Raw genomic sequence first — 128,818 nt, forward strand, 5'->3', positions numbered from 1 at the left:
GGATCTTGTCTTAACTTTAAGTGGAAATTCTTAAACACCACAATCCTAAGATTATTCTTAGAACTTTGTCAGTAGGAGCAACTCTTTGTAAATACGGCCCTGGGTCTCTACCAAGGAACTCATCTATCTGTAGAAGTAGTATTTATATCCTTAAGTAAAAGTTTTAATACCACATCAATGCCAGTGCTCCATTACAAGAAAAAGTTTGTTGTTCAACATCTTGGTGGACAGGTGAAGATAGAAGTTCACTTTACCAGAATCAAAGGCAGGTAAGGGTTGCAACCCAGAAGGAAGTCAAAACAGCCACACTTATCCAGAGGGGTAACACTGAGAGTAATCAGTCTGTGGGTCAGCCATGCACAGAATAAAGGTTCAGGAATAGGTGCAGGCTCAGGTGGCTGGGAGGAAAAAAGGTGCATGAAGCAACAACAGCAAACTGGCAAGGGACAGGTGAAGATGGGCTGGTATGAGTACTGTGGGTAATTGGGGAATGAGGAACAGGTGAGCTGGTGGATGGAAGCGTCAGCTGGGGAGTCTGAGGGCCTCTGGTGGATGGATAAGGAATGGCAAGTCCAGAGTGTTAAGCACAAAAGGTAACATAAAAACTGTGGGTATGCTAACATGGGCGAAGTAGGCAAAGACAAAAAAGTAGAACAATTACAGCAATACAAATGTAATAGAAGAAAAGAAAGGGATTTTCAAAATGGTTTAGTACAGGGTCAGATTGAGTTTGAAATTGTGTCAATGGATTCTTTCAGTGTTTGGGTGTGTGAAAGTGTGTTACTTGTTAGAAATGTTCTTATTTGTGAGGTTTGACCGGGGAAATATGTGGGTGTATGAGGTAAGGAAGAAAAAAGTAAATTAGATGAAGTAAGGCTCAAGCTTTTAAAGAACAAAAATCAGCCATGCATTGTTCAACAACCTGTGTTCTTGTCTGACCGTGTTTCCCTCTGATGCCGTCAGGTACTGTTACACACTGAGGGTGTCTGGCAGTGTATCATGACGACATGATAGGACAGCTTTTTTCTGTGGAAGTCACTGCCACAGTGCCATAATTCAACAGTCAGAGTGAGACTGGATTGGTCTTGTTCCACTCTTTCATAATGTACACTGCACTCTCTAGGGGGCACTTTCTTCACTTTTCACCCCTTTAGAGAACACAACATGGCACAACATGGCACTTTTTTTCCGTTTTTCTGAGTATTTTTTTCTGAGTTAAGAGAGCAATAGAACAACTGATGCTTTCATTCCTTTCTTGAGAGCTTGAAACAAACATGACCCGCTTGTTTAGTTTAATCCAGTTTTACTTTGTTTTGGGTTTGAGACACTAGGAGATACTGTTGTCTTTAAAGGAGCTGTATGTAAGAAATCTAAAGTAAATAGTCGTAAAATCCTCCTAATATGTCACAGAGACTAAGGGATAATGTTCATATAACATACTGANAAGATCAAGGACGCAGCGACGCGGCCCTGCCACGGCAGCCGCCCGTGGGCAAACAAATCAGTCTCCAGCGTGCCGCTGTCCAGCACCCTCGAATCTGTAGGGGAGGGGGAGCGGAAACGACTCGCGGCAGTATTTTGAATTTGAGTGCAGTAACCGTTTTGGCCACATTCTTACATACAGCGCCTTTAAGTCATATAGATGGTGTTATCATTAGTTAGTCGATTTTACGCAGGCACTGGTCACTTGCAGGTGCCAGGTGGGAGCTTCTCACGAGATTTTGAAGTATCTCATCTCCTCGTTCAGGAAAAAAAATTACCCCGAAAAACAGAAAAAAATTACCCCAAAAAACAGAAAAATAAATAAATTACTCAGAAAAACAGGGCTTTTGGACTTTGAAGGTTCCCAGATGTTGATCATCTGACTTTTCTGGTAGCACCCACATGAGGTTGATGTTTGTAGTCCTGTGTGAAATGTGTTAATAATTACTGGATAGACAACCAGAAGAAAACAATGGCGATACCTCGCCACAGCAGTCACAGGTTTGACTCCGGCTTGCAACCATTTGCTGCATGTCACCCCTCGCTCTCTCTCTCTGTCTCACCCCGTTTCACTCTATCCTGTACATTAAAGGCAAAAAGCCTTAAAAAACGTAGACAATAAGTTACAATCAAACTGCTCACTCCATTACCGAAGCCTGTTTTATTTGTCAAAATACATTTTAAAAATTGTGCGTACCCCCATCATCCATAAAACATTAGGACTGACTTTCCATATACGATGCTGAGGAAATATTTTAAACATTTTTCTTACTTTGAATATTCATATTATTACCTTTATTATTCACCCATACGATACATACAATGAAGTTCATTTTCTACTTCCTTAGTTGTTTCTTGTTTTGTTTTCCTGTTTACTGTTTTTACTTTACCCGTGATTAGTGTCCTATTAAGGATACAGTATGAGGTAATTTAGCAAATGTCAACACTTTGCTTCCAACATGGGATCTGAGACTCCTCCATCCTCACACAGAGGTTTTGTGTTGTTTATTCCGTCTCTGCTGACACCATTTGCTGGAATTTCAGTCAGTGGAGGTTTCTGGACTTTAATCTGAAACACGTCCCACTTCTCAGGTATGAGTCCTTTGTTGAAGAGCAGAGCAGCCAGGTAGGAGACCAGCAACGTGGTGGCAAAAGCAATCAGCATACAGATGGTCCTGATAGGGGAATACTGAACATAAACACCATCTTCAAGGGTGCATCCTGGGAAATGGATGGCGGGTGGTATCCCCAGCAAGGGCTCTCCGCACAAAAGCCTGAATAGAAACCCCACCACGAAGCCCGTGGCAGCACCGTAACCGTTGGATATGTTGAAGAAAAGCACGCAGACCAGCTGCGGGAACATCATGATGTAGGCGATTTCTCCACCAAGGACCCAGAAAGCCATGACACCTGTGTGCAGGAAGGTGAGCGCCGTGCCAGCCAGGCCGAATACAACCACAGCAATACGAATCACCCATCCGAGTTCATTCTGTGATGCCTACAAGGAAAAGCAGTGGGAAGAGGATAACTGTAGGGTAAGCAGCAGCAGCAGACTGAGAAAATAGTTCTTCTGTTTTACCATACATCTCTTATTTACTACCTAGTTTATTTTTTATCTTTTTTTGCCTGTCCCACCTACTGTAGGGACAGAATCATGGATAAACCCTGAGCTCCTACAGGCGGAACATCTTTCTCTTACCTTGCTGCATCTTTTAAAGGAGCAGTGCATAACATTTAGGGGGGTTTAGTGGCTCCCAGCGGTAAGGATTGCAGATTGCTACCAGTTGAAACTTTCCCCCCATGTGCCAAGTGCAAGTCCCAGGTTGGAATTCCTTCAGTGTTCATTTTTCAGGAGGTTTTCTACTGGGAGCTGAATAATCCATAGAGGTCTCCTCCTCTCCAAAACAAATGGACCCAGTGATTTAAACTGGTAAAAAAAACACTGAATAAAGCAGTTTCAGGTTAAAAAATCATTAAAAATCTAAATTTGATCAGTCAGCTGTCGGCTGCTGTGAAACTGCGTCTACTTGGGTGCATCAGTACAATGGACAACCAAGAAAGGACAGCAGTGGAGATACCCACACACCAGTGCAACTGGGCTGGACAGCCACAAAAAAGATTAACAAGTCAAGAACTGAAATGTTTGCTGCTGTTTTAATTCACTTTTTGAAATTATTTTTTGCACTGATTTGATCACCTTTCTTTTGTGCACAGATGTCCTAAATAAATTGACATTCTTTTGCATTGATGTCATTCTGTCAACCTTTGTTGTGGCTGTCCAGCCGAGTTAAATTGGTGTGCGGGTATCTCCTCTGCTGTCCTTTCTTGGCCGTCAACTCTGGAACGCATTATCAACTGATATCAAACTGATTACAAATTTAAAATTCTTCACAACAAAGGTTAAATATAAAAGCAAACCAGAGCTGTACCCACTCTTTGCTAATTGCGCTCAAACTTTTAAGGGTATTAGTGGACGTGTGTTGGTGTATTGTTGTGGTATGTGTATATTAGTTTGTCTATTGTAGTACATGTATTGTGGTATATGTACTGGTGTGTGTGCATTTTAGTATGCAGATGATGGTATATGTATTTACAGTTTACTGTGTTTTCTATGATGTTTAAAACTGTATATTTTGATAACATATCAGGTCTACATGTAATGAAAACTCTGTGTTTCCAATTCCTTGTCAGTGTCCCTGTTTATTTCACATCCCCATCCATCCTTTCGGAAAAGCAATCAATTTTAGAACTGGCGTTTCCACTCGTGCTGCTTGTTTCAAAAGAACTGAAATTCTAAATAAACTGAGACTGACAGCAACCTTTCCATCTGTTCAATGATGGATTAATGTGGCTGCACCTGATGGCGCAAATGGCCATTGGTGCACCCTTTTAATGACCTTTCATTCTCTTGTCTTCATTTTTACCTTTGTCCTCAGGATCTTCTTGTAAATATTTGAGGAGAAGATCGAGGCAGCAGACAGCAGGGCAGAGTCAGTTGATGACATGACAGCAGCAGCCACGGCTCCAATGCCAATGACGGAGATGTAGGGCGGGGTTAAGTGCTGTAGGGAGAGAGGTAGAATCAAACCGGTCTGACCTCGTTCAAACGGAGGTGGAGAGCCATATGAGGTCAGGTTCCAGTCTAAGAAACAGAAGAGACAATTATTCAGGATTAATCAAACAAACTGTTAAGTAAGGTGAGTCATGAGAACCTACTGCCAGACACTGTGATGTTTTTCTAAACTAAATTCAAGTCTGAAGAGCCTACACTTATTTTCATAAAGAAATATTTTCTACTTAGTCAATTTTGGATAGAATATGACTCAAGTTTAAATTTAAAGTTTAAAGGTATTTAACACAACTGCTTTACCCGTTGATGCAGCTACTGCCCCAATGAGAACAGGAGGAATTCCAAACGTGGGGATGAGAAACGCTGCAGCGTAACATCGCAGCTTAGCTGTGGTTGAGGAAGAGGCTGATAGTGTCCTCTGGTGGAAGTCCTGGAAACCGAGGTCTCCTACACTCTGGGAGGGAAACAGATTGTTACAGATCGTCCTTTGTCCTGTCTGCTATCGCTTATCTTAACCAGCAGTGACCACTAATTGTCCATGATTTACCCCTGATACTGTGTGATACTGGATTCTGTGACTACTGTCTGTATCTCAAATTGACCCTCAGGGACACTAAAGGTTTATCTTACCCCTTACCTTAAATCACAACTACTTCTGTTTGGACTTGCTACCCCTACTTGAAAGCTTATGCATCATCACTTTACCAATAAATCATTGATCCTTCCATGCCCGCACAGTTACCTTCCTTTGGTTCCTTTTCCTTGCTACCTCGTATACACCAACTTGACACTTTCATTTCACAAGTCACCTTTTTCCACTGCTGCACATCTCACTTGAGATCAACCTCTTTTTGTGCCCATGCATCAGTCTTGATTAGTCTCAAAGCATTAAATGCTTTATTACCTTACCAGGAGCAAGAAGATATCAAGCCACCTCCAGGCTCTGTCTGCAGTCAGAGTGCCGACCCAGGGAGGCTGGAAGGTGTGGTTGAAAGATGTGGTGGTGATGTCAACCGAGGTGGGACTCATGAGGAGGAAGGGGACGCACAGCCACTAAGGGGTCGATAGAAGCACCAAAGATTGTCATACAGAAGTAGAGCATGTTAACAATTATCATGCGAAAGTTACTTTAATCATCACAAACACTCAAACTATGAAACAGTTAAATAACGTTTGCTAGCTGTGGCTGTGGATGCAGATTTCTAAAGTCTGATAAAATAACCCCTGATGATGTCAAAGTGATGTCACCAAAGTTATGTCAGCCTGGCTGTACATTTTCAATAGAAAACCTGTTCTCACAAACTGGAGGTGTGAGGTATTAAAGAAATTGGCATTTAAAAGGCAGGGAGGGTATAATAAAAGATGCTATTGAATTGCATTATGGGAAGTGTAGGAACCAGCCTTTTTGGGGCTTGACTCATGCAAGAGAATAAAGTCAGGGCATCATGGCCCTTTGCTTCTTTGATTTTGAGTAGTCTTTTTAAAAAATATATATTTATACATTTTGGTGAATCCCCCAACGTTATGGACATGCAATTCTTAATTGAAAGAGTGCCCCAACATACATGACTTCAACGCAACGTCACTCACTGCCGTAACAACGGCCATGCCCCCTTATAGGTGAAAGTTTTGAACTCGACCTGGGAGAGACGCTAGTTGTGGCTAGGAGTTCATAATGCCAAAAAGTTGCTGCGTCGTTCACTGCACAGCAAACAATAAAAAAAAAAAAAACAGAATTGCGATTTTCTTTGCTCCCGGATAGAGTGAAGAATGGGGAAAGAAATCTGTGGCTCACAGCTATCAAACGGCAGGGTACAGATGGAAAGCTGTGGGATCCAGCCAGTCACTACACCTAACGTTACGTCTGTGGCAGGCACTTCATCACAGGTTAGTTGGCTAACGTTAGCTAGCTAGCTAAAGTCAGTTGATCTCAACAATAACATGAGATGTTCAAAGCCAAGAAGTCAATTCTAATGAATGTTAAGTAATGAATCAACAGGACATGAATTGAATGAATGAATTGACAGGGTCATTCGTCCACACAGAAGCTGGCAGCTGAAAAGGACACACACCTCCTATCATTTTCACTTTCTCGTCGTACCGAAGGCGATCAGGACCTCTTAAACTCTCTCCATAGCATGTAGCCTGACTGGCCATTTCATCCAAAGGGGAAAGACTCAACTGATTTGTTTATATTTACACTTTATGTGTGTGAAGAGCTCTGCCGCCAGTCAAAATCCCATGTTTCTATCACCTATGATGTCACGGGCGTACGATCCGTTGTAGTTTGTTGTAGTCCCGTTGAAGTCATGTATTGCTTGGTGGAAAATTTCAAACTATTGACCAGAGGCTGAAAATGATCATATTCTGAGGACAGTTATTGTACACGAGTCATAACATAGGTTACAAGATTGTAATCCTAGTTTTATTAGCACAGGCGGAGCCCTCCACTGGACTCTGTGGATAATGCTCTTCTCCAATCACAAGCATACATTTGCCCACTGACAGTTGCATAAACGTAGCCAGTCAATCAGGACATGCCTACCCAAATATGTGCAGAGCCACATATGGACACTTATGACAGCTTCAGCATCCCATGTCCTCTTCAGCAAGCAGCGTAGGAGCGACAGCGCCCCTAAGTAGAGGACTCTACTTGCTTATAGAACTTGGGTTACAATATTGTACCTGCGTTCTATCTCCCACAGACTCGGCCCTCTTTTGGACTCTATGGATACAGTGGGTGAAGCCTGATGGATGAGGGCGACATATTAGCCTGTTCTCATTCCGAAGTGGTCAAATACTGCCACTCTTGTAGTAATTACGGTGTCAGACACCGACACTAGAAGCTATCTGGTGGTACAGTGGTATGATACACCAACAGGTGGTGTCAATGTGTAATGCGCTTGGACGGAACCTTTCAGGGTGTTATGATATGCTGCTGGTCAGCCAGACGGCACCTGTCGCGGTAGTATGATACACGGACAGATGGCATCGGTTCAAAACGCTGATGGCATCAGTTGTGTTGGTATGATGCGCCACTGGGCAGCATCACTTGGAAACGCTTCCGGTAACAACTTAATATAAGGAGCTGTAAAGTCCCTATAGGGTGTGTGGGAGGGGTGGTGGATGACCCCCAAAAAAACCCAACTTCCACCCAGGAGGCTGGTGTTTGCTTCCCATATTAATGTAGAGCCAAACCATGATGTTTTTTCTACACCTAACCATGTGCTTTTGTTGCCTAAACCTAAGACCCATCCTGGAATGTCAACAGCAGACTATGAGAGATACCTAGCGCATAATATTTGATGACTTGGGATGAGTACGTAACATAACATCGACCCAGCTACACTGATTATGACTGACTTATAATTAATGGGCAAATTTCTGATAGCTGAAGGATGAGGATGCTAAGAATGTTATGCATTCCCTATATATACTGTGGGCTGCATAAGTACTTGGATAGGCATGTCCTGATTGGCTGGCTACAATTATGCAAATTTCAGTGTGGCAATGCGTGCCTCTGATTGGAGGAGAGTATGATCCGTCAAGTCCAGTAGAGGACAGAGACTGTGTGACATAGAACCATGAGAGAATATAAGCGCTAATGTGTAACTTTCTAAGATAGGCATTTAAAGAACTTTTTGACTCTATCTCTCCTGCAAACCCTCTTAAAATTTACGGCAGAACAGGATCATGTTTTGTCAAAAAAAAAAAAAGAGTCACCCTTGGAATTCATTGTAACGGCAGTGAATCCAAATGAACTGAGATGTGGTTGACCAAATTACCGAAGTGACAAAAATGAGAGTGAGCTGTATGATGTCTGTGTAGGCCACAGAGTAGAGACCTCCCAGCAGTGTGTAGGTGATGGCCACAGCAGCAGAAATCCAGATGCACACAGCGTAGGACAAATCCAGGATCACACTCATGGTTACTCCTATGAAACACAGTTTGCCATGCACACTTAAAAAACACAAATAGCGCACACACATGGAGACACATTCAAGCAAGGAAACTAACACTTCATAGATCAGCCAACCAGAGAGCAAACTAAAAAGCACTAAAACATTTGGGCTGAATTTCACAATCACAAACGTACACACATACAGCTAAGGCAGAGTATGTACACAGACAGATGTTTAAATAGATGAAGATGTAGTCTGATAAATTGTTACCCAAGCTTATCAGTGTTGATGTGACCCAAATAACTTCTGACATCAGAGGTGCCACAGACAGAAGTCCACTCAGTCCGTTTCCATACTTGATCTGGAAAGGGTCCATCATGGTAACATACTTCTTGTTTCTCATTGGCTCAGCAAAGAACAGACCACCTTGAAAACAGAAGTAGAGAAGACGCAGTTCTGAGCCTTTATTCACAAATACTACAATACTGATAGACAATACTATCAGAGAGCTCCTAACTTGGCATAAAAGTATTCAGTAAGAGGTCTTAGCTTAGGAGTGAGTTCGGAAAGTTCTCAGAGCAACTTTGAGTGAGGAAGGGTAAGAAACTTTTACCCTGGTAGGGGGGTTGAAGTTGACCCTGTAGCTATGACACAGTCTTTTCAAAGGTGTGATTGGTTGTCCTTTTGTGAGCCTGCAAGGTGGACATCCAGTCACATGAGACTGAAAGTGTTGTCATTGTTAGTGTGATCTCTCTGCTGATGGAAGGTTGAGACAGTCCCAGTTCATCACTGCTGCACTGCTGCATTTTTCCAGTTACAAAATATCTTAGCCTTGTGATCACTTTCTTTTCTGGTTCTATAATGTTACTGTGATGGGTGAAAGATGGCTGAGCATCTCTAATCAGATTAACCTTCAAACATTATCCCTGCACAATCTAATCAGTGGCACCGCATGTCGTCATTGTCACTGGGAGAAAGTTCCTCCTACTTCTTTGTCTTTACACCATTTTCTTCTCTAGTTAAGAAACTCTTAAGCCTCTTAAAAGGCTTTCACTTTAGCTCTGTTAAGGGCTAATCTTAACTTTAAGGGGAAATTCTTGGAAAACGTCATAAATCTAAGAATTTTCTCAGGATTTTGTGACTAGCAGCAAATCTTTGTACTTGCTTTGTGGACACACCCCCAGATTCGTGGTTAATCCCATCAGAGATCACATCTCTCACCCAACACAAGTATGCTGTAATGCCAGAAATGAAAGGGATCATCACAGCACTAAAAATGCAACAGTGCAGCAGTGTTGACTTGCATCTGTCTCAAGCTTGCATCCACAGAGTGATCAAACAAACAACTACAGTGCTTTCACAGTCTCATATTGAGATGCCATTCATTTCATTTCCACTGAGTGTCCACACCTTGCAGGCTCACAAAAGGGCATTATCTGTGACAACCAATCACATCTTTGAGAAGAATGCATCATTCCTAGCACTACAGCTGTGATACAGCGATCTGTGACTTAAAGGCATGCTTCACTTAAAAAATGACCATTTGTATTCATTTTGTACTCACTCCGTGTTAAGTTAGTTTCATGAAGAAAACTTTGTTCATCTAACATGCCTTAACGTTAAACGAAAAATTCAAAAACAGTGATCTTGAGGAAGGCTAATGTGTTTACCAAAAGTAAAACTATACCAAAACATCAGTTTAGAAACTCTAACACAACTCAAAATTGTGGGGGGCCCAATGGCACCTTCCCTACTTACAACACTCTGACTCGAACCACAACTATGTTTGAACTCAGCCTTCAATTTCATCTTAATTACACACTGCTGATAATCACATTTCATATGCTTTTGTATTCTTGTATTCTTCCATTCATTCATTTTCCGTAACTGCTTATCCTGTTAACGGTTGCGGGGAGCTGGAGCCTATCCCAGCTGACATTGGGCGAGGTTTCTGATTGAAGTGGTCGTCATAACTGACGTCACTTGGTTTTAAAAGGGTTTCCCAAGGGATTCCAAAGAGTGCAGTCTGGTATGCGTAATTCCTTTTTGTCCTGTAGCGGGAAACAGCCGCTTTTGTTTGGGGAGTCACAGTGATCTGTAATTTTATTTAGTGTTTGGCATTTCATTGCAAAAAACTAGATAAATAAATTGCAACATGCATCGCAAATTTTTAGAAAATTTAGAAAATCAGGCATCTTAGGCTGCAACAATCCCAAAAGAGCCTGAAAAAAATCTTGAGGTATAGCAGTTTATGTGTAAGTGCTGAATGGAGAAGATTCAGTTGAGGTGTGAGCAACGCAAGCAGTTGAGGTGATTTAAGTGAAAATCCTGCAGCTGAAGTGCCATTTAAACTGAAAGAAACATCAAAAACACAAGTTTAAAAAGAGAATCTTACCAAGAATGAAGGCCAAAGTTGCTGCCAAAGGCATCACAGCCCAAATCAGCCCCAACTTTGGATCGTACACCGTCTCCGCTGTGCCGATGATGAAGGTCCCACCAACCCAGGTAGCTGCATGATGCACACAAAGAGCTCATTTTCACAGTTCCAAATTTACATGTACAGCCAAAAAGATAATCAGTGTTATGTTGTAACAGATAAGAGTGTGTTCACACCTACAATTTGTTCTTATCAGTGGAGCAACAATCTGAAGCACTCATATGGCCCATTTACCAAAAAAAAAAAAAAAAAAAAAAACAATTATAAATAAATAAATAAACACTAGTCATTTAACTTCCATTCAGATGTCAACATCTGTCTGCTTCTACCCATAAACACTTGTGTTTTGGCTGGAATGCTGAGTAACTAATGTAAGGCATTCCACTGTATACTGTAAAATCTATTAATAATTACTCATCACTCAGCATCATGTATTGTTACATAAGGGTGTAACAACAACAACAATAATTGCCCTAAGGGAGATTAACATTAACGTCAAATCAGGATGACACACACAATAATGTTCAGTTGCTTTGAAAGTCATAGGAGTTTGAGAACCTTAAATCACAAGCTTAACCTCAAACGTTAAGACTGTAAAGTAATCCAAAGTATACACAAAATGTTTTGTTCCAGAGTCTGCGAATTTGGAAATACCAGAATCAATAATTAAACAGTATAACAAAAATCTAACATAGTCAAACAGCTAATATTGTACAGTAAATACAGTAAGAACCCCAAATTAAAGTTTTCTTCTTTTTTTTTAACCTTTATTTAACCAGGTTAGTCCCATTGAGATGGGGGATCTCTTTTTCAAGGGAGACCTGGCCAACACAGCAGCGGTATAGTCACATAGTTACAGATGACAGTAATTAGAAAAACATTTACAAACACAGAACAAACACTCATACAATCAGATAACACATTTAAAGCCTAGACTCCAAGGATTTCACAAGTTATTAATGGATATAAATTTTGAAAGAATATTGAAAAAAATTGAGGTTGTCAGTTGTTAAATAGTACTTGTAGAGGTAGTGGTGGCAATTTGTTTTGGTTTTTGTTGACAATTTTCCAAGAGTAATACACATAATAAAAATAAAAAAACACCAAGGCATTAAATTAAAAGGGAAAACAAAAGGTGTGGGCTGAAGTTTAAGCTTATTATATCTACCTGTAGCATATTCTAATGAGTTACTCATTTACTGCCAATTTTAAGCTGTGCAATAAAATAAAATAAAATAAAAATAATAAATGAATAATAAAGTAAAATGAAATAAAAAAAAGCATTCATTCATTCACACACACACACACACACACACACACACACACATACACACACACACACATATATAAAAACATAAACGAAACTAAAACAAAAATCAACAATTTCGTAACTGTCTTTAAGAAAACACACTCCGTCTTAAGAAAATAAAAGAGCAGCGTTATTTAAACCTGTTTATTAAAATGCAGTTTTGATGACTCTGCAGGTTGCAGCTGCTGCAGTGCTGCACAAACTCACCGGTTGTGGTGAAGATTCCCACTACCAAGCTGATCCCCCTGTTTCCCAGCAGGGCCATGTCTGCATGGTTGGCCTGCGTCCTGTTTTCATCCTTTTTGGATTTAAAAGAAGCCCAGATGCCGATCCCAAGCACCAGCAGGTAGAATATGATGGTGGCTATGAGTCCCGGGACGTTGAGAGCCATGCTGACTGTGCTGGAGTGGTGCAGTGCACACAATATAGAGGGCAGCCAGGCTGCATGCAGCTTCCCTCTGGCACTGGTTCAACCTGAATGACTAACTGACCGAGCGTCTGCGTGGTATGGGTTTTGGGTGTGGCTTTCAGAGAAGCCTTAGGCTGTAGGAGTTACAAACTACACTGGAAAACTGTCTGTATTCTATATCCCTGCCAAAATTTAAGTGAAGACCAGGACTAAGATCAGGCATTTATCTACAATCACTGTGGCGTAATGCAGCTGTGACAAGTCCGAACAGGCCTGTCTGATTAACTGGAGGACTATTTCATGTTTAAGAAACTGACAGAATGAGAAAAAAGAGAGAGAAACGCAAGTAACAAGGCAGAAAAAAAATCATAATTAGGCTACATTATGAGATACTGTATATCACGGCACAATAAAATCACAAAATTCTGGGGGTGTACCTTTTAAATTCTCAATATTCGAATCCCCAAATCTGGTCATTGATTAGGGGCATAGCACTAAATTCTGGGCCCTATGCATAAGCAGTCGCTGTGGGCCACCCCGTGAATCCAAATGCAGGGGTGGACTGAACCATTTTGCACCTCTTAGAGGTGAGAGGGGCCTCAGAGAGCTCCCACTTTTTTTCAAAGTTCAGTCTTTCAGCTGATTTATTGAGCCAATTTTAATTTAGTTAACACACTAATCACTTAGAAATAAAATAATTAACTTATATATAAATAACTTAGCTGTGAATAAACAAATTGAATGGATTAAAGTTGAACATATAAAAATGATATTTGTTTTTTTGCTTTCTCACCGCTAATAAGACTCAATGGTGATGGGGAAATAGGGATATCCCACAAACAAGGACACTGTACTGCTTTACTGCAGAGGGCTAATCCAGACTAGAATGGGTTAAAATGAGACTGAAGCCTTGCAGCAGAATCAGCAAGCTGACACCGGTGCTGCTGTCGGCCTGGGGCTTGTATCTACCTCCCCCTCCCCTCTCAGACCTGAACGTAGCCTATTGTTGCTGTCTCTCTCCAGAGCAGCCTGTTTCATTGTGTGCCTGCAGTACAACTGCTGAAATACAAGACACGATTTTCCCATTAAAAATACACATTTTAGACTTTTTTGATTTTTAGTCACATGGGCAGATCATGACACAACGGGCCCCTGGGCACAGACATGCAGGCCCCACCACATCATCAACATAGGAGCTGCACACAGTAATGTTATAGTTGTTTAGCCTCTTTTTGTTGTTTTATCTTTCTCTTTGTAGTCGTTACGCATCTCTCTGTGGTGTTGCATCTCCTTGTAGTCATTTTGAGTCTCTTTGTAGTTGTTCATGTCTTTCCCTGGCATGTTGCGGATAATGGGTGGTATGATACGCCTGTGGGCAGCATCAGGTGGAAATGCTGCCGGTAACAATGGAATAAAAAGAGCTGGAAAGTGTCAGGAGGGAGGGGTGGTGGATATGAGCCCTGGTCTTTCACCCAGAAGCTGGACCCATGTGCTTTTGTTGATGTTCGGCATTGGTTATGGTGTCCTGGAACGTCAACGGCCGACACAAGAGGACACATAGCATGTATCGTATAGACGTGAAAGGCCACAGGTAAAGCAGCGATATGTGACGACTTGGGATGAGAACGTGTTGAACACTGTAGGCCTCTGGGCCTTTGCCTGGTAGGCCCGTTACTCCACTCAATGTGTTCTGTTCTGTACCGTATGACCACCAACCACAGCACTTGTCCAGACTGCCAAACTCTAATAAAAAATCTGGCAACTCAGAGCCACATTTGAAGTTTTGTTTTCAGTGTTGGATTCAGACCGACTGTAATAGTGGGAGATTTTTCAAAATTCACAAGTCACTTTCTTTGAGGAATTATGATATTCAAACGACCACACTGCAGCTCTAACTGTGCAATCGAGGAAATAATTACAGTATAATTTGAGGTCAAATGTGCATGTAAAGAATAGTATTTGTTAGATAACCATTATGAACATTCAGTACATAAAATGGCCATTATCAGTTCCACGTTTTTCTCCTCACTGACTTGGTCAATCCATGTGAAATTTGGCACAGTGGTAGAGGGTCATGGGAGGATGCGAATGAAGCAATATTACATCAATTGGCCAAAGGGGGGCGCTATAGCAACCGACTGAAATTGCAAACTTTGAATGGGCATATCTCATGCCCCGTATGTCGTAGAGACATGAAACTTTGCACAGAGATGCCTCTCCTCATGAGGAACAAATTTGCCTCAAGAACCCATAACTTCTGGTTATATAGATTTTCCGCCATTTTGAATTTTTTGAAAAACACTTAAAATCGATCTCTTCCTAGGAAGTTTGAGCGATCTGCATGAAACTCGGTGAACATAATCTAGGGACCAATATCTAAAGTTCCCTCTTGGCAAAAGTTGGAAAACTTACTAAAACTGAGCTTCTATAAGGCAATGAATATTGCGGAGGGCGTGGCTCATCACATAAAGGTGTATAACATCTCAAGGCAATGACTTTAGTTGTTCTTTTATCTCAGACATGTCTGAGATAAAAGAACAACTAAAGTCATTATCAGAAACTAAAGACATAATGAACACCATGGAACATCTCAAGGGTTTCACCGATCACCACGCAACTTTGTAGGCATATGACCACACATAATCTGAGGGGACCCCTTCATTATTGACCCCATCAAACAAAATGGGGGCGCTAGAGAGCTAATTTCTTATCTAGGCCTAACCGCCATATCGATTTTTACTAAACTTGGTAGAAATGTAGAACAGGATGCCTCTTTTGTTTTTTTGCCTATATTTGACAGGAAAGTGAAGCATGACAGGAAGGACGGGAGAGAAAGAGCAAGGAAGACATGCAGCAAAGAACGAAGGCCGGATTCCATCCCCCACCGCTGCAACAAAGGCTAGGCACACCTTTCCCATGTGAACTACCAGTGTGCCCCACTTTCAAGTCAATACAACATATAAACACTTTAACTATCTGCCTTTCAATGTGCTACCTCAACTACTAATGTACAGTTTTAGCCCACTAACTATCCCACTATTGGCAATGGTACTACTGTACTTTCAATAAAGCAATCGTACTATCAAATTCACAAAAACTCTGGCTATTTAATCTGCAATTTCCTATGACCTGTATCCCAAACACACACCATGCGAAACTGTACGTGGGCAACTGTGCACTCAATGGGTATGGACTAGTTGTTTTTTTTTTTTAAATGTTCCTTTTCCTCACACACAAACTGCATTTTAGCTCACTAAAATGTGGAGATTTTAGACACGGACGGAGGTCAATAGCTTATTATTTATTAGTCTCCCACTGTCATGGAAAACCTGAAAAGGTCATGGATTTTCACAATCACATTTCCAGGCCTGGAAAAGAAAAATCATGGAATTTTGTTGTGTGTAATGAAATCATTACAGTAATCTTTCATGGATAACATTCCACATAATGTAACATAACAGCAAAGTAATTTTCTGAAGCTGTTGACATAACATACTTGTCATTTTTTGTTTAACATTATGTGCATTTCGTCATTTCCCCCACGTCCTGTCTCTCCCCTCATGTATAACTAACTGAACTTCAGCTAACTGAAATTATGTTTGAATAGCGTTCGAATCTGTTAGCCAGGCAAGGACAGGGAAAAAAAAGATATTATGGGTCCTTGAAAAGTCACGGAAAAAAAGTTTTGAAATTTTGTCTGTGAAAACGTGTGGGAGCCTTGGATTTATTTAATAATTTAGAATAAAGGAGGAAAAACCCCATTTTCAAAAACACTCATGCCCATGTGGACCAGGCCTTAGTGACAGAATACCAGAAATCTAATTCTTTGTTAAATTTGCAGTGTGAAAACAATGCAGCATTAACATTTTCTAAGTGACGCTGAAATGTGACGCTATTAAGTGCTTACATCTTGTGTAATTGTTTGGCTTGATGGTATAGTTTTGTTTATAGCATGCAAAGCAAACACCCAGTCTTAACCTGTGATTAGTAATCCAGCATGACCAGACAAACACTACTCTGCCCTCACTAAATATCACTTATGCACAGGCGGCACTAGGGTGGGGCTGTGGGGCTGTGGATGTGCTGGTAGAGCTGGCTGCCATAGCTGGCTGTCACAGAGACCGTGGTGCAAGCCATGATAAGCCTCATCTCTGGATCCCTGGCAGGGGAATCCAGGTGACAGCAGCAAAAGGAAGTGTATGTATATGCACTACTAGAAAACCTCTTCCATAATGTAGCGTGAAACTAAAAATAAAAAAGTATTTATATGTAACTATCATATATAATAAGCAACTACAAAGTTTATTGGGACAAAACTAACATCACGGAACATGCCAAAGTGGAGATTAGTATTAGTATTTTCTGTCATGCATGTGAAAAGGGCGTGCATCTGTCTTACTTTGATGTGTGTGTGTTTTGGCCGTGGGCCTTCATTCGACCTAATTATATTCACCTGAACCGCATCTGGAAAGCTGTGTTTCCCATGATTGGTAGATGAAGTTCTGCCGCACATGCAGAGAGTTCATGATCAGTCTGCTCCAGGTCGAACTTGATGTTGTGGCCCAAGCTGTTTGTTTGTTTGTTTTTGTCTGTCTTTGCCCTTCTTCCTACATGACAGCATAGATGGTGTTATCTTTTTGTGGCTTTAATATTGTAACACCATTTGTTGTGTTTACAACTGTGCTTTAAATTCAAATTCACTTGTTGTTTTCGCAGTGCCAATTACAGCAAGCCTGAAAAGCAACATTACTTACTTATTACTTGAGTGTTGGGTGGCAGATGCTGTGATAAGATGCAGTACAGTTTAAGGAAACACTCAGTTTCTCATAAGGTGTTTTGCTTTCTTTGTTTGGATTTGAAACTGTTGAGTGGCACCTTCTCTCCACCTCTGCTGGCTATGAAGACAAACCAGACAGACCTGATGTATATATAGGCCAATGAGTTCAGTTAAACACAGCAGATTTGGACTATAGTGACCTCAAATACAAGATCACTTGATCAGTCTTGCATCCACTTATTCCTGTGGCACGAGAAATTCGCAACGAGATCCCACATTACATCAGAGTAATACCCTCTTTAGCCCTATTCGGACAGGATTAGTTTATCGTGGAGACGTGGGGTAAAGTAATTATTACCAGGGATTTTAGTCCGAACGCGCCATGTCTGTAATCATTACGGATGTCGGTAAAAATTACGGCGACTTTTACCTTCTGTAAAACGGTCTGGAGAAAATAGCTTGGGTAATATTAATCCCGTGCGAATGCGATCCTCTGTAAAAATGTATGTAAATATTTCGTCACGTCCTGTTTACAACCATTTTCCCGCGTTTACAACTAGTTTTCCGCGTTTTTTCGATGATGGAGGCGCTAGAAGAAGCATTCGGTGTTGTTGGCCTTCGTGATAGTGGACATTCTTCTAATGATCGCATAGCCCTACGTGGGAGACCAATCAAAAAGGTCGAGAAGAAAGCACTTTTCAGAGCCACGAGACTGGTTGTGTTAGGTAGGCCTGATATAAATCCATATTGCTAATCGCTGTGTACACACAATCCTGATCATGGGCAATATTTCATATTAGGCTAATCATTAATTATTATTATCCTTCAGCTGATGCTCACAGGAAGCAACGTAGCACGCACATGCCGACAGGGAGGTGACGCCAGGGCGCAAACCGAGTCCCGTGCGAATCAGACATTTATATTACGGATTACATTTATAAACTGACATTAGTCCACATCCCTATGTAAAACTAATCCCGTCGGAATGGTACTTTTTAAACATGTCAGACACGCATTTAAACACTATCTGATGGAAGGACAGACCTGCAACCATTGGTTTAAATCCCATATCCCATTTTACTCACTCCATTTCAGGGCGCTACTCTGCAATGTCGATGTAGCTGCCTACATTTTGTTGTTTTGCCTCTGCTGATTATTTCTGTTTGTATTTTATATTGTATTGTGTATTTGTTACATAACTGGAACCTGCTGAAAACCAGTTTTTAACTGAGTCAGGCCAGTTTTAACTGTAACACACAATGTTACTTTTGATTCCTTCCCTGTATCATACATCAGCTCAAGCTCTAGAAACAGGGACAAACTACCTGTGGTCTTTGCACACAGGTGCATTGCATTTCCCATGTCTATTGCTGACTTTGTGATCTTTGCTCCTTGGGCAGATCCGACACCTCTTTCTCTTCGGCTCGCCCTGTCTGCTTCTTTTTTCCTGTGGCTGGGTTGTGGCTTTTGTCGCCCCATGTCTTCCCATTGCTTCAATGATCGGGATTTGCAGTTGGGGGCAGCCTTCTTGTCGACTCCTCATATGTGGTGTGACAAGCTCCTGTGAGAGCTCACGGAGAAAGAGCCGTCGTGCATTGGTAAAGCCACTCTTGAATTCAGGGTGCTGAGCTGTGGAAAAAGGTGTAGACATTTAGGGTGGTGATGTGAAGCATGTTTTACCACAGCACCATGGGCCAGCTCTGTGTTGGCACATGCGGTTTTAAATTCCAACCATCTTGTCCATGGCGTCTACACCTCCTTTGAACTTGGTGTAGAATGTGATTGCTCCTGTTTTGTTCTTCCTGCTATTTTCATTCACCACTTTGTTGTGGTGAATCCTGCTCAGAAGAGCAACAGCCATTCCTTTCTTTCTTACATAGCCAACCATGGTAAGGTTTCCACTGAACCCAAATTCTGTGCTTGAACCTCCCTGGCATTGGAAGCCTCCCCAAGTAACAAAGATTGCAAAGTGAACATTAAGTGTGGGAGGGGTCTGGAGCCTATCCCAGCTGACACTGGGTGAGAGGCAGGGTACACCCTGGACAGGTCACCAGACTATCACAGGGCTAACAGAGACAGACAACCATTCACACTTACATTCACACCTACAGCAAATTTAGAGTCACCAATTAACCTGCATGTCTTTGGACTGTGGGAGGAAGCTGGAGTACCCAGAGAAAACCTATGGTGACACAGGGAGAACATGCAAACTCTGCACAGTAGGGCTCCCTCCTGGGTTCGAACCAGGAACCCTCTTGCTGTGAGGCGACCATGGCCACCGTGTTCAAAATGTCAAAGAGTGGAAGATAAAAAATAAATACACTACAAATGATTATTCTTAACCAAAATGACAAAAATGGCATTTGTAAACATCACTTTTGACCCGCTTATGTAAGCTTTGGGTACTAATACAACAACTATAATTTCCTAAAATTTGTAAAAGAGAAGTTAAAAATTTAAATATTGATATATATATATATATATATATATATAAATATAATATTGATACCGGAAATGATGGCAACTTCTCATTACAAGGATACCCACTTGACCCACTTACGCATAAGGGTTAATGTTGTGAAACTGTCGTGGTTAGGTTTAGGCAACAAAACTACTTGGATTTCCTTATCTGCCTGTTTATCTGTGGCAAAAGTTTGGTTGGCTCTTCTTCCTTCCCTGTCATTATGTAATGGTATCATGTTACTTCTTGTCTTTGGTACTCAGCCAGACAAATGTAGAGATAGACTAAAGCTTACAGGGAACCAAGCCAAACACCCATGGCATCATTATTATGTAGCCATGACGCTGTTAAAAAAACAAAACAAAACAAAACACCTGTCTATTTTGCTTCCATAACAAGGCTTTTTTTGTTTGTTTGTTTTTTTGGTGACATGTGAGAGATGAAACACTGCCCAAAAACTACAGAACAACCAACAGAGAGAGAACTGTAGAAATCAGAATCCTCCACTTTATTGTCAGCCATTGTATTCAGACGTCAAACAATGAGACAACAATGAATGTACCGTGAATATCACACAGCAAATATTACAAATATCAGTGTTATAAAATACATCTCTAAAATGACGCTACAGCTGTGTAACAGATAAAATACACATTGTAAGAGTAGAAAATAAAACTATTTTACTCCAGATGTACATATATTACAATCCTTGGTACTTTCAAAACGAGCAAATGAGTGACGCTGCCTTTTCTTGGCTCTGTATGAGGAATGATGTAAAAAGATTTGTTGAAAACAGTCAGTTCTGCATCTTTTTCAGTCATTATTATACTGTGCATGCTGCAGGGTGGTAAAGAAGAGGCAGCAGGGTACAGATGGGAGTCATAGTGGTCTGTCTTGTAACGGAATATAAGAAGTTTGATCCCTGCAAAAGACCATCGTTGGCAAGAGAAGGACACCTAGAAACCGAAATCTGTCATTCTGTTTCCGACTTGTGAGCATTCTGCAGCATGGAACTTCTCTGTTGAAAGGAGAATCACTGAGGATATTGTCCGACGGGAGATGATGTGTTCTGGATCCAAAACAACCAAACCACATTGAAAATCTATACAGATTTAGCAGGAGGTGTTGGTGCAGCAGGACAGGGCCGAGTGATGGCAATCTCTTCTTCTAACTCGTCTTGATGACGTTTCCTTGATTAGGTTATTGGATATGTTATCATCCTCTCTTCTCTTCTTCACATTCTGCCTTGATTCAGTCCTTGATTTCTTCCTCTATGACTGCCTTGTCCTTCAGCCTCACCCCATCGTCCTCTTCATCTCTGCTTCCTGTCTCTGGTCCAGGACTCGGCGGCAGCAGCTCCAGGTCCTTGGAGCTGCTCGTGCTGGCAGCTCTGGCAATCCTGGTGAGCGTCTGTTCGTACGGCGAGGGCAGGTAGACCATGAGGAAGACCCCGTCCGTCACGTCCTGCTCGGAGCTGGAGCTGGGGAGCTGGTGCTGACCCCTACTGCGTCGGATCGACGACAGCAGCTCGCAGTTCCTCTCCGGATCCTGCAGGTCCTCCAGGGCGATCACGTTGGCCAAGCCCAGCTTGCCATTGAGGCCGTAGCTGGACCTTCGGCGCCATATCAGGAAGCCGAAGGCAGTGATGAGGAGCAGGAGGATAGAGACGGTTGCTATGGTGATGTAGGTGATCGATCCTGCACTGATGATAGCCTCACCTGAGCTCGGGCCCTGTGAGTCAGGCACAAAAAGGTTAGATTTCCTGAGAATAGATTATTACGTGATTATTGCATCAAAATTGACATAATTCTCCTTTTTTCTTGCCATAATTAAATTTCACAATCAACCTTAACATATGAACAGAAAACTGGTCTAACTAGTCTTATGTCGAAGGTCGAAGTGAGGAGAGGAAATGTGCTGTGCTGTTAGACTGAAGTGATAAACTATCTAGTTATTAGAGGAAAGTGAGTGAGACTGAAATCAAAAACAGAGAAACTTAGAATCTAACAATTATAAAAAACTCCAACATTTAGTAATAAAGGGAATACTAAAGTCAGATGGTGACATCGGGCCGACAGAGGGTGCTGTCAGTCACAAACATCTGTTCGGCCTTTTTACATGAATTAATCTGCACCAGTAAAACTGCTTAGCACTGAGCACACAGTCACTGAATGCACTACATATGTGTTTAACATAAATACTTCATAAATGTTAATAAAGCTCGGAACGCAAGGTTAAGATCCGATTAAGATTTCAATGAAAGCAAAATCAAGTAGTGGTGTTGCCGCAGACTTCTGAGCATGAGCATCAAATCGGAATTAACATATGTAATACTTAAAATAAATATCTTAAATGCCGGAAGCTTCAGACGACATAATATGTGTGGGTAAACTAACAAAGTTGAGATTAAATACGTGTTTCCTGATTGCGTTTTGCACTTTTGAAGACACACTAGAATGTTTGACTCAACTAAGAATATTGAATATACAGTTTATGAGGTTTAGATGAGCGACAATTTATTTTCAACACAGCTGGGTCTCTCTTTAATTCTTGCAAAGTGGATTGATAGCAGATAATCTTTTATTTTATTGCATCATTTGTATGTACAGTATGTAAAGGGGTTTGTTTTGGGTCATTACCAGTCATTGCAAGTTAAATCACAGCACAGAAAACCTCTTTCAGATATCACACTTGTCCTAATGTGAAGCAACTTTTAATTATGCAGTTAATATAATATAGAATAAATAAAGAAAATATTCATTTATTTGGGTTTTAAAGTTAAAAATCAAAACTTCAAAATTCTTTCTACACTTTGTCACCTCAACTATGCCTGGCATTTACCTTGTTATATAATCTAATTGGCCAAATGCCAAAATGCTGTCACGTTGCTAATTTACTGTGAAAAGTCACAAGACTTTACATGCCTGCCTTATGATCTTTCATATTTCCGTCTATAATTATCCCTAGAGGCTGCACATGCAAACTGTGTAACTTTCATCTGTAATGTAGGCTGTAAGAATAATGAGAGCATTCAAGACTGGTTAAGTGCTTCTAGAAACTTCTTTTTGGATCACTTCTCTGCTGCATTTTCTTTTTTAGTTTCTACATTTAACATATTAAATGATTAACAGATTAATTAATGAACAGATTAATTGACTGTGATGGTAATCATTAGTCCCAACACACCCATTAAATTTGAATGAACTCACCGGTGCCTGTCTGTCAGTGGAGGGCAAAGCCGAGGGTCCAGGCGACCAGTCCAGAGAGTCCCGGCCGGCCGGTCCAAACTTCATCCAGCTGCTCTCCAACAGAGACCGCATGGTGGATGGGTGGAGGATCTGAAGCCCAGCTGGAGCCAGGGGCTACAGCGGCCGACAGAGCTCAGAGGAGGTACGGTGGACGGAGAGATGAGGAGGACGAGTGTGCTGTGAGCTCAGAGGGACACTGGCTGCAGAGCTGAAGTGATCATCCTGAAATAATAATTGCGAGGGGGAGGAGGGAGGGAGGACGAAATGAGGGCAGCAGACAGTCAATGTGTCCAGCTGAGAGGAGGCACGTCACTGGTCCTGATGGGAGGATTTACAGCTGTGTGTGTAAAAGAGACAGGGATGGATGGAGCATGTGACTGCTCAGCAAAGCAAGACAACTCATTTTCCATTCCATTTGTAATTGTATATATCATGATACAGTAAATGCTCTGTGAATTCAGTAAAGAAATGGTTACAAACATAACAAACATACAGCTGCTTCAGATTAAACAACACTTGAGTCAAAAGAACAGTAAAAAGAAATTCTTCCAAAATGGAAGCTTTAAAGGGACAGTTCCCCTTAAATCAAAAATCCATATTTCTCCTCTTACCTGTACAGCTGTTTATCAGTCTAGATGGTTTTGGTGTGAGCTGCAGAGTGTTGGAGATATCTGCTGTAAAGATGTCCAACCTGGTCTCGCTCCGAAGTCGTGGAAATACGGCGCTTGGGCAGTGACTTCCGACGTCACTGACACTGACACTGACACTGACACTGACAAAAAAGCATGTCCCGGTGGCATCAGAGGGGACACGTGTCTGGACAAGAATGAAAGTTACGGCGGCGAACATCCAAGTAGGGTGGGTGAACAACCACTGACTTTCACCCTCGAGAGCAGTGTTTGTGTCCCACAAGATTATAAAGCCAAACCCGGTTCCTTTTTCCTAAACCCAACCACATGTGTTAGATGTTGAAGGAAAAAAAAAAAAGTCAATTTGTATTGTTGTACTGACGTAGTGTGCTTAGTTTGAAAGAGACTGTATGTAAACGATAAATTTCCTGTGAAAACTTAAGTGCATTTTGAAAGAAGACAACGCATATAACAGGCAGAACTTGACACGGCGTCCAGAACGTCAACACCAACGCACCCAGGGTACCTTGCACATCATAACCTGATGTGAAAACGTTGATATATGATGAGGTCGGAGTGAGAATGTGTAGAAATCACTGTCTGCAAAATACATTTGGAAAACTTGAAAGTCTAGACTAGAAATCATGAAGCGGTTACTCAAGATAATCCACAGGCCTTGTTGTCAGTAGTTTCATGTAGCATCTACTCATAGTCAAGAAATTTGTGCTCCGACAGCACCGGATGTAGACATTACTGGTGACCTCCGTGGCTGAGCTGTAACATTAGTTAGCTCAGTGGTGCTAGGTGAGCTAGCAGTAGATGCATGCTTCCTTCTGGGAGGTGATGTGGGTGGTGGGTGTAGAGAGAAAATAGTTCCTACATGAAACTGCTCACAGCAAGGTCTCTGGATGGAAACAACAACGTCGTGTTGGATTTCTGTGTTTACAACTTGACTCTCTTCCTCCAGTCTGACCAAGTCATGTTACCTTGCAAGATAATGAAAGAATCTCGACCATGGTAAAAATGGCCAAATCTCTAGCGGTGGATACATTTTCACCGTTGCGTGTTATATACCATCATATCATCCAACCCTAGTGTTTACGGATCTGTCACCTCTTTTTAAAAGTTTGTCAAGTTTAGGCAACAAAAATTTCACAAAGTTTCAAGTTAAGTTACAGTTAAGGAAGGATCATGATCGTGGTGAAAAGAAGCCAGTGATAAGAAGAGGTAGAAGACAACGGTCTCAAGTGTTAAAGATCAAACAACCCAGTGTTTGCATGCCCGGTGTGTCTGTCAGGAGAACACAAAGAGAGGCGGTGTAAGTGTTTGAACACACAGTTTGAACAGAACAGAACAGAATTGTTCAGGACATTTAGAATGGCTGTATATGGCAAACAGTCTATTTGGCCGCAGGGTGTCACATGACCTGCAGCTCCATCTGTGGCCACTTCGCACTATGTGGTATTCTTCAAAAGTCATTCTCTGACCTTGACCTCGTTTGGAGGTGAGTAATGCTCAGATGAGCGGCAGTGAGGTATTTTAAGTGATTGTTATCATAGATGTGAAGATGTGAAATAGTACCACATGATGACACACACGAGATAAACTGCTTTTATTGTACAACACACAGAGCAGACAGGCCTCCTGGAAAAGCGCTTTGAAACATACAGCAGGTACACAACTGTAAGACTGAGTTTAGGAGGAGAGAGGAAAGCCAGAGCAGGTGAGAAACTTCAGGAGGAGAGATTACAGGTGCTTTTTTCTTTGATATCAAAAGCAGAAAAAAATACAGTTTTAGAAATCACAGTCACAACATTAGCTGACCTGCTGATGTCAGCCCGGTCTGAAGTCAGCGAAGGACGCAAACTGACAAACTAACCACCTGAATAAGTGTGCAGAAAGCTTTTTTCATACCAGGAAACTTCTGCACATTCATCTGCAGGAATGCTGACGGATAGATGACACATTTTCACAGTTGCCTAGCCTAAAAATCCCACACAAACCATTGGCTGTCGCTTTAAACTGTGAGTTTGTTATTCAAAGGGACACAAGCAATTTGGAACATGTTTTTAATTAAATACTTCCCTTTGGCTGAGTTATCCTGACCTGTTTAACATCTTCTGTGCCACAGGTATGGTCACCACACCACACCTCACACACCGCATGTACCTTGGCTTAGGTGTGGAGAAAAGTTGTTACATGTCACTGTCAGTGTTTCAGTGTCAAGTGCAGCAAGCAGAGCTCAAGATCCAGTTTTTCCGTTTAATAAAGTTAAAACTAAAATGCAGGTTAAAAAAAAAGAGTTGAGAACAGAAGGGAATGTGGCAATGTGGAAACATAAATCTAGTACTATGTTTTCTAGGCTGACAAGTACACTTAGTTTGAGTAGAGACCTATGGACCAGTATGGCTCCGGAGTACCATTATAAATTAAACTGTATGCATCTCTCTTCACTGATACACATTTTATTAATGCTATTTATGTGTTTATTTACTGCATGTTTAAGTTCACTTTAAAGTGGTACATCAGTGATTTGGTATGACTTCCATAAAGCTGGTTGCCTGGTAAAACCATCCTGATGACATGAGCTCAATGTTCTGTTTTGTTCTCTGCATCAATCTGGACTCAATGCCGCCCCAAACACTTTGAGTGGGTGGGACGACTCACCTTGACAAACTCCTTTAGCCAATCAGCGTAACAAAACACCGGGGAACATCTTCATCCACAATGGAGCCAGTTGATAAATCAAGCTTTTGCCAAGTCCAGTTGGAAGAACGGCAAAAAATGGTCCTTGGTACATGCCCAGCTCCAAAACCACTGACTCATACATTTCCCACACCGCAACTTTTCTAGGAATGCACCAATTTAGTATTAGGCAAATATTCGCCTTGCTGATTACCATCAACCTATCAGCAACTACGATGGCATTCGCCGATGGCAGAAGCTGATGTTTGTCCGTTGGGTCACATCAATTTTGCTCAGGCTGAAAAGCAGGGCCGTCATCTGGGAAATATAGAAAACGTGTTTAGGATGAACAGAGATCTCCTCAGGACGACTTCAGAATGAAAGGATGTGGTAAACTCACCACTGACATATCAGGGGACGCACCCTATTGTTTCTTTGATAATGCTTCATTGTGAACAAAAAATCCGTCAGCAGGAGGAGCGCTAGTTAGCGTTAGCTGTTAGCAGCTGTTGACAGAGACTGCACTGATACATTATGATGCATTCAAGCTCTCGTCGGTAAAAATGAGAATTGGGTAATACGTAAATTAGAATGCTCTCACGATGTGTTCAAATGTAATCGAAACTGCTCTGGCCTGCCTACTGTTGCTGCTTCCACTGCAAGCTACTTTGCAACCAGCCTCCACCCCAGCTCCTCCTTTTCATGTTGTCTGACTTATCAGTGTCATTTCTGTTTGTCATTGATGTTTGCTCTGTTCTGTTCCCAGCGGCTTTTTATGTAGGCACGCAAAAGGGCAGAGAGGTGTGCTCTCTCTGCCTTAGGCTTTCTGCGTAGGCCTGAGGAAAGGCAGAGGGGCCCCAGTACAGAGCCATACCGCCAAATATAACACTGCAAATGGAAATACAGTTTTGTTTGACTAAAGTGTTCCTGTTTGAAATGTACAACAATATAAAACAGGGAGGGAAGTATGAAGAGTAAAGGCTTTTAAAGCTGATTTTGTTTAACCTTTTTCATGTAAGAGACGGTTATATTAAGGTTGATTCATACCTGTGTATGCTTGAATTTGTGCTCATTCAAAGGTAGTGTAACGAGGAACTGACTGACTTTAAATCAGTTTTTAAAATTAAAAATGTATTTTTCCCTTGCACAAAAGGGAGAATGAGAAAAAAGAAAGATAAAATAAACAACAACAACAAAAGAAAAACACTGGTATTGGCCCAGAATTTCACAAGTTGTGCATCCCTAAATATTTCTAATAATTTGATTGTAAAGTCAAAACAAAGATAATTTTCTGTAGTACCTCTTCGTTCTCTGGATCTATATGTTCCCGTGACGCCCTCAGTCGTGTGAGCCTCTATTTTAGAAACTGTGTCAAATGTCTGGGTCACGTACTATATACTTTCTCCGTCAGTGTCAGACGACAGGACAACATAGTCAAAGCTGCTTTGCGTTCACTCCTACGCTCTCAGGCGATCAGACAGATGCTCAGCCTCCCTGCAACTATCAGACCATTCACCCAATCACTCATCCACCTACTGAGTTCCCAAAAGCTAGTTGAGTGATTTGTGCAAAACCCATAACTATTCTTTTACTCTTTTTTTTTCAGTAAGTTCGTCTTTTCTAAGATACACTAGCAATCTGTCTGAGCTCTGAGCAACGCAAGTATACTAGGTCACACTGTTCAATCTGCTCAGAGCCCCAATAATCCCTCGACTGCACAATAACACAGTAAACTCTAGATGGTTTTACTGTAAATTATCAGTAGAAATGCGATTACAGCTTCCCAGCACAAAGATAGAAGAAGGAGCTTTTACACTGGTGAATCAGAAAACAATAAGAGCTTATACTCGTGCAAAGACTTTGCTGTAAAATCTTTCTGGTGATGGAACACATGATGATGGATGGATTTGGAGCATCTCTTCGGTACTGAACTATACCCAAGTGCATCCAATCTGCTTAGAGTGCAGATGAAGTTTGTGCTCGTGTTGATCAGCGTGCCACAACATCCACATTCATGATTCAATCTTATCTTAATCTCTGCGCTATATACACTATGCACGTTAGCAGTAAAACTCAGACGTGGAGACAAAACCGTTATCTCATCTTTAACATGTGAAACAAACAATACACAAGAGACTAAGAGCAGGACAATCAGAGTAAAAGACCGGATGAAAACCAGGCGAAATCAACACAAACTGTTGTTGCATGACACCGACACATTAGTCGACTGCTTTTTTTAGATGGAAACGCTGGCATGGACTTAACACCAACTAAATCCTTCCCTTCACCGCTGCTGATCACACTGACGGCCGACAACATCTGTCCACTCGCTGCTCGCCCTCAAACAGCAGGGAATAAGGACAAATGGGGACGGGTCAGGGACACTGGGAGGGGCTGAGGGACAACAGAGACAGGACAGGACGGAGAGGCGAGACATATTAATGCTGTTTGTCATTTACTGGACAGTCGGAAATGACTACTTTCTGGGAGCAAAAGTGAATTAAAGATTTCGAAGTAGGAATTGGGGCAAGTTTCTTCATCCCCCGTTATTTTTAGAGAGTATCTACTTTATAGTGTGGCAGCAAGTTTGTAGGTTCAGGGGGAAAGGAAATACAAGTAAAATCATGTTGTAGTTAAATGTTTTGTCGTTGCAATTGCACGATTTGGCTCAATAGAGAAAATCAAGTAATGCTGCCCTCTAGACTAAAAACAGTCACACAGGGACATAGTGCACTTAAGAGAAATGCTAGGAAGAGACTGTTGAGTCACACAACTGTCTAACAATTTCAAACTTTGCCTTCCAATGTTTTTTCCCCATAAAATAAAACTTTATGTTCCCACATTGAAGAGCAGACCGGCTGAAGACAGCAGAGACAGTGTCCAGTCCTGTGGATACGGGTTGAGTCCAACTTGCACACAATAATACAAAAACTTGAATGCAACCAATTATCTGCTGCAATATGCACCAAGTAGTGAATGGGACTGAATAAAACAAAATATAGAAAACTAATAGCTACCAGTGTAGTTCGTCAAAGCATCCCTGTGGCTAACAATCTTTTCCAAGTTCTATTCAGTACACATCTCTGGCATTGCTTTGGCTTTAGTGGTGGTTGGACCCTACCTGTCTGACCGCAAACATCAACAACCATAGCTAAATGATGATCTCAGTTCCTCTGATGGTCACTCAGTGCTCAACAGGAGTTACTGGGGTTATGATTTAAGTTTTTTTTTTTTTAATAAATTGTATCAAGAAGAAACAGTCTCAAATACATGTGTACTTGGGGCATTTTCGTGATTAACAGATGCTTCAGTCTATCACAATCAGTCATGGTGATTGCTACATTGCCCAAATTAAGATTTTAAGGCTCTTATAACGACAGCGGTGAGGTGTAAACTGAAACTCTGGCCTCAAAAGGTCTCTCCAGGAACCTGTGGCTGATGTCAGAGATGCTACAATGTGTACACTAAGTGACGTCCTATCCTCTGCCATCAAGAAGACACACTTTGTCATCATGCTGGCCTCAACTGGCCTACATCTTTTCACTATCTCCCTACTGGCTTATAATGGTATAAGTGCTCTGGTGATATTTCCAGAATCAGGTTGTTTTTAGGGGCCACTTGGGTGACTTTGGAGCTTCATTCACAAAAAGAAAGCCAGCAAAGGCAAACAAATGAGACAGTAAGCACCAAAGGAAGTGAGGAAGCTGGTGAAGAGAGAGCAATGAGTGCAGATGAAGAGACAAACTCACAGAAGTTGATAAACTGAGTGAAAAAAAGAAAAGCAAATCTTCTTAGGAGCTTCAGATGCCCCTCCCCGACCTGCCTGCATGCCTGCCCTCAATATGGTCCAGGCTGCTGAAGCTAGCAACACTCTCAACACGCTCTTCTTTCATTCAGTCAGTCATAATCTGTCCTAAAATGCACAGCAGCATGAATGGAGGTCAGTACAGACTCAGCTTATTGGTTGACTTGTGTCATGTGATGTTTGATGAGGTTTTTTTTTTTTACATTTTCTGCACTTGTTTGTTTTCTGTGGTCCAGCATACATAATAACATTACTGCGATCCAGGTGAGAGCAGTGACGTTATTCTTTGGAGACTGCAGATATCTGCACTCCTATTGGTAGCCGACAGTTAAAGATTGATTGTCTCAATGTCAAGTTCATTGAGTAAGAAAAGGACAGAATGGTTAACTTCCTGATGACTTTGCTGCTGTCCCCAGAGCTTTACTACATAACTAGGGTTGCAAATGTGACGTTTACTCTGAGGTTGGTGCTATAGGAAGTTGCCATTGAAATCCAGAAGGGTTCATCCTCTGTGGAGCAAGACCGTGCACAGTAAATGTCGGAGATCTGCTTGTCTTAAATAAACCAAACCAGCAGTATTTGTTAACTCATTAATTGTCTCTGTCTCATTGTACATTGAATATATTTGTGTTCTGGACTACTGGTCGAACAAAAGAAGACATCTATAGACATGGTTTGTGGCTTTGAGAAATTTAGAGGGGGATTCTTACTTTTTGATTTTGACCAAAAGAGGAGAAACTGTGTAAACTGTTAACTGTGTGTTACTTGTGTGTAACGCTGTATTTGGCTGTCTTTTGACTGGCTTACAAATGAAGGAGGATATTTAGTGACTGAGGACGGCATATGGATTATGATGTTGTGAACACATGATGCATTTCTTGAGGTTTACTGAGTTTTAAGTGCTTTAACTTAATGCGCCGGTCTTAAGAACAGTGACATTATTACAGTAGTTGCTAGATGTGGCTTTGATGTAAAACCTTGTGAATACTAACACACCAATCTACCTAAACCTAGACGCATATTTAACACCAGCAGCCTTGCTCATGTCAGTTAGTTAGTATAAGCACATATTGCATCAACAGGTGAAATATGAACTCAAAAAACAGAAAATGCTCAATATGACACATTAAATATTTTAAACAATAAATGATATAAATACACATAAACAGCAAAAATAAAATGTAATATAGCACTGGCATTCAACATTAAAATACATATTCTGTATGTGATATGTGGTTAAAATAAATACTTGATTGCTCCACTCTGGTTAAGACTCATTCTAGGAGGTTTAATATTTAGTTGAAGGTGAATGAGTGCACGGTATTCAAAGCTGAATATAGGAAATGTATGGCAGCAGCAAACAAACATACAATCAGATCGACTGCGAAACATGTCGCCAGCAGATGTAATGGCAGCACATTCTCTGATTATGAGAAAATAAACTAAATAAACACATAAAATAACATTTTAAAGGCAGGCTATATTATGCAGGATTTTCCTAGAACACAATGTATAGACTCATACAAAAGTCTCTCAATCATCACTACCAGTATGACCTACTGAGTTTGTGGTGATGTATTTATTTGAGAGACCCTGCCCTCTGCCTGTATGGAGGTTACAAAAAGGTAGTAACCAAACTGTAAGCAGCATGCATCCAAGAGGAAGCTACAAAAATTGCAGACACAGCGCAGAAAAACACAAATATAGCAAACTAAAATGACTCTGCTGGTTGGCTTTTACTTTCATTGGCAATACTGTTTACAATCAGTAACCGGCAATTCCTGCATAGTAAACCTTTAAGTTTGCATTTTCAACTTTAAACACGTCGATCTCCTTTAAGCTGGTTTATGCTAGTGATCTGTCACTGTGGTGTTCATACACAACGTTTCTCATAGATGAGCTGAGGCAGGACTGAGACATAGTATACGTCCCCCTATATGTGCTCAGTTGAGGAAGTGACTTGGTAGGTCACCCACAGTATTCACCATAACCAGTAGTAACAATGGCCCCATGTTGTCAGAAGAAAATCCTTAGAGGTACCCCGTAGAGGTTTTGACCACTTGTGGTGCTATTGAGCAATGTTTTCAATGAGCGAGTCTCTGTTTTGTTTGAATGTCATGCTCGATTAGCACTTGTATGTATGCACGCATGCACAAAGGTGACATAATACACATTCCTGCTGACTGCAGAAGGCAGCGATGCAATTGTTTAGTGTATGGAAGCCGTAAAGCATACAGACGTTTAACAGCTGCAACATCAAACTGAAGGATCTCATTTCATGATACTGAACTTACGAACCACTGTTGACAGTAGCGTGATAAGAAACTTCATAATGCTCTGAGTGTAAACATAGCGGTTTCTTTACGTGAAAACTCCCTTTAGTAAGTGTTGATGTGGTCAAAGGAAAAGTATGCAAGTGAACTACAATAAGCATCATTTATGTGCACATTTATGTTTGCATCCACTTAAGGATGAAGCAATAATTCACTGTAATTATTTATCACCGTAGTAGATGCATAATGTGATGATAATACAATACTGCAACAAAATAGTGAGCAATTCTGCAAATCAGTTAAAATTGATAAGCAAATCATATCTAAAATCTTTGACACAGTGTGTGTGTGTGTGTGTATGTAAATGAACAACTTAAACTAGAGGCAGCACTGGCACATTCACTTTTCAGAATAATGTCCGTTAAACACAAAGAATCCTTCATTAACCAGATAAATCCGTCATTCTTCTTACTGCATCTTTAATCGGCCAATCAAATCCCGAGCTGTATGCGACATTCAGAGCATATCTATGGTTCAGAGTCTGGGGCGGGATTGTCTCTACACAGTTCTCAACATGGAGGTGGTGTAGCAGGTGGCTAGCAGCAAACGGTGCTAACTCCATAAACAGGTGGGAGCCAGAAGGCTGGCGCTAAGCTACTGTGACAACGTCCTTATATCAGCGGTAAGTGTCGCACGAGTGCGGTGCAGAGCGGCAGCGATTAACTAGCCAGTGAGACTCACATGCACTAACATGCAGTCACGGCCGGACCGTCTACCACAGCAACAAACAGAGAAGCTTGGGTGACTTCATTCTCTGGTCAGGACGCTATTACTCAGCTATAACTGTGCATGACAAATACTGGTTTGCTGCTTCATTAATGTTCTGAATGTCACATACAGCTCCTTTAATGTCAATTATGTTCCCCAATGCTTATTAAAAGTGCGTATACAAATATATGTTGACATCAGTTTTCTCATCAATAAGTCGAGCTCATTCCATGTGACATAATGATGTCACAGTGTGCCTTTGCATCGTAGTGTCAGCCAATCTACCCTTCATGAATCTCCCGCACAGCGGCGCCGTCACACGATGAAATCAACCCAATCTAAACAACCTTTCATCTGTTTACGTCCTTCACTGACCGACAGACTGCGCTCCTTGTCCGGCGCTATCACATTTCTTCGCTTGCAATGTCACACGATGATGTCATAGAGTCTGCCGACGCGGCCCAGCCACTCGCGCAGCGCCTGGCGGACCCGGGCGTCGGTCACGTGGCAGGAGAGCTGGCTGAGGCAGGGGTAGAGCGCCGGCTGGAGCGCCAGGAACGAGGAATCTGACAGGAGGAGGACCTGATTGAGGAGAGTCAGGACCATGTTGGTCCACGCCTGCGAGGGGAGAGAAACTATTTCAACGACTAAGCTGGAAACACAAGGTGATGTTTACACACATACACATTTGCATGACTGCACATGCGAACTTGACTGAATTTGTTGTGTATTCTAGCTCCCTGCTCACTGTACCTGTATCTGAGCCTCAGAGTCCCTCAGTGAGATGCTCTGGGAGCTGATGGTGGATCCTGACCGTGGTCTCTTCTCCTGCCTCAGAATCTCTGGTCCCGCACTGACAGAATGCCTCAAGGGGGGACACTGCTGGTCCACCAGATGTTGTGGCCTCTGCGGGGGCCTTTGTGGCTCCACGGGGCCCCTCCTCTCCTCCATGCCTCCTCCCCCTCCTGCTGCCGTCGCCCGGCCCTGCTCCTTCATGAACAGGTTGACGTGGCTCTGCTGCTGCTGCTGCTGCTGCTGCTGTTTCCTGCGTTTGTACTCCATCATCAGCTTGCTGATGGTTTTGTCCGTGGCGATCGTGTACAGTTTGTTCCCGGCGCTTTCCCACCATTCCTTTCTCCTTCCCGGTCCAGCGCTGACAGAAGCTCCTCCGACTGAGCTTGCTGTGAGGCTGGAGTCCCTCCTCTCACCACCGGTGCGAAAGTGGTGGGGCAGACTGCCTGTGCAGCTGTGAAGAGAGAAGAAATGGTCACTTTAATTTGATAGAATGAGTTATGTAGCACTGATATGAGGGTGGAGACAGCACCTCGGGTACGTCAGAAGGATGCGGGATGTATCTTGTGTAGAATGTGTGCAACATTTCACATTGACATTTTTTCAAGTCAAACCTGAATCCTGGGCTGGGTGTGGGTGTGTCTCCTGGCGATGCTGCGCTGTCCGCAGCCTGACACCTGTACCCGCCTTCCTCTGATGGCGTCCCCCTCGCTGACAGCCCGCCTGCTGACGTCGGGGTGGACGTCTCCGACTGGAAGAGAGGCAGGAAGAAGACGTGATCTCCTCCTGGTCCTCCCCCTACTCCTCTCAGCAGCGCCGTCTCCTCCAGAGTGCTCTCCAGGTCGCGGTGCATTTGAATGTAGCTGTTGCACAGATCCATGCACAGCTTGTAGAGGCGTTTGACCAGCCAGGCCCAGTCTGCGCTGCTCAGCGGCTGCACGCTGAGAGACGGGATCGGAGCTCGCCAGTGATGACGTTTATCCCGTCCGCGAGGGGGACTGACCTGATGGAGGAAACACAGGGTAAGGTGAATAATTTGTTATCTCAACAACATGAGTGATTCATCTCCCTTGTTACATTAGAAGGTTGAAAAGTTGAGGAAACCCTCTGAGGACTGTCCTAGATAAACTGATACAAACTGAAGGGGAAATTACTCACGGAAAAGAGAGCAGCAGGAAGACTAATCCAGGCAAATCTTTTGTGTTGTTGTTTTTTTGTTTGTTTCAGTGGTCACCTGTCAATCACTGTGACCTCTAAGTGCACCTGCTCTGTTTTCTTTTTTTGTGGCCATCACTGCTCATACTTATTAAACAGTTCCTCTGTTTTTCATTTCAAATCAAAGTTCACGTTTCTACCTTTCTTTCAAACTGAGAATAAGTTCAATCATCACTGTAAAAAGCTCATTATTCTTTGTTACGAGTGATTACTACAAAACAGAAGGTGTGTGTGTGTTTCTGTGTGTGCATTACCTGTGCTGTCTCTTCAAAGATGTCTTCATCCTCTGAAGAAGCAGAGCCAGGGTGAGAAGAGTCAGAGCTCCCCTCCTCTTCCTCGTACAGCATCCTCTTCACCTAAATATAATGAAAGGTTCAAATGTGAAACAGAGTTTTGATTGCTAATGATTTGTTAGTAGCTGCACCTACAAAGTGGCAGCTGTGTCGCTACTCAACATGATTATCATGTTTTATAGGTGGTTGCTAAAATGTTAAGATATGACTGCTACGTCCTCAGCAGATGGATGCCAACACATTGCTACAGTGTGCACATTATTAGATTAAAAAATGTAATCAAATAAATGAATGAATGAGTTTTAATGTATTATTTTAGTAATGCAATTGTTTCAAACATAAAAATACCTGCTATGAACTTCGTCACACCTATCAAAAACACAAAGGTAGAACTGAAAATACATTTTAAATCTGGTGCTAGACATCAAATCAGGCACTCATCTCTAACCCTTTCATTCAAATCCATTGTTAGTATAAAGAATGTTTAGTGTAGCTTTTAATTAAAACTTGGACTTCAACATTGAATAAAACAGACTAAAGAGTTTTGATTGGTTTCTACCTGCTGTGCAGTCATGCTGTCAGCTTGGCTCAGCGTGGCACACAGCAGGGCCTGGAAGTACAGATTGAAGCTCATGGCAGACTGACGGTAAAGATTAGCTGCTCCACAAACACCCGACACCTTCATCAGCAGGTACTTCAGACCTGGCCGAGTGTCAAAGTCCCGTGCCGTCCTGCAGAAGAAAATAACAGGAGATTAAGCAACTGTGTGTAAAGATAATGACTTAAGCTGTTCTTTTATCTCAGACATGTGTTAGGCTGATCTGTCAATCAGCTGATATTAGGGAAGCATGATTATCCTGTCAAAAGTGACAGGATGGTTACGCCTCCCTAAACTTCCGCCTTCCTCAGAAGTGTCACTTGGTGGTGGTTGTGGCGTGTCTTTATCAGCTGATCTGTCGATCTGCTGACATTAGGGAGGTGTGATCATCCTGTCAAAAGTGACAGAATGAGGAAGGCAGAAGTTTCCGCCGAACATGTCAAGGTATGTAACATCCTAACACGTCTGAGATAAAAGAACAACTAACCTCATTATCAGAAACTGAAGACATAATGAACACCATTGAACTGTGTGTAAAGATGATTAACATTAGTCCAGTTAATTTTATTATCCGACTCTCTTAGTTTGTATTCCTGAAACTAGCAGGATTACAGATCCATATGACACTGTCATCTGCATTATATGCCTGACTTTATTGTTGCAGTGACCTGTAGGAATCCAGCAGCAGATCCAGAATTATGGCTAAATTAGTCATGGAGATGTAGCGCAGGAAGCCTGCTGTGGCCCGGCTGGGGTCAGAGGTCACAGGTGTGACCCTTTCGTTTCCTTCGGGCTGCTTGACGAACTCCTCCAGCAGGATGTCATAGAGGTTCTGGAGCAGGACCTGGTGGGACAGCAGGCTCACCACGATGGTCCGGAACGGGATCCTGAAGGATTTAAAATAACCAGGACGCCGGTCAAATCACATTTATTAAGTTTTTATTTTATAAATAAGGACAATCTCTTTGCTCAACTAAGAAATAAACAATGTTCTACTGAAACTAGGTTGTGATAAACCAATGTAATAGCTACTGTTCAGCGGCTTTAGTGCATACTGAATTTCTAGAGGGGCTAACAACTTTCAAATAGACAAAAACAAAAAGGCTTTAATGAAGAATGAGCTTTCATGAATTTCTTTTGGACCAATGAGGACGCTCTGATTTGTATTAGATAAGAGACAGACTAGCAGCTATAAAATCATCAGTGTGTTTGTGGGAGAAGACTTTATTTCCCTTGACTTTATATAAGAGAAACTCAAATTTACAACTATACTTGTTACAAACTGTTTGGCATGATAGGGTAAGCATTACATACTGACACACCAAGGGATCAACAAACTTACACACATGACAGCAGGGATCACATGTCATGCACGGGACAAGGAGCTACATGTGGCACACACAGCATATGAGTAATGTGTTGCATGGTACACCATGCAGGGATGCTATGTGGACAGAGCTGCACAATGTATCATTCTGTACGACTACACTAGTGCGAAATTCCACGTTAAACCTATAACAAAAGGCTGTGTTGTCAAAACACAGGATGCACATTGAAAATATAATTTCATAATTACCATTATCTGTTAAATTAAACATGATTTTAAACTCGTTTTTATATAATTACACAGAAAGTCCGACCTCATGTTCAGGATTTATCTCATGGCACCAATATCCAACACACACTCCACATTGTGCAGCTCTACACGTTGTTACGTTAGTTTGACTGTGGAGATCACACAGACCCAAGCAGGGCCTGACTGTATGTTGACATTTTTCACACTGTTAAAACTGACAACGTCACAGAAAACGGCCTTACCCAATTTTCCTGTAACCACAGCAGCAAAAACAAACAAACAAACAACAAAAAAGGCAAAGACAGTTAGTGGAGGTTAGATTTAAGTTAATCTGGCAGCATTCCTGTCAGAGAAAACAACACAGTTCTGTACTTCATGCAATATTTCCAGTAAAAAAACACAAGTCTCCAAAACAGCTGTTAGCTAATGAGCTGGACACATTGGATGAGGAAGACAAGACAAAATGTGCTTTCATGCTGCGTGTTGGAAAAACACAGTGCAACAGTAGCTGTGTTTCATCACATGTTGTGGCCGACTGCTGAAGTCTTGGCTACACAGGTACACAAAAGGCAAAACAGAACACATATCGGGTGGTCGGAAAAATCGATACAACATAGTATTGTGTTCATTTGCATAGCAATATTGTATTGATACACAGATGTGAGGTATCAATATTTATCATATAAATTATTAACATTGCAAATACAAATTAAACTTTTGGTAGCCAACTAAAAAGATAAAATCATTTGCTTTTACAGTCAACTAAATATATTTTGATGGACAGACTGAAAACTTTATCAGATAAAAACAGATGTTGACAAAGTTTCTCCTGAATTTATATTTGAAAAAAGGTAATAAATCTCAATATATTGTAATATATGTCACTGCAATACTCAGCATATTGCAAAATTAGAATTGCCATAATTTTGTATAGTGACCTAAGTATCGTAATAGTATCGTATCAGGGGCCGTCTGTTGATTCCCACCCCTAGTGCAAACATTTAAAAATTTGTTTTGGAAACATATTACATTAAAAATAAATTAGACTTTCTGTGGCTGTAACTTAAAAGTGAATCTTCAAGTCAGTTTAGTAAAAAAAAAAAAAAAAAAGTCCTAATGGCATTTTATGTATTATAAAGGTCAGAATCAGTTAATACAGTAAATTATTTGGTTGTTTATCACTCAAAGCAATTTATTGCATCATCTCTGTAAATCCTATCCTAAAAATTTACTCTACTGAACTCAATAACTGTCTTTACCACATCAAATCATGGATGGCTGCATTTTCTCCAGCTCAATGAGAACAATACTGAAGTTATTTTATTTGGACCACAGCACTTTACTAGCATAATTTCTCCTCACCTTAGCCCATTGGTCCCCTCTGTCAAATCTCATGTTAAAAATCTGGGAGTCATATTTCTGAATTGAAGTTGGACAACTTTCATACAGTTGCGCACAATCTCCAAACTCAGATCAATTCTCTGAATTTCTGACCTGGAGAAAGTCATCCACGTCTTCATTTCCTCCCGCCTCGACTACTGCAACTCATTATATTTTGGTTTTACTCAGTCTTGTTTATCCGGTCGTCAACTAGTCCATAATATAGCAGCAAGAGTTTTAACAAGGTCAAAAAAGAGGGGGCACATTACCTCCATTCTTGCCTCCCTCCACTGGCTGCCTGCTAGCTACAGGATATACTTTAAAATAAAGATGTTTGTCTACGAAGTATTAAACAGCCTCGCCCCCTCTTACATCATAGAGCTCCTCTCCCTGTATCACACTGTGAGAGAACTGAGATCATCTGACCAAGGACTACGGTCTCTCCTGAGACAAGGACTAAGTGTTATGAGGACAGGGCTTTCTCTGTCGCTGCCCCAAAACTCTCTTTCTTCCAACATCCAATTCTCCCCCACCACTAACACTGAAACTGTTATTATCATTTTATTGCTATTATCACTCAGATTTTTGTGTTTCTCTCCTTCCTCCTTATCTTATCTTATCTTGACATGATAAGAATGATTCAACAAGTCACAAATACAGCAGGAGTTCAAGAAGGACAGAAGAGCTTTGGGGTATTGTGTGTTTTTGAACTCACAAGCACTGACAGTGTTCACTGTTTGTAACTTGAAATCCTCACTAAAAGGAAAACCAATGAGCCCAGTGACAAAATACCAACATGATTCCTATTGGTTAGAGTTTGGGTAGACTGTATTTTGGGGTCAGGAGCAGAGGAATGTAGTTTTAGTTTGGGTGTGAGGTTAGAAAATGAAACTTTGTTGGTTAATTATCATCACATGTGGAGGGAAACATGCTTCAGTGTGTGTGTTCGTGTGAGTGTTGTCCACCTTTTCTGAGTGTGTCCGTTGGATTGTTGGTCAGACGGCAGCTCGATGATGAGAACGCAGGACTGAGCGTGCTCAAAGCCCTCCTTGTTGTTGGGCGTCTTTGGAGAGCACTGGGTGTCCAACATAAAGACCTGAGACACAAAGAGGACATTAAGATAAGGCACTCGATTGTTAAAAATGTGAACGGATTGAAAAGCAAACAGGGGATGTTTGACCCTATTACTGTTAATTCCTGAACTTTCAGGCTCATTTGTTTCCTGAGAGTTTATTTCTTGTCCCACCGTTGTTTAAGGGAAACAATAAAGATTGGTATCTACCTTTATGGTTAAAACACTCAAGAGTGAAGCAGCAACGAACATGCAAATACAAAAATGGACTTGAACATAGCTGGACCTCTTCACTGTCCCAACAGCACATGAAAGACACTTGTCGGGGTTGTCACACAGTATTAAAGTCATTACTGACCTGCTGAGCCATTGCCTTGATCCTCCAATACTCGGCCTCGGCTGAAGGAGAGTGAGACGGAGCTGCCACCTTCACCTCACAGGCGTCCCCAGAGAAACTGTCCGAACCGCTATGAAAACACGCGAGGAGGTTCTACAGAGAGACACAGAGCAAGAGAGAAAGACATCAACAGGCAGTTCCTCCTGCATCTGTTGCTGGATGTTGATGAGTCTCACTCAAACATACTTGACTTGAACACACTATGGAAAAGAACAGTCCCAATACCTGCAGTGCACAGGAACTTTTATGCGTGATGCAAACCCCCGTTTTCGTAATACATATAGCCTACACAGGGTTTTCTCTGCCTATCTAAGACAAAGGCGAGCCACCTGGGTGATTTTGGCCGCCGCCTTGGTTAAAGCGTGTGTGCATGGGGGAGCATTCAGATGTAGCCTCTTTTGCGCGCACAAACCCATTACTTTCGTCCGGCGCACAGCTCCATGGACCTGCTTCTCCCTCCGGTGTTGTGTCAGATTCCGGTTCCCCCTCGGGCTGTGTCTCTCCTACTTTTTCCTACGGAGCTCTGCCCCGTTTGAAAGGCGAAGGAAGCCCGTATGTGGAAAGACATCGCCTCTGAGATGTAGAATGTGTATTATAGAAGAGAAACACACATTTCAGGGCCACTGACTTGTATCATCAGAACAGACATGTCCTGTGATTTTCAGCCTCCTTTCATATTTAATAGAGGGGGACAATACCTGACAGTAATATTCTCAGCTGTCAGGATGTGTCTGCTGTAAAGGGTAAGTATAATCATAGAAGGCTGAAAATCACAGCACATGTCTGTTCTGATTATACAAGTCAGCAGTGTAAAGCTCAAGCATGTGGGGGCCTCCTTTCATATTTAATAGAGGGGGGGACCGTGTCTAAAAGTACAGCTGTCAAGATGCCCCCGCCACAGACCTTTGCCACCTTGGTCTCAAAAAAACTCAGGGAAGACCCTGCTACATTACATTTTTCTACACAGTCTCAGGTAAAAAGGTGAAAGCTGGTGAATCCATCACTAAACTTCATATGTCGCAAGCAGATGGAAAAAACCCCCGATAAACCCGAAGTATTACTCAGTTTAATACAGTATATACATTATATCTGATGTGACCTCAATGCAGTGCTTAAAAAAAATTCAGCTTTTCTATAAGCCCAGTCAGAGGTCGCATGGTGACGTGTGTGAAAGCATAAGCTACATGTTAAGGATTGATGTCTGCATGCCATAGGGTAAGCTTTATGGTAAGGGCTGCCAGTGGCCTACAAACATTCTTCTTCTTCTTTTTTATTTTACACCCAGGTATTTAAAACAAAATCCCTTAGCATATTTAATGCAGTTGTCCATATATTGCATATCAACATATTTTTACTCATGCATTTCCTCTGACAATTCTAGATTTTCTTGAGAGAGTAACTGTGATATGTTGGTAACTGGACACAAAGAAATGAAAAAGATACAAAGACCGTTTTTCTTAGTATAAAAAATGCACATATAGGGCAGAGCAGGGATTTGAATTATGGTGGTTTCCCCCAAATAATGATTAAAAAAACCAAACCAAAACAAAAACTTTGCATTTAAAATATTTTATCAACTTGTGACGGAGCAAAATACTGGAGGTACACCCACATGGATCATGAAAAATACGACATTTCGACATTTTAAAAACCCATTTAAATGTATCTTCTTCTTAATTATGAATCATGCATACATTTAAATAATTCAGTAAAATAAATCTCCCATAACTCTGTAATCATACGACGCACTGACCCTGAAGTTCAGAAAATTTAAGTTAAACCAAACACGAATAACTCAAGAGCATCATCAAAAAGCAGTAAGAAATGTAACTTAACTGCTTCCATATGTCCCATTTTACAATTAGACATGTAATGTCATGTATCTACACACATGTAACGCATGAAAAACTGCCCAACAAACCACTCAAAGTTACAGCTCAATTTGTAATTACAGCTTTAAAGCATATGACATGCCACTGGAGGACCAAGGCTCTTATATAAACGGCCATAAGATCTAAATAAATATGATGTGCCACATAAAACAAAACCACTATCCCCAACACGCAACACAGTCACAAAAGCTGTTACATAAACAAAATGACTGCATGTCCGTCAATGTGGCTGAGAGCATGCTAAGCTATAGATTTTATATATTAAACTGAGAGTTTTAAGCCTGCAAACTCCCAATGCACTGTGGAGATAAACTCAAGAGTTTTTCTAATAACCTGCGACGCAGTTTCTCGTCTGTATGATAAAATCCACCACAAACTGCTTCACTAAGAAGAAAGAATCAAAAAAGGACCAAACATTTCTTCTTCTTTTTTTTACTTCAAACACTTTGCTACAACACTAAGAACATAAACCAGCAAATTTATAGACAACTCATTTGGTCTGTTTCAGTCCTCAAAATCAAATCTTCTGGAAATGAGCAAAGAAAATCTGTCAGTGGTGGTAAGATCATCATCATCATCATCATCATCTCTCTCACTGAAACACACACACACACACACACACACAGCTGAAATGGAACAGCAGGGGTTGGATTCCAGCTCAGGGTGTACTCTCTAAATCTGTGATCTCTCACAGGACTAAAACGCAGCAGGTAGCACCATTAACAAATTAACACGGTCTCCTGTTTTCCCATAAAGCTGGGCTGACTGTAAAATTGTCCCAGACAGTATAACTCAGCAAGTTTTTAACCCAACAGCTAAACTGTACACACACACACTCACACACTAAAACCCAATACTGAATCTTTCTGAGCAATACTGAAATGTATGCAGTGCAGAGTAGCGCCGTAACCATACTGGAATTTCTAACTTTGATACGATACCATGGGGAAAATTTGACATTGAGAGTATACGAGGTAAATTTTTTCATTGAAAGATAAACAAGGTTGTAACATGACAATGGCAGCTGAATGACTGTAGTAAACACGTATAATAAGAGGGCACAACAAGAGGCAGCTGGTACTGGAGTATTGATACTGCAGAAAATGAGTATTAAAACTGTTTAAAATATTCAGAATTGATAAGTATGAATAAACCAACAGTTGTTCAGTCATTGTTAAGTGCTGGCTCCATTCCATTCCATTTTTGTCTGCTTTTTCTGAGCTGGGTCACGGGGCAAAGCACCCTAGACATCCCTCTCCCCAGTGGCGCTTTCCAGCTCCTCCTGGGGGACCCCTAAGGCATTCCCAGACACTGAGCCCAGACACCCCACACACAAAACTCATTTATGCCGCTTGTATCCGCAATCTCATTCTGAGTGAGTAATGGATCCAGGTATACAACGTATTTAAGTAGTTGGTTTGGTTCAAAAACCTCTTTGAGTCCAAAGTTATGTTTACTGGGGGACCAGTCCCAAATACCAAACATACCCAAGTGTGCCTTTTCTGTTATTACTGTTGGGTTAGTAACAGTAGGTCAAGTTATTTTGAGACACTGGGAGAAAACAAAGGCACCAGAACTGAAAGAACAGGTTGGTGCACGGGTGGAAAAGGTATCTTAGAAATGTAGTTTGGTGGAATGAGTGGAGATCGAGAGGAAGGGGCGTCTCCCTGGGACCAGTGGGAGCCTATTAAAACTGTTCTGTGTTGTCCAGTACCCTGGAAAGAATAACATATGTATGTCCCATACTGAGCCTGTCAAAAACTCAGCTTCTGAGTTTGATATGAGAGTCAGCACCTCCAAGTCTGAGGCCATGGTTCTCTGGTGGAAACCGGTGGATTGCTCCCTCTGGGTTGGGAGGGAGTTACTGCCTTAAGCGAGGGAGTGCAAGTATCTCAGGGGTCTTGTTCACGTGTGAGAGTAGAATAGAGCATGAGATGGGTCAGTGGAACGGTGTCTGCAGTGATGCGGGTGCTGTGCTGTACCATCGTGGTGAACGTCCCAACCCTCACGGAATGAGGTCACGGATACAACTGGCTGAAATGAGTTTCCTCCGTGGGGTGGCTGGGCTCAGCCTTAGAGATAGGGTAAGGATCTCGGACATCCGGAGGAAGCTCGGAGTAGAGCCGCTGCTCCTTCATGTCAAAAGGGGTCAGCTGTTTCGGGCATCTGATCAGGATGCCTCTTTGACGCCTCCCATTAGAGGTGCTACAGGCATGTCCCACTGGTAGGAGGCCCCGGGGCAGACCCAGAACACGCTGGAGGGATTATATATCTCGTCTGGCCTGGCGCCTTGGGGTCCACCAGGAGGAGCTGGAAAGCATACCTGGGGAGAGGGACATCTAGGCTTTGCTCGGCCTGCTGCCTCTGTGACCCGGCCACAGACAAGCTGATGAACATGGATGGATGGGTAAGAGTTAAATAGTCTAAAATCTGTTTTGCTGTTATGTTTATACATTTGAGAAACATATTTTTTTGTGAAATAAAAAGGGGCTTAATGGAAAAAAAGTTGTATACCTCCAAGTCAGGTTTTGTGAACAAAACTCAGGTGGCAACTCCAGTATGTTAAACCCACAGCTGTACTCATCACAAAAGGATTTGGATTAACAGCAGAAGGTACGACAGCTTTGAAGCAGCATTTTCTTTTAATCAGTTTAACGGAGAAAAGAGATGATGGAACAGAATAAAACCCCAACGCAGTGAGGAAACAAACAGTTGTTGCTCACAGCTGCAGGACTCTGTCGGCGTGTTTGTGTGTGTGTGAGGTTAACTGGGGTTATCAAGCTTAACGTGGAGTGTCAGCATGTTGACAGTATTAGCAGCAAAGGCTTTCAGATTACTTCTGTCCCAACCAGCAGTTTCAGATTGGGGATGGATTATGTGGTTTACTACAGTGGACTGGCCTGTTGAGTTTGTTTATGTGTATATCTGTTCATTTTCTTATCTGTATATTTCTCCTTCCTGTTTACATTCCTGTGTCTGCTGAGGGGTGACGTGAGAACATGTAAGCCATGTAATACGCCACTGGTATTTGCATGCAATTTGTGTGTGTGTGTGTGTACCTTGACAGGCTCTAATGTAGCAGAAAAAGCATCCTGCAGAGCACAGCAGGCCAACCGCCACATTTCCTCTGTGAACACTGGACCCACTGTGACCAAAATATACCTGGAGAAAGATGGACAACAAGATAAACAACAGTGTTTAGATGAGACAGAGACAATTCTATCTTTGCCTGTATCTACTTTGTGACAGATTAAACATAGGACTGGGATTGTTTTTTATTTTTGTTACTGTAAACAAGTCCTCCCAAAAATACCAAAACTACTACGCGAGTCCATCTATCTCTGTGTGGCGCTTAGTCTCAAACCCAGTGGTTTCTACTGAGGATGTAAATCTTCATATATGTATGTGAGATATTTTTAGTTTCTCTCAGTAATTTCAGAAGACAGCTGGGCACTGTAGTTTTCAGCACGTTTATCAAACAAGAGGAAAAAGTGATTATGTTGGGGACTATTTTCAGCAGCGGATTAATCCACATTTGGTGCTATAGTGAGTATTTCAGACAACAGGTTGGTGTATGTAGGGTTGTTTGATTGTTTTTTGGTATTTTCATCGGCTCAATAGGAGGGAATAGAATAGAGCTGAAAACGTATAGTCGCTGTTGTGGTGTGGCTTGTCATAAGACCCGCATCAAGTGCTACCTCTAGCACACACTGGACGCGTCGCACTGCAGCTTGTAAACAGACGACCATGCAAACTTTTACAACTCTTACTGAAAGATCTGAACTTCCTCCACCCTTGCATTGCGCTGTGTCGACAGCCCCTAGTTAAACTTGTTTCTCACCTGAAGAGCCAATCTCCACAGCTATGACTCGCCAGGCAATATCTTTTTGACCACTGAATCTATAATGACGGGACTGTGGGTCATTTCGCTCGGGATATTTCTCAACCTCAGCAACAAATCTCTCCTCATCCAGTCTTTGTCACACACGAGACACAGCAACAGCAACAGAGTTCTCTTTATACCATGATGGTATGGAGAGGAGCTGAGCTGCCATAGGAGCAGAGAAAAGAGCTGCTAGTATGTACAAGCAGAGAGTGAGTGGGGGAGAAAAAAATGCAAGGCTGGGACTAGGACAGTGGCGTGAAGTTTGACACGTGGCATTTGCCGTCGGTGTGTTTTGGCCTTAGGCCCTATTCTTAAAGACAGCAAAGAATTCTTCTTAGACTTACTTAACTCTACCAGCTCAAACTAGGGCTGAACAATTCAGGGATATTATCTAAATGCAATTTTTTACAAAAATCAAATAGTCCTATTGCAATTCAAAATCAAATAATTTTGTATGATGCAATCAGCAACATCATCTATTCTTCTTTCTCCTTTTGTAGCAGCAGCTATTTCAGCTACTGAAATCCGTGAACTATGGAACACACAGAAATAGAGAAGTGTCTCTGTTTCGACATGTATTTCACTGTGGTGACTGATTTATCATTGACTCCCAGAGGACACAAGGAGTTATGTGCTGTCACCTGATGCAGGAGCAGCCCACTCTGGAGATGGTCTCTGCAGGCTCAGACACACAAGCCACCAGAAGCTTGAACAGATCCTTCAACATCAGGTTGATCAGAGACTCGTATCCAATATCTGCAATAAGGGAGGGCAGAAACACACACACACACACATAACAACATGACGTAGCATGTTAGCGTACGGGCTAGAGATGGAGCAGCCACAATTTAATTTGACTAAGCGGGGGGGGGGGCAGTGGAACAACAAGTCATCAATCATGCTCTACTTCCCCTCGTTGCACAAGCACACACACTGTACACGAGACAAACAGAAAGTCATCAGATTTGTGATTGTGCAAGTTGAGTTTAGAATATTTTATCACAGATGTGTGTTTCTGAGTTTAAAAAAGAATACAGACTCTACATTCAGTGCTTGTCTTAAATGCCAGTCGGGCAGTTAGCTAGGGTTTGTGTGGAGTAATGTCTGTTTAACTTTTTAGTATTTCAGGGACACTGAGCTCTCCAACAGGTTGAGCCATCAAGACATGTTTTTACTGTTGTTTACTCAATCCTCCATCAAGGCCATCAATGAAACTACACGCACTGAATCTTTAAGTCGGAAAGAGAAACTTGAAGAAATGCTGAGGGCTTAAATTTTCAAAAACCTTTCACATGATAATTGTGCCCCAAACTCTGGCAACGCTTCCTGCTCCAGGTGGGCGATTATACCAACTTTGAATTGTACCGTGTGGAAAATGGAACGTGACGTGATTGTCTTTGTTACACCCAAAAACTCTGAGGTAACCCTTTAAACACACACCCCCAACCACACACACGGTTGTGTCTCACCTGAGTGTATGAAACTGTTGACATGCTCCACTACCAGCTCGCAGCACAGACCAATGGCATGTTTGAAATTTGCAGCTGCCACATCCCAGTAGGAGTGGTCACCGTGGCTACGCTGCAGCCACAGTGACATCACAGGAAGCAGTAGCTGGATGACAGAGAAGATGGCAAACCCTGGACCTGTAGGGAGGAGACACAGACACAAACACAGACTGTAAGGCTAGGTATGTTTGTCTGTTGTTGACAGAGGCGTTGTCCAAATAGCAGTTTATTCACAAAGCAAACTACAGAAATTGAGCAGAGACAGCTTGAGATGATTGTTCTGGGGGGTGTTTCCCTTTAATTTGGTCTCTGGCAGATGAGGCACAAGGTCATTTCAACTGAGGTCATGTGACTGATTTGGTCATTCAAGAACATTTCACAGTTTGTCTGTAAAACACTCCATGGTTACCTTGTTATTACCTCCGCCAAGGAGGTTATGTTTTCGCCGGCGTTGGTCTGTTTGTCTGCAACATAACTCAAAAAGTTATGAACGGATTTTGATGAAATTTTCAGGAAAGGTGGATAATGGACAAGGAAGAGATGATAAAATTTTGGTGATCAGTTGAAGCAAAAGTGGATAAAATAATAAAAAAGTCCATCGTCTGACAGCCTCAGCAGCAATTCCAATTTCTAAAGACGGTGAAAATAGCGCCATCTGGTAGCCGGAAAGCACATCTTGTTCTACTTGCTAAATATTGTTGTAATTCTAAAGTTGAAATTAATGTTCTGTATTGGAATAAAAGAAAGTGAAAAATACAAAAACACATATTATATTCTGTGTTGGTACAAAATAAAAACGAAAGAAATACACCACAGTGTCTCCATGGTGAAGGCATACATAACTTAATAATGATAGTGATGCAAATAACCTAATTGTGATACAGGCTGCAAAATCTGATGCAGAGGGGGAGGGAATATCACCTACTTGGCGGAGGTCTGCACTCTCTGAGTGCTTTTCTAGTTGTGTTTAAGATCACTGTCCTGCTCAGTTGTCCTAAAATGGTGAAACAATGTTGTAAAAGTTTCCTACATTGTTCACCTAACAAGGGTGTGAACACCGTCAGACTCTCTCAAGCCCTCACGTGTCTCTTCATGTGTCTGTGAGTTACCTGGCACAGTGGTGACCTCTCTGAGCAGAGTGAAGAGCAGCTCCAGCGTCGGAGGTTGGTGTTGGCGAGGACAGTTTGACACGGCTGCTGTGAGCTGCTCCAGCAACAAAATCCACACCTGGATCAGACCTGCAGGGCAGAGAGTACAGCCACACACAGCTGGGGTTAGAGAGATAGTGGAGGGAGAGTTAGAGGGAAACACAGAGGATCAGAAAGCACAAAGGCAAAAAACAACTCATGAGGACGACGATGAAAGAAAAGACTTTACCTGTGTCATCGTCAAACTCCTGCAGGACACAGTCCATCCCATCCTCAGTGCTGATTGAGCGTTCCTGGGATCTCATTGGCAGGCTGGCGAGTCGCGCCCCCAGGAACACCGGCTTGGACTGCATCTTGTAGATTTTTGCCAACAGCTGTCAATCAAACACTTCGTTAAGTTAGAGGGAAGAAGGGGAACAAGTATCTGCACGTATGCTTCTGCTTTCTGTGGCTACTCAATGAATATTTACACAAACAATCTCTACAATACTGTATATTGTGTTATTATGTCGGTTACTGGGACTGTCTACAGAACAAAACATGCTACTGGTGTAGTTTCTCAATGGAATATTAAAGGGGCACAAAGGTTCCCTGATTAAAAAGCTTTAAATTTTTAATTTGAAAGTCTTCAGTTTTAAAAGTATGACAGGAAAAATTGTTTTTTTACATTTAATACCCTGATAAGTGCATAACCGTAATAGGAAGTTTCTACCTGCGAACATTTGCGGAGATAGTCAAGAGCAGGCAGGCAGAGGTCAGTGGAGCTGTAACCTGACGCATTGACACAGTCTCCAATCTCCTTATAGTCCACCTCCCCTACACGCAGACAGACAACCACACAGGAAATAATAACTTGGTAATAAATAAATAATTTTTGTTACTGTGCAAAGTAATGACCGACCCAAACGAAACAAAGTCTTTGACTTGTTTATGATGAAAAATGTGGGAAAATTATAAAAGCTAAAAATCACAACACTGATTAAGCAGTGTTTTGCCACTGGCCTATCAAACATTAAATGTGAAGTTTTTGCAGAAACCTTAGAAAAGCCTGCACGAAGAAAGTTAGTGAATTTACATGCACTAAAAAAAAAAATTAAAAAAAAATAGCAAGTACATGTGAGACAAACCTAGTCCTTTGATGAACTTCATGAGACACATGATGTAGTCGGTGGCAGCATTTGCAAAAACTTGGATGTTGTCGGTGTTGATAAAGGCCTCAAAGACATCGAACACTGGAGCCTGGGACTTCCCTGGAGGAGAGAAGGGGAGGGAGCGATGGAAGGAAGGATGAGAAAGGGGTAAGGGAGCAAAGACAGAGTTAAGGAAGGCGTGAAAGAAGGATTGAGGCATGGAGGATGGGAGGAACAGACAACTTTCAGAACTTTCAGATGATGACTTTCAGATATTTTCTTTAATAAACTGCGTGTGTATTGGTTTGGAACAGAGGCTGTCAGACGTACCCATGGAGTACTCTCCCAGCAGGTAGTCTTTGGTGTCAGTCTTGCTGCTGTGGACGGTCCTCAGAGCGCTGAACAGAGGCCTCCATCCTGACAGGATCTGAGGAGAGCACATCTCCACCAGCTCGCCTATTGATGTGATAACCTGCAGAGAGACCAGCAGAGAAACATCTTCTAAACTGCACGGCAGAATAAAGGAGACTGACTTATTGGCTTGTTTATTGATTGATGCAATTAACTTATAAAAGAATGAGAACAGATGTTAAGAGATTTGACTCCACCTGGTCCTGTACGTCCTCGTCACACAGCTCCAGCTGCATGATGTGCTCAAAGGGCCTGAACAGCGCCTCATTAAAGTGGAAGTGTGGAAGCTCCGCCCAGGTCGTCAGCACCTCCGTCAGAACATCATGAATGAAGGAAACGGCCTTCTGGGATACATGGCGCTCTTTGTGACATGCCGCCTAGGAGGAGCAAAAATTGAGTTATTGGAACAGTGTAAATGACACTTAACAACAGCAACACTCCCTTTGAAGTCCCCTACCTCCACCAGATGTGGGGCCACCACGCTCCAGGCCCTCATCATGTGGAGCAGAGGTCGGTTCTTGTTCCTGACGATCCTCAGCATGCCCTCGCCAAGACGGAAGAGATGGAGAGCACTGCGTCGTTCCAGCGTTGACTTGGCTTCTCCTACAGACACAGAGGGGACATCAGGCTCTGATCGGGCTTTATTCACGTCTTTTTTTGTTTCCTACTTGTGTGGCACTTTGTGTTGGTGACCGTGTTATTATTAGGACCAAATGGCCAACAAAGAATAGAGAGATGTAAAAAGCCACTAAGTAAGAAGAGGCCCTTATTTCACTTCTTGACTTTCAATAGATTAAAATTTGGTTTAATTGAGTTTAATGTTAGAATAATGGTCACTTTAGCAGACGTCTATGTTCACCTCATGTAGCCCTTTAAGGCTCAGTACACTGTGCTATTTTGGGTTGTCCCAGATAAAAGATGACCGACGCAAAAGAAACGTGGCGATATCTTTGGTTGTGGCTCTTTAAGGGCGAAAGATTTAAGAATGGTCTTGCGATCAAAGACAGCCTGGGATAAAATTCTGACCGTCAGAAATTTGGGATGACCATCTCACTGTGTGACTGCTGTTACCACCTACGTCTACTAACCAAATGACAGAAATACAGCATGAAATGAAGCACTTATCAGCGCGACAATGCTAAATGCTAGTAGATGCTAATAAATACACTTCAAGCTCTTGTTGCAAAAGTGGCATGCCAAATTGGCCTCTTTTAACCAGCCACAACCGCATCCACATCCTCCTCCTCTTCACTTTTTTGACACACATAAATGCCACTATAGCAAGGGCTCGATTTATATTAGTTTTCATTATTCTCTTACCACTATAGCAGCGTAGATAGATGATGATGTTTTGTCCTTGTGTATTGACACTGATGGACGTACGGTGTTGCCTGCAACTCTGTAGGCATTGTTGTCATCCATCACACTTGATGTTGTAACCAAGTTTATTAGATCCATTTTTGACCGTTTCGAACTAAAAATAACGAAACGAAAACAACACCGCAGTTTTCTCCTTTACTAATAATCAACTGTTATATCCTACAACAAACAAATGTACCCGGAAACATCAGGTTTTGAGAGCCAGATGACCTCAAAATGCATTAAACTGTACGGTTACTTGTGACGACTAAGGTCATAGTTATAAGTTAAGTAATGAGTGTATTCAGTGAGGCAGTGAAGTGAAGGCTGTGTGTGTACCTGGCATTGCCAGTGAATAGTCTCCAGTCTCAGTAACAGAGTCGAACAGCTGAGACTGAGAAGCTTTCCTGAGCTGCTGCAGGAAGCCAACCAGACCGACCAGGTTCAGCTTCGTAGCTGCTTCTTCAAACAACCTGGAACACACACACACACACACACACACACACACACACACACACACACACACACACACACGTTTCATTACATCTATGTGACTATCTACATATGTAAATAAATAGATCACAGATTCTAAACAGCTTGTAAAGAACAGGTTAAAAACCACAGTGAATATTCAGAGTGAAGAGGAACGAAGCTTTGAGGCAGAAATGCAGCGGTGTTGCCCTTTAAGCTGGCTGTTTTTGGGACAGCCCTGTGCAGAGGAGTATTTACTATGTTTTGGCACCACTTTCAGCTTGTAAATGTGTTCGGTCCATCTGCTACGAAAGATCAGAGGGAACATTTTTTTTCTATTTGCTCCTAAAAGCAGCCTAGATAACTGGTTACATAAGAGATGATCCTTGAAATAAACACAGTTTATTCCCTGGTTGTGCCAAACTTAAATAAGTGCAGAACTGTTGGCACGCACACTTATACACACGCAACTGTATAGCTGTACTTGTGAGGACTCTTGCATTTACCTAAACCTAATTCTCAATTTAACTGTGACACAGTCAGATGGCTCTGTGCTGCTGCTGCCATCTTGTGGCTGTTACAAAAAGTCAAGGTTATTCAGGGCTGCAGCACCTCCTGCTGAGCACCAAGTGTCAGGGAAATGAGATTTTGGAAGATAAATTCATCAAGAGTCACCGTCATGCTGGCTGCGAATTTAAATAGCTGATAACAAGGACGCAGCTGACGTGTCACCAGTCTGTTGCTGCACTGAGCTGCGGGAGCAGGTAGCAATTATTTCTTCATGTCTCCACACTGTGCATCCTTCATTTAGTCTGAGATGTACTGAGAGAGACTGTTAGAGTTGGGGGTAAATATAACTGCTGTTATGATAGGGTTTATTCTATACATGCTATATGTATTGTTTTGTGTTTTTGCATTTTCCTCAAATTTAATAAAACTTACTTTTAACAATTATATCAATTTCATTATCTTTAATAGTAAAGATTTGTAGAAAAATACCTTAATTTGTGCCTGACATTCACACCCTGATATAACGTGTTGAATTTAAAAATATAGATTTAATATCAACATTAAAATGACTGAGGACATGCCCTGAAATAGGTGGTTTGTTGATGTTGCTTCATGTTCGGTCTGTACGTTGAGTCTTGTCTCCTCTGCAAAGTGTGTTTCTGATGATGAAACACATTTCTCCCTCTGTTTTCTCTTATAAAAAAGAAAACAGTTGAACATTTAAAGGACAAATGCAAATTAGATAACTGTTGTAAAATCTAAATTGTGTGATGTGATTGAGATGTCTGTAATGGGCAGTGTTGGGGAGAGGTGAACTACTTGTAATTAAACTAGTAGTTCAACTACATGTTGCAGTAGCTTGCTAGTAGCACAACAACCTACATTCATATTTGCACTGTGATTCATGTAGTTGAATTACATATTTGCACTATTTGTGTAGTTACTACTGAAAATACAAACAGTTTAAGACCATTAAAGGAAAATAATTATCACTACTTTTTATTTTAACATTGCTTCTTTACTGTAAATGCACCGCTTCGAACACAATTGGTCATGAGTACTGTTTGTTCCTATTTATTAAAAAACACTGAGAAAACCGTTGCTTACTGTACTATTTTACAAGTTACCTGGCTAATACTGCTCGGTGCAATCCCTCCACCTGGACTCTGGTTACTGTAAGGCAGGTGTCTGACTGGTGGACATTGTATACAAAATATTGTTTTATTTTTTAGTGTGTGTATGACCTGTGAACAAGTGGCATGTGACTTTTTTGTATTATCGTTAAAATAATCTCATATCAACTTGAACATGTCAATTTGATCTTTTTTTTTTTTTTATAAATACTCAGAGCTACTTTGTCTAAGTACCTTTAGTTAACCAAACTAGATTTCTCTTTGCAGTAGTTAAACGTCTTTTAGTGTGTAGTAACTGGTGATTTGCAAAGCCTATCCCAGCTGACATTGGGCGAGAGGCAGGGTACACCCTGGACAGGTCACCAGACTATCACAGGGCTGACAAATAGAGACAGACAACCATTCACACTCACATTCACACCTACGGACAATTTAGAGTCACCAATTAACCTGCATGTCTTTGGACTGTGGGAGGAAGCTGGAGTACCTGGAGAAAACCCACACTGACACGGGGAGAACATGCAAACTCTGCACACTACCTTTTAGTACCAGGTCTGTGTGCTAGAAGAGGTACCAAAAATGGTAACGGTTAAGAACAGCTCCATTGGTACCATCCACAACTTTTCGCAGTGGAAACTGGAAAAAAGCATACCGAATTGAACTGAAGCGTACCGTACTGCTCGGTGGAAACAGGGCTATGTGTCAGCCCTGTGATAGTCTGGTGACCTGTCCAGGGTGTACCCTGCCTCTTGCCCAATGTCAGCTGGGATAGGCTCCAGCCCCCCCGTGACCCCCAAGAGGATAAGCAGTCATGGCAAATGAATGAATATATGAACCATGGCTAAAATAAATATTCACTCTTGTATGATTATAGAGATAAATCTGTGATATTTATTCAATGTGATATCAGTACCTGTCAGCCTGTGTTGACAGCGTACACACAGCCTTGGCAGCACTGGTCCCAGTCATCAGGCTGCCACTCTTCAGGTCCAGACCGCGGCCTCTGCTGCTCTCCCTCAGCAGCTCCTGGATGGACAGAGGCTGGATGACCGGCTGGCTCAGGCCCAGCTCCGAGGCCTCCGGGCTGGGCTCGCAGCTCAGCTCCAGCCCCATGTCCACGCCAACTGGCTGCTGGCTCTGCTGGGTGATGGTGGTCAGAGAGGACGACTGTGAGGAGCCGTCGCTGAAGTGGGTGTGCTCCAGTGAACTGATGTACTCGGTCACCCTGAGAGAGTGGGGGCGAAAAGGGAGGGAGAGAATAAGGAGGTAAAGGAGGTGAAACAGAAAAGTGCTGTATCTCTTCCTGAAAATGTAATCTTCCTATTGTTGTGGAAATATAAAACTATCTCAAAGCTTTTGTATTTTTCAAAGCCTATAAGAAAATATCAAACTCATAACAGGGAATTCTACTCCCTCCAATCATCCCAAGAGTTTTTATAAACTCAGATAGTATAATTGGAAAGAGGAAAGCAAGAAAAAAAATCGAATGGAGTCCAGGTTTTTTGTTTAATAAGATAGACCTGGTGAAAATTGGGTAGCAGCGAGCATTGCCATGCACCACACAGGGGAGCACAGTCCAATAGATTGTGAATTTAAGTAATAATTGGCCGAAACAGATAAGCTGATCAGTGCAGCATGTTACAGCAGTATCTGTGTTTGTGTGTGTTTACCTGAAGACATGAGGCCAGCAGTCGTGGTTGTGGCTGCCCATCTCCAGACCTACGTTCAGGATGGCGTCCATGCACAGCACATGAGCCGTGTGGAGGCGAACTCCCTGAGGACGGCCGATCTGCTCCAGACGCTGCTCGACACGCTGCTTCACTGGTCACAGACAAACGCACATCCAGATATATGACATACACATAGTCAAAGGACACAAACAGCAACACTCAAAGTTTAAATCTTCTCAACCTTTTCAGGGACAGTTTGGATTTTCTGTATGGGGTACTCATGCATAGCCAGTGTATCACATACAGTAGATGTCGGTTGGCACACCCCAATTGGAGAAGCAGCAGGAGTCCAACATGGAAGCTAAGCAACATACTGCTGTGGAGAGGGGTCAGCGGCAAAAAGTCCCACCTAATAAATCAATATCAGTTTAAGTGAATGCTATATTGAAAGTCCACTTTACCATTCTGTCAGACAACCTGTTCAGACAGGGAAGCCGTTTACAGCTTCAGTTCTCCACCTCTGCTCTCGTTACAGCCACCAGACTCCATTAACAAAACGAGTCATTTAAGCTTGCTGAACACACTAGCTGCTGGTCTACCGCTGCCTCGATCAGTTAGTTAGTTTGTGTTGTTGTGTGACTTTGGTGAATCAAAATGAACCCTGTTAAATGCCAAAGTCACACAATAACACAAGCAAAATAGCTGTTTAAAGCAAGGGTAGACCAGCAGCTCCTGTGTTCAGCCATGTTAAAATCACTGATTTTCTCAATGGAGTCTGGCTTTGAAGAGAGCGATACAACGGCTTCATTTCCCCATTGGAAATCACTGTCTGACATTAAGGCAAGGCAGTGAAAATATTCTTGACACAGTGTACACTTAAACTGATATTGATTTATTTTAGATGGCTATAATATGTTTTGCTGCTACGCATCCACAGCAGTAGATCACTTAGATTCCAGCCTGCTTCTCCAAACTGGGGGCGTGCCAACTGACATTTACTGCACATAATGTACTGTCTATGGATAAGTGCTCCATACAACCAGACATCAACAAAATCTGAACTATCCCTTTAATATATGCTGCATGCAACACATGGAGATAGCTGATATCATTAAAAGCTTGTCTAAATTTCAACATTGATCCTTGTTTCAAAAATATAGGGGATGGTAAAAGATGAGCGAAGAGATGGGGCTGTAGTTCCCACAGCTGTCACTAGGTATCTCTAAAGGCCTATTTTTCGCTCATGGTAACTAACTGGAAAGTCTGGATCAGAGTCTAGACATGTATTAATGGTACCAGTGTTATTTTTTTTTTATCAAACACGCTATTGTTCAAAATGATATTTACCTTGGCTTTAAAATAACAGAAAAAAAAACATTCAGGATTTCTTTATGTTTGAGCTGTTAGATATTAATTATTTGTGCAAAGCCAACGCTGTCGACTCAAATCTGTGTTCTGTTTGTGTGTTTTCTTGTGTATGAGCATGCATGTGAGTGTATTCTTTAGCTGCTAGTCTCAGTACCTTGCGTGATGGCGTCTCCCATCTCTCCCACCTCCTTCTCCTCCTTCTCTTCCTGCACACACGAGGCCGCAGCCATCTGGGCTAATGCTGAGGCACAGTTGGCAGCCACACCTGATGGCGCACACAAACACACACACGAGTTGAGTATCATTCATTTTCTCATCGTAAAAATCACATCACCGCGCAGTGAAAACGTCACTCTCAGTTCTCATCCAAAACTTTGACTCCACTAATGAGACAATTCAAAGATTTATACACAGCATGTCTGGGTTCTCATCTCCTTTGGGTGCATTTCAATTCTAACTGGACCATCCCTCCCCACATACTGTCCTCTCTCCACAGTTTAGCGTGTGCACCATGTGTTCATTCATATTCATTAATGCTTCTGTGCTGATAATTTCTATCAGTTTTCATGGCCAGGCGGGGGTGTTGTAAAAATGTATTTCCCCTGATAGTCTCTTTACAACCTGCAGTTAACAGTTGATGAAAACCTTAACCTCTCTGTTAGCCTCCAGTGGAGCCGCTGAGTGTCCAACAGGTTCAGGATGCTTCAGGGCAGCTGTGTTTATTAACTAAAGCAATAAATTCGATTCATTTAAAGCTTGGCAAAACCTTTCCTGGATGAATACATTTTGAAACAAATCTATATCCCGCACAATCCGTAGATTTATGTTAGCCTTTATGTTACATACTGCATGTTTTAAAATCACCAGAAATATTTAATGTGCTTCACAACAGCAGCAGTCGGCCATAATGCTCACTTTGCCACCATTTATCCAGCCCAGTGGATTGTTAAATCAACAGTCAGCAGGCTGAAATGTTAATTTCATTTCTGTTTGATAAAATATTAATCACCACTAAGTTCTCTGACCAGCTGCCAACGGCAAGCAAAGAGGCAAATTCCAGATGTCCTCTGTTATTTTTCACACCGAAAGTATTTAATAGAGCAATTATTTTACTCTTTGTGCCACTCTGCCACTTTCTGTAACAACATACAGCACAGCATATTGTGTATTTATAATCAGTTCAGGTTCATTTCTCTCAGTTTAATCAAAACAGAGATGACTGATGTTCTGCACATTTGTACACTCCAGAGGGGGTGAGCTTAATTTTGATGTGTCAAAACCAAACTGCCGACATTTGCACTTCATCTGTGTGATAGTTAATATACTTTACTGTGACTTTAGAGGCTGCCAGAAGAGTTGTTAAATAATATCAAAAGACCCTGCACACCTTTACAGGTGCTCTCAATTATTCTGGCTAATTAGACCTCTGTTCAAGTTGTAATTGGGTGGATATATGCTGGGAATCTCATGGGGTCCATTAACACCATATACTAGAAAGAAAATCAACAGGGGCACGTTCAGTGTGAGAACTGTGTGCACCGTTTATGGTTTCTGGGTTAAGCAACAAACAGTGTGAAACAGTGTGCGACAGACTTTGAGGTAGGTCTTCTACGACCTTATAAATCCTGCTGTATTGAAAAGGCAGTTCTATTGCATAACACAACACACACAACAGGTTATTCAACACACCAATCTTAACCTCATGACAGCCCCTGCCCTCTGGCCCTCTCCACTTCATCTCCATCTTGTGCATTTCTGTGGAGAGCTTGTTGTGTTAAGGACCATCCCAAACTGGTTACTGTGGAGTCGAAGTGGACAATAAAACCTTCCAACAGCCAGTCCGCCCTGGGGCTGACTTCTTACTCATCCACTATAATGCAGAAAACATCATATACATTTAAGGATTGTCTTATTATTACCTCATTTTACAGTTGGTGCTAATTATTTCATGGATCTTATGCGATTACAGGAAGCCTGTATGTGACAACAGCTGAACAAGCAAGGTGTCTGTGTGCTGTAAGAGGGACATTTCTCCGCAATTAACTATTGGTTAGGGGTGGGTTTGGGAAGAGGTTGTACTGTAAGCTGCCGTGACCTAACAAAAAAAAAATAGGAAACTGAGGGAAGGGTCAATCAACCACAATCTGTGGCACACCCAATGAGCTCTAAGGGCCACGACAATGTCAGGCCGTTGGTGAGCGTCTGATGCTCTAGTTTGTGTGGTGTGTCCCGCACCATTGGCACTAGTGGGGCATTTACAGCTTTTTTCCGGCTGATTCAGCATGTTGAATCAGTGTCAGAGACAGCAGAGCCCATCGGTGAAAGAAAAAAATCTGATTGGCACTTCAGCTCAGTGCAAAAAGGAAAAACGGAAGTGAGGAAAGTAAACAAACCGCTAAAATAAGGAGGGGATGAGACTGGAAAAACTGAAAGAGCTCTTTAGCAGAAATGGTTTATAATTGTGTTACTGTTCGCTAGCGCATGGTAATTATCATTTGTTCTTTCAACAACAGGTTGTGTTGTTAATGTGCTAACTGGCTAACTAGCATCATGAATCTGTCCTGTCTGTGTTCCAGTTTCCATTTTTGAAGGACATACACCACGTTCCAAATTATTATGCAAATTGTATTTAAGTGTCATAAAGATTAAATTTTTTGTTTTTCAATTAAACTCATGGATGGTATTGTGTCTCAGGGTTCTTTGGATCACTGAAATCAATCTCAGACACCTGTCATAATTAGTTGACCAGGTGAGCCCAATTAAAGGAAAAACTACTGAAGANTCATTTGCATAATAATTTGGAACGCGGTGTATACACTACTGCTGTATGCTGCGATGGAGAGTTATTTCCTCCCACGCAGGTTCAGAATGTAGATACTAGCTGGCCATTGTCTTTGAGTCCAACTTTTGCCGAGACACGGGCGATGTAAGGCGACGCAACAGTCGGCCTTCGTCGTCACTAGTTCTTTGATGTCTGTTTGGTGTGTCTGAGCCTTAAGAGGTCAAATCAGCCAAAACAAGTGTGGTTAACCACAGACATTAAACTCTTTGCAAGAGATACATAAGAAGGTGTTCCTGTTGAAAAGATTCATGAGTTCTGGGAGTTGTATCAGGGTGGTTTGACTCAAGCGGAAGCTTTGAGTGTCTGTTTAGCTGCTAAAAATAAGTGGTGATACTGAAGGCAGGTACATGCCTCTACATCAACTGAATCGTTCCAGCTCCTGGGCGGCTGCTGAGTATCTGACCCTGACCTGTCTGACCTCTCTATGTTGAGGAGAAAGAGAACAGAGGACTCCCCACAGAGATGAGTGATGTATCTCATTTTTCTTATTACCAGAGACACATGAGACACATGTTTCACCCACCCAAGGCGCAGCTGAGTGCGGCAGCTTTGCGTAGGCCGTCCAAGCTCAGACAGATGGTGTCTCTCTCCCTCTGGCTCTGCTCTTTGACTCCCTCAGCTCCCAGGATGAAGGCCAGGCCCTTGGAGCTCCCCGCCATGCGCCCAGTCAGCGGCGTGGACAGCACATCCATCAGGTTTTTCCACACGCCGGTAAGGATGAAGCGGGAGAACACAGCTCCTGAAAAACACACACAGGCTCAACTGAGAGAGGTGTCAAAGCAACAAGATTAATGCTACTGTAGCTGCTGCCAGGAAACAACAGGATGCTGTACAACACTGTAACACATCAGACATTCATTAAGATTTTATCAACAAAGCAAAGCAGTTTCTGTCCGTTAGTGGGTGTTTACACAGCAAGTGGCTGGAGTAATTGATGGTGCTGACAAGTCGAACAGGAGCACACACACAAGAGCACCAAGGGTATAAATTTCGCCAGGTGTGACTCAGCAGCAGTTACCATGGCAATTCTGGCCAATCCTTAATCCTCCAGGGGGATGCAGAAGGAGCGCAGGTGGTCCCTGACTCATATTTTCCATCTTCCTCTCTGCGCCTGCCCTCTGCTGCTCTCCTCTCCCTCGCCCCTCACCTTTCTGTTTTACTTTCCTCTCATCATTTTCTTCCACTCAGCCTCTTTTCTTTCTCAGTGCAGTAACATCAAGACAAATTCAGTGACGTGATACATTAATATTTGAGTCACATCCACCGATTGACCTTTTGTTCCTTTTTAAAGTGATAATTTGATTAGATGGACACAAGTTCAAGAGCAGTATACAATGAATCACATTTTGAAAAATGGTCAATCTTGCAAACCTAACCACTTCTAACCTTCCATTAAATGTCTTTGAAATCTTTAAATTAATATATATGTCCAAAAACCAATAACATGACATGTTCGGTGAAGTAATTATTCATTCTATGTAACAATCAATGAATCATCACAGTAGATGAAACCTTAAGTTTGATTATAAGGTTTTATATCCATTGTCATTGTGAGCGCTGGCAAGTTTTGTAGTGTGGATGTCCTGACATGACCCCAGCCAGATGATCTGACATGACCGTGACCAAATCTGGGTGTACGAGGAGAAGCAAATGTTCCCAGAACTGGTTAAAAACAGCAGCCTAAGTGACAGGAAGCACCTTCAATGTGTGCGTGTAGGAGTGTCACATATTTGTGAACTGATACTGCTTTTTTATCAGACACTATTAATTGTCATGATGTAACAATTCTTTGGCTTTCCCTCGAGATTAAAAGACCTTCAAATGTCTCATTTGTGCTACGACATAATTGGCGTTGTCGGGGAGAGGGCCCTGAAAACGACACAAAGTTTGCTGCGTCTCTTCACTCTGTATGAGGAGCACACTGCGGCCGCATAAAAAGGAAGAAGATCTTTTGATTTTTAATTCTGAATGCGACCTCGCCAGAGTTTGGGAAGATGCAGTGACTGATGTCAGAATTCTCTTGAGATTAAAAGGCCCTCAAATGTGCAACTCTATGTCTCAGCCTCTCCTATTTTAAGTCTCGTTTATGCTACACCAGTTTCAACCCCTGTTTTGATGCAGAACTTATTTTGCCTTGTTTGGTATGATCATGCTAAATGGATTTAGCTTTACCTGTAAATTAAATTCCAGAATAAATACATCAAATTCTAGTGTGCATGATTAAGTGGCATGTAGCGGTGAGGATGCAACATTGCAACCAACTGAAACTTCTCCGTTTGCCAAGTGTGTAGGAGAACTACAGTGGCTGACGTGAAAATGCAAATGGTCCATGGTTTGTCCATTCTGGGCTACTGTAGAAACAACATGGTGGATAAACGGCTCATTCTAAGGTAACAAAAACACAAAGACTCTTAGTTTCAGGTGAATATACACTAATGAAAACATATTATACTCCATTTCTGCCAATATATACTCCTAAATCCTACACACTGGACCTTTGACAGGCTGTTTCCAACATCCCACTGGAGGGCAGATGCTAACTGGTGTTAATGATGTGCCAAAGCAATTACACCATGCTCCCTGCTACAGACCTTAAGTTCAGCAGGATATAAAACACTCCATTATTAATTTTTCTGCCTGTTATGGCGAGGCTCATTTGTGACCTGCGATGCCCAAGGCACCACGATAAATGGTCGGAGCATTTGAGCAGCAGCTCTGTTTTGGGAAGCTTCACCTCTCAGCGCACAGCCTGTGCAGCATTTTCGGCTGATTAGCACAGCAGCGGTTCAGCAGCACTTTCAGAGTGAGTGAACCCTATTTAGAAGCAGTGAGCTGGGCTGATTTAGCGGCTCCGGGGAAAAGCTCCAACATCACTCCACAAAAAAGAAAAAAAAAAAGAGGTAAAGAGGTTTTAACCTGCAGTAAAACGCCACTGCTAACTATAGAGAATTAAATGTCTCATTACTTTCTCAATATCACTCTTAGCACAGCTGAAGGAGAGAAAAATCCACTTATCACGCGATGAAAAAAAATCACTCATGCTATTACACCGATATGGAACTAATGAATGATTCACCGAGTAAATGGGTGAATGAATCGATCAATCAGTCCATCCATCCATCATACATCTGGGGTTTGGGGGCAGATTTATGATGATGGGCTACTGACCTGCTATCACAGTGTCACTGCCAGCCTTGTCACAGCTGATTGGTGATTGGCTGGTTGCCCTCCTGATCAGCTGACCACCAATCGCACTGCTGCCCAGACCGTCAATATCTGAGAGAGGAGAAGAAGGGGAAGAGAGGTAAAGATAGAGCGACAAGTATGAGAAAATCTTTAAAAAATACTGAAGTGACTGTGTTGTGATTATTGCAGAGGATGTCTGTATTCAAGGCCTTTGCGTTTTAAGAATCTCAGTCAACTCAGTAACTTGATTAACTTAAATAAGGTACATCTTTCAAACATTTCAGGTTTCCAGGCGAGTACAGCATGCAGTATGTAGGATGTGGAGAGTAGCCAGATATACAAACAGCTGTTTGCTTGTGTGTTTGTGTGCTTGTGTGTACCTGTCAGCATGGTAATGAGCGGCAGTGTGTGGTCTTCTGGTGAGCCCCAGTACCCGGCCTCGCCCAGCAGGTTGCGCTCTAACACCTGGTGGTAGAGCTCCTCGATCCAGGCCTGAGACAGAACCACGAGGACTCCACTGCTCTGGATCAGACGCACAAACTCCTTCTGCAAAAACACACCACACATCCAAATCCTTTCTACACTGCCTTCTGGAAATACATCAAATCTTACTTTATTTTCTGACTTTCCTCCGCTATTTTGCCGTGGTGGGAGAAGTATGCAGATGTATTACTAGACTAAAGTAGCTATAACAACATGTGCAAATATTTCAGTAGAATCCCTGCCATTGTTTTGTGCAGTTTTCCTGCTCACCAGGCTGAGGACGGGCGTGAGCGTTCGCCGCCTGTAGTATTCGCAGCAGCAGAGTTTGAGATTGAGCAGAAGAGCGTAGTACGACACCAGGTAGAGACCGTCAGCGTTCATCAAAGACTGACAGCTCAGAGTGTCGCCCGCCTCGAAACCTGGAGAGTGGATCCCACCTGGAGAGAGACAGCGGGATTTTAAAACTCCTTTCTTTTCATTTATCTTCTTTAAAAACCTGTTGTTTTTATGACATGACTGTTTTATTTCGCTGCCTCGGAAAGTGCGCTGTAACACTGTTCTGAAAAGTGCTTTATAAGTAAAGATCATTATTATTATCATTGCTATTATTGCATTGACATCATTAACAGGTGACGAACTTAGCACAAGAAACACACCAACAGAAAAGAACATCAAACAGACATTCGTGCCAACAAGGCTTATTTGATTTGATCAGAGAAGAGAGAGCAAGTGGGAGACAGTGAGGTGAATGGAGGGAAAGAAGAAAATAAAAAGGCTCTAGCAAAGTACAAAGTGGGTGGTAATATGAAAGAGGGAGGAGGAGAGAGAAACAAGAAGAGTGAAAGAGAGGGAAAAAGAAAGTAGGTAAGTAAGAGGAGACAAGAGGGTGAGGAAGAGGAGTAGGAAAGAGAAAAGGGAAAGAAGAGATCAGGAGACAGAAGGATGTCAGAGGGAGAGGGAAGAGACGCTGGGTAAAAAAAGAGGAGAAGGGAGTGTGAATAAAGATAATGAGAAGGAAATGAAAGAGAAAGGGAGAGTGAAAGGAGATGAGGACAGAGGGAAAGAGAGCATGAGTAAAAGCTTAGAGGAGGAGGAGAGAGAAAGGAAGGGAGGCGGGTTAATAAAAAGCGAGGGAGTGAAACACGGAGAGACAGGTGAAGGGAGGACAGAGGGGATGAGTGTGAAGGTGAGAGGAGACAGTGAGATATAATCTGTTAGCTGATGATAAGTCAAGTGTTTTAATCAGAAACTCACTCTGGGGATTTGCAGCCTCGGCCAAATTCATTAAGTCACTTAACCGTATAGTTTAATTTGATTCGTAATTTTTGCTCCGCTTATGTAAAAACTCCCAGCAGGCTCGCCGCTTCTTCAGATGGATTATGGGTCATGCCTCAAAACGTTTTATTATAACTGCTCTAAGTGATGAGCTGAATGTAGAGTAGCTACAGTATATACATTAAACTCTGTGTGCACACATCTTTAGCTTCACCTGTGAATTCTGATCATCACTAGCTTTAATCATCCATTTTACTTTCACTTCAACAGTGTGATGTTTGAATTTTATTTTATGTTTGTGTTCACATTACCCTGCACTATATTATGGTGATAGTAATGACATCCCAGAGTGTCCCCACAGTATGATGTATCTAAAGATTTATACTACAGCCATAAACACTGAGTGTCTCATTCTGGAACTCAGCCGACAGCTGGGACTTCCCTGTGGCCAGAGCTGATTAATAAAGGAAGAGGCTGCTGCACAGATCGCTCCACCTTCAGCAAATACCCTGTGTTTGTTCAGCTAACACACAAACACACACATATAGAGTCTGTGCACCTCCCAGGCTTCAACATGACAAGAAACAAAACCTCAACACACATTAAATCAGCTCTCTCTCACCAGCCTGCAGTCCGGAGCAGAAGGTGGAGGAGAAGTTCTGTAGCGACAGGTCTACCTCCGTGGTGGTGGCCAATCCCAAAAGCCGAGGCAGCAGCGCTGCAAGCGACTGGACGAACAACCTGGCGCTCTGCTGGTCGGCCTCCTGGTTGCGGAGCAGTTTGAGGGACAGGGCGGCGGTGCGCAGGGAGCGGTGGCCCGGGCAGTCGCGAGGCGTCTGCTGCTCCTCGTCAGCCAGTGAGACGTTGTCCGAGCCGATGTCAGACACATCAGATCGCCCTGAATCCTTCTCAGCAGCCATGGAATACTGGTCACAAGAGTCAAACTCTGTCCGGGACAAGTCCTGTTCCTCCATACTGATGGACCAACAGGTAGATTAGTTGTTAATGACCATTTTCAAGCCATACTGTAAGAAATGAAGATTGATTTCCTACTTCTCAGGCAACCACTGGTTTGAGAGAGTCTTTAGAGAGGCAATTTGTCACAGGGAACAACTCTGATTGATTCCTTTATCTACTTATTTATTTATTTGGTAAATTAATGTATCATTGTGCGGTAAAGCAGCTCCTCGGTTCTGCATTGAAGAATACATTAATGTCCAAAAACTGAAACTGTAATGTTGAAAAAATTAAATTCAGGAGCAAACAGGGTTGATATTGATATGATTATGTGAATGTCTTTGTCGTTTGCATCAATATAGTTCCTAAACTGCACAGAAAACACAATCACGTCACAATAATTTGGCTTAGAGGTCCAGTGTGTCGGATTTAGGGGGATATATTGACAGAAATGTAAAATAATTATAATAAGTGTTTTACTTTATAGTGTGTGATCGCCTGAAAATAAAAATCGTTGTGCTTTTGTTTCTACAGTGGCCCAGAACGGACAAAACAAACACTGGCTTCAGATAGGGTCATTTGCATTGCATTTCCGAGACCTCTGTGGATAATTCGGCTCAGGATCTTACGTTATCAGAGAAAAAAAGTGAGCACACATTAGCATGCTGTGGGCAAGCTGCCCATCTCTGCCATGCCAAACGGCAGAGGAGAAACACTGATTTGTAATGTGAATCTACTTTATTTAGTGTTTTTGCTGGTTTTAATCACCTGTTGTTTGTTTAAGAAAGGAACAGACTTCTACGAATTAATAAGCTCATGGTAAAACCTCCTAAACAATGTAACGCTGAAGGAATTCTAACCAGGAGAGGTTTCGGCTGGTTGCAATCTGCAATCCTCACTGCTAGCTGCCACTAAATCCCCTAAACCCTTCACACCGAACCTTTAAAAATATACCTGAAGTTGCTCTCGCTGTATCGTGACCCTCCTCCATGGTGCGTCCTGGTCCTGGACTCCACAGACAGGAAGTTAGTGATGTCGGGGTAAACGAGGCCGTGACTTCGCTGCACCACATCTGGAGGAACCACAGCTCCTCTCTCACCCCCTCCTGCTCTTTCCTTCTCTCCTCTTCCCTCGACCTCCCTCGCAACTCCTACCTCCTGCTGTTGGCTCCCCTGGTTCAACTCCACGCTCGGCTCATGTTTAGTCACCTCCTGGACGCCACAGGACGAGGGCGAGGGGATGCGTGCTTCCTCTCCACACTCCTCCGGAGTGGTGTGACCCAGACCCGCGCTGAACTCCGCCGCCTCCAGATCCACAGTGGTTTGGCCCGTTTCAGTGGTGATGCTGATGCTGATGTCAGGGCTCCGCTCGGTGGCCCCGGTTGTGCCTGCATTGGAGGAGGAAGAGCTGGGGTCCCAGGGAGCCTGCTCGGAGGACAGGATGTGTCTCTGCCATCTGAAGTCAGCCTCGTTAATCTCCATGGACTCACGGGTCGACTCTGTTCCGTCTTTGAGATCCTCCAGTCGTCTAAGGAGGAGGCGGGCCTGAGAAACAGCTGCTGCATTAGTGTTTTATACTTGCTAAGTAAAGCGGCATCCGTCTATGCCAAGTCCTTCAACTTAATACATTTATTTTGAGTGCAAATCTTAATGTTTGTAGCATTCTGTCTCAGTAGCATACCTGCTCAGATTGGATACCGCGGCCCTGCGACAGTTCATCCAGCGCCCCGAGGAGAGCGCAGGCACAGGAGACTGAAGAGTAACACGCCTCGATGCCTCCTTTCATACAAGCCTCTGTCATCCCATCCATCACTCTGTGGAAGGAAGCAGAAACAGAAGGAACAGATTATTTTGCTTTTTATTTAAGGACTACCATCAATGACATCAAGATTTAGCTCAGTGAAGTCAAATAAAGAGCAAAGACAGAGGAGGTACTGACAGTTTCAGCAGGTCCAGATGTGACTTCCTCTTTGAGAAGGAGCGCTTCCTGGTTTCAGGCTCAGCCATGCAGGGACCGGCCAGGTCGTACAGCCGCTGGGGACTGCCCAGAATCTAACACACACACAAACACACACACACACACACACACACACAGAAATGCATTGCAACATAATGAATAACTTATACTTCGATGAAGTGGAAAGAAAATCAATGGCTGCCTGAAGGTAGAAAATCAATCTAAAAAGTTATTCAGAAAAGTGGTCAGCAACAAAGTCTCCTCTTCCCACCTCCTTCATGATGCGGATGGCCTCGGTGCGGTGCTGAGGAGGCGGGTACAGCAGGATCCTGTGGTAGAGCGACTGCAGCACCGGTTTCATCGACTCCACGCAGCTCACCAGACGCACGAGCTCCGCTGCAATGTAACACACAGTCCGCACTACTGGCGCAATCCTGGCGGGGGCGCTGGAGGAACAGCCGGATCCTCTGCCTTGGTCGGATATTCCTCCACCGAAGGAGTCCACCTCCTGACCGATCCCTGGCAGAGGGAAAGGAGGGGGGACATGAAGCTGAATTGTGCTGACTAAAAAGCTGTCTCACACTTCTGAGTAAAAATCTAAAATCAGCATCACCTATCATTGTCTATTATGTCTAATAAAAAAGTTTCCTACTAAAGGAGACAGACACCATGAAGCTGACTGCTGGTAGGAAGGTAAATATTTAGATGTGGTCTTTGTTTAAAAGCTCTGGGTTTTTAGGAGAAGATTTTTTTGTCCAACATGGCGACTGACTGTGAACTCCTTGATTATTTTATCTCTGATTAAGTAAATAGACTTGTTCCACAGCAACTATGACAATGTTGACATGAGGCTTTGTACCTGCAACAGGGTATCTCTTCAATCATTGACACAAGAATTAAGAGCAGTAGGAGGATAAAAGGCTGTCAATCAGCACCACAACAGCACATATATTAAAATGATAATGCAAATGCAGTATGTGTGAAACAGTTACAAACTTTCTTCAATATTATAGCTGAACACCAAACACAGACTAGAAACAGTTGAACATTACAGACTCCTTACAGAATCAAGTTACCTAAATTGAGTCTTTCCGAGAGGCGGTCTGGCGCCCCCATGTAGCCGTGGTGGGAAGCAATCGTTTTGTCGTTGACAGGATTCCCCATGATCGCAACTAGGGACGGACACAGCTGCTTCCTGGGAGGAGGGATATTATTGGTTTTAGGATTATGAATAGATAACAGCGCAAAAAATTTGAATAGTTTTCTGTTTAGTTAACGGAGCACCTTTCTCTCTCCCTACCACTCCAGGTGCTTTTACACAACATGTCACATTCACCCATTCACACACATATTCACACACTGATGGCTGAGGCTACCATACATGATGCCACCTGCTGCTCAGTAACAATTCACACACAGATGGAGCAGCCATCAGGAGCAATTTTGGGTTCAGTATCTTGGCCAAGGATGCTTTGACATGCAGGCAGAAGAGGCTGGGGATTAAACCACCGATCTTCCGACTGGTGGACGACCCGCTCTACCATCTGAGCCACAGCTGCCCCAAAGGGCTCTCAAAAAATGTTAAATAAAATAATTCCTAAACATTTTAACCATTTCATGAACACAGGATTACACAAGAGTGACATATCTTACCATACAAGGTCAGTGAAACCTCTGGACAGGTGCATTGTGGGAGGACAGCTGCTGAGCATGGAGAGGATGCACTCCAGGTAGAGGAGCTGCAGGAGCTGGTTATCACTGGAGGGTGAAAAGATACAACAGCGGTGACTCAGCATTTTTTGTACATATGTGAGGCCTCCAAGAGAACTAAGACCACCTCCTGAGGGGGCCTGAGTATGATTCGCTTCAAGTCCGTGGTGTAGGGCTAGTTCACAAGGTATTGCACTGGGACACTTGGAAAAACAGAGGAAACTACGTTGGCCTGTAACACATCCAAGGACGCAGGACGAGGAGAAGCAGAACCACCAATGCGAACACAAAAAGAACTGAGTCCTTTTTCTGTTTTGGTGCACTTAAATAGGACTGGGTTCAGTTTGTTTAAAAAAGAGTGATATGTGATGCAGACAGGAAACCAGTACAGCAGCTTATCAACACTGTCAACACATCTTTTTAAAGTTTAAATCTTTTGTGTTCCTTCAAATGCTGCTCTGGCACAAAGACAATTATCATCAATTTCCTGTGTGGCAGCTGAAATTCCTCGGAGGTGTGCGACGCTACAGCAAAGCCTGATGACTCAAGGACAAGAAAGCCTCAAGTTGAATTATCACCTAAATATTACATCAACGACAAAAGAGAGGACATGACGTGAAGGAGTGAAATACTGCAGGGTTACCTGTTCACCGACTCCAGTTTTTCACAGAAAACTGTCAGGACCGTCACCACATCCTCACACAGAGCCTGGCTGGTTGGGGAAATATCTGCAAACGCACACACACGCACGCACGCACGCACGCACGCACGCACGCACGCACGCACACACACACAATAAGTTAATTTATGGCACCTTCTTTATCTTTATTCAAAATGTACATGAAGTGATAAAAAAACTCATTACTTTCTCCTCGTCTCTCTCACACCTCCTCATTTCTTTGTAATAAATAAAATAAATCAATACCATCTCGGTTAAGCTGTCCTTCTCTATGCCTGCAGAGGCTCCCATCTAAACTCTGTGCGTGTGTGTGTGTGATTGTATAGTATCATAAAGAAGCCCTGCCAGTCTCTGTGAAGGCGTCTCTTGCTGCCTGCAGACTGGTGATTACAGTGACTTTATAACAGCGATAAAACAGTTTGCACTGAACACTACAGAAGAGTAGAAGTCCACAGCTACTGGCTGCTTCATGAAGCTTGAATGCTCACTTCATATTAGAAAATAACACACAGTTCATCCTGAAGGTGCCACCAAAAGAAAGACATGTTATGATAAAAGTCAGACGGGTTTATCTTCTGTATGTTAGAACATCCCAGCAGCTTTTAAAACTCATCTTTACATTGTCAGATTTGCCTCAGTTTCCCCCAGTCTAAGCTTTACTTTGTTTGCCTTCAGCTAGGAGTGTTCCCTTTGAGTAACTGTGTGCTCAAGGCGACAGTTTGAATTTTTCCTTCCTTTTCCTTTCAAAGAGGGGACTGAAGCCGTTACATTGCTCTCTTCAAAGCCACCAGACTCCTTTGACAAAAACAGTAATTTTACCTCTCAGAACATGGGAGTTAGTGTCACTGTGTTTTGTGTTTTAAAGAGAGAGACGGCAGTGTGTGTATGTGTGCATGCATGGAGTGAGCAGTCAAGCGAGAGCGAGTGAGCAGGTGATGCAAATGACAGTGAAGGCAGCAGAGCTTAGCAGTAAATATGCAGAGTGCTATAGGTCACAGTTTTTCTGTAATAAAGGCTGCCGCTTCTCAAGACCAAGAGGAGCTCCAGTGTGTTGCTTTCCAGCTGCTGGTAAACAAATCTCCCCTGTGCTTCCTGACCAAGGTCGGGGAGCTAAACAGGAACAGATAACACAGCAGTAGACCAGCAACTCTCATGTTCTGCAAGGTAAAAGTACTGTTTTCGCCAAAGGAGTCTGGTGGCTTTAACAGAACGATATAACAGTGTCAGTACTCTGGAAAGGGCAGGTAAAAATATTCTAAATGCAGCATAGACTTAAACTAAATACTAAAAGTTACAACCTTTACTTACATTAAACTAAAACTAAATACTGGTGGTACTTTTTTTTGTGTGTGGATGAAAAACATTTCGCTGCTGCCCCCATCCAAAGCAGTACACTGCTTAGCTTCTGTGGCGCTTCTCCTGCCTGCTTCTCCAAACTGGGGGAGTGCTGACCACCATCAACTCTAGGTAATGCACTGAATGTGTATAAACACCTCATACAACCCAACTTCAAAAAAACTGAACTATCCCTTTAAGGCTGTGCAAATTTCACTAAAAGAAAACCAGAATATGCATATTTAGCAAAACATTGAAGTATTCCTTTAGCATACCCTTCTCATGCAATATAGTTCTCCATCTATATGCCTATGGGAAGCTGTTACACTAGTGGTCACTTTATTAGGTACATCTGTCTAATGCAATCCAATACACCATGTTGTATCTGCCATAAAGTCTACTTTAATTGAGCCTACAATGTCAGTTTGTGTTGACACTGTCACAAAGAGAGAATTAAGCATCAAGGTCATGTTAATGTCGCACCGGATACTATTATACTCAGAGGTGTTTCTATTATTCTGACCTTCATGTATAATAAACGGGAGGGACAAAACACAACTCAATATAATGCAGTCCAGTACAGCACCACCTTTCACTATGACCTCTGTATTAAACATATAATTGAATTTACACATTTTCGACAAAGTCTACAAAAATTGAACATTATACAGACAGAATTTATGGCAGAGCCGTTGTATTGAATTGTAACAGACTGTACAGTTGTACATAATAAATTGGCCTCTGAGTGTGTATGCGTATATAATAGAGGTGATGACAGCTCTCCAGCTGATGAGGAAGAGCTGCAGAGGTGAAGGATAGCACTGGTAATGACGTACCTCTTCTGTGGAGTGGCGGCGCAGTCACCTCGTCTCCATCTGCACCCTGCGGAGGAGCACACAGTAGAGATGTTTACTGCGACTGTGTCTTTCTGAGGTGTTTGTGTCAACACAGATGTGATGGTGTAGGTGAGAGAATGATGTCACTCTGAGTAACAGAGTGTTACTGTGTGCCAGTTTGGTGTTTGAATGTTGTACATGTGTATATATACAGTATGCATTTACATGTACATTAATATATAACAGACAGAATCAACAAATCCTCCCCTTTAGGGAACTGAAAAATAGAATGTTTTGGTCCTAAAAAATGACTAATTACTCAAATAAATTATAAAAATTGTAGATAGATTTGTGTTGATTGTCTAACCAACTAATCAACTTTTGATTTTCAGCACTGCAGACACAGCTGGCCCAGTTTTGAACGCTGTAATGTCCCAGGCTTCCTAAACTAGTCATCCCGTGCTCCTGGTTTTGTTTCTCCCAAACCAGAGCACAGTATCTGAGTGTAATGACATTATATATTCAGTACCACCCTCAGTTTGTAAGTGTGCACACAGTGTGTACATGTTTAAGTGTGTGTGTCTGTATCTGTAACTATTGTCCTGGTGACCTCTTGTCTGTGTCGCAGCTGCAGCGTCAGGTCTCCCAGTATCTGGCTCAGCGTGGCTCGGACCGCCGTGTTGATGCTGCGCTGGTGACAGCTGGACATGTAGGTCTCGATACACACCTAAACACACACACACACACACACACACACACACACACACACGATTACATCTGTTAGTGCTGTTAGTGTGGGATGTTTCTTTTGTCTGAGTCACAAAAACATGACGCACAGTCCCAAGAAAGCATTACTGCCAGACACTGAGCTATCAGGGAGATTTAAGGGAGGGAGGTTTCCATGGCGTCACCAGTTACCATGGTTACCAGACTAATGAGAGGGATGAAGGTTACATTGGATGTTTCAAACATCTTCTGGCCAGATTAGAAGGTCGCAGAGCAAACACTGTGGAAGGTAAGACAGTAGTTAGCCAGCAGCTGAGCATCACCCACACACACACATACACACACCCACACTCACACTCACACACACACTTTCAGTGGATGCTTTTATCAAAAGTGTCTTGCAGTATCATGAGACTATCTTGTGTTTTTAGCACACATGGTCCCAGTGGGATGGGAAACAGCAGGAGTGTTAATGCCTCGCTCTTCACGTTCATGCAGTAAATGCACACGCGAAAACACATCCATAAGACACACACCATACACACACACACCTCTATGCTTCACTCATACCCAACAGTTTCTGTTGTTGTCATTATTTTGTCCCAACATGACAGAATTTGCAGCAGCTTTTGCTCATTTATTACAGTGTGATGAATGATTGTGCAGCATCTGTTGTTGTCTTATTAAAGAAGCTGTGTGTAACATTCAGAGCATTAACAGAGCAGCACACCACTATTTGCTGTGAATACATATTATGGCTGTCAAAACTGCTCAAAAATGACGTTCGAATATTCCTTCTAAAAATAACTCATAGGTTCGAACCATTCAAAAATTATAATTTTTTTCGCATTATGTCCACAAGAGGGCAAACTAATACAAGGAAAAATACTTGTATATGTATTAATACAAGGAAACATAACTACTTGTAGGTATTTTTATTTCAACATAAACGTCTTTGAAAACATTTACATACCTACACATTAAAACACATTGTCATTAAACAATTGAAACTATTGACATTAAAACAATTAAAACAATTATCTATGACATTACGTTATAAACGACCGCGGACCTCTCGCTCGCCCCCCCTGTCTGACCTGTCATGCAGTGCGTTCAGTGCAGCGGCCTAGGCCAACGCCCACTCTCCACGAGGACAGCTCGTTTTTTTGTTTTTTTTTCTCCACAATCGAATATCATTTTTCACATTCGAAGGTCCATTTTTTTTTCTCAAATTCAAATTTAAATTCGAATTTAGAATATTCGTTGACAGCCCTAATACATATAGTGGAGTAATGACGTCCTCTGTGTGTGTTGTAATCAAGCAGCAACCTTCAAGGCTGAAAAATGAAGCCTATGTGGAATTGACAAAAACTGCAGTTCATCAAATGGCCACTTGAGGCTTGAGGTAAATCCCCATGGACTCTCATGTAAAAAAATGCCAAACTTTACAGCAGAAAACATGGTTACGGCCTGGTCTCTACAGCTAATTTTACATTCATGACAACTGTACAGTGGGTGAATTCTTTCATAACTCACCTGATTACATTTTATTAGGGCTCAAAGTTACACATATAAAGCCTGGAAATCCAGACCCAAATCTAGAAAGATTTAGGGTCTGGCTATGAGTAATGTAAATGGACCATCTCGAGGGGCGGCACCAAGCATGCATTTGAAAATGTCACTGCACACAATTGGATAACACTACGACCAATCAGAACAATACACGGGGTGACTTATCCAGAGTCACTACCAGCGGAGCTAACTGGTAGATTAGACTCTTGCCGTATCCGGGTGGCAACAAAAAAAACAAAAACATCCTTCTTGCAAAGGAAAGATTCGAGCGCCGTCTTCTGTTCCTCTTTTAGAGAAAAAGCCAAGTCTAACTCGTTCATTGTAGCGGCCAAAGCCGTTTCAAACAACTGGTGTTCATCTGTAGCCATCTTGCAATGTTTACCGACTGATTCCGGACCTCATCGTCGCAGTCGTCATCTGTTTAGCTCGCCTCTGGCCCGCCTATATCAGATACACCGATGTGATTGGTGCAGCTTGGCTCCAACGGCATGGGTAATGAGCATCATTACTGATTGCCAGAGTGACTCGCTGAGCAAATTCAAATTGTGCTCTCGCGAGAACTCTGGATTTCCAAGGTAACACATATATGAGGGCGGGGCTGCTTGAGTGACAGGTTGTCTGTGAGGCGTTGCTACAGTCTGTGAGTCGGATCCACCCCTCGCTCCTCCACAGCTTCAGTCTCTCATCAAATTATGGTTACATCTGGCTCCAAAAACAAGATGGCCACAATCAAAATGCCAAACTCTTTGCTTCAAAACACAGTCCAAAAAAAACAATGGATGACGTCACAGTCGCTACGTCCATTATTCTTAAACAGTTTATGGTTGTAATCCCAGGTTCTCTGTTTGTTGTTGTGGTGGGTGTTACGGCCGCATGTGCACATTAGTGCATGTCTGTCCCAGTGAATGTGTCCCATTGGCTAGCGCTCTGCACTGCATCACAAAAGTGTAGCATCCCCCTCTGGTTCCCCATGGCTAACACCGTTGGCTCTGTCAGCACTGTTGCCGTTGTTAGCACTGATTATGAGGTTAGCACCATTAGCTGCTAGCTACATTAGTAACCTTGATGTTGAGATCTGTGCAGACAAACCCGCCCCAAACTCTGAATTGTGGTATAAATGTTGCATGAAATGTCTTTAAAACATTATCACGGATAATTTAAGATAAGGTAAAGTAAACTTTAATGTCCCCGAGGAGCAATGTGAGATACAGACAGTAGTCTTGAGTACAACAAAACAGACACACACAGTGTCAGGGGTAAATCATGGACATAAGTGGTCACTGCTGGTTAAGATAAGCGACAGCAGACGGGACAAAGGACTAAAGGCTAAACCTCCGCCCTGATGAAAGCATTTGAAACTCAACATGGAGGGGATGTTGAGAGTCTGAGACAAGCCGAACCTTAAACGTGACCCCCTCTTCATATAGGTGCCGCAGGTTATTAAAAGTAACACCAGTGATACTGATAACTCCAATATGTAATTGGCTGTAATGTAAAAATCAACATGACTCACTGCAGAAAACTTTACTTTGGTAACTGCATGAAGGCAGGTAATCTGAACAGATAGCTTGACGGTAAACTAACCCTTCTATTACAGGTTCACAGAGGTCAAAGTTTACAATAGATTTTATTTGACCACGACTCATAACAGTGATTCTGAATTGTATTATTTCAAACTAAAAGCTCCAAGAGGTATTTTTCAGCACCACAAATACTTACAGAGCAGAGGAGAGTGTAAGGGAATAGGTACAGAACACGTCAGCAATAAAATGTGATTTATTTCACTAATTACCGAAGGTCTGCTCCACCATCTGAGCGTGAAGGGGCTGAGAGCTAACAGGCCCGGCCTCACGGAGAGCTCCAAACAAAGACCATTTCTGCTAATTATATTCACAGTTTAAGTCTTGGCAGCCTCGGGGATGTTTTCCACCACCTGGGCCTAATCAATGGAAGATCAATACATTCTGCATCATTAGGCCTTCCTGATGCAGTATGCATGCGTGAGATGAAGAGGAGAGTACGAAGCAGCCTCCTGCTGCCTCCCAAAATTAAAACTTCCTCGAGCTTCAGCAGTTTTACAGTCAGTCAATATTAGATCTTAATTTTTTTGTTTGTTTTATAGCTGCAGTTTGGTGTAATGAATGTGATTTAACGCTATTGTTTTACATATTAAACCAACACAATTATGTAACTGAATGAGGGTTCACTTGCTGATGCTCTAGAGGATGTGATCATAGGTGTTTAGAGAAGGACATAAATGATACATTCATTTACAAAATGTTTAAAAGCTAACAAATGGTGTGTACAACAGCAAGACGAATTGTATTTTCATGTGTGCTTTTATTATCCACTGGAGATTAGTATGACGTTCATCATCATCCCATGTCATGACTTCCCTGTCCTCTTGGTGGTGCAGGCTAACGGTTGTATAGAGTGCTGAAAAAGACTGAATCGTAAAACCTGGAAATTAATTGCATTTTATCTTTCCCGCTTCCCTCATCTTGAAGTCAATGGATTTTTCGAATGTTTTCTTTTTTTAGTTAGATGCTGAAATAAGGTCTGCGATTATCACAAGCTTGAGAGACTTTTACGTTTTGCTCTACGACATAAAATACGCCAGTAAATAGTTAACTCATGAATTCCAAAGTTTTTATGTGCCTTAAAAAACGCGGTTGCTAAATGAGACTAAAGAATGTCATCACACCAAGCACACATTTACAGCTTCCCTGTGGTAGGGATACTACATCATGCAACCATGGTATAGTCCTTTTATAGCCATCATCAACATTAGCGTTTTACTTCTGGCAATTGCATTTATCAAAAATCATAAATGTGGTGTTAATTTGTAAAGATTAGCGCACGGAACAAAATGCGTCAGGATCGTAAATGTTTGTTTGCCAGAGAGCTGCCTATCCACAATAATCCACAATGTAATGGAAGAGTCCCACTGGCTTTTTGACGAGGCAACCACGGCCACGCTAACGTCTGCATCAGCCTACAAAATACAAGGAGCATAACGGGAGCACTCTATTGGTTTGACACTAGTTGGGTTTACATTCAAGTGTAGCGCAAATTTTAACCAAATTTCCAGATAATCAGCAGGAGAAATTGCAAATTGATGTGCTTTTCCATCGACTACTGTTTTGCGAAAATTGGGAGTTAGTTCATTGATATAAGCAGTAGGTGGGACTACTTTTTTCACTGCCACTGCAGAAAATAAGGGCACAACAAGCTTACATAATTAAAAGAGCGCCAGTCAAACCTCAAACGAAGTAAAACAATGGATTTTAATTAACAAAGAGCACACTAGACAATGGAAATAGAGAGTCTGGAACAACTAATATTACAGATCTGTGTTCTTGAAGGAGTTCTGTGTGAATATATAAGCGTGTTAAAAGCCTCCATAGACAACAAAGAGAGCTCGCAGTGGCCTGTGTTATGATGGTACATCATGAGTGTACGTCATCATTTATTTGCTCAATCTGTTTACACTGCACTTACTCGCATGCATTTACCTTTTATCAATACACCAACTTTCCCACCTCCTGCAGGCATAAAACGTTTTTCAATATGTCGAGATTTTTGTCAAATCTTTTGCTGTTTCCACTTTTTATGCGCCAATTGAAAATGCTCATAAAATGGGTGAATGGGAATTCATTCAATGACACAACAGCTCTCACTTAAAGAGAGTCTGCTACTTGCTTAAAATGAATGAGTGAGCTTGTGTTGCACAATGCAGTTACACTCAATTTTAGGTGACAGGAATGATCTCAGTGAGCACTGCAAATTACTTTTCATGTTGTGGATATGATGGTATTAAAGGTAAAGTATTAACCTGCAGCTCCAGGTGGTTGAAACTGAATAAATCCCTCAGCGCTGCCAATCCGTGCATTAAGAACCTGTGCTGAGCCTCACTGTTTGTATGGCATATTACTGATAATGGAGTGTTGCTGACAACCTCTCCAGCCACCCTGAGTTATGACCCAACACAAACAGAAACACGTGCGCGCACACACACACACACACACCAGATGGCCAGCCCTGGCTGAGCGCAGCCCATTAACACAACATGTTGACCAGGTTTTTATGAGCTGTTAATGGACGTCAAACATACAGGAGCTGCTGCCGCTGCTGAGGGAAGTGATGTTACAGGAAAACACTCTACAGAAAACACTCTGCGATTTGGAAAACAATATGTGAGTTGTGGCATTTGGGTTAATGTTTGGCGATAACAGGTGCGGCCTGTTGTTGTTCAGGTGGCAGGTCTGCACATTAATGACTGACATTTTCAGTTCATTGGATCTCTGCTCAGGTGGAGCGCCTGCGGGAGTCGGAGTCCCTGTGTGGTTTCATTCATTGTTAAAATATGCTTTTTGTACTGTCTCCTTCTTAGGTGGACTTATGAATATTTCTAGCCTTGTTTACTCAGCTGTAGTCAGCTTGAATCGTCTCTGGTGTCGATCAGTATGTTCCTAACGCTCAGTTTCTCCCCAACAAAGCTTTAAACACTACTCTTGTGTTGTGGCTCTCAAGCTCTGCAGAAAGTTGCAGTCATACAAAGTTTTGGCACCTTTTCTTTTGGAACATACTGTACAAACAGATCAACGCAGATTATGCTGCAGGAGTGACTTCAGAAGTTTCTATAGATGTTTCAATATTTTTTCCACCCACTTTGGAATTCACTGACTGTTGACTGCAGCTGCCATTCTGCACAAAGGAGTACGTTACAAGCTACTTTAAGGACATGCAGAGCCTCCGAAAATCTTTCGAAATCCACAGCGCACCTCAACAAAAGAGCTGCAGAGAAAGACTATGACTCGAGGATCAACTGGTTGTAGAACCAAAAAGGTGGGTTGTTTGTCAGTGTTGTTACTACCAGTGTTGTAGTCAAAACCGAGAGTGTATCAAGACCGAGACAAGATGGAGACTTCGCGGGACTGAGACCAAGTCAAGACCAAGACCAGACCAAACTGCATGACACACATACGATAAAACGTGGAATAGGCACTCCTCAAATTGATCTAACACATCCACATTCCCATAAAAACATCCACAGAAAACACATTAAGATTCCTCCTCATTCACCTCACCAATTGCCACACTGCATACGAAGATCTACTCTTTGTCCAGCCTGTTTCTCTTAGACATAACTGAGCTCAATTTACCATCCATAGGAGATTTTGACCATTTTCTCATACAGGGCTCGACAGTGCGAGCGTTTCACTCGCATTTGCGACTAAAAATAGGTGTGTGCGAACTGTAAAAAATATTTAGGGGCACGTGTGCGCATAAAAAAATCAGCCAAAGCAGCCTATATTTTTGTCAATAAAAAAAAAAAAGATAATCTAACTGCAAATATTGGAGGAACTACAGCCGCCTTCCCTCTTCCTCGTGTGACACAGTTATGGGCGGTTTTCCAAGCCACTGTCAGCACAATGAATATCATGCGCAACGCCAAGGGTAGCGGTGCCGCTTTGTCAGGGGTTGCTGCCCTCTCATAGACAAACAATGGGACAGCCAGGGCAAAGCGGTTTTACAGCTGATCATGTGTAGAGGCCTTTAGGGACCGTTCGCCACGGTACCGCTGCTAGGCAGGGTGGAAATAAAGCCCTTTTCACACAGAGCGCGCAAAGCGCAGACCTCCGCCGACGAACCCATTCATTGTGTATGTGCTACCGCGGCGCAAGAGCGCACCGCTCTGCCGCCGAGCTGATACCGCGGCCAGCCTGCGCTCAAATTGAAATTGTTTTAATTTCACCACAACGCGCTGTGACGACACCTCGACGCCGCGTGTCCAATAGCAGCAGCTCCTGAATGAGCCTGTACTCCCCCAAATCCTGTCTTCTGCGCCCTACTCCGCGGTGGGCGCCGCGAAAGCTCTGTGTGAAAGAGGCTTGAGTCCTGCAGAGTGTCAGAGGACCTGGAGAATGTTTTAGGATAGTAATAACATTATATAAGATAATCATATTGCAAAGATAATATATATAAGATAATAACATTAAAGACAAAATTAAATTGCAATACTTTTTCAAAACTTGATGATTTTACCTTTCTGTACATTTTGTATACAAATTCATTAAATAATTTTGCTTGTAAATGTCTATTTGCATCACGTTTATTACGGAAAACACATTATTTGATCAATTTACATTGTGCCCCTAAAGTTCTTTGTGCGCTCCTTACTTTTTCAACTTAGGAGCACATATGCTCCTTGGGAAAAAAGTTAGCGTCAAGCCCTGTCATACTTCTTAAATTCAGCTCCTGAGAAACAGCTTTCCTCGTCTCGACCCAATCCAAATTTAAGATCTTAAAATGCCCTTTTTCCTCTCTCACTGCAGTCACCTTCATTTGTATGAAATAATCAGCTCTTGAGATAACAGATCCAAAAGAAAACTTGATTGGACATAAATGAGTGTACATAAGTCCAGAAATTTGTCCAAGTCCAAATTCAAGTCTCAGCTTTGTGAATCGTATCTGTTCTCAGAGTTCGGAGAAACAGATCACAATTTAGTAATCTCTAGATAAGAGGCTGCTCTATTTCTCATGAGACAAAGAAAGGACTACAGTGAGCAGCAAAATCTTCCTCTGGGTTTACATGCGTATGCATCAGTGAACCATTGAGAAATGTCTTGAGCAAATCATCAAAAGTCTTGCAGAGGGGAATTTTACAAATACAAACACCAAGGAGCTGAAATCAACGTGATACTCATTTTTGCACAGACAAGTTAGTGCTGTCTCCGCAGCTGTGGTCTTGGCCAGGCTAGAAATAAAACCCAGAGTCCTCTTTATCCGAGTCCAAGACAAGACCGAGACCTCAAAAAGTGATCTTGAGACCGATCTCAAAACCAAGACCTATCACGAGTACTACGACACCGTTCACAACCACAGCAGACCTGCTAAAAAAATTAGATAAGCAAAGCCTTTATTGATCCCCAGCGGAGGCATCTGGTAGAACATGATTCACTGTGCTGCCTGCAGGACAGAGTGAGTTGATTGATGGCTGTATTATGCTTTTAAAATGATGGAGATTACATTAAATATACCTCTGGCACAGAAAGTAATTTATAGTTCAGTGTAGAATTTGACCTGTTGAATGTCACAGCACTGCAACCACTCTGAATGATGTGCTACACATTATCCTGTAGCGCTGGACATACATTATATATCCAAACTAATAATCTTTACATTGTTCACTCAAAGAGACTGAGCCTCTTTAACCTGCTACATGTTGTCTTTGATTTCCAGTAAGATAAGCTTTGCCCAGAGTTCAATTTCATATTATTACAATTGTTTTTCTATATTAATGCAATCTGATTTTGAAGATATATACATCCATGAATTTTGTTAGCTAATCCATATTTCACCAGTACATCCTGTGCAACCAAAACGGCTTTCTTTAAGCAGGAAGTTTCAATATGTCAGGTTTTTTTTATGTCAAATACCTCCCTTCATGTCAAAAGTCTCTCCTGTTTTTGTTTATATATTCCAAAATCAGCTCATCTTCACGCCCATGTGTGTGTTTGTGTGTGTGCAGAACCACCCATCGCAATTTTCTGAATAATTGATGAGATTACAGCATGAGACAAGGCCTTCGGGTGAGTGGGGACGGAACAAAGCTTCACCTTTAAAAATAGCTCGAGCTCATATACTGCTATCTTTGCAAACACTTCACTGCCCTTTTTTTTTTAAGAAAAAGAAGTGATGCTATCAGTCTGTCAGCATGGTCCGGAACAGTCCGATCAATACCGTGACATGGAAAAATCTATTCCTCAGTTTTGCTTGTCATCAGCTGAACGGGAAGAACTCCAAAGAGGAGAGATGGCAAACAGGATGTAAATGGAAGAGGATGGGAAATGGTCACATTTTTTTCCCTTTCAGACCTCATTAAAGCTAATTTAGCTTTAACAACTTGAGGGTTGAGCAATAACCACGTCTCATATACAGAAGAAGAAGCCAGTAACAACATGGTGATATCTACATCCAGAGCCGTGCATTTTTGGACAGACGAGGAGACACAGTGCTGTACAAAGCTGTAAAGTTGTCCACCATGGCACCAGTTTGCCGCAAGCTAATAGTGTTGCACGGTATACTGGTACCAACGGTAGACCGCGGTACTAAAACACCACGGTACATATGATACTATAATGTTGGAGGGATAAGTTCAAAGTCCAATCGCAAGAGGGTGAGTGGCCATGCGCCGCCCACGGTGCGCGCTGGCCAATAACGGCGCGCTGGCCACCTGGCACTCAATATGCTGCTGCAGTGGTTTGTTTTCCAGTGACATTTCAGGTATTAGCTGAGCTACAGTGAAAGTTAAAGTTCTGCACGCGTTTCGGCATACAAGCCTTCATCAGGGAGTCAAACGTTTGACTCCCTGATGAAGGCTTGTATGCCGAAATGTGTCTGAGTTTTTAAAGGTTTAAGATGACCAAGCCATAACAATAAAGGCTTTTTAATTTTTCCAAAGAGAGTGCCTTGGAGTTTCCTGAGTTTTGCTAAGTAATTTATTCCACTGAAATATCATTGATGTATTATAGAAAAGTGATTTATCTTTTTATAAATGACAAAAGGCACATCTGCCTAATTTTTGCCGTGGTATCCTGATACTACTCAGAACCGCGATACTTTCACTGGTATCGTACCGTTGGTCCAAATTTTGGTACCGTGACAACACTACTAGCTAATGGTAGCTAACTTATAGGTAATAGGTAATAGGTCAACCGGACATACTTGGGTCAATAAATCGATTCCCCTCCCATGCTGGTATTCTGGGACATGGATAGGAGTCCCATTAAACGGCCTGGTCGAGCTATAACCGTAGTACGATTTAACTGTGCATGTAAGCGTACTGATTGATTGGAGGGATACAAACTGTCACATCTCTGGTGTAAACAAACAGAAACCTAAATGAATAAACCCTCGGCTATTTCTCAGATGCTTTTTCAGACACACACCTGTCTCCAACATTCCCAACAGCTGCTGAACAAGGAATCTGATATATTTATTTCTGCATATTGCTGAAACGAAAAGAAAGTCCCTGTTTGTTGCTGGATGTAAAATCTCAAATATCTGATGATGAAGCTGATGTGTATCAAACACACAAGCGGTCCTACCTCAGCAATGCGGAGGATGGAGTCTCCGTTGATGTCGAAGTTTGGTGAGTAGGTGATACACAGCAGGACCTGCACACAGGAGACAGAAACAGAATTAAGTCGGTGACGAATGGTTCTATTATTCTTAATAAAATGGGGGAGATAAATCGAACAGCTCAGGAAAAAGGACTTTAAATGCAATCATAAGTGCTGAGGCAAAATTTGTCCATATTACGTTGAACACAAAAGCTAGAGAAGACAAAGCAAAACGAGGCGACTCACAGAAGAGGATGAATTACAGGAAAACCATCAAAGAAAAAGCTGCAATGCAGACAGAGCTATTCAGCTGCCGAGCATATTTACATCCCTTTACTCATTTTGATGTAGGCCTCTGCAGACTGAGTGCACTTTAAGTGTGTAATGTGGCGCAGACAAATTAAAATAAACGTTTAAAAATACACATCCAACTCTATACATAGAATACATTCAAGAACATCCCCTGCTTTTACCTTCATGACTTCCACCTGCAGGTCTTCATGGAGGGTTGGGGTGACTCTGATGGCCTCCAACATCTGGCTGAGCAGCTGCTTCTCCAGGACCTCCACCTCGACGCCGACTCCACCCACAAACCTGTCCTCACACAGGAGCTTCTGACGGGACAAATGCAGAGGGGAGAGAGTTTCAAGAAGCAGCTGCTGCATGTGGAACATCATGAAATAACATTCTTCTTTATGATATTCAAATAAATCAATATTTCCACTTAATTTTCTGTAGTACCAAAATTTACACACTAAAAATTGTGCACTTGTTTGCAGTTAATGGATACTATCACTGTTTTTTTCCTACTGTTTTTCAGTGTCAGCTTGAGTGGTACAAATTCTGATGTTTAAAAGGTTTAAAGTGAGACTGTAGTGGCTGAAACACAGTGTGACAGCAGAGTCGATGTTGTTGCAAACCACAATCTCAATGCAGAGCTATATTTTCTATGTAACAAAGAATAAGAGGAAGAACACGGAAAAATGAAACAGTTGTAAGAGAAATAATCTTTACAGTTCTCCTGTACCTGCATCCCAGTAAGCGCCGTCTGTCCCAGTTTGGTGTTTTTTGACTCCAGAGCCATCTGTAGCGGCAGCAGACAGCGCTCTCTGGAAGCACACAAGCAAAAACACGAACAGTTTACGTCAAAATGCCAGCCTGTTTTTCATTGTGAGATATGTCTTCTTCCATGACAGTGCATCCCATGGTGTATGAAACAGCATATATTAAACACCAGCTAAACTGAAGCCAGAGCAAAATGTTACCTGTTTAAATAATGAGAGCTGCGGTTGTCCCAAAACTTCAATATTTAACAGGGAGTGGGATTTTGGAGAACTGAGAAACAGAGCAGCAGAATATGAGGAGGTCTCAGTCTTGACCTCCATCATGAGCTCCTGCTCTTAGTGACACTGTATATACTTCAAGTTCAGCATATCAAATCAAAACTGAGGGTGAAATGATTCATTTGGTCCTCTGTCGTCTGACCTCACATTTCATGGAGCACACACACAAACAGAGCTACTCACATCGGCACCTTATACGTTTTTATCTTACAGAGAGAGATAGAAATCTGTATCTGTGTCTCCTTATTGCATGTCCCCTCTCTCATCTCTCCTTATTCTGTCCACACTCCATTAGTGCTGGAAGCTACCAACTAATTTATTTTATTGACATTTTTGTCATAGAATAATGTTATAAACCTAAAGGTGACATTTAGGGCTGCCCCCTAATAGTCAAAAAAACAAACGTGAAACTCTATTAGGAGCTGTGCCTTGTCAAAATAAATCAAAACCTATATGACTGGACCATGTGGGATTTTAATTTGAAAGGAGAGACACAGGAAGTGTCCACACTCAGCAGTCAGACAGGAGTCAGGTTAATTTCCAGGGCTGGTACCTGCGGTTATTCCACAGGCTAGTTAATAACATGTCGGGCAGGAAATCCAAAGTGTGGGATCATTTTGAGAAGGTGAAGGACGAACCCAAGGTGATATGTAAACTCATCTTCATTGGTCGACTACAAACATGACGTATCATCTGAAACATGGAAGTAGCTACATGCCCATTAGCCCACAGCGTCATTAACAGGCGGCTCGCTCAGTGTGTGACGTGCACTTGTAGATAAAATATAGGCCTATATTAATGAAGGTTCATTAGTACGGTTTTGTATTTCTCTGTAATGTAGCACAGTGTTAACAATGTTACTGATACTATTCTTTCTCACACCTTCAACTCAGACCATTGTGTTGCCCCGCCCAAAATATATCATTTAATAATCAAATTAATATCGTAAACATGCGGGGGACTAGTCGACTAATGGCCCTAAATGATGACTATTGGTCGACTAGGAAAATTCTTAGTCGGGCACAGCCCTAGGGCGTAATTATTTCATCGTTATTGTATGCCTTTATTGGATTAGCCTGCTGCCTACACGTATTTATGTTGATGAAACTGACATGCTACATTCTTGAATAAAGTTTATTTAATAAAAAAACCCTAACTCATTTAATCAGATGAATCACTTTATTCAAACTGAGGATTTTGTTTGAGGATTTATACAATTTTTATCAGGGTGATGATGTCATTGAGTTTGACGACAGACATTTGAAGCTTCATTTGAAAACCTTGATAGGAGCTTTGACTTTAAAAATGACACTCAGACCCACCCTAGCTCCAGGTTATCTGATACTCAGAAACTGATGTCAGTGGCTGTTTTGTAAATTGCACAGAAACCGAGTTCACAAGACAAAGTGAGACTTTGTGAGACTCTTTCTGCCTCGATCCACAGAGACACAGATATGTCACTGCTGACTGTCATGGGACTCAAGATGCAGTCAGGCAGTCAGTGTCTTTGGGCTGTTTGTGCCCAACAAAGGCTGAGAACCTGTGATAACGCCACAGGCTGATGGAATGAATGTTTCTGACAACGTCAATTTCAGACATTTCAAAAATGGATTCTGCAGAGACACCAAAGCCATGAGTGTAGAGAGTCAACCTGATACTGAATTTAATGTTGCTTGTTAACTTTATGTTATATTGTGCTCCTGACATGTTCTGCACAATATACTTTTAATTCGAGATGGTCATGGATGGTATCTGGCAGATATGGCACAAACTAACATTTCTGTCAACTCTGGCCCATTGCCCAGAAAATATTAGAATAAAGTTATTGGTGAGTATGCAATATAAATCACTAAAATTAATCCAAATAACTTCTCACAGTTAAAAATAAAACAGTAACCATGTCCTTTTGTCCTAAAACTTAACACTATGGAGTCGGACTGAGTCACTTACATAACACAGCAACTGTTTTCATGCCTTCTTTCTTTCTCTGTCTCATTTTCTGCTGCACACGCGCTCACTTTCTATCCTCCTCTCATTATTTGTAGATGGTTGAGTCACCATGCTCTGCGGCTGATAGCAGGCCACACTGGGCTTCATCTCTGAGCGTTCGGGCTGCTCTGAGCTGTCACAACTACACCACTTCAAATGGGCTACAAGGAGCCACAGCTGGCACGGTACCCAGCAGTTTCCAATAGTTTCAATGAGCTCGGACACTTATTATGAGCTCTGAAAGAACAACAAAGAACACACCACACAATTAGAGTATCTGTCAGGATGAGAATCTCAGAGTCAACAGAAAACAAAAACTACTTAAAAGGCCCAAAACCCATTTATCAACTGTTTGGAAATGTTCATAAAACCACTGAATTCAACGCTTTTGAATTATTTATATGACAAAAACATTTATTTCCAAGATAATTACGCATTTTCTCAATCAAAACTATCATTATTCTGTCAGTCAAGCACCCATAGCAACTATCCTTCAGCAAGAACTATCGTTTGATCCTGCTTTGTTCCGTCCGTTTGCGAGAGTAGGTGTTCTCTTTGTTCCAGCGGCTGAGAGCCCATTTTGTAATAAGAGGATTGAAACCTCTTCTGCGGAGACAGAGGAGAACCATCGCACTACATTACAAAGACATTATCATCAATATTTAATCTAATAATCCCTAATAATACAACAGAGGTTATTGAATGAATAATTCACGGTGTGTTGAGCTGCAACAGCATCCAGAGTTTATGGCACCTTCATCACAATCCAACGGCCACCAGCAGCAGCTCTTCTTCCACGTTACATTTTATACATTTAAACATTTTAACCAAAACACAAGAGTAAGCTTCAATGTCTAGACACGAGGATACTTCCATGGCAACACATGGAAATGATACTACTGATGATATAGAGTTCTACATAAGGAAATGACGCACTTTAATAAATTTGAATCCAGCTTCTGTTGACAGGAACTGATCATCTTAGCTTGATTTGATAGACATGATTATTCTAATCTCTTCAAACAGATATCTGCATATGTACGCAGAATCTGAAGGCAACAGGACAAGATTTTGGAGTGTTCTAGTTTCTGTTTGTAGTCTGAGCAGCACTGACTAAAGGTTTGAGCAGCAAGCCAACAGTCCGTGTGGAGAGCAAAATAGGCGGAACCACAGACTGTATGATGGACGACAGGACAGCTTCCCGAACTTACTTACTTCATCCCCTATGAGACATAAGGCTTCAATGAGCTCTTTCCATTGCATTCGATCCTTGGCAGCATGAAGCACCTCTCCCGATTACAGCTTCATCTTCTCCAGCTCCAGTTCTGCACCAGGTGGTTTTGAGCCTTCCGGGTTTTCTTTTGCCTGGTGGTGTCCATCTTAAGGCAACTCTTGTGATCCAGCCCTATTCCATTTCAGCACATGGCCTAGCCATCTCAAAAGTCTGTGGGTTATTTCCTTGGTGATGCTCCAACTACCTGTTTTCTTGTACAGTTTAAGGTTGGAGATTTTGTTTGGCCAGAAGATCTGGCATATTCCTCTGAGGCATCCATTGTGAAAGGCCTCCACTCTCATCATGTCTATTTTGACCACTCGCCAACTCTCTGAACTGTACAGAAGAAAAGATCTGATAGCTCCGTAAAAGTGAAGCCAAAACATGTTGATCGCCCCCTGGTGGCTGGCTGCAGTACAGGACAAAAATCCCGTCCCCTTCACGTTAGTGGCCAAACTAAAAACTTAAAACAGAAAGATGGTTTCTGTCATTTTAGGTAGCTCTTATCACTCTGGACGCTCAATGGCGCTGCTTGCAATTAGTCGGACGAATGTATGGACAGGAACTTGGTACAGGCGGAGAATGCTACTGTGCAGACTTTGGCCCCAAATGACGTCAGCAGTGCAAGACGGCAGCTGCCGTTTCCGGGATATTTTGGCTTCATTTTTGTACAGTTGGGGTAAGTGCAGATGTGGCATCCATCTTTCATATAAAGTCCATGGCCGAAATGCAATTTTGGAACCCATCAGCTATCATCTGACAACCGTTTAGCTTTATATTAGCCTTCTTTAATTCATCTTCATTCATATGCAAATGTATGCTTATAGAGATTAACTGAAATGACCACGGACAGAAGAGGAAGTGTTGGCCCGGATATCCGCTTGCTACACTGGATTGCCCAAAATATTAAAGTAGGTATAGCTGCAGTTGGAGCGGCTTCGTGACCCACCCACCGTAGCTATAAGTCAGTCTAGGTCAGCCCCTTTTTGCCCTGAAGCCCTGAAGGAAATGCTAAGTTAGCGTTTAGCTAGCTGTGAAGTGTTAGGACAAAAGAGAGGTGTTTAAGGTTAGGGTAAGGGTAATGGTAAGGGTCTATGAGGTGAATCACGTCTTCATGTATAACGGTATAACGATATAAGGACATAAGGCTGTCTGAGTCACTGGCTTCCTTTAAGCCTCTCCTAAGAACACTCGTTGACAAGGGGGGAGCATGCAAACTCCGCACAGAAGGGCTCCCCCACCCTAAGAGTTTATCATACAACTACTTTTATCAATACTCCTTATCAATATGGTACTTTTTTGGTACTCTTATCTGTTGTTTTTCATTTCTAAATAATTGCTTTTTAGAAAATAAATGAATCTAAAAAGAATGAATTCAGAACAGGATAACTGAATATTTTGAAAATAACTAAATGTTTCTAGAGCAGCAACAGTATTTTTTACAACAAGGTTAGTTTTTAGTAGTCACTACAAGACATTCCTCCTGTCCTGCTCCCTCTCAGCTCATGTGATTCACTGTGTGCAGGTAACATTAGTGCTGGTAGAGAGAGTTGGGGCTGTTTGTCTCAGCCAGCAGCTAAGTTTCAAAGTATTCTAAGATAAGTGTCAAACTAAGTTAGTCTACATACAGACAGCTGTCATTTGAGCTTATCAGTAACAATTCGCTAACAGCCAAGCTAGCGTGCTGTCCTTGTGTAACACATAACGTCAGAGACTGTGGACAGAGCATATTGAATATCGCTGTCTACATGTTTACATTTTCATGCTTGCTGAACACATGAATTGATAAAGTACTGGCTTCTTACTTCTTACTAGGATTTAATGTCACTTACATTAATGAGTGTAGTTGCCATCAACTTGAGTAATTTTTCACTTATTTTCACTTATCCTCAACTGCCATGTCATGTAGGTGTTTGTGTATAGGTGTGTGTGTGTGTGTGTGTGTGTGTGTGTGTGTGTGTGTGAGAAGGAGGAGGTCAGCCCCTGCACAGAGCGCAGGTGAGAGGCTGCAGGATGATGATAGGCTCGTTCGAGATGAGCTGCGCCTCGCCTGGAAAGTAAACACGAGCAGGCGGCTGCAGCAGGAGGCGGTGACACAAACAACTGCGGTCAAGCTGGACAGTTTTCTGACTCCGTACAGGTCCGTACAGGAAGTCACAGAAACACTCACTTCCTGTCTGATAGGATGTCTGTTTATTAAAATATTGTCAGACTTATACATAAGTTTGTTTTCAGTCCCCACTTGTTGTAATTATGACAGAGTGACCTATCAAAATGCTTCACAGGCAATCTGTAATTTATGTTCATGGTTTAACCACCATTTTAAATTAATTCTCCTGTAAATCAGCATCATATCGGTTACAGCTACACAGGCTAAATAAATAGTGTTTGACTATACGGTTAACATTTTCAGAGGAAAAACAGTTCAGCCAGATATAGTCAGGGCTTCACATCTGTATAGCTGTTATTTTAAAAATCCTCACATCCCACTGACCAATCTCTGTGATGCTAAATAGGCTACTTCAATGATTAAAACAGTCCAGTGTTAATATACAATACACAATGTATAGTTTACAATGAATGTATTTAGTCTCTGATGACTAAACCTTACCATCAGTCACACAACATGTTTTCTGTTCACAGAATAAACCTTCAAATCAGACAAATAAAATCTAAATCCCTCAAATTCAACAAAAATGAAAAGATGATCTAAAACATCATATTCCTGAGTCAACATCTGAACCAATCAGCTGTTACATCAGGTGAGAGCCAGGCATTTCCCATCATGCCCTGGATCTTACAGTTAGTGGAGAGCAACTGCAGCACCTGGCTCTAAAAACTCACTATACCAAGATTATCACTAGCCATGTTTCCATCAGCTTGTTTAGATGCGCATCTAGAAGTATCGCATCGGAAAATTATGATGGAAACGCCAAAATTCGAATTAAAATCCCCTGATTCGCACAAACTAAAATATGCTCGCTTTAGCCGGGTTTTGGTTCATTCTAAAAAATGTTGATTCGCAAAACGGGGGATGGAAACAGTTATGTTCGAATGAAGTCTGACGTAGCGCACCTCTCTCCATGGTGATATCCACACTCCGGGTCGGGAAGGCGGTAATGCATTTACAAGCTGGTTGCCAACCGCCAGAAAACATAGAAGAAGAAGAATGTGAGACTTGTTTTGTTTCCGGTTCTGCGGAAAACTCACGCAAGTTCACAGTTTTCACCAAAGTCCGCACATTTAATGGAAACACACAGGATTCGTATTTCTTTTAATGCGCATTTCCCAATGATTCAAATCACTTTTGGATGGAAACATAGCTACTGTCTACTTCTGTATGACGTCAGAGCAAGTTGGGATGAAGTCGGACACAAAACTAACCGGCCTGCATTGTGCGACGATCGCTGGTGATCAAATCTGCGCAGGCCCTAATGACTTAAACCAAAATGTGCTTAAGTACCGATAAAAAAACCGATAACATCAGAGCTCATCAATACTAGCATCTTTGATAATTTAGCCAAGGAGCAAATTCAGCACCGGGTTTCAGTACCCATCCGTACCTGTCTCAAAATATCCGATACCCCCAGAGGCTTATTGTCCTCAGACCGACTGCATTGCACCTTGAATTTTATTTTTATTCATTGCGTCTACCTGTTATATGTAGGATTAAATCTGGTGCAACCATGTTTTAATTTCTTGTAAATGATTAAAGCCATCGCATACTGTCCTTTTATAAATCAAATAAACTAAACTAAACTTTATGTTTCAATTTTCAGTTTAATGTTGCAAGAGGGCTGTGTTTAACATGTTTGCTTTAGACACAAAAACACTTGGTTAGGGTTAGGAAACGATCAGGTCTTAGCTTAAAATACCTGCTTTGGTCGCAACAGTGCTGGAAATGTCCAGACGTGTGTTAAAAAACACTTGTATCTGTCAGAACACTGCTGAGGTGTCACACCATCCACCATCTCCTCCTCCTGATGAGAAACTCAGCTCATATACATATAATCTGAACTAAGACACTTTAGAAGTAATGATATGATATGTATTAAATGTACTAACATATCTGTGGTTTGCAGAAATGTATAATGCCAGCATTTTATTCTGGTGACTGGGCTGAAAATGGAAGTGAAAATTGGATGATAAAAACACAATTGGCAGTGCAGCCGCTGTAGCTGAACTGCTAATTGTGCCTTTGATTTACTTTGAGGAACTGTGGCACATGATCAGCAGCCTCTGTTCTTTTTTATCTGTTAGTATTTCTAGTTCATGAGGTGTGCACATTCCTAAGGGGACCTCATTTACTGTAAACTGCTGTGATCGGTGTCTTCATGATGCAGGACACACACTTTTGGGCGTGTGGGGAGATGCACTCAAATCTGTTTTCACCTATCTGCTCCTTTTTAAAAACTCTGTGAAAAGCAGTAAATGAAAGTAATGACCCTTGTTATTATATTGTGCAGGTTTGAATGTAAAGGTCTGAAGAAGCACCAGTTTTCACAGAGTTAACATTTGTTACAGGATGTTGTATTTGATTGCACAATCTTCGACAGACAGATGCTATTGTGTGCAGCCTCTCTCTGAATTCATATCATCTCTGGCCGTTAAAGTGTAGTGGTGATTAAACTGAGTGATTTGAATTCCTGAGTTTAGTACTTAAATTTGCATTAACATCCCAGGGATCATTGACAATTTAAATAAATTCAAATCATATACAGCGTGTAAGTGTGCAAGCCACAGGGCTCCGACAGACAGTCTGAATTTCAATATTTGGTTACCTCAGAGGCTGTACACTATGTGTAGCTGTAAGGCAAAGTTAACCTGTCTTACCACTTCATTCAAACACTTCACAGTCCAACAAACCTTCTAGCAGCCAATGATGGACAGCTTTAAGCGTTTCTTGTTTAGGTTCACTTACATTTGTGTTTGTTTGCTACAGCAACTGCAGTATAACAAGTTCTGACTTCATGCATTTGAAGCTTTGAGTTAAACTGAACTGAAATGAGCTGAAACGAAACTAAATCTCTTGCATTTAACTTACCGAAGCTGTGACGGAGAAATCTTGGCTGATCCATTCTGACACTCCAGGGTTTCTGTAATTTAATTAAAAAACAGAAACTGTGATTAACAACACTGGATATGCTGTATTATATTTCCCTAAATCAAAAGAAAACATGAATTCCCAGCTGTTACATATTGTATTTGTCGAGCTCAGGAAGATTAGGAGAGAAACATGAGATTTTCTTTACTCAAATAATAATCTGGCTCCCCACACAAATGTAAACGGTATTTGACAATATTAACTAGCTACGTGGGCGCCACAGTGGTTAGCAAGCAAGAGAGTTCCTGGTTTAAACCCAGGGTGGGGCAGCCTTTCTGTGCCGAGTTTGCATGTTCTCCCTGTGTCAGTGTGGGTTTCTCTGGGTACTCCAGCTTCCTCCCACAGTCCAAAGACATGTAAGTGGTGACTCTAAATTGTCCGTAGGTGTGAATGTGAGTGTGAATGGTTGTCTGTCTCTATGTGTCAGCCCTGTGATAGTTTGGCGACGTGTCCAGGGTGTACCCTGCCTCTCTTTTAATGTCAGCTGTCCAGGGTGTACCCTGCCTCTCTTTTAATGTCAGCTAGGAAAGACTCCAGCTCCCTGCGACCCCCAACAGGATAAGCGGTTACGGAAAATGAATGAATGAATGAACTAGCTAGTTAACAAAGAACTTAAATCTAACAATTCATTATGAATTGTTGCATCACTGTCATAAAAACTGAAGTTTATTTTAACTCAGTCTCACATACACCTTCCTGCTGACGGAGACACTAACTCTAGGGCACCAAATGTGTATTCATTCGCCACAGAAAATAGGCCCCAATAAATTGTTTATTATTATTTCCTCCTGAGTGAGTAATGTTTGTCAGAAACTACAGTGCCCAGCTGTCTTATTAAACTTGTGACTCATTATGAAAGAACTATGTCTTCAGCGAAAATGCCTGAAACAAGAAAAATGCAGAGTAGCTTTAACCTTATGCTTTATCAAAACATGTGCGTTACTACAGCTTAAGGCTGGATGATGTGGAGATGATCAAATATTTCAATATTTTGGCCAAATACCTTGATATCAATATTGTGATGATATTGTAGAGTTGACTGTTGGGGCTTCCATAAAACATTTAAACATCATTATGTGGATATAATGACTAAATGGAGGGCAAATAATAGAACAGTCTATTAAGTTCGAAATTACATCACTTTACTGTAATGCAGCCTTTAAAACCAGGAAATGACAACACCTCAATATAAGATGATATCTATTTTTGTATAACAATACCGATATGATATCACAATACTGCCCAGCCTCACTACAGCTTTTTAAAAGTGACACTGTGCAGCATTTAAAATGAACAGTACATCGTGATGACAAGATGACCTCAGATAACTTTACCTCGGGAACCTTGTGAAACCTTGGCTTCATACTATTAACTAACAAAGGACACACTGCTGCATTTTCCCAGTAGAAACATGAAATATGAGACTTGCTGACATTTCTAAAAACACAGCATAAATCTCCTGTTACTCCACACAGGCTGTCATGTTGCACATGTGCTTCAAGGTTTAGTGTACAGCAGCTGTGTCCTTGCACTGCACTGTATGAAGTCCAATCTGTGCCCTGGCTCTGTGTGTGCGTTCACTTGAGACGTCTGCTTCACATCAAGACAACTATGAGCTGCACATTGATTGATGTTATGGGCGTATCTCCAAACATTTCAAGGCATTCTGTAAAACATTTAATTGGCTGATGAAGTCCATCCACATCGATCCACGTCAGTCTAAGTGCAGACATAAGTGAAATATAGCGCATGGGATATTGTCTGTATTTAATATGTCACAATTTAGACCTTACTTTATGCATACACTTTGCATTTGTGCGCATATATGCAGGCACATGCACAGGTCCAGGGTCCTGAGTCTGCGTTAGGTTTTAACATGCCCTTGCAGTGTGTGTGCATTAATTCAGTGTGTGTGTAAGATTACATGATTGTCCCTTCGTCAGCACAATGTGAGCCTATTCTGTACTTGCTGTCTCACCTGCCACCGAAAGGTCAGGCTGGCCCATCATGCCCGTTAATACTAATTATATCCGCACTGACGTCAGTGGAAACTGCTTTTTTCCACAAACTTTAATGGTGTTTGATATGCTCTCCTTGGGATTGTTTCCAACCAGTTTAGTGCGACATATTCCGAACGCTGTTTCGAAGGCTTTTCTTTCTCGTTGAGGAGAGAACTGCGGGCTGAAGCACTGAGCTGTGCAGACAGACAGTAATGAGACTTGGGGAGAGTTTCTATTCAAAGTCTGAAAACCTCTTGAAAGGGTTCTTCATGGTCTCTGTGTGTGGAAGATAAGTCATGGAAATTATTTTAATTTTAACAACCCTTTTACAATCCTTTTAGTGGGGTAAGAGAGGACTAGTGAGTCAGCAACAATGTCAGCGTTGATGATTGTTTACGCCGTCGTTACCTGGGCTTTTTTTTAAAGGATTGAGTCTCAGATCCCCTTTAAAAGCACAAACTGGAGTAAGCTGTGTTATGCATGATGTCATCATACGACTGCCTGTGAAATATTTATTATAACAGCCCCTTAACAATATACACAAAGCCCCAAGCCTTGTATGAATCTCTGTGATACTCAGTAGTATTTTATAGTGATCTTACTGTGCTTTATATCATTTTTATGTTCTCCATGATCACTGCCACAGTAAACTGACGTATGCAGCTACAGTTTATCGAGGTTATTGCATACTTGCTGATGACATAATATTCCTTCAAATCGCATTCAAGCTCTCATTAGATATGTCAGCATCTTTAAGGACTGACAGCCTCAGATCCTCTTTGAAAGCACAATCTTTAAAATACACGAGTAAGCTGTGTTATGCATGATGTCATCATGACTGCCTGTGAAATATTTATTATAGCAGCCACTTAACAATATACATAAAGCTCCAAGCACTACATTCATAAATCCTTGTTATACATTGTACATATTCCTGTATGGATCTGTATCTGTGATGTGGTAGTATTTTTATAGTGATCATATGTTTCAATAATTCTTATGTTCTCCATGATCACTGCCACAGTAACCTTAAGTATGCAGCTAGTTAACTGAGGTTATGGCATACCTGTTGATGACATGCGTACCTACATAAGATGTGTGCACATTGTTTGTTGGCCTCAAATTTACGATTAAAGGTATTGACAATTTAATTTCGGGACCTTTAAACAAACTGGCTCCTTCGCTGCACCCTATATTCAGCTATGAAATTAGGAATTTGAAGAAAATGGATGTACTTTTAAGTTGTTTAAGGTTTGTCCACACACTTTACAAGCCAATAAATAAGAAGTATAGTCTGCATCTCAATTATTTCTGCAGTTTAAAGTGTAAACTGATAGAAAGTCTGCCAGAATGGTGCATTTATGTGCCATTTTTTTGGAAAAATGACTTTCTAAATGCATGCTATCTCCCAGTTCCCAGCTGGGCTCACAAAAAGCCAGCACCTAAAAACAGCAGGTGCACCTCCTGTTTTGGATGATGGAGGTTCCCTCCAGCACATGGACACGGAAATCACCTGCACCCTGCCATCAGTCTGTGAGGCTGACCACCTTACATCAATTCTCAACTTGTAAGAAACACTGGTTTTCCCTTGTGATATTCCTACACCATGGTTTCAGATATAATTCAGGCCTGTGGGATTAGTGCAGCCGCTCCATGTTTCCTAAAAGCTAGGAGGTGTATACAGTCGCATCCCTCCTGCAACCGGAGAGCCGGGGGTGGTGGTGGTGGTGGTGGGGAGGGGGGGGCTGTGGTAAACTCACCGCAGGCGTAGACGCAGGCATCGCGGATAGCTTTGTGCTTGTGGCCGGACGCGTCTTTCTGCAGCTTTCGCAGGATTTCCTCCATGCTGCCTCCAGAAAACAAGCGGCTGTATAATCTCAGAGCGCGGACACGCACTAGGGTCTGGGTGGGTTTGTGGACGTGTGGGTTTGCCTGTGGTATTTTAAGGGTGCAGTGACAGTGACAGCATCCCTGACCCCCCCTGATGAAGGCGATGATTCATTCCCAACGAGCAGCCAATGATGTCAGGCCAGCCGTCAATCCTCTGAAGGTGGAAGAAGGAAGCGTCTGTGCTTTTCTCTCCTTTTGTTGCATAAATCCACCGCGATGGTTTCCAGGAAGAGGAGCGAAGATCATCTGACACCTGACCAACAATCATCACAAATTGTCACCCACCCAGCGATGGATGAACACAAAGAATAAACGCCCTTTTCTCATCTTCGTCAGTCATTTATTCCTCAGCACTACCGTGCTTTCAGATCCGTTCCAGCTGATACTTGTGATCCTCAAGGTGTCCAGATCCGGGTCCTTCTATCCCTCAAATAATCCTGCCTGCACGCCAGGACTACAGCACAGCGCTCCACAGTCTGCTGCTGCAAAGGAGGATTTCTCTCCAACCAGGCAACACAGTATTTACACCGCTTCCCCGTGGGGGGGCGTGAAACTGTGGCAGGAATCTGTGGACTCACTGGAATGTGATTTCCTGTCTCAGCAAGGCGACAGGTGGAGGAAGCTCACACAGAGGAGCTGCTTTCACGCGACGATGCCTTCAAAATAAAAGATCACATAACACCAAGCATGATGAATTTACATTAAGTTAAAGTCCTAATTTTTTCAACAATATCATTTTTTTTTTATTTATCTCCCTATTTTGTATTTTGTATTTTGAATTGAAATTTATATTTTTACTGCCTGGAGAATAATCTAATAGCTAACAATATGATGTATGCCCCCTTGGTGCCCCATGAGTAAGCAAACAAATAAACAAACAACAAACAAAAGTAAAAACAGTTATGCCCTCTAGGTTGCCCTTAAATGGAGATGACATGATAAATTGCCCTCCAGGATGCCTTTCTAGTGGAGAAAACATGTTGTTATGCCTTCTGAGGTGCCCTTCCATTGGAGAAAATGTGACATTATGGCCTCTAGGGTGCCCTAAAATGGAGATAACATGATAAATTGCTGTCTTGGGTGCTTTTTCAGTGGAGAAAACATGATGTTATGGCCCTTTAGGTTGCCCTTAAATGGAGATAACATGATAAATTGCCCTCTTGGGTGCCTTTCCAGTGGAGAAAATGTGATGTAATGCCTTTCAGGTTGCCCATAAGTGGAGATAAAGTGATACATTGTCCTCTAAGGCTCTTTCAGTGGAGAAAATATGATAGTATGCCCCCTAGAGTACCTTTCCAGTGATGGAAACTTGATGTAATGCCCTCTAGGATGCTCTCTCAGTGGAGAAGACTTGATGTTATGCCCTCTAGGGTGTCCTTTAATTGGAGAAAATGTGATGTTATGCCCTCTAGGTTGCCCTTAAATGGAGATAACATGATAAGTTGCCCAATGATAACAATAATCTCAAAGGCCTCTGCAAGGGCCACGAGTGTTTGCCAACCATGCATGCTCCAATCTCTTGCTCCACACTCAAGTCCAAAACCAAAACACTGGTGTCAAGCCAGCTGCAGCCGCCTCACCACATCGAAGTTGGTTTGATATTCAACGGACATTCACTCCGGACTCAGCAGAATCTTCTTAGTTTCACTTTCACCTGATGTCGGCAGTAGGATGACGGTTTAATGTGGAGAGGATGTCAGAGTCTTAAGGCAGAGTAGCATAGATCATGCCTTCACCATCTGAGGAAAAAAATGTGCATCCCGTAGAGAACTGTTCTGTAGATGTGAGTTTTCGATACATTGCCACCCACTGTTGGAAGTGTATTAGTTTGCTGTGAGGTAAAATCCGCACGGAGTAAAAAAGATCCAAACATTTTCTTGTCATCACATCAGCTGATGTCCGTGCCACCGTCTGTGTGGAAAGCATGACTGAGGATTTATTACATCAACGTACCAATGTTAACGATTAAAAGTCTTAAAATTCAGTCATATTCATCCTCTGGGAACATGGGTGAAAATCTAAGTGACCATTAAAAATGATTGAGTCTGTGTTGCTAATAATTTGTGTCAAGGAAAAAGTTATGTATGAAAGTCAGAACAGCAGGTGTAGAATTCAAAGCAAACACATTACCAACAACCTGGGGAATATGGACTGTGTGTGTGTGTGTGTGTGTGTGTGTACGTGTACATTATTGAGCTTTGTGATGCATGCAGCAATCTTGAATATGTCATCATAACTTAATTCAATTTTTTTGCTTTTGTTTTTGCCTCTTAATTATTTGCTAGGTTATATTAATCAAAAAAAATCAAAAAGACCAATAGCCCACCAAAGGAACAAAAGCATGACCTTCAGTTTAATGCGCTTGGTAAACAAGTTGTAGCCATGCAAGAGGAAGGGAGATGATTGATATTCAGGCTTTTATGTATTCATTTATTCATATATTCATTGGCTGGAGTTCCTATCAGGATACTGGAATTGGGCAATGAAAGAAAAAGACAAAAAAAGAAGGTAAGATAATAAAATTGATGTAAGAATCACAGATGGTAGGTGGAAAACAGGTATTATAAGGTCGTATTAAGTCCCAGCGGGTGCATAAAAACCGCACAAAAACTGATGCTCAAACAATAAACTGAGGTTTTCAAAAGATGAGAGCGATGAACATGATGATACGTCTGGCAGGTTTTTACTCAGACACACACTTGTCCAACTATGACTTTAATTATGAAATTAATTAGATTCTTTTAAGACAACTCTCAAGCAGGAAGATTTTAAGTTATTCTAAAGTTCTGAGAAAGATAAATCATATCCAAGGGCTACAAAACAAAACGGGTGTTTGAGTGCTGAGACAAAAAGAACCAGACCATCATTCGTAGTTTTGTGTGTGTGTGTGTGTGTGTTATAATGTGAGCTGTTAATGCTCTGATAATTCCCTGAAGGATTATTTCTATGCTTCGGCACCAGCAGTAGCCCTGGCCTGGAGGCATTATGTTTTTGGGTTGTCTGTTCGTCCAGTTCTCATGAATGTGATATCTCAAGAATGCTGCGAGGGAATTTCCTCAAATTTAGCTCAAACGTCCATCTCATTAGATTTTGGTGGCCATAGATCAAAGGTCAGATCACTGTCAACATGTCTGTCTCCCTTGAGGGGTGCCCTGAGAGATTTTTTTTTTTTTTTTTTTTCCAAAATTTGGCACAAAAATTCATTTTGAGTTATTGATCAACAACTTAGATTTTATTGGTCAGTGGTGAAAGGTCAAGGTCACTGAGACCTTGTATCTATCTCATCCACGTAAGGGTGATATTTCAAGAACACCTTGAGGGAATCTCTTCAAATTTGGCACAAACATTCATTTTGAGTTATTGATCAACTGCTTAGATTTTATTGGTCAAAGATGAAAGGTCAAGGTCACCATGACCTTGCATCTATTTCATTCACGTAAAGGTGATATTTCAAGAACACCTTGAGGGAATTTCTCCAAATTTGGCACAACTGTCCACTTTGAGTCAAAGATGAACTCACTGGAATTTGGAAGGTCACTGTGACCTTGTTTGCTGCATTCTCATGAACGCAATATCTCAAGAAGGCCTTGAGGGGACTTTACCTTAAATTTGGCACAAACATTTACTTGAAGTTATTGATAAACTGATTAGAATTTGGTGGTTAAAGGTCAAGGTCACTGTGACCTCACAAAACATGTTTTTGGCTGCAACTCAAGAATGTATTTGTTAATTATGACAAAATTTCAAACAAATGTCTACTAGGATATAATGATGAAGCCATGAAAGGTCAAAGGTTAACTTCACTGTGACATCACAGTGTACTGCACAAACATTTTTTCTGGCCATAACTCAAAATCATATCTCAGGAATAGAGGGAGACGTTTGGTCAGATACTTAATTGTTGACTCTGATCTTGGGTGTTCACAGGGTGCTCGGGTGCTGCCGGGGGGACGATGTGTGTGAAGCATCCATTTTTTTCACAGACATGGATGTAAACTGTAAGTGCAACTTGACTGGTTCACGGAGGCATGCAACCACAAAGCACTAATTCTAGTCTTTTAATGGTTTGGTGATTTATGTCTGAAACGTGGTGCTTATCTGACTGCTACTTTCATTTGTAAACCCTGTCTGCAAGTCCAATTTTTCTCTCTGCACAAAAAAGATTTCAGGCTGAACTAATTATTGAGAACAGATAAGATATAATTGCGTAGATATACTACAAGTGGACACCTTCACTACACCCATATCTGATAATTAAACATGTCTTTCCAGAATTATGGGCATTATTATGCTGCTATTATAGCCACCATTCTTTTGGAAGGGCCCCCAATCAGATTTTGGAAACTCCCATTCAGCCACAAGAGCTGCTCAGGCCGTTCCAGTTCATCCCAGAGTTGTTGGATGGGGGTGGAGTCAGGGCTAGAAATGCTTGATTGTTCCAAAGTTTGCAATTCCCTAAAGTGGATTCTGTTCTTTAACTTATCGACCTCCATATCAGAGCAAATACTGTAAGAGACTGTAGGCAATCTATTTTAAAGTTGCTGACATTAAAACATCAGGGGAGCACTCAGAGTCAGGACCAAAGTTTCCACTACGCTGGTGGTTCGGTGACCTGCTTCTAATACCCCAATTCATCATGTTGCTCTTAAAATACGATATTTCATGTCATGTTGTGTATAAAATGTAGCTGATGTGAGCAGTTTTTGATGCTCTGACAGCAAATTGGTAGGGATGCAGGGATTTTTTCAGAGCTCAGTATGCATTGAGTATCAGAGCTGCACAAAAGAGGGTTTCAGTATGATGTCAAATCAGCAAGAGCATTGACCTCAGGTGCTGCTGGGGTCAATCTGTAGCCTTTAGTGATTTATATTGCATAAATGTGCTGCTGCTACGGGTTAAAATAGACTTTTGAAGGTAGACGTCCTTTCTAGCAGTCTGACCTGTTTAATGATTGAGTCTTGTTTGTGCAGTCGGCTATTTTCTGCGGCCCTCTTGTGTACGTACCCTGGTTAAATGTGACTTTGTAGGGTAGAAGCAACAATAACACCTGATGAAATCACCTGTGAAACTTTTATCAGACAGTTTCCCAAATGTTTTCATGTCACAGACTCCCATTTCCACTTTATGGCCTTAGATCTTCGTATGATAATAAGATGCTACTGCATAGTACTAGCTTCTCATCCAAACAATCTGAGGAAGAAATTTCACTTCGGCTGAACTTCCATTAACTGTGATGGTGAAACAGCTAATGTTTTGAGGGACATGTAATGCTAAATAAATTTTGTATTAACATAAAGTATAATGTTGTTAATTAATGTACCTGGCAAGTTGCAAAAATCTTGATAGTGACTACAACATTATTTTTTACTACCCTTTTTTTTTTAACTCAAGTGGTTTTGTTGCCTTAACTAAAACAGGAGTCCTGCAGCAAACACAAAATTCTACCCACCGATTTAACCACCTCCTTGCAAAGCCTACGCAGTACATTTGATTACCTGAAAGAAACGTTGTCTCTGAACATAATCCAGGCAGCGATCACCTTGCCACAAAAACCTAATTAAGATAGCAGTTTCATAACATACAGGGTTGCATGACGGGTCACTTGAAGACATTGCTTCACTCAGAGGGTACACAAGCCAAAAAGGCTGGAAACCACTGATTTAGAGTAAAGCTTAGCTAGAGGAGTTTTTATGTTGCCTTGGAGGAACAACTTCCAGCGGATCAAATTAAAGTGAAATTGATCCGTGTTCTTGACCCCGAGGCAACCCCTCGATGATAAGACCCCAGATCCCAGTGTGAGAACCACAGCTCTAAAACCAGTCATTTTTAAAACCTAGATAGATAGATAGATAGATAGATAGATAGATAGATAACTTTATTGTACACCTCTGTGGAAATTTGTCTTTGGCTTCTCTCAAAAATCAAAGGTACAGACAGACACACAACATGTTCCCTCATACAGTTATTCTGTGGTCATTACCTGTATGGCACACAGAATAACTGCTTATATGTTCAGACTGGCTCAAGGGATCATGAATTGATGCCCAGACATGGGCCTTGTAGGAGACATGCAAATACATTACACTGTGTAATTTCTCTCTGGTTTAAAAACTAAAATTATAAATAAATATTTGAGGACATGACAGAGGAAATTCCAGCAGCAACATGCAGTAAAGGCTTATGACCACTTGGTGGCACTACTATCCAAGGCTAACCGAGGCATTAGTACCATACCCACGTATGGGGTTATCATACAATAATTGGGCTAAGATTAGAAAATGATGAAAAGGCTTCGGGAGCAGTTTGGGTTCCTGCTCTCACCTCCTGCAACATAAATCTCAGAAGTTTTAGAAGTGAGGTGAAGGTAGATTGCACCTCCTGTCCTAACACTTAAAATTTAATGCCTCCGCTTGAACTGTAAGTAGCATAAATGACTGACGGGTGAATTGAGGGGAAATGGCACTTGAGCTCCCCCACCTTTGTTACATAACCGATCCTTAAAACTAAACTTGTCTTCATGAAAAAAAAGTCACTTGTATCTTTTTCCTTAAAAGCGGAACGATAACAGACCCTGGAACAAATCAGAAATATAACCCAATGACACTGTGCTGTCATATCTCAGAAATATGGCAGGACGCTCCTCAGTTTTTCTTGGATGGATTATTTTTATAGTAATAGTAGCAATTTACTAAAATGCCCGGCGACTGCCCACTCCTTCACACTATCATTCACTGTCCTCTCACATTCTGTGTAATCTCACCCTTTGTCTTTATCTCTCTCCTGTGTGTGTATATGTGTGCGCGTGCGTGCGTGACTGCGTGGAGGGAGAAACACTTAATAACAGAGGCGATACCAAAATAAATTTGAAACAGAACATTTCGTCATTCTGCGCAATTACGCACGCTCATCCATGGACACACTTTGTCCTTGCCAAGACATTTTCAGTAGATTGAACTACAAAGAGGCCTGAGAGATTTTTCGTGTGCCGTGGATCTTTTTTTTTTTTTTTTTTGCATGCTTAAATAGTCGGTATTCGGCAGCCTATAGGCTATCCAACATGTCTTTTGACGTCACACGTCAACTTTTGAGATATATACGCGCGCACTGCGGTTTTTAAGTTTCTATCTTTCTGCACATCGGGCCGAAAAGTAGGAGGGCTGTCAGGGTGGACAACAAGAAATAAAATCGTATTTTATAGGTCAGGTATTTTGGGAATATGCCTTCGGCGTGCCACGTGCGTAATGACGAGTATGCCTCTAAATTAAGGCGTTGAGGCTTTATGAAGGAAAGAGAGCATGTCAGAGTAGTTTAGCCTGAGGAGGGGCTGTGGAAAGGAATTACTCATTTCTCACACCAACACCGGCACATCCGTGCGCATCTATGTCACCACCGGACGGGTCTCCAAGTCCATGGATAAAAAGGAACAGAAGGCAGCAGAATGGTTGTTGTGGGAGCGAGTAACGCAACTTTCGGTGGTGGCAACATGAGGTCGTCGTTCATGATAGAAGATAGAGCCGGTGGTGGAGATCCCGGGGGCTCCACCAACATGATGATCTCGGAGGCTCTTGCGCCCCGGCTGCTGAAGATTGCGCAGGGCGCCGCAGAGGCAGCAGCAGCAGCGGCAGCAACGACTTCTCCAACCACCTCCAGTCAGCCGCAGGTCATGGAGACGAACGGGACCCGGTGCGGCGAGCAGATCCTAAGCTATGGCCGGTTTGAGAAAGTCCTGATCGGCGGGGTGCTCACCATGCTCACACTGTCCACCATCTGCGGGAACTTACTGGTGGTCATCTCCGTGTGCTTCGTCAAAAAGCTGCGCCAGCCGTCCAACTATCTGATCGTTTCGCTTGCCGTGGCGGACCTGTCAGTGGCTCTGGCCGTGATGCCGTTTGTCAGCATTACGGACTTGATTGGCGGTCAGTGGATATTCGGACAGTTTTTCTGTAACGTTTTTATCGCCATGGATGTGATGTGCTGCACCGCGTCCATCATGACTCTGTGCGTAATCAGCATTGACAGGTGAGATAAACTTATTTTATGCCTTTAACAGAGTGAAGATGTTTATTCCTAAATGCAGTAAAACAATATGTAAAAACTATCACACTATATAAAGTTACTTGGTCATTATTAGCACAAGACAGAAAGGACACCAGGGCAGATGTACAACTTGTAATATAAGTACCCTTATTTTTTTTATTATTGATTCATTCAACTTTTACGCATCGCAGTTTTGGAATCAGACTCTCCACATGAAGATTTTGTCAGAGGCAGACACGTTTTTGGCAATATCCCTTCCTTAGTTTTTAATCCCACTTTTCCCTCTCACCATATTCTTAAAAAAATCCATTACGCATTCTAATAAAAATATTTTGTCGCTCAAATACACGGGAGGTCAGAGCGCGGAGGTTCATTGTCTCTCTCAAGGGCACTGGGACAACACTGGTGACACAAAGTGGCTGATGAGGGGATCAAACCTGTGACCTTTCGATACGGTTCTTTGTCCACTGTGCGCCAGATTCCGTTCTAAATGAAAACCCCGTTTAAAAGGAAATAAAAGGACCAGAGTGGAGAGTGAAAGCATTCAGAAGCAGTATTCAAGAAATGACTCTCAAATTGCTCCAGATCTAAATTTAAAATCACTGTAATGAATGATTTATAGCTTTTTGTTCACATATAAATTTGTAAATTTAATAAAATTATGCAGATGTTTCATGAGCACCCACATGCCTGTGTATCTGCTGTGGGCTGGTGGGTTAAATCCGGTATCTAAATGTACTATATGTATTGTTTTAAACCAGTGAGGCATAATCCTGTAAGTGTGCTCTGTAGTGAAACGGCCCATGTGGAGCTAAGCTTTATTTAACACTGAAAGGTTTGTTGGTCACATATGGTCTTTCTCAGCATCTTGGAGCTTTCAGCTTCCAACCTGGGGGCTGCATATGGCAACCACAGTTTGTTGTTAAGCACCTTGCTCAAGGGCACCTTGTTGAGGGTGGAGGGAGCATCACTTACTCAGAGTAGAATAAGGCAAGAAAATACCTGTGTAAAAGAGATCACAACCTAAATTAAAATGTGTCTGCCTGTTTAAGAGATTTTTAATCATTTTTCTCTGTAGGTATCTGGGTATCACAAAACCCCTGACGTATCCTGTCCGGCAAAACGGCTGCTGCATGGCCAAAATGATCGTGTCAGTGTGGCTCCTCTCAGCCTCCATCACCCTGCCCCCTCTGTTCGGCTGGGCGCAGAACGTCAATGACGGAAGAGTTTGCCTCATCAGTCAAGACTTTGGCTACACCGTCTACTCTACAGCTGTGGCGTTCTACATCCCCATGTCAGTGATGCTGATCATGTACTACAGGATCTACCGGGCGGCCAAGCTCAGCGCTGCCAAGCACACCATCACTGGCTTCCCCAGGGACGGGGAGCAGAGTGCAGGGGCGGCTCCTCGGGGGGGAAGAGGGGGGCATGATGCTCACCGGCCAGCAGCATCAGGAGAAACAGTTAGTGTCGAAGGGACAGAGGCTGAAGAGGAGGAACCTGAGGAAGAGGAGAGCTTGGACTGTGTGGCAGCAGCGTTAAAGCTCCAGCGTGAGGTGGAGGAGGAGTGCAGCACGCGCGTCTCTCGCCTCCTCAAGACCGGCGAACACCACCAACGCCGGCACAGGAAAAACCAGTCCATCTTCAAACGGGAGCAGAAGGCTGCAGCCACTCTGGGCATCGTGGTGGGCGCCTTCTCCTTCTGCTGGCTGCCGTTCTTCTTGGTGTCCACTGCGAGGCCGTTTGTCTGCGGCGTGGAGTGCAGCTGTGTGCCGCTCTGGCTGGAAAGAACTCTGTTGTGGCTGGGATACGCCAACTCCCTCATTAATCCTTTTATTTATGCATTTTTCAATCGTGATCTGAGGACCACCTACAGTAACCTCCTGCGGTGCCGCTACAGGAACATCAATCGGAAGCTGTCAGCGGCTGGCATGCACGAGGCTCTGAAACTGGTGGAGAAGCCAGACACTGATGTGTAAAGCTGTAGGTCTGCCAATCAACGATGCTGCAGAGACCAACAGAGACAACTGCCAGGGAGAATGCCTAGTGGGGTTTAGACTGCGGCACAAGGCCACCACGCTGCCAGAATGGTTATTTCCCCAAATTTGTGAAATGATTGCTCAGGTGAGATGAGGCAGGATGCTGTGATTAAATGGGTGCACATGAAGGAACACTGAAGAAGCCTGAATCTTATTATCTGGGGATCGCGGAAAAAATTGAGGGAACATTGTGATGAATTCATATTGTCTGAATAGTGGCCGCTGCAGTGCACTCACTGCTACTGAACAATTATGGCCAGCTAGTGTAATGATGGTCGCTACCTTGGTGCATTCACAACTGGTTGCTACCCTACTGAACAGTCTTTTGCACATGACACTGTTACAAAAGTTGGTGGAGCTACACAATGACTTTGCACTCTCACCACCATGAGTGGAAACTTTTCTACCGCAGCAGCCAGTGTCTTGAATTTTCAGACTGAGCCAAGGAAAACTAACAAACAAAAATGGAGGAGTTCTTGGAGAGCAAGCGGCCCATGAGGCTACAACACCAAATGTGTTCACCTTGGTCCCTGGTCATCACAGTGACACTATTTTTCACTGCTTCTAAATGTTGAGTTTCCTTCAGTGGACAAGCATGATAACAAGAGGACAATAAAAGCTCAACTGACATGTAAAATTTGTACACAAGTCGACAGCCGTGCTGTTTCTGGGACAAACCTTATTTCAGAGGTCCTCTGACGATCTACCAGACCTGACATGAGTTTATATCTTTTGAAGAAGCTTTTTTTTGTTAATGCCACAATGTGTTGAATGTGCCAAAATTTGCTCCCTTCTCCTCTTCTCAAGTCCTGACCACGACTTTGTTGAAAAACGATTCATCAATCAGCATCGGATGTTTTATAACCAGGCTGCTCACTCGATGATGTGAGGAACTAGTAGGTGATATCACAGGATGGAAGCCAACACAGTAGAGATGTAAAGATGTATAGAGAAAAATCATCACTTAGGACTTATTTGAATGTGCCTGTGCCTTTTACTCAGTCATCGTTAAAGGTTGATTTACAGCACAGAAGAGTTTCTTTTCAAACTATGCACCTCGTGTTTTAGATTTGACACAGTGTGTGACAGTCCTGTGAGCACTCCCGAGTCGATCGTGGCTCCGTGTGAGCCTTGTTGTGTATTATGTCACACAATAGCTTGTGAGCCAGGCACTATCCAGACAAAAGCTAATGGAGGAGTGGATCATGGTTAAAACTGAGATTTCAAGATGGTCTGCTTTTCTCTTGTAGATTTTTTTTATTTCAGTGACACTATCCCAATCCATACCCATGTCATACCAAGTCATTATCAGTTCAACAGCTGGTTATTTCTGGTCTAAAGAATGTCAGAAAATACACAATAAATGCCAAATGACAATTTCTCAGACCCCAAGGTGATGTCGTCGAATTCCTTGTGTTGTCTGACCAACAGCCCAAAGATAATCAAGTTACAGTGATAGACGACAGACTGAACATTGCATTTGGGGGGCTGTTACCTGCAAATTGTGGGCAGTATATAACTTAAAACCCCTAGAAATTGTGCTGCGTTCCAAAAGTATACTTTTTACTTTTAGTATGTTAGGCCCTTACATAGTACATACTGTTGCATGAAGTATGCACACAATCAGGACATACTGCATCATCATTACATTGCGCCCTGAACTTTGCCCCTATTGCTCATATATCCATTACCTTGATGATAAAACAAAACGCCATTCACCAAGATCACCAGAGACAGAATCTGCTTTTACTTCTTTGCAATGAATTTGGTTCTAACATTTAAGTTATAACTGCACATTGTATATTTTATTCACGGCAAATTACATCTCTGTCACTGTTACTTTTATCGTTATGCCCTTTTGTCAGTTTCTTGTTGGTTAACTTTATGATTATTTTGTTCACTTAAACATTCAGTGTTCCGATTATCACTATTTAACTGGTCATCAGTCACTTTAAGGTGCTGTCGTCCGTCATTGCAGCTTCAGACAGCTGTTAACGAGCTGTCAAACTGTCATCTGTTTGCAGCTCAGTCAATGTGATGTATCGTCAGCAGCGCAGAGGATTGAGGGTCAGAACAGCCAGAAAAGCATGCTGGCTTGCATACTACAAAATACGACCAGGTGCAGTAGAACATCCTGGTATTTTTGGCACACTGAATTTGACGTCTTTTTCTGTCATACTAAATAGTATGATAGTATGAGTACTGGAACGCGCAAATAGTCTCAAGTCTTTATCTGTATCATTAAACATTCATGAGTTCTTAGCTTTTATTTATTAAACTTTTAACAAAAAAAGGAAGATATTCTGCTTCATCAGGATTGTGTGATGTCGCTACACTCCAATAGAAGCTCAGAAATAAGTGCCATCATCTTTTTCCAACTAAGCCCCGCCCACTTCAAACCAGTAAGTAAAGGAAGGAAAAAACATGACACAAACATTTTCCCATGAAATAATAAAAGTGTTTAAACAACATTTCATTGTAGAATCCCATCATACTTAAAACTTTGGGAAGGAACTGACTGAGAAAATAGGTTTGAAAAATGAATTGGCATGGATGGAAAACTGAATGGACCTACTAGGCACAGGCCCAGGGCCCCAAAATGTCAGGGGCCTTTCCCTGCAAAATGTTAGTCAAATTAAAACGTACTGACCAGGAAGACACTCTAAATAACTACAAAAAGACACAAAAAGATAAAAAAAAAAAAATACTACAAAAGAGGCAAAACCACCACAAAGAGACACAAAACCCTAAAAAAACATGCAGACAACTACAAAGAGACACAAAACAACGACAAAAGAGGCAAAACCACCAAAAACTCAGTGTCTTCCTCCTGTGTAAGAGAGGTGGTGAGGTCTTCTGCTGTCTGTGCCCATTGTCTCATAACCCGCCCATGTTCATTAGGTATTAAAATAGTTGACAATCATTTCTCTTTTGATCGACCAATTAATTATTTAGCTGATCTTGTCAGCAATGTAGCTACAAACTTCAGTTTTACATCTTCCAAGGTGTCAAACTTTTAGGAGCAAGTTTGAGATTCTTCACCTACTCACCTTCTGCTATTACTGAGTTCTATGTGATCACAGAAACTAATTACAGAGGCGCAGGATCTAATGTAGCTGTCTCTTGGGCCATTAATCTAGGGTGCGGCACGGAGTAGAAATCTGATTTGGACGTAGGAGGAAAGAGGGCAGATGATAGCCGGCGTTTCATTGGCGTTTCCAAGCCACTCCCTCAGAGAGGAGACTCTCAGCTCAGCATTTCATTATAGTAAAGCACAGGTTTGGCTCTGGGGAAGTGAACTGGAGCAGTGACAGAGTGCATATACTGTATATGTGCACACCAAATTTCCAATTACTTTGATGTTGATGCCATGTCCTGTGTGTAATAACAGGAATAAGCTCTTACTGTATGTTGACTGTAAGTACCCTGAACATGACAGCTGGGACATGCTTTGTCCTATTTCTGCCATTTTCCCCCTATTATTGTTTTTTTTTTTAAATGTGTAAAGAGATAAGTCGCAAAGAGGTGTTACTGCAGAGTTGGATTTGTCTGACGACTTTTTTTTTACTACCCTGCCAGAAATAGTACAGACTGTGCTGCTGAGACTTTGTCCTCATTAACTTGAATTTGCACTGCGTGCTGAGGAGATGCAACCGAGGCAAGTTAGTCAATTTCATAAAAATCTCTTTGTACTGAGAACGTGTGAAGATTGTACTTTCCATCTTCATTTCCTCTCTAGTCATTAATTAAAGGTGCTCTGTGTAATATTTATTTTAATGCAAAAATATGCCCAGCTTCTGAGCCTTAAGAGAAGGACTGCAACAGAGGTGCTGTAGATTCATCCAGGTTGCCAAAATTAAATAAAAAGCAAGTGCGGGAAATATTATACACATTTCAAGTTAATAAGAAAGAATCCAAACTGCCTACTAAACAACAAAAAGTTCATCCAGAGAAAAATAGGCATGATTGTGTATATGGGTACAAGTATTGGTCATTACCTTGTGATTTGCCTGAGGTAACCTGAGCTGAAATGGGTAAAAAAAAAAAAGATATATATTTTGCTGTCATAGTTCATGGTGCGGCCCGTTCATGCCTTCAGCCTTGTAAGTAAAGAAATTGGTTCACTTTGGGGGCCGTGAGCTGAAAAGGTTGAGAGCCACTGAACTGTACTCGTTCTGGGCTCGCTGCCGCCATGGCACGGCTCCATTTCCTGTCATAAAATTTATGGAGAGTGTTTGCCAGTGGATATGAGCAGGGGCACACGTTTCCAAAAGAGCATCCAAAAGTGAGTGCATCCAAAATCTCGGAGGAGCACAGTATTACACACACACATCCACCATGAAAACTAATGGAGGAGTGAAGTTATTGTTATTTTGACACAACCCAGTGACCAGAATAATGTTGGCATTGTACGTTACTGCAAACCATGGATATGTCACATTTGTTAATTATAGAGAGAATACGCTAAATTTTACATTTCATCAATGCTGTGGTAAATGTGTGGTTATGTTAAGACACGAAAACCGCTTGGTTATGGTTAGGATATGATCATGTTTTGTCTTAAAATACCCAGTTTTGCCGGCACAATCCCGGCTGGAAACACAGCTCTGTTTCTGTAAAAAACAACCACTTTTCATGGCACTATCTTGGTTGGAAAAACAGCAACAGGTCATTAAAAAACTCCAACATGTGGTGGCTTAAAAGCTGCTAGAAATACAGCAATGACCTGCTAAAAAACAACCTCTTGTGTCGTTTGTTGGTCTCAAACAGTTTTCTGCATATTGGCAGGGGTCACGCCATTCATTTCAGCATGACAAAGTCAGCTCATATACTTAATCACTCTGGAAACACACAAATGTAACGTACTCCTGGTTTGCGGAAATGTACAATGCCAATGTGTTTTGTTTTTGATGGTGCCAACTCGCATGGATGGAACTAAACATTGACAAACCAAGTGGGAAACAACTGCACAATCATGATTATCACAAAAGAAAATCAAGAACAAACCACAGCTTGACTTAACAGAGCATTACATACCACGCACCTGGCTCTCTGGTGATGTTACCGGCCAAACACGGGTTGCATCACTGGGGAAGCGAGAGAGGAGGGGCGATGGGTTAAAAGGTAAATTAAAGGTAGAGGCACACCTGTGGCATTCACTGGCTGTCAGCTGCATCTCAGCCTCAGACAGGTTGACAAGTTCGACTGAATGTGCCCTTCTTTTGAACAGAATAGCCTCTCTGCCTCGCTCCACTTTCCTGGGTGAGCATTCCTGAAAACACTCTGGTGGCCACATAAATGTATCTGATCAAAGCAGTCACCTTCACTGACAGCAGGACTGAAGTGAACAACACCCACATCTTTTTAAAGTCTCACTCTTTCTTACCTGTTGTACATTAATTAGTTTGGAACTGAGTTAAGGAGCCAGACCAAGCTGCTAAGATCTTTATGGTGCAAACTGAAAACTGTATCACAAAAATCACTTAGTTTTTCCTAATTTATAGGTGTTGTGACAATTTTACAACCAGTTTGGTGGAAAATCCAAGGTACCAAGATAAATCTAAGAGGCTGTGAGATGATTAACAAAATATTTGCTACACAAATTTAGTTTTCTTTTTTAGAATTCACCGTCATTTTTTACTTCTTCCTTGTGTAATAGTGTGAAAATAAAAAATAAAAATAAAAAAATAAGAGAGGTAATAGAATAACTGTATGGCTGAAAGGTCTAAAGGTTGTGAACCAGCCATTAAGATATGGAGATCTCTGTCAATGGCAGCTAAAATGACACACCAACCAAAGATCAAGCGATACAATGGTACAGACCTGATGGCTGCCAAACAAAAGGTGTGAAAGTTTTGCTTTGAAAATATCCACAATGTGAGGACGACCTAAAATGCTGTTGGGAAATGACTGTTAAACAAAACGTTGATTAAAATATGGTATTTTTTAAATGGTGATGGATGATGTAAGACCTAAGATGACAAAAACAAGATGCACCCTGGATTTTTAATATTTAAGACATACCTTGCTGAACTGAGGTGACTTCAACTAACTGCTGCTCAAGACTACTATAAAAGTAAATACATATGTGTGCCAGAAATGTATTTCAATTTTCGTGCCAACAGATGCTTAGCCTCTTGGCACAGATGTTGGATGTCCTAATCATATGCTGTTTTTGACCATGATGCAGTCCTGTTTCAGAACATTTAATCACCTTTTTTTATAGAGCAGTTGTACCAAAGGGGATGTTATTTGCTGGGATTATACACACAGCATTGATCCTGCAGGACTTTGTATTGTCAGCAGCCTCAAAGTACACACAACAAAGAACAGTCCTCGGGGGGGCAATAACGCTTTCATATGCTGTTTACCAACACATGTATTATGTGAAAAATGCTGTGCATATATTATGATAAAAAGGAGGTGACTCCATTGCTCCCTGGCAACCACAACAGTTGGGCTTAACGACCCATAAAGCCTGCAAAACAAGCTTTATGGGATTTATCTGCACGGATGCAATGCGTCTTTGACCAATCATGTTACCAGATTACACAATTCCATAATTACCGACAAACTATTCCCGTGGACAGGACTGTAAAATATGTGTCACTGCAGCCATGGGGAAGCCTTGTTTTTACTTGAACAGCAGGATATTAATTAATCTTATGGTTTATGACCATATGACCCATAACAAACTCTAGAAGAAAACTTCAACACATACAAGTACAATCAAAATGAATGGTTTGGAGTAATGCATTTTATGATTTAAGGTCAATACTGTAGTGAATGGACAATTTTTAATGGATCACACAATGATGGAAGTACTCAACCCTCCAAGGGGAAGATTTAGACCTGTTTTAAATGTAAATATAGTTTACAGTCTGTACAGTTGTAACCGGGCAGTGGGTGATGAGCAAATATGTGAAGTGACATGATTTGCTCAATCGAATCATTAAATCTGACTAAAACGGAAGGAGTCTCTGTCTGTCTGTCTGTCCTTTCATTTTCTTGACAACTGTTCATATGATCAACTCTAAACTTGGTGGGTGGATTGCCAACACGTTCTCATCCTGACTTGTCAAGTATCAACATTTTGTCAGGAGACTTTCACATCTGAATATGAAGTGCTAGGTATCCTCCTGCATCTGTTGTTGACACTGTCAATTTACACCTGTTACATGCATTGTGTCTTTTCAAAATAAACTTCCGTTTACACCGGTTCAGCTCGTTAGATTCATACAGTCTTTTCAAAATAAAAGTACAATGTCGGTAAACACCTCATTTTTGTTGTGCTAAAAAAGCACATGGTTAGGTTTACAAAAAAAGATCATAATTTGGCTCAGAATTCACACAGGAAGGAAACAGTGGCCTCCCTGGTGACAGTCCGAGGTTTGCGTCGGTGTCTGACGTCCAAATCACTGACGAAAATTAGGGATGTCCCGATCCGATATTTGGATTGGCATCGGCCTGTGATATTAGCAAAAAACATGCATCGGCATCGGATCAGACTGCATGGAAAAAATCCGATCCAAGCACTCCCGATACGGTTTTACGTGAAATCCAGGTTTTCTATCCAGCCCAGCGCTCCACGATTCAAGCAGTGCATTCCAGTGATCTGCTCTAGCACTTCTATCAATCCACCAGCATGTAGAGGCGTGTCTCAAAACAACAGCATGAGCACTAGAGAACGTTCCGGTAGTCCCAACAAAAGTACAGAGAAAAAGTGGGAATGTCAGCCATGTGGGAGTACTTTTCAGGACCATTACTTAAATGGCGACATTTGATAACTTGGGAATGATAATGGGCTGGGATTGCTGAGGACCAGAGAAAGGGTAGTGTCAAGTGCTTTTAAGATATGTGACGTTTTTATTGGTAGTGTGTTACTACCGCCAGAAACACTGTGTAGTATATTAACAACCCTGCTAACTCTTATACTGCCGAACGGCATGCTGGGTATAGCTCACACTCTGTCGCTTGCTACAGTACATTCACTCTGTCGCTTGCTACAGTATGTGCAAGATCATTGGAGAGAAAGAGATCGGAGATGTTACAATTTAGCAAACTCTAACATTTTAAGCATCAGTGATGTAACTTTCAGAATGAATGCCTTGGATTTCACTGAGGCCATAAAATGTTTGTGTGAGCTTTTGCACCCAAATGACCCGTAGCATTGCTCGGAGACACAGTTACGTCACGGAAGTCAATCGTTGAGGAAGCACAGTGCCCAGTATGATGTTGTTTGGATGAGCGACTCTTGCAAAACTGCAAGCGGCAATACCAGAGGCCGAGCAGTCAGCCCATTCTGAACAGGCACATTTTAAACAGGCACTACACTAGTTCACTTAAATACGGAAACGGTTTGGGTAATGACATTATTTCTTTCAAGGGTTTAAGGTTTTTTTTTTTAAGTACCCAAGGGTAAATTTGTTTTTCTGACAGGAGATTCAGCATTCCAACACAAGACATAAAAATGATACAAATTCAAAGGGCGTAAGAACAAAATACCTAAAAAATATCATCATCATCCTATGAAAAAAGTGTGAATCAATCAATTTCAATGGGAAGACCTTCTTTACTGTATGGACTTCCTGTTCTGATGAACACATCAAGACAGAGCGAAGGTTACGATATTGTAACCCTAGTTCTATTAGCGGTGGTGGTGCAGTGGTTAGCGTTGTCGCCTCACAGCAAGAGGGTGCCTGCCTGAACCAGGAAGCCTGCCTGCCCCCAACGTGTCACAATGGGCCCCCTCCAGGTTCCCCAGCTTCAATCCACAATCCAACACATGCATATCAGGTTAACTGGTGACTCAAATTTGCCTGTAGGTCTGGAGGCCTGTCCAGGGTGTACCCCGCTAACCACCCACGGCAGGAATCCACCTCCCTTTATACTTTGGGGTCCACACATATTTAAGTTGGCCCATTCTGATCAGCCAGTTACTTTATGCTTTGTTCATTTGCGAATGCGTGCTTGTGATTAGAGGGGTATTACCCAAATAGTCCAGTGGAGGGCGGAGCCTGTGTGAGATTGAACACAGACACTTGCTTATATGTACAGAAGTAAATCACAAGCTTAGTTGTTATTCTCTCTGACTGAGCTGCACAACCATAGTTTGTATTGAAATGATTCTAAACATAAACTGACTTCCTGTCCTTATCTTGACCTCTTATGGAAAACCCACAACTGGCTGTGTGGCTTTGTTTGCTTCATCAAAATGTATTGCTTTATGTAAAAATAACACCTGAAACTGCACAAAGCATTGTTTTTTTCTATTTCAGAAGCTTGCATCGCTTCACTGTTTCTGATTAGAGAGTACTAAGAATAAAGCTTTTCAAGGCTATTGTCAGCCTTTCTAAAAATACAAGCAAAGTGTCAAAAACCCTGTATCTCCTTCATATTACAACACTTATTTGTGATACTTCAAAGGGGCAGATGGTATTGACTCAGTGCCTCGCTCCAGGACAGTGAGGGTGATGAAGAAAGAGACAGTTCATTTACAGAAAACTCTCTCTGAAGAAGAAGCTGCCACTGTAGCGAATTAGAGCAAGTGCAGTATGTAACAGCTCTGACTGTTTTCTTTTATATAGAGGATGCATGGTTAGCCTTGAACCAGACATTTAAAAATGCATTTAAAGATACATATTGGTCTGCAGGAAAACAGCATGTGAAAGCTGGCTGTTTATACGGAGACATGAGGTTTTTGCTTGACAAATAGAAGCAGATGGCGTGTTGTTTAAATTGTGCTGATTGGTATTTTAGTTACACACGTATTCATGTGCAGCAGGGGTACACTCCAGGCAGAAATAATTAACAACCACGGGAACAACTAACAAATAATTAATTGTCGGAGTAAAACCTCGATGAGTGGAGCCAAAGAAACACATATCTGACACGTGAAGCAGTCACTGGGGCTTAATGGCTAATACTGCCATATCACCTACTACTAAAACAGCATACTAAATTAGCCTGGAAGTCGTCACACCTTGTCAGTGTTGCTGAAAATAACTGAACTGAAAGTGAAACTTATTTACGCTTTCTTCAAAGCCAGACTCCATTGACTAAAACAGTCATTTTAGCTCAGTGAACACAGGTCTATCGCTGCCTCGATCAGTTAGTTACTTTGTGCTGTTGTGTGACTTTGGTGAATCAAAACTAACCCTTTAAAACACTTAAGTCACACAATAACACAAACTAACTGATGGAGGCAGTGGTAGCCCAGCAGCTCCTGTGTTCAGTGAGGTAAAATTACTGTTTTTGTCAATGGAGTCTGGCTTTGAAGAGAGCATAGAAACATTTCACTCCCAGTTCAGTTACCTGTCAGAAAGGGCTGTCTGTTTGGCAAATACTATGCATACGGCTAGTGATGTCATGAGAACCGATACTCGCGATACCTTTCGATTCCAAACCCAGTGATACTCATTTTTTTGAAAAACCGGAAGAACCGATACCAGCAGAAGAATCGGTGCTATGACTCTTCCAGACTTTAGGCCAGAAAATAGATCTGCTAGGAATATATGCAGTTTTAAACACCACTTTGTCCATTTATTAATTGCTTTTAACTCGTTCCGAATTGCTTTTGAACCGTCCGTGCTGTGTTTTGGTCCATGCTGGACGGAGCCTTGCCCGACATCTCCCTCTCTCCCCCAGCCCCTCCCCTGGGAGAGAGTCTGGTGGTTTCCCATGAGCCCAGCCTTCAAGACGTGCAACACTCCATTAAATGTCATTCAGTTTTAAAATCAGTAGCATAATAAGCAGATATGTTCCATGTTATTTTGTTTAATTTCAACAACGCAGAGAACAGCTTGAACAAGCTGCGTGTGAGCTAACGATCAGGGATTTCACTCTCAGCTGTACGTGACTGCGCATGCGCATCTACTTCTGAAACACAGCAGTTGGGGTACGTTTGATTTATTGTACTGCGACGTTTGATTTTTCCACAACTGGACCACGGACGTCAAAAAACGCCATTTGCACCGGGACAGGACAAACAATAAATGAAACCAATTTAAAATTAAAAATCAATTTAAATAGTAAATACTTTAATAGTTTATTGAGTTTATTGCAAATGTTGATCAATGTTTTTCACAACGAAAAATAGGTAAAGAGGAAAAGAGAAAAAGAAAAATGTAATATCAATCTGTTAAAAGAAATGTTATTTTATATGCAAATGTTTTAATAAAGTATTTCTTGTTTAAGTACATGGGATCTTAGGATTTTTTTTTTTTTTTTTACCGTGGTGTCGACTGTGGTATCGAGAATCGTGTAATTTTACTGATATCAGCACCGACTACTGAATGTTTGGTATCGTGACATCCATACATACGACTGGATAAATGACAGTTTAGGTTGTGTGAGAGCTTGTGAAGTGATGTTTGATATAGTTTTGCTGTTTTTAAATGCGACCCCCTTTTACTTAAATTCATTAAGATTTTTTTTCCTTTTTTAAATCCTTTGTTCACCATGCAAGAAAAGCAGTTTTTTTTCTTAAAGTCAGCATAATGCTGTGAATGATTGATACACAAATCGTCATTTGGGGGGTGAAGTATTCATTTAAGGCTAACCATTAGCTCAAGATAGTTCGTGTGCTGTTAGCACTACCAATATTAATATATACACTATACAATACTACTGTTCTAATGTGTAATAAAGTTCACAGGTCACTATTTAGTTGAACATTTTACAAAATTCTTACCTGATGTTTGTTTTCAGAGATGTTCACTGAGCAGTTATTATAGTTTGATGCAACATGAATGCAACATAGAAATAAATTAGAAGCACAGTATCAACTCATTTTTTTCCATTTATCCCCTAAAATGACTTTTAAAGTGACTTAGAGACAGTAAAACACTCAAAAGGCGGTTACACTTGTACACGTCACAATAACACAAACTTATGAACTGTTAATGATAACTGAACAATGCAATGTTCATATTTTATGTCTGTTTCTCTCTCACAAGTTTGACCAAGCCAAGCACACTGTGTTCTGACCAGCCAATGTCAAAAAGACAAACTCAAAATATAGATTTGTAGATTTGTTATTTGACTCTGCAGCAAAGTTAGCTGTGAGCTGGCTTGTTGCCAGTTAAGTGATTCTTTGGCTCTTCCCACGAAGGTTTCAGAGATTATTTCTGGCCTTAAGCTGTCTGCTTCTGATGTAAGACTTACATCCGACTGAAACTTAGAAATGTGTTTTTAGATTTATTGACTGATTTATGTCGTGTTGACTCACAGATATCAGTTTTGGTAAACTTGTAAATGTACCCAATAAAGCAAATTCCTGTTATGAAACCATATAAGCACAGCATGTTTACTCGTGACTACAACAATAAACTATTCTGGGTCATATGGGGAACTCATGTCATTTTTGATTGATTTGTTCTTTGCAAATACATCAATATTATTCATTTGCACTTCCACGCCAATACTGACCTGACAGGACAATCACTTTCCAGTCACCCAAATGGCTCATTTAGTCTTTTTAAACACACATGAAGGCAATCAGGGTAAAGTGTAGCCAAATTATCGTTTAATAGAGAAAGGTTATACCGTATCTGACATGTAAATGTCACAAAAAGTGTTTTAATAAATGTTTTAGTGGGAAAAAAAACCTTGATGAAAACTGTATCATTATTTTAAGAATTCTTTTCATCATTTACAAATACTCCTGCTGTAAAGAAACCTTTGAAACAGCAGGAAACATGAACATATAGATTTTCATGTCATTCAGTATTCATACATCATAACCTGACATTACGAACTGTCAGTCAATGTGAAGAGTGATGCGCTACGTTTTAAATTACAGTGTTAAGGTGACCTTTTCATTTACGTTTGGGTCAGAGATTGTGTCTAAATATTGTAGTAAGTGATCATTTCATAGCACAAAAAAGACCAACAGTGATAAATTGTGCTTTTTTCCATGTGTTTTTGGGGTAGACTGATCAAACATAACTGTTTTGAGAAAAAAAGAAAAAGAAAAAATTAAGACAGAAAAACACAAACAACTTGTTTTTATTGTATCACTCAAATGTATAATTTATTTAAGTCTTTCCCAGAAAAAAACAAGAACTAAGAGTGACTCCAGTGATTTGAGTCCTTCAAAGATTAGACCGTCTCTTTGAAGATAACAAAACTTTTTTTTTGTCTGATGACAGTGAAATGAATGAATCCCAGACTCTATTGAAGATTTTCACCCAGTCGTCTTTTAAAAGACAGCTTTCCTCCAAAAGACCGATGAGTCACCTCTTTGATGTATAAATGCACAAAAAAATAATTAAATCTGTGTTATTATTAAATCAAATGAGATTAGATTCAAATGTGTGAGTGTAATTTGGAGAAAGGGTGCTGAAATACATTAGTGAAAAGATGGAGACGGAGCGAGAGGGAGAATATGGGGAGTGAAAGATAGAGGCAGAACGCTGATCCATTGCTCTGTATTCATTATATCTTACTTTTTTTTGTGATTAACCACCATTCTCATCTGGAGCAGGACACACGATAACATCATGTCCGAAAAACTGAGACATAGTTTTTTCCCCAAACTTTTAAATTCATGCTGATTTGCCAAAAGCTGCTCCACAGTGCTGCTGTTGCAGATATATGAGTCTTAACCAAGAACATTTCATTCTCTGCCTGACAGTCAAATGAGCTGATAATACTCTGATATTAAATGTCACACATCAATTTTTACTGTATTGCTATTATTCAATGTATAATAATACTATGCAATAAAAATCATGAAGAACATGATCTCTGAAATGACTACATCATCAGCCAAACTGTTTTAAAATCAATGATACTTTAGTGTCCAAATACTTATGGCCATGATGCATTTTTGTTTAGTTTCTCTCATTTTTCCCCCTGTATCTACATGAAGGAGGTTCTTACAACTGCCTTTCCACTGACTTAGTGTGTCTGTTTTTCTTTAGTTTGAACACACACACACACACACACACACACACACACACTGCAGGACCACTACAACAAAGACAAAAAAGAGAAAAGGTCCTTTTTGACTCATGCGCACCACTGGAGCTGCAGGGTTATTTTGCAGAATATTTTACCCACTGCAGAGTTCAAACCAGCAACCCTCTTACATCCTGGCCAGTCTCTCACACCATCTGGTGTCTTGCTCAAGGACATGTGGACAGGCGAGGACACAGCTGCCTACCAAAACAGTTGAAAATGTAATAGATGGAAATAACATAACAGCGTCATACCCGCCAGCAGTTGCACCAAAAGCACAGCTCTGCTTTGTGTGTAACTGTGTCTTACGGCTGGATCACGAGCCATAACAAAAGAGAGAAACGCAGGACAAACTTTGCAGTAATCAAACTGAAATTTATTAAACTGCATGTGATAATTACAGTGAGGTTTAAAGGGCGAGTGGTGTATGAGAGGAACACCTGGCCAGTGATCCTGAGTTATTTAAAGGTTCAGTGTGTAAGATTTAGAGGAATTTGGTGGCATCTAGTGGTGAGACTGCAGATTGCAACCAGCTGAAACTTCTCCTGGTTAGAATTCCTTCAGTGTTCTTTATTCAGGAGGTTTTTACAAGGAATCAAACTACCCACAGCTACACATTTTCACTCCGATCTCGTCACGTATGGACTTCGGTCATGGACTCTCCATGTCAACATATGACGTGCAGGGTACCCCGGTTGTTGACATTCTGGGACGCCGTGTCAACATCTGCCTGTTACATGCATTGTCTGTTTTCAAAGTACACTTCCGTTTTCACAGGAAATGTACAGTTTGCATACAGTCTCTTTCAAAATAAACAGACTACATCACACCACAATATGATGTTTTTTTCATGAACAACAAACGCATATGTTTATATTCAGGCAACAAAAGTACATAGTTGGGTTTAGGAAGAAAGAACAGGGTTTGGCTTTACAGTTTTACAGGAAGCGAACACCAGCCTCATGGGTGAAAGTTGATGGCTGCTGGACCCATCCACCACCCTTCCTGCCCGCCCCACTCCGACTTTTCGCCCCCTAACTTACGTTTTTGTCCCACCATGTTTCCCCCTAACGACATTTTTTTCCCCCAGGTGATTATACACTAAAGAAAATTCCTGCCTCCATTCCTGCCAACATATACCCCTACATCCTACACACTGAACCTTTAAGCCAGCCTGCCCAGACACCAGTATGATGGTCCCTTCATTCTTCACAAAGCTGACTCCTTTTTTTTTTTATTTGTGCTGCCTCCTTTTATTTCACGCTGACAACATGCGCTCCACTCAGCCACAGAGACACAAGCGAACACACACAGTACAGCACAGAGGTGAGAGGACTCCAGGGCCGTCAGACTGTGACAGAAAGTTGCATTGATTTGTGTTTTTATTGATCAAAGCGCATTTGTGATTGATGTCCATGCTGACGCAATTTGTTGTCTGACTCATTTACTTTAACGCCCAGGGCTACTTTTACATGAGCGCCCGCTATTGATTCAGCCTTCCCACATTCATGCTCAGAAATATCATAAAGAGCGAATTCTGCTTTCTTCAAAACACAGCGGACAGCAGGGGAGAAGCAGAAACTCCGGGAGATCTTCACACCTACTGTAATGCACTTTTGCACAAAAGACGGAGAAGTGGATTCTGTGTTTTTTACATTTTATTTACCTGGTAAAGTTTGTGAGCTACAAAGTCAGAAGTTTGCCCCCCCCGTCAGAAAGTGAGTATTGTGTGCCTGGTGAGACAGCAGGAGGGAGAGTGAGAAAGAAAATGGGAAGAGAAGAAGAGGAAGAAGCCTAAGAGGATGGAAAAAGAGTGGGAGGAAGAGAAAGTGGAGTGAAGTGGAGAGGCGGAGAGGAGAACAGAGAGAGAGGGATGAGCTGTGAAAGAAAGGGGGCGAAAATTGTGGTGGGAGGGAGGAGAGAGGGCTGCAAATGAATGAACGATTGAGAGATGAAGAGGGAAATGCTGCGGTTGGTGGATGGGCTGTCAAACTCACTCAACACTGAATCATTGGCTTTTAGTGTTATTACTATGACGTGAGCCAACTAGCCATGTTAATATGATGAGTCAAAGACATGTTGATTATGATGAGTCAGTGTGTGAGGAGGTGGCAGAAAAATAGCGGTGACTTCATCTGGACGGCCATCACACTGATTATGTCCATAAGCCCTTGGCAGGGAGGAGAAAGGCCTGTTTAATCTTTCATTTATTGACGGTGAAGGCAAAGATCGACCCCGTCTGCTCTCTGTCAGTAACGCTCCTGGCAGGATATCACACAGGCCCACATGCTCACACCTGACAAAGCGCTCAACAGGAAAATGTTGTTTTTCTGGTAAAAAAAAAAAAAAAAAGGAATTGGAAGCCGCTTACAACTGCTGAGGGACTGAAATTTGAGGATGCAATGATGATCTGGTTTTCTGTCACCAATTAAATCCAGCTCTGAACACATTTCACTGATAAATGCCCCAAGTTGGTCAAAATTTAAATATGGTTTGAACAAAATGTTTTGGCACATTAGAAGTGTAATCAGCTACTTTTTATTCTCTTTTCAATATTTTAGCTTTACACTTTCGCTTTACATGGATGACTTTGTATATTTTTCTTTTGGTGGTTTTTGCCAGGGGACATCATCATCTAAGGTAGTGCAGCGGCCAAAAATGAGACTGTCCTCCTCCAAAACACAACCCTATAAGTTGTTCGTACAAGCAGCTTATTATGACCCACATCTACGTTACTGTTAGGTCGCGACCTCTAGTGGCTGTAATCATGATAGGAGCAAAAGCGGAAGGCAGGTGACATCGTATAAAGTGCCACAAAGTTAGCAAGGAGGCAGCCAGGAATGTGGATATGTCCAAAAACACAGGACTTTCACCCACGAGACTGCTGCTCCTGTGCTGTGTGAAACTGAAAGTCAATGTTGTTTTAAAAATGTAATGTAGAACATAGACAAAGTCATGTGACATAAATAGAAACAAATGTACTGATTTCAACCCAAGTTATGACCTTTTTTTTTTTTTAACCAAGCAGTTTTGTTGCATAAACCCAACAAAGTTTGGTGCAGCCACGACCGTTTCACATTTAACACGTGTTTAAAACTGCAGCTGCTAACAGTCATATACAATCTTAAGTACTATATTGTAGGCAAATGGACTTGCTTGAGTTTGTTGAAGATGTTCAAATGGACTGGCGTGGAGTTGCAGGCTTTAAACCTTGTGTGGGTGTGAACCCTTACAGAGTTGTTAAGGTCACATGTGAGTCGTTGACCCACCCTGCCATCATGTATGTCATGAGGGTCAGATGAGTCCAGGTGTGAATGGGTGTTAAGTCGTCCGGGGAGGGATCTCAAGACTGCATTGTAGGTGGGTGATAAGTGGTGTCATAAGCCACCTTCTCTGTTAAACAATGGTCATATAAGGTTTATTCTGCAGTTTATGTATGACATCCCTAGGGGCGCTATTTTAGGAATTGCTCTTTTGGGTTGTATTAAGACTCATTTACGCTCAATGTTGAGAAACATATATGGACACAGAATGACCCTTCTGTCCATACTCTGTGTTTATTTCGTCCAGTACCACAGGAGATCTTGGGGGCAGTATAGCGAAGCTCAATGGAACAATGGAAGTGGAATGTAGCAAACCAGTAATATAGTGAAAGCAAAACTCCTTCCACATGTCACAATGTATTTAATGGCCTCACAACCACCATCGTCTACAAAGCTGCCTCTATTAAAAGGTATTAGTACGACCTTATTCACTGTGGCCTTGTTTGTTTTTGTGTAAAACTTTTGACTCTGCCCTCTAGTGCCATCTATTGACTGTATCTTCGCCATCATAAGGGATGAATGGAAGCATAAAGGCAATGATGTTTACAAGGTTTGACACTGCTGTATTTTCATATGCTTAGGGAGTATAAATACGCCCTTAGAGGGTAGGAACAAATGACATGTGGATGTATGTGCTGAAGGACTTGATACCTTTCAAGACTGATACCTTTAGAGTTAAATGAGAACTTGGAAATGTTGACTGAATCTGAGAGGATACAAAAACAAAGACAAGTTCTTAGTTGTATTGTTAAAAAAAAGTGTCTTGGGGTCAGACAAATATTGGCCCTAATTTGGTCCAAAATCTACTGAAGTCAGGCTGTTCTCATGCCTAAACTTGTAGGTATTCCAGTGAATAGAAATGCAACAATTTGTATACAACCCATGCAATTATGTACTACTAATTCATGTATAACCCACGTAATAATAACCATTTGCACTGACGGGATAACAACCAAGAGTCAGTGTAAGGAGGAAGGTTGGGGTTGCGGATGGGTCAATCAAACACAGGACTTTTGCCCCACAAACCACATGAAATCAAGTGAATGTAGTCATTTTAAGGTACGTTGTCACCATCATTCTTTTGTAAAACCAAACTTAACTTTCCTTGCCTAAACCTGAAGACGCCCAACCATGTTTCTTTTCCAAAACCTAACCTATGTGACTTTACGTTAAGTACCTAACATTAAATTAAGCACATAACGTCATTCCTGAGGTGCTTATTCATCACATATCATATGAACTGTTGTATGAGGATATGTTACTCGTGTTTTTTAATTTGGGTGTTTCTTGATCAGCCAACTCTGTTGTCCACCTCTAGTGTTGGTGCTAAGTTGTGCTAAAATCATTTCAGTCTTGTACTGGACTTGCTGAGATCAAACAGGTATAGATTTCATAATTTCACATGCAAAACAAGCTTATTTTCCAAAAAAAAGTTGCAGTGTTCCTCTGAACATTGGTGAAGTATATTGATAATTGATCAAATTACACCCAGCAGCAGTGTGCAGCTGTTTTCAGCAAAGAAGCTCTGATAAAGCCACTGTACATTACATGTACCTGTCTGGCACCAGATAGCAAAGTTAATGACTGGCTAGTGATAAAAGTGGAACATCAGGCAACTAAAGAGCCAGATAGGAGCAGAAAGGAGAGTGAATATTGGACTTACATCCATCAGGTAGACACAAACATGACTTCAGATTAATGTTAATGTTGTTTTGTGTCTGCTGGATGTGTAGATACGGCGCTGTTTACCTACACAAATGCCATAATGACTTTAAAAAGTAATGACATGTCACAAGTGTTTGCTAGACTGCTCTTCTGTCCCCGAATGGCCTGCAAAAGAAAATCAATGAATGCAGTTTAAAAGGCTGATGTCAGGAACACATTTGAAGACAACGAACACATTCAAAGCCACTTTAACATATCAAATATCCTCTTTTACCTCCTCAACATCACCATCCAGCCAAAATGCTTGACATGTGGCCATTACAGACACCCCCACATGAAAGCTTTTATCATGTCTGTTGCTGTAGTTCTCAAGAGCCATTATTCAAACTAAAATGCAAGAAGGGAACCGTGCGCTCTTCTGTAAAAGATTGTTAATAATGAAAGCTTATGAATTTTCATACTCATCCACTCAACATACAGCGTGAAATACAATATGCCCACTCTCCATTAAATCCCCAGTACATGCAGAGGCATAATACATGAGTTTAACTTTTGATGCATTGAAAGGTCCTTTTCAAATTGCCATCAGAGCTTTTAAAGTGGTTAAGAATTAGAGCCAATGTCTGTCTTTGAGTTCTAGGATCAGCCAGATTCCCTCATTTACTGTAGACATATGCTTTACACTAAGGCTGGGCAATAATTATATGTTATATAGATATAGTGATATGAGACTAGAAATCATCTTAGATTCTGAATATTGTGATATTGTAAATGTTGTCTTTTTTCCTGGTTTTAAAGGCTGCCTCACATTTAAGTGATGCCATTTTCTGAATGTACCAGACTCCTCTAGCTGTTCTTTTATTTGTCTTTAACCCACTTAGTCATTACATCCACTTTAATTATCTCCGCCAAGGAGGTTATGTTTTCGCAGGCGTTTGTCTGTTTGTCTGCAAAATAACTCGAAAAGTTCTGAACGGATTTTGATGAAAGTTTCAGGAAAGGTTGATAAGGGACAAGGAACAGATGATAAAATTTTGGTGGTGATCGGTTGAAGCGAAGTGGATAAAATAATAAAATGGCGGGAAATCCGAGCTGCTTGGCGGAGGTCTGCACTCTTCGAGTGCTCTAGTTATTTATCTAAAATCTCATTGTGTAAATATTTTGTGGAAGCACCAGTAGTCAACCCTACAATATCACTGCAGCAGTGATAGCAAGGTATTTGGTTAAACATATTGTGGGATTTGATTTTCTCCATATTGCCTAACCCTGCTTTACACACACTATTACTAACTTCCCTTCCCATATTACTTACAGTTTCTTGCCAAAAAACAATTTTATAATGAATATGTTTATATGAATATATACATTTATAGAATGTCAGCGCAGGCCCGGACGTTTCCAGTCGCCTCTCTGTCAGCTCCGCTAAATTTGTGCTAAATTTGTGCTAAACATAAGCTAAATTTTAGCTAAATTTGTGCTCTTATGTCTGTTCTGTAAGAGTTGGTGGTGCCTTTTATGGTTGGCTTTGGACAGTGTTGGCATTTGCCTGCAAGTCACTCATCGAGATAAGGAAATCAAGATTGTTTACTCTCCTACTGACGACTTCTAATAGCTAGCCAGTTCAAAGTTTTCAAATGTAATCATCGGTAAACGTTGAGGAAAGATGGAGAAGATGAACACCAGCTGAACTGGCATCCTGCTAGCCATTGTACCGGTGTTGGAAAATAAACACATGACCTCTTTGCTGCATCACTATCCAACAGGATATCACACATTCTCACTCCGACCTTGTCACATATCGACGTTTGGTCTTGGACTCTCCACATCCAGATATGACGTGCAGGGTACTCTGGGTGCATTGGTTGTTGACGTTCTGGGACGCCGTGTCAACTTCTGCCTATTAACCCTATGGGCCTGAACGACGCATAGTGCATCCAAATTCACACCCGTTCTTCTCTGTGGATTTTCTCCGCGACCGTGCGTCACGCGTATCACGTGAAACAGCGGAACTGTAGCTTTCCGAGAAGGCCAAGCACTTGTCGGTAGTACAATATTTTCACAGCGAAAAACAATGATAAAGTTGCACTAAAATTATGTATAACAAAACTTTCATACAGCTCTGCACACACATTACTCTTGGATGGATTACTCGCCAACGCAGGCTCGCACAGAAATGCCACGCATATCACATGAAAGCGCAGGAGTAGAGCTTTCCAGGGATACCACACACACCATTGTGCTGTCATCCCATCATGCTATAAATCCAGATCAAGTGTCTACAAAATAAAAACCTGACGAATTTCTTTACAACCCATTATACAGATCTTGTTATCAGTCACTTATATAGTGAGGAATATCGTATCTTACCACGTCTTAGGCTTGCGTGTGTTTCTCCCTGTCTATCCACATTTGTAGTCCGGCTTTCAAGATGCAAATATCTCCAT

The 128,818-nt window shown here is 41.8% G+C and overlaps 3 protein-coding genes across 3 annotated transcripts; 1 reads left to right on the top strand and 2 right to left on the bottom strand.

Annotated features, from left to right (window-relative positions):
• Positions 1-2,122: 2,122 nt before the first annotated feature.
• LOC126407234 (high-affinity choline transporter 1-like) lies at positions 2,123-12,691 on the bottom strand. The gene is made up of 8 exons (XM_050071974.1): positions 12,408-12,691; positions 10,850-10,963; positions 8,725-8,880; positions 8,338-8,486; positions 5,462-5,605; positions 4,853-5,006; positions 4,407-4,624; positions 2,123-2,980 (listed from the first exon to the last, which is right to left on the bottom strand). The coding sequence occupies exons 1-8, from the start codon at positions 12,589-12,591 to the stop codon at positions 2,423-2,425; spliced, it is 1,677 nt and encodes a 558-aa protein (XP_049927931.1). The 5' UTR covers positions 12,592-12,691; the 3' UTR covers positions 2,123-2,422.
• A 12,638-nt stretch (positions 12,692-25,329) lies between these two features.
• arfgef3 (ARFGEF family member 3) lies at positions 25,330-97,832 on the bottom strand. Its single transcript, XM_050070412.1, has 41 exons — positions 97,219-97,832; positions 93,399-93,450; positions 84,777-84,858; positions 84,223-84,363; positions 83,735-83,803; positions 72,934-73,050; positions 72,324-72,369; positions 70,117-70,201; positions 69,417-69,521; positions 68,840-68,958; positions 68,035-68,282; positions 67,746-67,858; positions 67,488-67,620; positions 66,762-67,351; positions 65,473-65,825; positions 63,846-64,012; positions 63,473-63,638; positions 63,075-63,182; positions 60,430-60,645; positions 57,219-57,329; positions 55,697-55,847; positions 54,940-55,251; positions 52,252-52,385; positions 51,011-51,156; positions 50,751-50,930; positions 50,473-50,614; positions 50,140-50,262; positions 49,725-49,828; positions 49,242-49,386; positions 48,974-49,102; positions 47,826-48,002; positions 46,998-47,112; positions 45,530-45,632; positions 40,540-40,671; positions 40,075-40,205; positions 36,822-37,040; positions 36,115-36,286; positions 35,517-35,618; positions 34,662-35,050; positions 34,009-34,501; positions 25,330-33,873 (listed from the first exon to the last, which is right to left on the bottom strand). Exons 1-41 carry the CDS (start codon positions 97,301-97,303, stop codon positions 33,682-33,684), a joined length of 6,897 nt encoding a protein of 2,298 aa, XP_049926369.1. The 5' UTR covers positions 97,304-97,832; the 3' UTR covers positions 25,330-33,681.
• A 6,869-nt stretch (positions 97,833-104,701) lies between these two features.
• LOC126406268 (5-hydroxytryptamine receptor 7) lies at positions 104,702-108,837 on the top strand. The gene is made up of 2 exons (XM_050070415.1): positions 104,702-105,367; positions 106,464-108,837. Exons 1-2 carry the CDS (start codon positions 104,787-104,789, stop codon positions 107,362-107,364), a joined length of 1,482 nt encoding a protein of 493 aa, XP_049926372.1. The 5' UTR covers positions 104,702-104,786; the 3' UTR covers positions 107,365-108,837.
• Positions 108,838-128,818: the final 19,981 nt, after the last annotated feature.

Source organism: Epinephelus moara, chromosome 19, assembly GCF_006386435.1.
Source record: "Epinephelus moara isolate mb chromosome 19, YSFRI_EMoa_1.0, whole genome shotgun sequence".
Lineage (NCBI taxonomy): Eukaryota > Metazoa > Chordata > Actinopteri > Perciformes > Serranidae > Epinephelus > Epinephelus moara.

What these genes read in the sequence shown, in the direction of transcription:
- LOC126406268 (XM_050070415.1), top strand. Translation starts at nt 104,787, where the DNA reads ATGGTTGTTGTGGGAGCGAGTAACGCAACTTTCGGTGGTGGCAACATG. An exon ending in TGCGTAATCAGCATTGACAG is followed by an intron (nt 105,368 to 106,463) that starts GTGAGATAAACT and finishes TTTTCTCTGTAG; the next exon opens with GTATCTGGGTATCACAAAAC.
- arfgef3 (XM_050070412.1), bottom strand. Translation starts at nt 97,303, where the DNA reads ATGGAGGAAATCCTGCGAAAGCTGCAGAAAGACGCGTCCGGCCACAAG. An exon ending in TGCCTGCGTCTACGCCTGCG is followed by an intron (nt 93,451 to 97,218) that starts GTGAGTTTACCA and finishes ATTAAATTACAG; the next exon opens with AAACCCTGGAGTGTCAGAAT. An exon ending in CTGTCAACACAGGCTGACAG is followed by an intron (nt 52,386 to 54,939) that starts GTACTGATATCA and finishes TGTGTGTTCCAG; the next exon opens with GTTGTTTGAAGAAGCAGCTA.
- LOC126407234 (XM_050071974.1), bottom strand. Translation starts at nt 12,591, where the DNA reads ATGGCTCTCAACGTCCCGGGACTCATAGCCACCATCATATTCTACCTG. An exon ending in ATCAACACTGATAAGCTTGG is followed by an intron (nt 8,487 to 8,724) that starts GTAACAATTTAT and finishes TGTGTTTCATAG; the next exon opens with GAGTAACCATGAGTGTGATC. An exon ending in GGCAGTAGCTGCATCAACGG is followed by an intron (nt 4,625 to 4,852) that starts GTAAAGCAGTTG and finishes TCTGTTTCTTAG; the next exon opens with ACTGGAACCTGACCTCATAT.